This window comes from Poecile atricapillus, chromosome 1 (genome assembly GCF_030490865.1).
Source record: "Poecile atricapillus isolate bPoeAtr1 chromosome 1, bPoeAtr1.hap1, whole genome shotgun sequence".
NCBI lineage: Eukaryota > Metazoa > Chordata > Aves > Passeriformes > Paridae > Poecile > Poecile atricapillus.
Genome location: NC_081249.1, coordinates 166,493,030 through 166,637,208, shown reverse-complemented (window position 1 = coordinate 166,637,208; position 144,179 = coordinate 166,493,030). Strand labels below are relative to the sequence as shown.

Sequence of the window (144,179 nt, the reverse complement as noted above, 5' to 3'; positions counted from 1 at the left end):
TGTTCATGCATGGGTCAGACGCCCACTTTCTCCCTCAATTTTTGTTTCTGAAGATGCCACTGTGGATTAATTCTCTTCCATGCATTTTCTGCCTTAGCCTTGACTGCCTTGACTATCAATTTTTATGTCTACTGTGTAAACTTATGGGTTATTTGAGTTAGAAGTGTAGTGTGATAAGAAAGTCTCATTCTCTTTTCACTTTAAAGGGTATTCCTATTTGCCTGTCCATCTAAAGCCGTATTTTATTGTTATACAGCTGTGCAAAAAGGATTCAGAAGACCTACTCCAAGAAGAAAAATTAGCAAGCAGACTTGATTTTTCAGTGTAAAAAACCCCAAAAACCTACAACAAACCTCACTTGGATGCAGAACTAAATTTTGTCTATTGTTTTACAAACTATAGGTAATGGCTTTGCAACCCAATTGGCACTTCAGAAGACTGGAGCAGATTAATAGCCATATCAATAATTATTTTTTTTCCCTAATTCTGGGACTTCCTCCTTTTTTGTAGAGAAAAGGAAACTTTCTTCTGGAACACCAAGTTGCCCAGAGCACAAGCCTACATATTCATATTTTAATAAAGGCATTCTTCTCATGCTAGAAGCTTGTTTAAACCCATCATTGAAGTCTGGATTTGTTAAACTGATGTTGGAATGGAAACTGGAAATAAGCTTTGGCCATGATGTAACCAAAGATCGCTGATCTCAGAGAAAAAAAATCTTCTCTTCTATATTTGGGCTATGGTAAGCCCACTGTGAGCCAATACATATATACAATATTAATGAGACTTTTCCTGCTAACTGGAGGACTTATAAGTGGTAACAGTGTACTTGGCCACTGTCTATCAGAACAGTAGAGGTCTTTCCTCCACTGGATAAAGGAAAAAATATCTTTTTTATTTCTTTTTCAGCCCTACATAAGACAAAGTAGCTCACACAAATGCATTCCCATGTTATTTTTTCTGTGTAACCATTTCAGTGTGGTTCCCCTCCTTCTAACCAAACTTTGTTTTCATACATGCTTGACAACTTATTGGCAGCTATAGGTCTAATTCCATGTGACCTCCATGATATGGCTTGTTGGGGTTTCTGCCAGCAGCTTCCTCTGGAAGAGATGTTCCAGTGCACAGAGGAGAGAGAGCATCAGGTGGTGTTCTGTGGTTTTACACCTTGGGTGGCTGCTGAGTGGAGACAGGCTGGCCTTTCAACAAGGAATATAGCTTTCTTCCTTGTCATCCCAGTCCTATTAGTTAGATATGGGGAGTGCCTGAAATCTTTGAGTGTCAACATTGCCAAAAATGGGGACATGCTGAAGTCCTCCTAAGCTGTTTGCTGTCTAGTGTTTGTGCATACTCCATGCAGTGCACATATTTCATAACAATAATTTGTAACCAGCAGCCAGGGACATGCATGGAAAGGTACCATGCATGTTCCCACTGTTCAGTAGAATAGGCTTTAAATAGCACCACAACTACAACTGGTGTTGTGAAATTTTGCCTTTCCAGAATGTCATTCAAAATCTTGCTGGCTCACAAAAACCTGAATTCCACTGTGGTTTGTCATTAACACTGTCTGGGGAAAAAAACCCCAAGGGTTGCTAGTGTCTGAAAAGCCCAGTCCTATGAATATGCTAATGGTGAGATTTTAGTTGGTTCCTGACACTGCATGAGAGGATGCTGCTGAGCTGTAATTACTATGAGAACCAGGGCTCAGAATTTCCTGAATATTGTGTGTTTTAGTTTTCAACTATAATATGGCATTACTGCGGTTTTTTGCCCTGAATGTTGAGTGTGCAGGCAACTGGTCTTTTTTTATGCTGGTGGAAATAGTCAACTATCTATAATTAGTAACATTCAACCCGCTCTCCACAACACCAGTGCTTGCTTGGGTCTCAGATTGTCAAGGTTTATTGCAGGCAGTCCAAGACCAGAGAGTTCAATTAGAAAATTAACTTATATGTTATTTTACCATATTAGAGAGTTGATTTCCTTCCAATTTGAAACAGATGATACATTGTTATATAGAGTTGGGGTTGCACTTAATATTTGCCTATAAAAGAGGTAAAGACATACAAGACTTTTCCGCTACATTGGGTTAGGGCTTTAAAAATAATATACTTTTTACAAGCCTAGCTGCAGATTTTATTCCTTTGAGTCACGTGTGCTTGGTGGAAACCATGTACTTTCAGTGCTTCTCAAAGCATAAAATGTGCAATAAAATTTTTTGAAAAAAATTTATACTATGTTTAGTTTTGTAAGGGGAAAAAAATTGGTAAGTTTAATCTAATGTCATTAAATGTTGTGGTTTTCAGGTAATTTGTAATCCAGAAACCTTTAGTATATTTGGCTAAATGGTAACAGAAAAATAAGGCATAAGGAACACTGAAAAATTACTGGGATTACATTTGGGGCTAAATATTGACTATTAAAATGTTTGTACTTCAAATGAAGTGGTGTGACTGTTGGCTCACCAGATATCTAAGCTGAACCTATGCCTTTCTAAATGCTTGAATAATAAATTAAATGGACCTCCCACCTAGGTGACCTCCCTTCTGTTACCAGGAAGGAGTGGATGAGGGAAAAAGAACCCTTGAGCAGGAGCAGCATCAGATGGAAATTCAGTAGGAGCTGCTTAGGACAACATACCATCCAAAAGCCTTTCTTCTGAGAAGAGAGCAGCAGTCCCAAAGAGCGTCTAGACTGCAGTGTGTTTGCCCACACAGCTCCCTTCTTCTGCAGCAAGTCAGCATTTCCACAGGGGCTCATGCAAGCAGGCAACGATGGATCTGATATGCTTGAATATTTTTTTCTGGGTGTGTGTCTCAGCTTTTGCTGCTCTTCTACAGTGTGGCATGTCAGCCAGCATAAACAATGCTGGGATTCATTAAGAATATAAATAAGCTGATTGTTGATGGTTTGCTGTAGGAAGCAGGGACACCCGTAGGGGTCCCCGTGGATGCTTAGAGGTGTGGTGAGAAAAGATAAAGCTTTTTCTCCAGGCCTTATTGTGTATAAGGCCAGTTGTGTTTATAAAGTAGCTGAGTGGATGAGCTATTTGAGGGAGAGTACACAGAATAAAAATATATTTCAAATAGGAGGCAGATGAATAGTCATGACCCTTGGTGGAACCCATCCAGTACAGTTTGTTTGAATCTTTTTTCTTCATTAGTGTTTCCCAAAGGTGAATTCAGTAACAGAGTACCTCATGATAACTGAGCATGCAGCACTTGGTGGCATACTATGAAAATAAAAATAACTTCATATCTAAACCACTCTCCTTCTTATCTCCTGTAACAGCAATATCTGTCTGCAAATTTTATTTTACTTGGGGAGTTCAGGTTACCACCTTTCCAACACTTTTTACCAACTCTATCCAAAAACAATCTTGATTTCTATAAGTCAATAAATGGATGGAGTATTTTTAATAAGAAACCCTGAGAAGTAAAAATAAAAAACTGGAAAAGGAGATCAGGGAAAATTACCAATCTGTTGAGAATATGATGTTGCCAAATCCAAAGAAGAAAATAAATCCTGATGCCACCTTTTGGAAAACAGTCACGGTCAGATGGAATTCTGAGTAATCCTTCTGCAGGAGTTACTCAAGTTCAGTTTGGTGTTTTCCACTTCCAATAGATGCTGGAAGTGGGCAGTTTTAAGTAACAGGCTTACAGTATGCACTGTTACTAATCCAAGCAGTTACACATGCACATCAAAATAAAAAAAAAATAAAAACCAATTACCACAGTTTTACATCCAGGAGGGAAAAATTAAATGCTTTTATATGATATTCAAATGGCAGAAGTGAAGGGGTTTGGGTTTTATTTGTTCTGATTTTTTTTTTCCCTATCAAGAAAAGAATTGTTAAAAAGGGGAATGGTGTTTCCCTAAGTACTCATAGAGTCATTATTTTTAGGGTTTTTTGGTGAGCTTCATGTTTTCCCGAAAGAAAACACCAGTGCCTAGTGGTAAATAATATAACCAGAGAACAAATCTTAAACCTTAGTAACTGAACCATTTCACTGGATAGCACTTAATATATCATACCAGAAAGGAGAACAAAAACCATTCTGTGAATTTCTTTCTTTCAGAAGGGATCCAGTGATCCCTTATATATATCCCTCAGAAATAATACACCCATCATTAGAACAGTAAGATGAAATTACTGAGAGTTTGATGAGATCTCATGCTCTCTTTTTTTATTTGCAATAACAAGAGTAACTGAAGAAGCAGAGATTTGTCTCTGATACTAGACTTTTCTCTGCAGAGGAATGTGTGAAGAATGAATCCAGCTGTCCCAAAGCAAATTGTAATGGAGATACTTGGTAAAATTTCTAATCCATAGTTCCCCATTTTCTACTACTTGCAATCCTCCACAAATGAAACACAGATAAGTGATCCAGGAGAGAAGACAGAGCTATAAACTGTTCACCAGTGGGATCTACAGAACATTCAGTGCTGGCAGCAGCAGCTTATGGTTGTTCCTCCAGAGACCATGGAATTTCCTTGTTATCTTATGGGTGGGTGCTCTATCTTCCTCTGATACCCTGCACTCTCAGTCTGACTCTTCTGTCACAACAAAACGAGAAATCTTAGGCAGGGATCTGGCAGCAGGGTAAGTGCAGTCCTTTGAAAATCTGCATGAGACTTCAAGTAGATTACACATTTCCCTTTCCCCTCCATTTTAGTTTTTCTAAGGCAATTGCATGTAGTCAATTAGCTTGGGACCAGAGGATGCTGTATTCAGATGAAAAAAAGGTTGGCTGAAGCAACATGCAGTTGTGTTGGTGTCACTGTCCAACAAGTAGCAAAGTCACCTGAGAACTTCAGGGCTCTTACAGCAGCAGGCAGATTTTGTTTGGAGGCATTGCAGTTGTTTCAGTCTGAGAAGTCAGCCTGCACTCTGTTTCAGTCTGTATTCTGTGTGTCATTAGGCCTGGCTGGTGTGCAAAGGTGTGGTTTGCAGGTTTTTTGTGTTTGTGTATTGTATTTTGTATTTTATATCAGCCTGCAGAACAGTCAGTGTCTTGGCCAGGTTATTCCATCCCATACCTGAAGAAGCAGCTCCACTATAACTTATGCTGATGTCACACTCACTGGAATTCAGAATTTAGATCAATACAGGTTAATTTTTTTCATTTTTTTTCCCCTTTTTGATGCAGCTTGGAGTAGTGCCCTGAGGAGGTGACATGATTTGCAGTATGAAGTGTACAGTATATTTATTGCTACTTTCCATCCTTCATTCAAAATTGTGTGTCTTCCACCAACATTTAGTACACCAACTCTGCTATTTTCTAGGTTTTAACAGAAAAAAAATGACACTAATAACTTTAGATCTATAAGTAATGTTTCTTTAGCACTATTTAAAGAGGGAGATAATATTTAATTTTTTTGTTTGTTTGTTTAAGGAAGGGAGTGTTATTTTTTTAATAGGTGGGAACATCATCCTCCCAGTATAGAGGTTGTTGACAGGTATCACACAGAGTAAAACATATTCAGCAAGGGAAGTAATGAAAGAGATCACAGTTTCCACTAAAATTAATTCTGACTGATGTGACATGCCATAAGATAGCTTAAAGACATTGTAATACTGTTTTAATGCTGTCTAGGGTTCTAAGAGTTAGAAACAGGGATCTATATTCCAGTTCAGAAGTGAGGACTGAGGGGCAATGTGTCTACGACTTTCCTAAGGGAGGGTGCCAGAGGATGGATCCAGGCTCTTCTCGGTGGTGCCCAGCAATGAGGCAGGAGGCACTGGGCAGAAACTGGAACACAGGAATTCCACAGGAAGAACTTCTTCATGGTGCAGTGGACACTGGAACAGCTTGCCCAGAGAGATTGTGGAGTTTCCCCTCCCTGGAGATATTCAGGAACCATCTGGACACAATCCCAAGTAAAGTTCTCTAGGGGACCCTGCTTGAGCAGGGAGGTTGGACTAGATGGCCTCCAGTGGGCTCTTCCAAACTCAAAGGTCCTGTGATCCTGTGAGATTTTAGTAAATCTTTTTGGCACAGAGTTATCCTCATGTCAGTTAAATCACAGCTCTGTTTTCAGTAAGTGTGGGAGTTAGCTGGTTAAGTGTGAGCTACTGAAAAGAAAAAATTTAGTACAGCTTTGTTGCATTTTCTTTGTAGGCTGAAAAGAAAAATGAATATTTCTTCAGAGCACATTTCCTAGTATATAATGACCCAAATGTTGAACAGATGTACTTAAAAGTGTGGAAAAATCAAATGAAAGGCACATTTAGGATTTATAGAGTTGAAAACCAAAAAGGAAAAAAACCAATGGAAATAAGAATGTTGATGAACAGAAACTATGTTGTTAATACAGAAATTTTTACTGTAACTTTAAAAAAAGTTGGCTTCTAGGTCCCCAAACTGCAATATGGAATTACATAAATTATGGTTAAAAAATGATGCAAGATTTCTTCTGAGAAAGAAAATTTAGCTCTAAAATATGTTTTTTATATTAATTTTAAACTGACAATAACTAGTGCAGCTTCATAAAATTGTACTTCTTCCAAGAATCATGAAACTCATAGAAGTCAGAAAGCTACAAAACACGGACTTCCCCCCCATCCCCCAGTTTGAAATCATGCAATTAAGACCACAGATGACCAGAAATTAAACCAGATTTTTAATTCAGTAGCAGTGCTTTGTCACAGCTGCTGCTGTAAGGAATCAGGGGGTAAATGGCCCAGCTGAAGTGTAGTCTCTTCACCCAGGTATGGGAGCACAACAGTGCACCATTTATTTCAGTAAGACAGCTGCATATTTCTAAAATGAGCTGTGGCCTTCATTCAGAAAAAACACCCCTGTTCTGGAAAGCAGCCTCTTTAGACGATCACAGTTACAACAGCTCTACTGCGGAAAGCATTTGAGCCTGGGGCTTTGGGAATTAAACACACACTTAAGTGCTTTTCCGTAATAGGGGTACATTTAGACATGTGAATTGAGGCCTGCATAGACTAGTAAACAAGGAAATTTTTAAAGTTATCGGCCACCTGTATTAAGTAACCCACATAATGAGTGGAATTTTGGAGATTTGTATCAGCTGATACTGTGTCTTGTACTGGGGAAGAGATTCTGACGTGAAGTTCTTCCTTAGAACAACTCTGCAATCCAGAAATGTACTTTGCACTTAGGTGAAAAAACTGCTAAACATTACTAAGCATTTTGTCTTACTATCTCATGCTCTTCATTAATTAAATTAAGAGGTAAAAATATTTAAGAGATGAGAACTGGAGCAGGTTTCGGTAATGATTTGAGTCCTGGCTTGTCCCACTAGTTCTTGCCCATTAGACCAATCACTTGTGAACAATTCAAATTTAGGCACCCAAATAAGTGGCTTGATGTTTTCCAAAGTGCTGAGGAACTTCGGTAAACTGCTATTAGTTTGACTGATTTACCAATATGATGATAATAGCTCATATTGCCAGTAAGAATTTACAGGTTTAGACTTCGTCTTCTATACTTTGGGTTTGGTAAGTCCTCAGCAGACCTTCGGAGTGTGTTGTACCTCCCAGGTCTGAAGGGAGAGCAAGCCTGCATTTGTATCTCTGAGTGCCTAAAGCCTTTGCTGCTGAGATTTTTCAGCAGATAGGTAAATATCAGAAATTTAGGCTCTGACAAAATGAGCTTGGGAGAAGATATCCTGTGTCTAGTGAAGCCCAAGTTGTCACTGTGGTGGTGCTTCTGACAGAAATCACAGGGTGCTTCTCAGATACTGCATAGCTTCCCATCTGAGCACTGTATAGCCAGGAAAAGTGGCTCTCTGATTATTCCTTAGTCCCTGGCATCTTTCTTTGGTACTTGTAACTCTATCTTTAGAGGCCAGCAGCTCCAGGGCTTTACTGAGGTGACACCTGGTTTCAGTCTGTTTATTTTTGATTATGAATTGACTTTTGCTCTTAAGGATATCTGCAAAAGTTGCCTTCAGTAAAGAACAATGAGTTATACTCTGGTTACCATGCAGAGTAGTAGAAGCTACGTCCCCAGGAGGCTCTGAACCCTCCCTGGAAAGGGAGTGATGTTGCAGCTGTACAGTGCTAAGCTGTGATCCTCCCAGGGCTGTACCTGTATGATGGCCCTGCTGAATGATGCCACTGACAGGTCCCCAAGCTGGACAGATGTCCTGAATGAAAAGGGTCTGATCCTGCCTGTAATCCAAATGGGAGGGAGGCAGCTCTCTGCATCATCAGCTCCCAGACTGAGCTGTACCTGAGGCTAGGAAGCTAGAAGGGAATGTGTGGGAAGTGGAAGGTGTTGGAAGAGGGATACGTGTTAAGTTGTGGTAGGTATTGTGTCCCTTTTCTTCACTGGAACAGTCAAGAGAAATGGTGGGAAAGGTGCTTCTGGGGATATTGTATCAAAGAAAATTTGCTTCCAGAAATCTCAGAGGATAACTGCAGAGGAGACCAGCTGTGCCTGTTGGAGAACACTGGGATGCAATGTACATGTTTGAGCCTCTTTAGGACTATGAAAATAACTGCACTAGCAAGAGTAGAATAGAGGTGAGAATTGACCACCCTGTCTACATTTTTCTCACTAAAAAATTATAGAATTATTTATCTGTCTCCAGGCAGCATGTGTAATACTCACTATGTGTTAAAGCTAATTTTCCTAACAGGAAGGGGTTTTTGAAGACATGATGTCTGTCATCTTTGCCATCATAACTGGCAGTCATTTGCTTACTCAAATAATAGATTAGCTGGTCAATCTAAAAGCTATATTGTGCTGTCAAAGGGATTTTGTTTGAAAATTGAGGATATAATGTGGTCTACTGGGGAGACACGGATGATTTTTGAAGGCTACACAATTTAAAAGGCTCACTGCCTTTCTCCATTTATTTATTTATGTACTTTTTTTTCAAATGTCAGCGTTGATGGTTGCCATTTTCCCACTAATTTTGAAGGGCATTTATTTCAGAGAGGTGTGTCAGCTTGATCCATTCTAAAAACACATAGTTTAACATACTGCACTTGGATATTAGCCTCACAGAACATTCAGAAATAAGGATGGGTTATTCATTAAAATTCTGTAAAGAAAATGAATCAGATGCCATTTAGACATCTGACACCACATAATGGTGGTTATCACCATTAGACTGTATAGCCATATTATCCCTTTATTGCTACCACCCCTTTTCATTTATTATAGTCCCTTGTCACAGCTGCTGCTGTGAGGAACCAGCAGAGTGGGTAAACATCAGCCCAACGTGGACCCTGTTCTCACTGTTACATACCTGTATGCAAAGATCTCTGTCCAAACAGACCTTTCTGCTCCTTCAAAATCTGAATGAAATAATACAACTGAACAAAAGCACCAGACAGCAGAGTGAGCTCTTTGTCTTTATGATTTGCAAGCTTGGCTGCTTTCTCAGGTACCTGCAGAGCCTTTTGTACAATATGGAGCAGAAGAAAGCAGCAGTCCTAATTCTGACTTGTGTATGATCCCATTGCAGATGAGTGAGTGAGGGCAGATGTAATGGAGATCTGTCTCATTGTCTGTGGTGTCTTGGCAGCCTTCAGCAGCAATTCCTATTGAGTCTTAACAGTGCCATAAGTAGTTGAAGGTCATCTTTGAAAGTCCATTTTTACTTGATTCCAGAGTTTCCTTTGGTCTTTCTTCTTCACTGTGAATCTCAGAGAGTTCTTCGTATCTACAGCTCTAGGGCTTGCTCTAGATCACATGCTTTAGTCACAACATGTGCTACTGTGTAAAATCTAAAATACATATTCCAATGTGTCATTAACACTAAGCTGACAGAGTGGTGTCCTCCTGAGGCTGTGCTCCACTGCTCTGAACATTGAAAGAAATTAAAAAAAGACACATTCTTTATCAGCCCTTTCCATGGTGACTCAATAGAGCATGTTGAAGTACAGTAAGTGATGTACTTCTGTTAGGAGAAGAACGGGACTCAAAATACTCCATGTCATTTTCAGAATGCTATTGATTCTGTTTGTATTCACCTTCATCTCCTGACTGGATCACAGTGTGAACTGCAGTCATGACTGCATCTCTTCCATGATCTTTGCTTTCCATTTGTCTTTTGAATCATGAAATCTTACATCCAGTTACTCTTCAGATACTACTTTTGAACCACCCAAATAAAGAATTAAGTCAGCAAGCTTCTTCTCTTTGATGGTTCTGACTCTAAAAGTAAAAACGTGAAAATAGTCTTGCATGTAAAGAATTCAGAATGCACCTTTCTGAAGTTAAAAAAATAAAAAAATTCAGATACAAGATCTATATTACACCCATCACTCAGGAAAATGCAAAAGATGAAACCAGCAAATAAAAACACAGAATGGCATATTCAATTAAAAAAGAAAAAAGTCTTGTTGCTTAGCATTCAAGCTATTTGCAGCTAATTCTAGTTTCTGTAGTAATAGCATCAATCTGCAAATAGTATTACAAGGAATGGCTTCAGGTCACCTGTTAATTCAGGTGAAAAATCTTACACTTGTAAGTCAATAACCACAGGCTTTCAGTAAGGTGCCCAGAGAAACTGGAAATCGAATACTCTTCCCTATGAAGGATCAAGAATTTGTATCAAGGGTACTGATTTCCCTACAGAGCATGATGTGATGTAGCAAGTGGAATCCTTAGCTCCAGATTTCACACTTCACATGAACTTCATTACTCATGTATGCAAACATTCCAAGTTTGTTTTGCTTTATATTTTTAGTAGCAGACACAATTTAAAAGACTCAATGTGATATGTTGTCAGTCCAGTACAATCTCATCAAAATGCTCACATTTAGAACACCAGCTTTTCAAAAAGTATAGAGCAAAAGATCCTTCCCTTTGATGATTGAAGTTATATCAGTCTGTTCAAATAAGGTTTGGCATTAATTTGTTCAGCAATTTAGAACTTCTCCTAAAATGCCATTTAAAAGTATCATAAATTTGGGTTTATATGCTACATTTGTTTTAAAAAGCACTTATGCCAAATAGTTGATGCTTATTTAAAGCAGTTATAACTGCATCAATTTGCAAAGTACTAGATTATCTTGGGGCACATGAAACTATTCATACTGTAATTTTTTATGTTGGAGAAGTGTTGTCCTGCCAGTGATGCAGTCATTTGGACAAGTCATTGCTGTATCTAATATTGTTTGTCTATAAAATGGGATAAAAAGCTTGATGACTGGTTGTTAGGTTCAGTCATCATTTATTTGGAACAAGGATTGCTGTCTTGTGAATGAAATATAAAGTGCTTGAAATAGATATTAAGACATTCTGGCACGGGAAGTCCCAGTATGTGTCACTCCTATCTCCTCCCAACAGGAAGAACAAGTGCTCCTCTTCAAAATGTCTGTATGGCACAACCAGATATCAGCTAATTTTTAGTGAAAATAGAACAATGAAAATGGATTGCAGAATTTAAATTCTTTCTTCATTATAAAAAATATCACTACAATAAATGGAAATTCACATGTTGAAATGCAAAATTAGCTGCTCTACCTTATCATTTTGAGATGTGTACTAAGGTGTTTTCTCCCATCTGCAGGGTGAACCTCATAAAAGTATCTTATTTTCCTTCTCTTTAATCCCATGCCAGCTGATCATTGACATCAGTACTATGTCTGCTGGGTGAACCTCACCACATTTTTTATTGCCTTTGTGTACATAAAAGCCCATTTGGCATCATGGAAATGTGTATCCTGGACAAGAGAGTAATAGTGAAAAGATCTGCCAGACAGATCAGAGAGGAAAAATTAGTTCTTAAATTTCAGTTTAATTTTTTTTTTCTTATTATATGTAGGTTGGTAACTTGTTCTGGATATTTCTTCAGTCCATGCTTCCTAAAATTTCATGTGCCAAATACTGAATAGATGTACTTCTAGTCTGGATAAATTAAGAGACACATTCAGGACATAAAGCTGGAAATTCAGAAAGCGCTAGACAACCAAGCTTTGAGCTGAAACTTTTCAACCTATTTCCTGCTATAGTAAAATGTGGCATTCAAATAGCAAAATCAGTATATCATGAATATTTAGAACCTAGATTTCCAGTAATCTGAACATCACCTTCACCACCACCTCTCTTGCTCTCCAGAGTCATGAATTTGTCCAGACTGAAAGTGAAGTTCTCTAGTCAGAGAATATGAGGTACCACCAGCAGCCCTTGAAGTTGGTGTGACCAAGAATCAAAATTATATGACATTTAGTACAAAAAACTCCCATTAATGGCTATTTTAGTCTCTTATTCTCCATTGGCACTCCTGGAATGTCTTTCAGTATCACTTTAGCTGCCTCAGGAGCCTTACAACTGCAGGAGAAACATTTTTCATGGAGTAGGAAGTAAGTGTCGAGTATTACTTGCAGGTTTCATTTGTAGGAAAGGCGATATAAATGAAGCTGAATCTCCAATATTTTAAATCTCTCATAGGATTATAGGAATTTGAGTTATTCTGTAGTCAATATTGCTTTGCAAAGGCTGGGTTTCCAGATCTCCTGGAATCCACTGCTGTGTGAAATCTTTGCTCAAAGAAGCAATAAAATCTCAGTAGTGTAATACAAAGATGAGAGTAGAAGTTAAAATAAGATAGTTTTTTACCTCCCTGAACCCAGCCATGCCATCTCTCATCGGGTCACTTTTATATAGGAGCAGACTTTACTTTTCCTGTGCACTAATGAATGCATCTCCATGCTCACACAATGACAAATGTAAATGATCATGAACCACATGGAATAACCACAGTGTTGCAGGCTTTCTTTTAGTAGCACCCATGGGATCATAGGACAGGTGAGATTGGAAGGAGCCTCAGGATGTTATCTAGGTAATACAGTGACATAAAATATGCAGCCATTGACTCAAAACAAGAAAGAACAAATTCAAGATTAAGTTAAAGCATGATTTGAAGTCAGGAGGTAACTTAGGTGGAGAATAAGTCTGCTGTAAAGAGAGTGGTCTGAGCAGGGCTCCTTTCAGAATGGGTCTCTGTGACCTTCGTCTCTTTTGGCATGTGGCACTCAGCACCAAAGGCACTTTCTTATGTTTGGGTGAGGCTGCCTGGCAGTACTGCCATGTAGTGTGCCATTCCAGGGCTGGAAAGTTGATCTGCAGAAGTGCAAGTTATGCACCAGTAGCTGAACAGATTTTGAGGATAGGGTAAAAGGTCTTAGAAAATGATAGCACTGATAAAAAAATTAGTTCAGGCCAATGACTACTATCTTATATGGTAAATGGAATTGTTTCCTGATATGAAACAAATAACATAGCATTTTGATGGGCTATCTGACTATTTATGTGCACAGAAATGTGATTTTGACATGATTAGCAAAAGAGAAAAACATTTGAGAAAGCCATCTAATCCTGCTTCCTCCTTTTCGCTCTAGAGAACCAGAGAAACGGTAGCATTTGAAACTGCGATTTCCTCTTTTGTGTAATTATTATGGGAGTTGGAATGATTAACAAAACAGAAAACAAGCACTTAGCAGACACATAAAAACTGTTAAATAGACAGAAAAAACACTTATGCTCTGTATTTGCTCTGCTGTTAGCAGTGCAATTTCATAGACACTACCTCACCATTACTATTTAACACATGGGTTTTAAAGATTCAAACAAGAGCAGACAGGTTTCATTAACATAGGAGGTCCCTGAAGAAATAAATATTTATTAAACTTTCAGTGATGTAAAAGAGTGAGTTTTTTTAACCACACTTCAAGGGTTGTTGTACTGCCTGCCAAATACATACCTGGTGAGCTATTTAGAAACTTCCTGTTCCACATGCTAATTAACAGTCTATGAATTTTAACTTAAATCAGGGTCACATAGCTGAAATGTATTTCAGAGGACGCCTGCATTTGTCATTCAAAGGCACTGCCAAGGTTTTAAGGCATTGCTATAAAGTGGATTTCACAGCTTGAAAAACTAGTTCTCCAATAACAACTGGGTCAAAACTGGGAGGAACCCTTATGCACTGAATCACATGAGGAGCATTAGATGTACTTACACTTGAAATCAAAGTTAATCCAAAACTGGAACATCCAACATAAACCTCTTTGCATCCTTGTAGGCAGTGTGGCCATGGATTCAGATCAAGACCAAGTTTCTCTGCTTTAGGTTGCAGTGAGATACACTGAACACATAGCAACACTGTTGGGCAAAAATGCTCCTCTTCAGTGCATCTGGGCAGATTTTTTGGGAGGAACAGAAGCTAAGATAACTGCAGTGTCTTCCACCCATCCTCAGTGATGCATTGACAGTCATATCCAAAGCAGTGGTGTAGCACCACAACTCCCTCTTCCTACTACTTGCTCAGCTGCATCTTGCAGACAAATGTCTTCTTGATATGTGGATACCTTGGTTAGATTATCTTTAGAAAACATTTTAAACTGTTTTCTAGATGGAGGTATCTGAATTCCAAATGCTATTTTTCCTTCTTTTTTTTCCTTCCTCTCAAATACAATTAGCCCTGGAGTAGTTGTTACAGCAGAGCTTTCCAACTAAGGTGACCAAGATGTCGCTGCACAAATTGTTATCCCTTACATATCTTAATGTTTTTGCATCCTAATAATTTAAAAATATATTCCTTCATACTTTTATAATTGATTTGGAGGTTAAGATTCACTTAGTAGTAGTAAATACCATTTTGTCCTTCCCATCATGTATCACTGCCCCATTATTTAGCTGCAGACTTGATGCTTTTCAGCCCTAATTATGGGAAAATGAGTTTATTTTTTGCAAATTGCAAGCTCAGTTATCTAGGAAAAGGACATGTCAGGCACATCTATATAGTGTGGCTTATATCCTGATATATAAATAAGCCCAGGTGCATATTTAACTGTATGTGAGTATCTGGGGAGCCAAAGGACCCAGAGTCAGAAATGGGAGGAGAATGAACAATGGTAATCCAGGGATCCAAAGTTAGGTTAAACTTCAGTTAAAACCAGTCAGAAAAAAGAGAGAAAGTTGTGGAGAAAGTGAATTTGGGATGCCAAGTTAGCTGGAAATGTTGAGATTTACAGCTTTTCTTGTCACCTGAAATAGGGAGGAGGTGGAAGAAAGGGAAGGATGAAGAAGGTGAGGGAGGTAAGGCAGCAGTTGCTGGAATCTGCCAGCCCTCGTTCCATCTGTTCTTGCCACATAGTGCCTGTGATTCCTTCCTTGGCAGTGGTAGCAGTAACAAGAATGACTCTTGAAGGCCCTATAGAAGTAAAATTTAAAAGGCTACAGTTGTTTTTCTGTTCCAGCATTCTGGAAACCACCAACTTTTCCTATCGAGAGAGTAGCTCCTAACAAGAAAGACCCTTGGATGCACAGAGTGAAGATTATTAAATAAGTATGTGGAAGCTATATTACCTGCATAGTTGGTATGATCACATCAGGATCATGAGGTCAAATTTTGACATGCCCAGCTGAAAAAATAAAAAATTGGACAGAGTTCAAAGAGAACCTACAAGGATGATCCGAAGTGTTGGGAAATATGTTTTCCACTGAGAAAACAAGTTCATCTTACTTCTTCCATTAAACAAGAAATTAAGTCTTTAGAGTTAGACTTCCAAATATACAAGAAAACCCTTTTGGGGGTCTAAACTGGTTGTTCTGTACGGCTGTTAGCAAACTAGTAAGATCCAAATATTTAATGTAATTAAACATTGGAACAGCCTAGCAAGTTCCTCACTGTTGAACACCTGAAAACAAAATATGGATGCTTTTCTTAAAATCATGTTTGTAACTTGTGTAGAGATTGGAGTGAAAGGCAGGAGTTAATAATGTTACTTCCCTTTTGTGTACAGGGGATTATTCTGATTATCACTGTAGTGTCTTCTAGTCTTCAGAACAATTAGTAGTGTACCAAACCCTGTGTACTCCCTGAAATACAGCTGTGTTTTGTGCACAGGCCCTGTGTATTGACTCTCTTCCTTTAAAATTCTCCATATGATGAGTGCACTGCAAGCACAGGGGATTCTGTGAGCAGGATTCTTACAGTGATCCTGTGCATGGGTTCTCTGGCATATAAGAAGATGTTTCCATTCATTCTGCATTCTCTCTGTCTGTGAAAACATAAATAAAGTGCCTTTTTATGCCTCTGCCTGGCACATAGCTTCATGAAGTTTGCAAGACTGAGGCACGTGGAAAGAACATAAACCTGCAAGCCTTGTTAGCCGACGGAAACGTTTTGAAAAGGAAAGTAGTTTCCCTGATTATCACTAAATATGGTGACACAGGGACAATAAACTGATGATCTGGTGGTTGGCTGAATTTTCAGTGATATTGCTAAAACACCCCACTCAATCTCCAGTGTACCATCTGGATCTGCAAGGATTCAGCCAAAAAGCCTAATGTACTTCTTTGAGATGCTTTAATTTTCAAGCTTTTGGAAATGCTCTGGAGCAAGTTCCCATTTGGAATTCCAATTGGAGAAATAGGTCACATTGCAAGGGAGCAAAGAGTCTATTGAATAGTGAATAAAGTTGGATTTTTCCATAGTAGTTGGGCAAAATACATGTTGTAAGTATGGATTTTAGGAACTATACCATTCAGCTTTTGCTTTTTGCCTCAAATATATACTTAACATATAAAAATCCACTGCTTTGAAAAGGCCAGTGTTTGACCAAATGCTTTCATCAGCCCTTGACTATGTCTCTGGATGTTCATGTGCAATACTAATATCTTTAGACTGACTCAAGTGTTCATGTCAGAAAACAAAAATAAGTCAGTCCAGATCTCACTGTTTTGCCTTGCTGATCTTGTTTGCTTGTTTTGTTATTGTTGTTTCTCTCTCTTTTTTTTTCTTTTTATCCATAAATTTGTAATCTTTAATTTGTAGGATTTATATGCATTACAAGTAGTGTTTTCTCTAGTATAACATTCAAGAAGAAGTTTATTGGGTGAAACCAGCAGTCTTTCAATGACAGGATTTTGCCCTTGATATTTAGGGAAACTTATCACCGGGATTCTTAGAGTAATTCTTTCCTAGTGCATATTCTTTGCACTGTGTAACTGATGGTTTATAAACTGCATGAGATTCCCCACCATGCATCTGGGCCATCATGTTACACAGTCATGGCTGGACTATCTGCCATGAAATGGTTTCAAAAGCCCTTTCAAAATCCCTCTGACTTCTCATGGTGTTCTGTGGCAACGGGTTGCACAGCTATACCTGATTACTATGAGAATAATTATTTAGTTTTATTCACTTTAAGCCTGATCCTTTCTAATTACAAAGATTCCCACTGATTCCTAGATGTTGAGAAATGCAGAGTAATTGATTTCTCTTTGATTTCTCCATATCAGTCATGATTCTGAAGCTGCCTATCCTATCTTCTTTCAGTAATCTCCTTTCTAAGCTGAAGGCTAATAGTCTAACTGATCTTTCATCTAATGGAAGCAGTTTCATGTACTTGGTAATTTCTGTAGACATTGTACACTTTGTGGTTTTGTTTTATCTTCTGTTTTCATTGGATGGATAGGTCATGATGAAGATTTCTAATATTTTTCTATTATTTTGCTTTTCTGTTTTGTTTTTCTGTTCCTTTTTGTGTTTTAACTGTTGCTAAGCAAGATGCTGATGATTTCAGGGAACCTTTCACAACAAGCTTGGCCCATATTTAAAAATCTTTAAGTATCTGTTCTCCCCTCGCCATCCTGCACTGCACTTACAGACACTGAGTTACATTTGCTGCTCAGTTGCTCAGACATTCAGTTCCATAAGATTCTTTTGCAGTTACATGGGCTCTTTAACCTTCAGCAGCACCAGCTGAAGAGCCACAGAGGTAAGGACTAAAGGAACTAATTTGCTAAACTGAATGCCAGCCATGTGATTATATCATGTGTGTATCTACACACCTGTGTGTGTATGCCCATATGCTCTTCTCAAAGGATGAGGCTGAAGCTCAGGATTACTTTCAAAGGAGTCAGAGCCAGGACTGATCATGGCTTGCTCTTGGGGATGTGCATTCTACATGCTTCTGAAAAATCCTGGCATAGATTATATGAGATCACAAGAAATATATTAAATAATCAGGGGAAGAAAAATAAAGGAACTGCAAGGTTGGGGGTACAAAATAGATAAGAAGGGAAAAAAACAGTTTCTGGTTTGGCCCCAGATGATTTGCATTGTTTATTTCTTCAGGCCTAAGACTGTAGATGGCCACCAACCTCCTCCCAGTGTCTCTGGATTATCCTCTGTGTGGAACCATTTCCTTCTGGTGAAGGCAGAGCTGGTAGGCTGTAGACCAGTCTGGACAGCAGCAGCCTGGGGCAGGCGCTGTCTGAGGGTGATGTGTGGACCCTGAGGAAAGGGGAGATGCATCCAGCGTACATTTTGGATCTTTGTAGCTGGGCAATAGTGCTGCCATCCAGATTTGGAAGAGGCAAGCTGTAAAGCAGTACTCTTAAGAGAAGGGAGAGCAGTTGTTGCGTTGTCTTCTCTCTTTTTGTACTGCTACTCCTTTTATTTTCAAAATTTTTGTAACATGATTTTAGAGTAATACACTGATTTTAAATCCCTCTGAAGTTTCCAACGTCTTTCATTACTGGAGGAAGAAATACCGTTTGCTGTGCTGCCACCTAGTGCTTAAAGGTGCTGCTTTGATTTTGAGTGCATTCACTCCTTTTTTCCCCCTTGCATTTTAATGTTCTCTTCCCCATAAAACAGGACTGGACTTACAAATCAAGCCTCTCTCTTAGACTGGAAAATAAAAGTGCGTCTTGATCTGAATATCTGCGGAGAATTTGGGAGACAGACAATGAAGGAATAGTCTCTGTGTGTGAAGACACTCAGAGACCCTTTTACAGATGAGTGGGGTTAATGAGGGACAATCCCTGCAATTAGGAGACCTGTTATTGTGAACAGTCGGTTTTCATCTGCTGTTTGCTTTGCAGAATACTTTAAGCTTAATCCATCAACATCCATTTGGTGGGAAAAGAAACTTTCTGGATACCTAAAAAGCAAGCACAAGTGTGTTCAATGACTTATTTTTTTGTGTATAACAGGTATGACACAAACCACAGTTCAAAATACTCCCTGAGGTTAAACGGAGTTACAGAGAAGAAATCATAGAAAAGATGTATAGCATGTAGCATACAGCAGAGTGCAGTGTTAATACAGTTTCCATTGTGGTCTGTTCTATTTCTAGGCTTTAATGTTGTTATGGTTCAGGATAGGCAAATGGAATCAGGAAAAAAATAAACCCCAGCCTGGTCTGCTCCCCATCTTTTGGGATGCCTGTGAAAGTTGTATGTAGGCACTTGTAAGACCCAGCAAATCCTGCTGAACTATCTCTTTAAAATTTAACAACACACAGGGGTCTAGCTGGAATTTACACCCCATTGGCCCCCTTTAGAACTGTAAAATATTGGATTGTGTAAGATTTCTTATGCCTCTTTCCTGAGAGGTTGGCAGTTTTTGCCAGGAAGGAAAGGTGGGATCCATATATGTTGCAGGGTTTTATAGTCCCTCTGCACTTGCTGGGGCTGGCCCAGGTTTAGTTGTTGCCCCTGAGCATTCCTGAATTTTCAATGAAAAATCTGTGGAGCTAATAGGAGGACTGGTGGCTACTGTCAATTTTGTTGAAATGTGGAAAGGTGCCAGCCCAAAGCTGCCACTTCATTGGAGTGGGGCAGGCCTGGCCACCCTCTGTTTCAGAGGACGTAAATAAATGGGGGGAATGTGTTTTATTTCTAATGAAAGTTTTGGCAATACTCTCGCCTTGTCTGACAGTTCGGTGATGGTTTGAGTGCATTGCCCACTCCACTGGCAGTAAACTCCTCCACAACTTTCTTGTACTTCATGCACTGATGCCTTATTATTGTGACAATTTCTGCATGGTGGGACTGAGCCCACATTCTATTTACATGTCATTTGGAGATACAGAGAAAGACACAGGAGCTTAAAGTACAGTTTTGTGTCTATGCAATGCCTTGCTCATACTTCTGAGGGGAAAAATGTATCTAGAGAGCAGCTGGGTCTTCGATACTTTAAAATAATGTGTTGGTTTTTATCCCCACCCCCCCAATTTTTTTTGCAAAAGGAATGACTATTTAAAAGCAATATATTCCTACCTGTTATGCATTTCATAGCTACTTCAGATGTGATTTCCCTTTATTTTAAAGTAGAAAAACTGAAGAGAGTGCAGTAAAAGGAAAAAAACCTTAATCAAGACTATCTGCAGTTTGTCTCTATGGTTTGTACACTTTTCTAAGGAGGTAAACAGGAAAAAAATAAGACGAAAGCAGAAGATTATTTTTATGACTAAAATATTTCCTTATTTGTCAATATTCATGCACTTAACTTTAAATACTTAAGCCCCACCCTTACCCTCAGGAACTGATTCTGCTGCATGTGAACTTCTCAAATCTAAAGGAAAGGAAACATCTGGTGTATCATCTGGCCAAAAAAAGGCCATACATATTGCACTGCAATAAGTCATGACTATACATTTGATGGTTTTATTGCATATATTAATAATGTATTCTTCTTTGTCTATATGTTTGTCATTAAAATGTCCCTGCTAAAATTAACCTGCAAATCACATGAAGAAATACAGGCATGAATAAATTAGTCAGGTGCTTCACTAATAGTCTGACATCTGAACATTAGAATCAAAGATGTCTGTGTTTGTAAAGTATTGTCCCTTAGTAATTGTCAGCATATCTGAGAAGACAAATGTGAATGTGTCCCTTAATGCATTTTGTATATCATCTGTATTCTTTACTAGTTAATTACATAGCTTTTATTTCATAAAGTCTAACATTTAAGCTATATTATCCAATGCCACTTACCTCGTAAATGTTCTTTGAAGGACAGCAGCAGATTTCAAATCCTTTATACTCCTGTGGATGAGGATACCAAGACTTGGGAAACTGATCTGGTTTCTCCTTCTAGCTTTGTGGGCATCCACAACCTGGCCTAGCACATTGGGTCCTGTGAATAAGGACTGATTTAATCAACGTTAATCAAATATGTTTCTAGACTTGGACACATAAGGGGCATGCCTGTACTTCTGTTAATGAGGACTTTTCCTTTTAAAGGACTGGAAATAAGTTTGATCAGTGTGAAGCACAATTTTAGCAGAAGTTAGAATGTATTATTCTATAGAATAGGCCAAAATAAGCATTTATGTTAAAAAAACCCAACAAAACAACAAAACAAAAAGACAGACCTACTCAAAATATTTATGACAAAACAAAAAACATGAGGTCCAAGCCTTTGGGCACCTGCTCTCCGTCTGTACTGACTGGGCACTGGGATAAATACACAGCTCTTTGTAAAACCAGTCTGTAGTACATGGCCAGTAAAGCACATTCTTCATGGCCAGAAGGCCCACAAAGACAATTTTACAATTAATGAAAAATCAAAGTGGTAAACATCTAAGTGACAACAATGTCTTGAAGGAATTTTTGTTGACACAAGCAGGTGCAGCCAAGTCTTTCCTATCCCTAAGTCATAAATAATCCTCAAGCTATACTATTGAATTGTATTCAAGAATTCTTATTTATTGAGTCTTTTCCTTGAAGATGAAATGATGCATTCTGTATATTTTTGCATTATTCAACACCAATCTCAGAAAAGTCACATACAACCTGTATTTACAAGGCTTGCAGAGGTTTGTCAGATCAAGACAGCTAAAGTATACATGACAAATGTCATTTTGTAGTGCTTAATACAGTTAATCCTTAAAACATGGAACCAGGAAACCCTTATTCATACTGGTATTTGAAACCTGTAAGCAATCTCATGTTTCTAATGCTGATTTTCTTTTTATTCCACAAAGAAAACAGTACCAAAGCCCTTTTCCTGGAATATTACTTGAGGCTATTCAGAAAAAAAAACACAACAGGAAATTTGGCTCTTTAGCCCTAATAATGGTCTCTTTATTGAATGGAGACTTGCTTTTTTTTTTTTTTTTTTTTTTGTTAAACAGATTTTCTTATGAAAGGGTTAGAAGTGAATAAACAACAAGTTCAAGCTCATCAGATTTCTTTTGATTTATGTTGACCTTGAAATAGAGAGAGGTCATGCTGTTGGCAGGCAATAAGAACTAATCTGTTACTAAGTGAGTAATTAAAAGTGAGGCCTTATATATTTTTGTAATGAGTTGACAGCAATTCCAGCCCCATGTCATATGGTTGCTCTAATCAACATGGTCATTGCAGTTAGTGCCAAATGAGAAGTTTACAAGAAGTCAGATGACAAACTCCAAAATATGTAGTTCTTTCAGATGAATAGACTGACTATATTAAAGATGAGGAAAAACTCAAATAAAAATTAATGTCAAACTGATGTGTGCAATTAGGAACTTTACATTTTTCTAATGAATTGGAGTGGATGCTTATTAGCATGTTCAACTGAAAGAAGTGAAGTTCTGCTCAAGAATAAAGATAATATGAGTTTTGGCAGCTGAGTCTACTGTTTAACTGGCAAGACTTAAGACTGTTCTGACATCAGACATGACAGTATTGACTTCCATGTCACCAAATAACCTAAAGAATGGTCCATATTTCAGGATGCATTAAGAAGTCTGGTTTTTTAACTTCAAGGAAATTTTCTAAATTGATTCAGGGTCTGGATATTCCTGCAAAGTACTGAATGACTTGGCCCTAATCCAGCAAAATGTAGTAGCAATATCTTCACCTGCTTTTAAGAGTGGTCTGAAGGCTGGGATTGAGGCCAAATTCACTGTTCCCTCACACTTTTCACTGATAGGAGAGCACTGAAGTCAGGCTTAGAGACAAGTGGGAAGAGAACCTCCAGTTTGTTTTCTGTTCCCACCTGATCTTGCAAAGACATTACAGAAGCACTGTTGAGCAGGCAAGCTAGAGAGTGGCTAGGACAAAGCCATGGATGAGACGGCCCAAAGAAAGATTCTAGCATTGCCTACTGCGAAGACTGGCAGGATTTATAGGAAATACAGGATTTACTGCTGTAGGAAAACAGACAGGTGGAGCACCTTGGGTCTCTGGCCGCTGTCAGAATCAGTTATCTGACTGTAATGACTGCCTTGAACACCTGCTTAACTGTTTTCTTTTCCAGATTGTAGGACTTTAATGCATAATGTGCACTGAGTTTTCAGACATATGCCCAAATAGTTCTCCAAATTTGGGTAAGCCCTGGCAATAGTGAACCTCCAAAATCAGAGGTACTGCCATGTGCTGCAGGCAGATCATGGAAGTACTTAACATACTTGTACTGACTGAAAGCATATCCACTTCTTCCAGCTATACCACTTGGTCTAGTTAAAGTATTACCTTACACAGCAAGTTTTGCCTTACCAAAAATAGGGAAGAATGATCCGTCCCAGAGAAATGATAAAAAGTCTCACTTTTTATTCTGTGGAAGGATTTGGTTTATGTTTCTCAAACATCTGTCTTCCCTTGTTTAAAAAACCACTTAAAGGAGAAACTTCGGTGAAGATGTAAATGTTAATTGTGAGGAGGTTTTTAGCATCATTATCAAAGGTGGTGCAAAATCTTCCTGTCTTTGAAAGAACAGGAAACACTAGTCTCATTCACAGACTTGCTGTCAATTTTACTAAAATATAATTATGAGTCTCACTTGAGTCTTTTAGTTAGTTACACCTCCATTAAAAAGACATCCATGCCACTTCTATTTTAGGGTCCCATGTCAACAATCACACAGCTCATGGTTTGTTCTCATGTTGCTTATAGCCATGTGAGATTTAATTACTTAAGCTTAAAATCTAATGTTGCTGAAGGTGGGATTAGATGAGTATCATTGCCCATCAGTCAGCGACTCTTGGGGCCACTTCTTTGCCTAATTTCCTCAAATTACTGAGCACCTTCTCCTACAAAACATCAGAGCTAGAAGTGCCTACAAAGCAGATTTCACATTATCCACTCATTGCTCATTTTGGCTTGAAGTTGTGTTACGCGTGATAAAATCTACAGAAATATGTGAGATCAGGGTGATTGACATTACAGTCAGGCCAAAGATATTTCCTGCGAGTGGCAACAGCACGGTTGTGTGTCTCAGCCAGCATTCGCTCGGGTTCAGGACGGTTGTGAAACAGGCTGGAACTGCTTGTGAATGGGCGACTCTGCCGAACAGATGGCTACACGTAAAGGCAGCCAAGAGACCGTGCATGAGCATTGTGTGTTTGTGGGGGCACGAGCTGTAGCCAGAAATGTCTATAAAGAATCTGCCCTAAGCTTTCTGGTCCAAGATTAAGCAGATATGTCATTTCTAATCCATTTTTTGGGTAAACTTCTGAATTATTAAAAAAGAATGTTTCTGCAGCTGTTTCTGCAAAGAAAAGAAAAGAAAAAAAGATGTCCAAAAGAAAAACTCAGCAATGTGGATCAGGGAGCTTGAAAGGGTTGGTTTTTTAGAGCTGCATTTTTGTGTTTCCTAGTTAGACCTTTGGACACCAGCCAGGTTTCTGCTGAGTAGGTTGGCAGAATTTGGATACACAAGAGTCTGCTGCCTTCCATACCCCCCCTGCCATGTGTGGTGTTCCTGCTGCATAAAGCCATTAGTGACCAGATTACAGAAAACATAGGGCTTTGTTTCAGAGCTTTTATTTGTTGTTCCATTTCCTGTTTCATTTCTATTTAACCTCTGCTCTTTCTAGTTCAGACATAGTATCAAAGTGAATTTGGAAATGAGCTTCATATGGATAAGAATGAATTGTAAACCATACCCTCAATTTTCAATATCACTTTTTTGGTAGAAAAAACCTTATAATTATTTTTTAATAAAAAGAATATATTTTATTAATTGAATAAGTTTTAATGTCAGTAAATTCCTCCTGCCCTCTTCCAATAGTTTTTTCCCATCAAAACTATCCTCAAAATGAACAAAGTCCTTTGGGGCAAGTAGCCTTTGAATTACATAGATAGAACCTGTAATGAATTGGGCAACTCAATGTTTTGATCCTCACTTAACTGTTTGGATAATTGTCTACAATATCAGGATATTACCTGGAGGATGGAAGGGACCCTTTCAAGAGTTACAATATTGGAAAGAAATATGTAGGAGGATCTCTCTGAGCATGGTCAGAGGGAAGTGCAGCTACTCTTCACAAGTAAATCTTCTAGAGGTGTTCTTTTTCTGCAAAGCTCAATTAAATTTGATTGTAACTCGGTGTTACATTGTCTTGAATTTGTCTATTCATGATATTAGGAGTTGCCATACCAACTCTGATTTTAAGACCAGGGGATGCATCTGAGAGCAGTGAGCTCCAGATGTTTCAGAGAACAAGAGAAGACATGGCACTGTCCTGCCCATCCACAGATTTTATTTTATCTGTTAGTACTTAAAAGATTCAGGCCTGATACACATTGTCTGATATAATCCTCACACATTTTTTATTGTTGTGTTACGGAACTGCTGCTACCAACATAAACACATAGTTGCTTTTTGGTCTAACTTCTCAACTTTATGATTTTTTTGCAAGTAAAAGTTCCCCTACCAGTCATCCTATACACAGACATTTTTTTTTACTGAATTTCAATGTCCCATTAAAAATATTTTTTTAATATTGGCTTCAATATTTTTTAAAGCATTTGTTTATGTTACCTAAATACTTTTGTTACAAAACATGACACAAAGATCTTAGGTATCTGATACTTTATTAAGTTTTGCTTGTTTGTCTCCTTTTGAAGATAAAGCAATCCCAATCTTCTCTAGTTCCTTTCATAGGTTGTCCGGGACCAAGCTTATTACTCATATTCTTTGCCCTCCACTTTTAAATTTTCAGGCTTGTGTCTCTGTCCTTTTCCTTTTCACCTCTCTGTTCTGCAGGATCCTTTGAGTCAAATATTCAGCCTATCTAGGATGTATTCTTGCTGTACTTTTCTATAAAAATTCTCTACTTTGTTCCATTTCTTGTGCAAAATGAGATCTTTCTTACTTCTCGTGTGCAATGTTGTTGAACTACAGTGAGTCAAAGCTTATTTCCCTTTAAGTTTATAAACATGTAAGTATAAAAATTTCAAATATAAGACTCTGTATTTTTGTTTCAGTGTATATTAAAAGTGCATACTAAAACTGAAATAACTTCTATTGCATGTTGTCAGAAAGTTGAGTATTTTCAAGGTAAAAGATAAAAACTTTAAACTTTGGTGGAGCAAACTAATGTGGCCAGTGAAGTGGAGGGAGTGCGGATCAGTTGTTTTTATGGCAGATTGTGCTGTTCATAGAATGTCCTGTGGCATTTTGTCCAGCTGGAGCTTCTAAAGAAACCTATACTTTCATATAGAGATCTGTAAAGAGCTCCTGGTCTTGGAAGTAATGGCTCTTCATTGATATTTATCATTAGATGTCTTCAGACTGGAAGAGTCTACTCATTCTAGAGGGCTACCTGGTCTGCTAAAGAAAGACTGCTAGTCTTTCTTGGGTGTCTAAGCAGTATTTTATTTGAATTACAGGTACTGAATCCTGTGTGCTTTTATAGAAAGAAATAAAACTATGTTTTCACTAAAATTTAATTTACAGCTCCTGGCCTTGCATTCAGGTTGTGCTCTGTGTGAGACACACTCTCACATAAGAGATTCTGAGTACAGACAAGAGCTACCGTTCCTAAAAGCTTTCTCAAGAATTAAAGGCTTGGAGGTTTGGATGATCACAACAAGGAATGTTTTCTTCTGTGTGTTTTTGGCTCTTGTACTTTTGAAGGACAAAGGAAAGTCTTTTCTGACAGGCTTATTGGCTGTTTCAAGACCTGATTACCACTAGATATTTTTACTTTGGTAATATAGGTGAGGAAAGAGATAAGCTGGATTCATAGTGACTTCTGCACACTACTACATTCAACTGCATAAACAATTGCAGTACATTACATACAGACCTTCTTGTGAGTGCCATGGGCAGAGTGCCTAACAGCTTCATTGGAGTCTGGTGGGACATTTTCCTTGGCTTGTTTACGTATTTACATATTGTAAATATGTATTTACATATTGTAAATATGTATTTACATATTGTAATTATTAAATTACATATTTTGAGGAATTAATGGTATTAGATTGTGTCTGTTTCAGTCCTCTCTCATTAGCACTTGGACAAAATCTTTTCTCTTCACCTGGCAGGCATCTTTGTGTGTGATGATGAGGTGTAGCTAATACACAATAATAATAATGATTATTCATCAAATCAGCAGACCTTTGTTATGTGGATTCTATATGTGCTATGTGGATTCTATCTTTCTGTCCATTAAACTGGTTTAAGGATGTGTCCTGCACTCTCTGTTTTGTCTGTAGTGTGTTTCTTTCCTTGAAATGAGTTTTACAAAATGTCAGAGTCCATAAATCTTTATTTGAATTAGGTTCTTGAGTGTTTCTTGCTTGACAGGTGTTGATTCCTTAGTTCCAGCTATTAATGAAGTCTCTCTCAAGAATAGAAAAAAAAAATAAAAAAAATCAGAGTTTATGGGTTTGAATTTCACTATAATGAAACTGACACACAGTCAAGAAATTAGGAGAAAGCAATATTCTAATAGCAAATAATTCTCATCATATAAAGAAACAATTTGAAAGGGATATGCTGAAACTGAGTGAGAACAGTGAACACAGAGATATAATGGGAAATCTGAAAGGAAAGGCCACAGAAGGGACCTTGAGAGGAACCTTGGGATTATTGGTTCACATCTTATTTTTAAATCACTTGTGTAATGTCTTTGCAAAACCATCAAAACTATCTCTGGAATAAATTCAGCAGAAATGTGTATGTAGGAATAAGTAATAGTTATTTTATTAATTTGTCAATCATGAGATCTCATCTGGATTACTGTCCAGTGTGGAACATTATTCTTTGAAAATGACTAGAAAAATTTTGAGCTGCCCAGAGAGGAAAATAAAAAAAAAATGAAAGATCTAATCTAAAATCTTACCCTATACTAGTCTAAGAATGAGAACAATTATGAAAGGTGCAGTAGTTTATAAATTCATTTTTGACAAGGTCAACAGTAAAATATTACCACTGTTGGCTGAGATAAGGCCAAAGATAATCAACTGACATAAATAAAAGTGCATTAAATTCCATAAAAGTTTTTTTGTAGGATACTTTAGCAGTCAGACAGGTGAGTTTTGGTTGGTTCCATCATTAGAATTTTTAAGACATGAGTGTCAGGGACAGTCTGAGTTTACTCACAGAATCACAGAATGGGTGGTTGACAGGCACCACAGTGCGTTATCTGGTCCAGCCTCCCTTGCCAAGCAGGATAATCCCAGAGCTCATGGCACTGGATTGTGTCCAGATGGTTCTGGCAAGTCTTCAGTGTAGGAGACTCCACAAATTCTCTTGGCAATCCATTCAAGTGTGTGGTCACCTGCACAGAAAAGACATTCTTCCCCATGTTCAGGTGGCAGATTCTGTGTATCAGTTTCTGCCCATTGCCTCTTTTCTACTGCTTGGCACCAGGGAGCAAGATCCATCCTCTTGCCACCTTCCCTTCAGACACCTACACACACTGGCACATTCATACATTGATACACTTCTTTTTCATAGCTAGGAGTTAAAATAGATCTCTTGTGGTCCCTTGTCATCCAACATTTCTGTGGTTCAGTTTCTAGAATCTTAACATTTTAAAGGTGTATAAAAACTGTGCTTGAAATGCAGCATTGACAAAAGCTGTGTTAGGCCTCAGGAGCAGGAGTAATAGTGGCTTCTGGACATCTGAGGGAGAGAAAAGAACTTTCAGTTTAGACATCCATGTTTGACAATGTGTGTTGAGCTGGCCCAGAGTGACAGATCTTTCCTGAGTATTCATACTGAAGTACCACTGGACTCATCTTTAAATTATTTATGTTATGTGACTTCGTATTCAATCTGGTTTTATTGCTCAGTAAATGAATCCAGTGGAATTGGTCTTACATAAGGGACCTATCTTTGCAAATGTGATGTTTGTGGAGATAGATAGTGCTGGGAGATGGCTTGTCCTGCTTGTGTGGGGTGGAGAATCATTGGTTAGTACAAGGCTTGCAATGTCATCTACCTGGATCTCAGTGATGAAAGCTGCAGTGGATGACTTGTTGCTAATGACTCAGATATTGTTTGCTGTTGGCAGGTCTTCCACTGAGCATATTTTTTTTTCTTCATATCTGGTTATCTTTTGGATTTACTTCCCTTTTTGTTCAGAGTCGTACATGAAGTTAATCTTAGTTTTCTGGGCTTTTTATCTAACTTTCTACCAAAAACTTCCCTTTGAAAGAGTGCCTGTGCCTTTTTATGTTATTTCTTTACTGTTGACCTACATAAAATTATGTTATCTTCTATGAGTGGTTCAGGTCTCACATGATTTTTAACTAATATGTATTAAATAACTTATGAAACCTATAAAAATACAATATTCTTAAAACCAGCTATTCCAAAATTCAATAGCTTTTTCTCCAGTAGGATAGCCTATTTCAGCAGAAGATGGCTTCTTATTATTGTGAATGTCTCATTAGAAACTAATTCCTTCTTCACTGTAAATATGTAGTACTTTATTAATGATTTTGCAAGGATGTGTGAAGAAATGAAAAGCAGGGCAGGTTGGGTGGGGAGGTGGCTCTATAAGGACATCAGCAGGACTTCAAGGACCCTGCTCTTGTGCAAAGCAACCAAATGTTTGAACACTTTACTCAGTTTCAAAACTATGGTGAGATTGTAATAGGTAAACATTCATCAGTATGTCAGTGACATAAAATACATTTACTCAGAAGTCATTAAGAACAATTAAAACTGATTTTAAATTGATCTTCTTGACTTCACATCTATCTGGCCTTTTATGGTAAGCACTTTGCTTTCACACGCTCACAGAGTTTCATAAAGAGCTTGGGCTGATGCAAGGCCATGCTGCCAACAACATCCGTGCCCAGCTTTGCCCTCGCCATGTGCTCCTGCCTCTTCCTTTACACCCATTCCAGCTCTCAGGAGGCCGTGGGAAAAGCTGAAATTTGACTGAAAATTAAGAACTGATTTAAATTAGGTTAGCGATAGGATCTGAGGTGCATTGAAATAGAATAATTGCCAGGGCTGAGACAAAGTGTGGGCCAGGACTGCAATAGGACCTGCAGAAAAGGGTGGGACTGACCGGTTTGCAGTAGCCTGCAGGCAGATCAATTTAAGTGTAGTCGTTTTATTATGCCTATTTATTATGTTTTATTATGTTATGGTGTGCTTAGCAATTTGCGTAACGCACTTGGTAAATGACAAAAATTCTGTTTGAATTTCCTTTGCATGTGGGTGATTTAATTGCCAAGTTCCTCTGAAGGGTTTACATACTTTTATAATATTAATCTCGCAATTTGTAAATAATGTTATTGGTTTGTTTTCATGAGGCAGGTACATCTTTTACCAGACTTAAGTCCATTTTGCATCTCACTTCCGTCCTTTTTATTCCTATTACTTCTGTTTAATGAAGTTTGTTGTCTGGATTAATTTTGTTTTATCAGGTATCAATGAAATTAACAGGTTGTATGAGGAATTGCTCCTAACCATCAACCTAATAAGCTGGTGCTTGACCCACCATTGTTTCTTCTCTTGTTGGTTGTGACACATAGGATTCATTGCTTGGTCTAGAAAGAAAATGTATCACAGTTTATGTCTATTATAATATCCTTCTGTTCTAATTAGCTGTGCTGCAGACAAACACCAAAACAGAGGAGACTAAACAACAAGTGCTACATAAGGACTTGGAAACTTCTGAATTCTAGTATAAAAATAACCTAGTGGCTGAAATTGATTTCAGGTCCCTCTTCTACATTATGTGTCAAACATCAATGATATTATTTATTTGTCTTCTATACTTGCTTTTTCAGCAGCTAAAAATGTTGTCATTATGAGGTGCTTTAAAGATGAAAAATGCAGTTATTGTCACTCTTTTTTTTCTTTTTTTTCTCTTTCTAAGGTTTAAAATCTGTAATCGTTGATGTAAGATTTTCTTTTCCATGTGAGTTCTTACACACAAATCTTTTTTCTTATCTTAGACCAAAGGTGCAGCTAAACAAAAATTTAAGTCCTACTTGTATTGGCAATGCCAGAGCAGGTATGTAAGTGCTTGACTTAGAAGTGTCTCGGCTCAATTTTTGCAATTCAGCCATAGAAGTGCTTATGGGGTAGAAGGTCCCTTAGCAAGGGTCTGGGAAACATCACACTGAATTCCTCAGCCAGGCAATTAAGCCAGCCTAGAAAGCTCCAGACAAGAACAGTGTGCTTAACAGAATGCAAATTGCATTTCACAGATCTGGTTATTTTAATTCAGAGCAAGGCCATCAGTGTGAATGTTTCCTTCAGCATGCTGATAACTAGAAGTCATTGCCTGGTGAACTGTGACTGGCCTTTACCACTTGTGGTTTTAACCAAATTCCCTTTTTTTTAATATCTGTCCTCTTTTTTGTCAAATATTACAGCAGAAATGTTTTAGTGGCAATATCTGCTCACTTAGAAGAAGAAAGGTCCTGGAAACTTTGAAAGGAAAAATATGGACTCATTTTCGTATCTACTTTCAAGCTTTCAGCAAGGTTAGTAAAACATGTGGATTATTAGGTATGTAATTTTACTAAAGCATCTTCTGGTATCCATGTGACACCTCATTTCATGGCAATCATTTAAAATAACTGGTAATAGAAATCAGATGAAACTAAGCCAGTTTTTAAAGACATCCAATCTTAAGGCCAGGAACCCCCTGAATCTTGATTGTTATGCTGGTCTTTAAGTGAGAATATGAGTAAAGCTGAATGGCAATAATTCTGTTATTTGGAAGTATTATAACATACTTGGATCTGTACAACTCCTGGAATGGTTTCTTACAGGCCTCTTTGAGTGTGCTCTTTAGCAGTTTCTGAGTGAGGAATTGGCACTCCTTATGAGTACAGTCAAAGGAATCAGTAAAGTACATTCAAGGCTCTTTTGAGATGATTTCCAGAACCTACTAATCTATGCTGAAGCAATTTCTTTTCAAAAGGTAAAAGAGACTTCAGCTTTTTCAAACAGGAAGAACTGGGACCTGAAAGTCATGTCTGGAACATTCTGCAGAAAAAATGGATACTGCTGATTTAATGTCATGCATAAATAGTTGTTTTGAAGGAAGGTTTCGGAGATTGATGTTCTTGAGATGGTAACTTGAAATGACTGTTTCCTGTTAGAAATAGTGGAAGTTGTTCTGTCTATGCAGAGAAATTACCATATTCTACTCTGTCAGAGTGTAAACTATCATGACAAGTGTAAGAAATGGAATATCCTGTTACATTTTCAATTTTCTTTGCTTGTGAGACTGACATATTTTTCCTATTAAGTCCAGTCGAAAATATTGTATATACATCTCATATATGTGGTCTTTGTTTTGTTTTTTTCCCCCTAATGATCTAATCTACAATCTTCTGTTCTGTCTAAATGACCTATGATTCACTATGTACATTTCAAAGATTTTAAGTCAAGAGCAATATCTGTATCATGTGATTCTCAATAAATCTATGTATTCAGGGAATATGCTACAAGTCTTCATTATGACTGAAGCTATTGTGTTGCTTATTTGAAAAGCATTTTGGACATGTTTATTCCCACCAATGTTATGGAATATGGCTACAGCAGCTGCTACAGGAATATCACCTGTGTCAATTGTGGAGAGAGCTCTTTCATGTAGTACCAAAAGAATAAACCTGAGGGATGTAAAACATTCTTGGTATTTCAGACATTTAAAAATGTGTAATTTCAAACTGTTGCATAGTTCATGCATACGACAGCTGTAACTGTTGACATCTGTACCTTCCCTAAGAATGAGGCTGGGTGGTGGCTGACATAAGCCCTTCTCTGAAACCCATGATGACCAAAGGCTCCAAGTCTGAGTTATCAGTCAGCATCCTCTATCTTTTGATACTGGCAGTGAAGATATTCTTCTCACACAGCAACAATTGCATGTTCTTGTCATTACGTGCCAGTTCCCAGACCTCACGTTTCTCAAGAGAGGGAGTGTGGGGATCTGGCACTGTTTGTGTCACCTGAGCTCTCATTTGCTGTCCATCTATCAGTTCATTTCCTTGGGTGTTACCTGGACAGCACTTAAACTGCAGTCAGAGGTGCATACAGATGAGCTGCAGGGCTGCTGGTAGCTTGCACTTACATTCCTGATTTTAAGTATATTCATACTAATTGTGGTCAATGGAAAGTGTGCAGTTTAGCTGGTCTCTCCTGCTCCCTGGAAGTCCCAGGCATATATGCCAAGCTCAGCTGTGAAAGATTTTTCCCAGTAACAGCATGTGGCTCTCTTTGGCAAGCTCCCACCAACCATTCTGTTGGCAGCTGCTAAGTGGCCTCTGGATCTCTAATGCAGGAAGGCTGCCGATGAGTTTCTGATCTACATATTTTTCTGAAAGCAATTTCTTTTGACATACCTTTCAGTTCTGCAAATGCTCACTTGCTTTATATTTATCTATTTGGTTCCAAACCCCATATAAGCCTCTCAAAGCATATAGATCCACTTATAGTTGAAAGAAAAATTTTACATGCCAGAAATCCATGCTGTCCTTTTCCCTTCCATTTTTCACTTGTACACCATATTTTCATCATGTGTCTGTAAAAGCTCTGTGTTCTCCAGAACCCATGTCCTTTCCCGTGCTCGGATATATGAAATTGAGGGGGTAGATGCCTTTGGGTACCAGCCTGAGACCTCAGAATGGTCCTTCAACTTTTCTTGCACTTCCACAGCGGCAAGCCAGATGTTCTCCATGACGATTAGCACAGCTAACCATGACTACAGGAGGTGCCAAGAGAGATTCTTTCTGTATGGCCAGTGCTGACAGGATTGAGCCTGATGGCACTACACCTGTCTAGCAAGAGGAAAAAAGTTGCATTTCATACCCTTTCTCAGGAAACACTTTGCTTCCCCCTTCTTGGCGCAGGGAATGCAAATGCAAAGCTAACTGCCCGTCTCTTTTAAGTGCTGCCATTTGTCAACTTGCATTTCCTGCTGGCAAGCACTGCTCTGCTCTGTGCTGTTACTTGTCATTACACAAAACAGTCACTCCATGGCTGTCTGCTCCTTAGAAACACATGTGAATTAGACCTCAAAACATGTGACTTAATGGAAATAACATATATAAGGGAAGGTGGAAATATTGTGGAGGCACAAAATCTGCATTAGACAGGAGTTCCAGAATAAATTTCTCTCTGGAAGGAGCAGAGTTCCTTGTGTTTTCTGGCACTGGGTTTTTAAGAATGAAGAAAATGAGGATGGTAACTTACAAATCTTATATAAATTCTGTTAACCATAGAATATTGACAAAAAAACCTCTTAAGAGTCCCGCTGTGTCTTCCACCATTGCAGATAGTTTCTGTGTCATTTGTATAACTACTGTATCATACAAGCTCTTCCTGAAACCTTAAGCAGGTCTTGAAAGCTGAGAAAAGGATTCCTCTTAATAGAATTTTACTGTTAACTTGTGCCCAAATTTTGAGTTACGTTGCCATAACTTCTCCAAAGATAAAAATAATTGGGTAAAACTGTGAGTGGAATTTTGCCCCAAACTCCTACCAGGAATTGTCTGTTTATCATGTCAATAACAATAGATGCAAGCATTTCTACCTTCTTTTCACTTCTTCCATGCACTGGAAAAAGGAACTATGCCTGGTCTCAAAATGCACATACATATGGAAGAAAATGGGAAATAAAATGGGAGAAAGAGCCTCTGCTTTCTATAAAATCAGGAGTTTGGATGGAAAATACTGTATCTTTCAAACAAGGAATTTAAGGTGAGCAAAGTCAAATAATGCCAAGCCAGCATTTTTACAGTTCATATGTTCCTGTTGTTGACTTCTCTCATGCAAAAACGAAGACAGTTCTCCATTGACTTCTCATGAGCTTTAGATGTGTTGTAGGCAGAAAGCAGATCTGTCATATTTTCCATTCATCAGTGTATAAGTTCAAGAAAGTAGTTGTGTAATGTGATGTTGTTTAAAGTGATGCTGTCAATAAAATTATTCTGTTTGGAGCAGTTAGCCACCATGGTAAACTTTGAATTCTCATCAACTGAATTCTCTTCCTCCTCCCTGGCCTGAGTGAATGTAACAAAAGTATCACTGAAGTATTTTGGCTCAAATTGAATATGTTTTTGTGAGGTGTGAATTTTCATTCTTTAAGATGCCACAGAAGTGTGAAGCATCAAGATTTCTCCCATGGCAAAACACACTGAAGAGAACCCAGCCATCAATCTGCCCTCTGTATCTGGTTTTGCAGCCTGTCTAGCTGGGAGTGCTTTGAACTGGTGGTTGCAAACAGTGTGGTTGCAGTGGTTGCAGGGGAGGTGGCTGCAGCTCAGCACACGCCTTTAAATAGTGCACTACAGTACCAGTGTTTTCTGCTTTGGTGCTGGCTGAACATCATGTAAATCTGCAATCACAGCATAAAAGAACTTTCTCCAGATAATTAGGAATCCTAACACAGTCCCCCTCTCTGCCCCCACTGCCAACAAATTGCTGCTATTCATGTACTTGGCTGGAAATCAACAGAGCCTGCCAAGCCAAATTACTGGAAATTAATTATCTGGAGCCTGATCTGGAAGTTTTGACTCAGCTTTTCAGAAGGTCCATTCAATCCAATGCATTTTTTGAATAAACTCAGATTTGGAAGCTGGGCTTTTGCTTTGTCAAGCTCCACCACTCTGTGTAGCAAACAGCCACATCACATCCTCACACTCCAACTTGGGTTTCTGTCCATGGCTTAATTCATGGGTTGAGAACATGTAAGGCTAATGAATTTCATTAACTTTCATGTCCATATAAAAGGGAGAGAAGGTGCCATCAAGCAAACCACTCACTGACAGGAATCCTCTGCCTGCCACTCACTCACATTACTGTTGCTTCATGTAGACATAAACCAGCTGCTTCGTATAGTTCAAAGTAAAGACAGTCCCTGTTAGATGGAATATGTTCAAGGAAAATTTTAAGTGGTATCTGTGGAGCTATTATTTAGAGTGTTTTTCCTCTCTGCATGCAGAAATATTCTGATGAGTTCTAAATTAAGTAAGTGCTAGAAGAGAGACTTACCCATGGAGCTATCTCTAAAACACTCTGGTCCCAACAGGAGTGCTGACATTATGCAGTGAATATTTCATAATGTTTGTAGGTATGTTATCATCTACATTGTGCTCAGAGCTGGGACACCAAAATGTGGGCGTTTTTTTTTTTTCTGAAACAAGACTGTGAATACACTCAACAGCTATGATGGCAAAATGGCAGAATATGTATCATGTTCCACCTTTGCATTAGGAACTGTGTGTCTCCTGGAAAGAGGTGAGTGCTCTCAGTAGGCCTACCCACTGTATTTATGCTGCCTAAGAGTTCGACCTGTTTTTGTCATTGCAGCATTTGCTTTATAGTCTATCTTCTCATTTTGTGTTTGCTAGAATGTATGGTTTTGCTTTTAAGATAAAAAGCTGCAAATGCAAGCATCCAGAATTGCTGTTGATGAGATGTAAGCTGTGTTCCTCCCTCTCATAGGCAAAAGGTTAGGAGCACAAAATTAGGTAAGGCAGTAAGTGATAAACTGTTCAACTAAGATAATCCAATTGCTTTTGATCTTTTGCCTGCACTCCACGATTACTGGGTCTTAATATCTGAAGTGAAAAGAAACATTATTGAATCAGTGGTAAAATCTAATTTAGTAGTGGAATAAAGAAATTAAAAGTTGACATTTGAGACCTCAGAAAAATATCTGGAAAATGCAAATCTTGATTTCCTTCAGAACCAATAAAGAAAAAGAAAACCCACACATATTGGCCAGTTTCTGCAATTGAACAGGAGTAAAAAAGGAAGCAAGCTATAAAATGGGAAGCTACAGTTATTGTGGTCATAGCATGGGAGTGAAACTAATTACTTGAATCTGCATTAAGTAGCAATTACCCTGGCTTATGTTAAAACTATTACATTCAAAATATAGGGCAATCACAGCTGTGTGTTTCTTTTGTTGATTTTTCAAATCGTAAGATCTGCACACATGCAAGCATCTTTGGCACAACCCAATTTTGTAAGTGGCATGAGCAGTCTTCTAGGTTACTGTTGTACTAAATACCAAGAAAACCACAGTATCAGCAACATCTTAGCTGTGGAAAAAACATCAGATGAGGCTGAGAATGACATCATCAAGTTTTTGGGTGCTAATATCACAAAATCCAACATGAAAAGTACAATTAAATGGAAATTGTATATTCCAGAATATCATTGCTAAAGGTATTTTCAATTAATCATGCTACAGCATGTTTAGTAGAGAAATAAACAATTCCTGAAAAGGAAGAAATGAGGAGAATAAGTGATCATTCAAGTGAGAAAAGGTTTGGGGTACTTCAAGGCATACCACGTATATTTGATGGCTATAGGGAAATAGCAAACTGTTCACTGGTAGAGGGAAGCAGAGTTACAGAGCCATTTTGAAGACCCACTTGGGAGCACTCCCATGGCCCACTTGTTGCCTGCATTGTATTTCCCAGCAGCTCTTTTTTTTTTCTGACTCTGAAGGGATGGAAGCAGAAACCAAGTAGGAAGAAATGCTGCAAGTTTGAAGATTTCTGTAGAGAAAGGCAACTGCATTGTTCCCCAGATGCTGTGACCAGGCTGGCATTAATGTCTTTATTCCTTTTATTGCCCTGGGGCAGCTGTGGTGAGGATGTTGACCTTTGGGCAAAAAGACAATGCTACAGATTCAAGTTCTACTTGTACTAATTTCCTCACTAAGCTCAATGGACTTTCATGATGTCGCTCACTTTACTCAGGTAAACAGTAAGTTTACACACCCATGTGATAAAGAGTTAGTGCCAGAGGACCTCATCTAGAGCCAGTTTTCTTCTATCCCAAATTATTCCACTCTGCATGGAAAGTACATCTGGACACATCAGAGGAATGTTTTTGTGAGATGCCTGATAGATTGCTCTTTCTGTATGTTCTGGCTGTCGAACAGAGTCCAGCCAGGATATTTCCAAACAGCAAATCCTTCCAAAAAGGGAAAGATCAGCTAAATATAATTTGAAAGTGCACTGGCTTTCTTGTATTTCCACTTTTTCTGATTTAAATATGATTCACTTGGACACCTGAATGAAGTAGTTCAAGTACACTGACATTTTCCTTCTTCAGGAAATGAAAATGAAACGATTCTCAGAGGATCCTCATAAAAACTTTTTGCTGTGTGCTTAGTCACAGACAGCAGGAGGTGCAGAATTCCATCAGGTGCCAGGGGAACTGCACATGTTGTGTTTCCTCTGCTTTTTTGTGCATGGGCTCACAGGCACCCCTACATCACTTCCTGAGCACAGAACTACTACTTTGTTATACTCAAACTGTATCTGTAGCAGCTCGGGAGGGTGAAATGGAAACCAAGAGAGAAAAGCAGAGTTTACATTGGTATCAACTGATAGATTTAATTATATATTTATTTTAGAACCAAATTTTCAAAAGGGACACATAATTCTGAGAGTTCAGTTTGAGAATTTTTAGGTATTTTTCTTTTATTTAGAGGTCAGCCAGTGTTCACCATTTCTGCACATTGCAAGTGGAAGTTTGGGTGCTCCGCCAATTCCCCTCCTTTTTATACAGAACGTTATTTATGTTTAAAGCAACTATCCAATGTGTGCAGATGCTGGGCAATGTCTCTGACCCATCAGAGTCTTTAGCGTCTCATTTATATGGAAGCATACTCAAAAGCAACATATGGTAACTTAGAAGTAAATTATCATCTTTTACCAAGTTATGTACATTGCAAATCATACTTATCGTTACTTTCTCACCTCGTTTTTTTTCTGTCATGGTGATTTCTGCTAAACATGACAGATAATTATGTCTTAGTTGATCCCTTAGCTATTGTACTCTTAAAAGGATGGTTTTGCTTAATTCCCTTTTGATTCACCAGTTGCTTGTAGCCTACTATAAAAATGAATACAAACTGTGTTTAAAAGCTTTAGAAGGCAGATCTGACAAATACACCATAAGATTTAGAGACAAAAGACAATTGGCCACTCCTACCAAATCATATCCCAACTAATGAGAGGGTTTGGAATCAACAGAACTATTCCGTAATTTGGAGCCTTCTAACAGGCAACTAAATCTACTTCTGTCAGAAGCTGGACACCATGTTGAAGTCAAAGCAGAGAAACATTCTGGGAAACGTGGGAATAGAGGGCTAGCAGGGTTTGTCTGGGTCATCAAGTCCAGTTTTCTACTGTTGTAGACATCCATGTTTCATAATCCCTTTCATTAAGTTACCAAGATCTATCTTAAAATTAGTTAGATTGTGTGCCCCCACCGCTCCCCTTGGCTGCCTGTCACAGAACCTCTTTCTTCTGTTGGTTAGGAGCCTTCTAATTTCCAACCTAAATATATTCATGGCCAGCTGACGCCCATTTCTCCTTTTGCCAACACTGTCCTGAAGCTGAAAAAATCTTTTTCTCTTTCTTTCACTTCCATCCCTTGATGCAAAGATAGCATGTCTCGTTTACACTTTCTGCTGCACTATTCAAGTTAGGTAATTTTTATTTTTCTCCTATACGGGCATCTCCATTCTCCAGGGATGCGCTTCTCTGATGAAGCTGGTCACAGTTTGAGTTCAGCCTTTTTGGCTATGAGTAGTGAGTTTTAACCACTGTGCCAGTGTGAGGTCTTGCCAGGGCCTTGTACAAGAGGGGCAGCCCTGGCTCAACTCTCCTGTGGACACCTGTGTTGAGAGCAGCAGTTCACACATGTAACTCAGATGTGTAAGAGCATACCTGCATTCGTCAGAACATGAAGGCTGCAATTCATAAGCAGAAATGTTTATAAAAGATATTATCTTATCTTTATGCTTAAGAAAGATAGATCGAGCTAAGAAATAGGTATTATCCAGTATTCAGGCTTACTGGGAGAAAATGTTAGTTTTCAATTATATCATAATTATGTCATTCTAATTAAAACTGCCCATGAATTAATTCGTCCAAACCGTTTTTATCAATCACCTTCACATAATGTGAGCAGTCTTCTTTATCAGATAGGGCACATATGAGATTGTTTGCAAAGAAGTAACACGTTTGTATATAGTTAATAACTGAAACAGATTAAAAATAAGTTTGATAGTGAAATTGAAATACTTAGGAGTTGGAAATCCTGGCTTTACCAGTAGATGGCACAAATCAGCTTGGTTTGGTTTCAGATTATGTATAAAGGGTACATTGAATAAATGATGAATTGAAATAATAATAAAATTCTTCTATTTATGGTATCAAGATGAGTAACAAAAAATTATGAACAGAAAGTAGCACTTATATATTGTGTTATATTTTGCTGATGGGATTTTAAATTGAAGTAATTTATCTGCCAATATGTCTTAAAGGATTTTGACTGGATTTTGGCCTATTCAGACCTAAGCAGAATTGCCAATGCAATCAGGGGTTTGGATCTGGTCCTGGTTTCATGACTACAAATCCTCTTGTTGTCTCTAGATACTTTGCCTTGCACAGAGAGCAGATTTGTGTTTGTTTATTTCGTTGGTAGGGTGGGTTGTTTTGTCTTGTGAGAGAGAACACACTCTCACACTAAATCTTTCATTTCAGCTGTTTAAATACCAGTTGGTGAAGAGTTTCATCCATTAAATTGCCAGCTCCTTTTAATTGGGCTGATTTTAGCTCAGGGCATTTGGTACTTTGGAGAATGGCTCTGCATCTTGGAAGGCTCATCCCACACTGAGATGTGGAGGAGTGATTCTGACAGAACTCTTGCCTCATCCTCTACCCCTCCCTTGCCAGCCATGTGGCCAAGTTTTTCATGGGGAATCCCAGCCCTGGTGACTGGATGGATTGGCTCCTTACTTTGCAAAACAGGGCCATATTACAGAGCAAGGGGACAGCCCCAGGTCAGCCAGCTCCCTGTGCTCTCAGGTATTGTCTCCACCCTGCTGACAACCCACCATGGCTCATCTTCTCTCTGTCTCTGTCCCCCTCTTTGGGGACTTTGGGGACTTTTTGGGACTTTGGACTTCTTCCAGGTCTTGTCATTGTAGGTTTCCTCCAGACAACATCACAGCACATTTGCTTTAGCATACAAGACAAAAGCCTTTGTATGACCTAACTGAAGATATGCCCTGAAAGAGGAGAAGATTCTAAGAAGATAAAAACCGGATATAATAATTGGCCTTGTTCGATATTTTTCAGTGTGACAAGATTAATTTGATTCTGTTATTCAACACAAAGGAATTACACTTCAACCTAGTTATTCTGTAAAATGCAATCGATAATCAGATGAAAAAAAATTGTTTTGGTAAAAGGGCTTGGAATAATAACACAAGATCTTGAAACAATTTTATATATTTGTTCACTGAAGGTCTGATCAATAGTTGCTTATTTTGGGGGTAAAAAACCCTCTCAGCCAATTTCTTCTCTCATAAACAAATTTTTTGAAGTCTCCTCTGAACTGTAGTGAGTCAATATTACTTGGACAGATATTTATCCAGTTATGAGCTGCTAAATGAGGACATTTTCTTACCAGGGAAAACAGTACGTCATGTCATATAATAAAAAAGGGCAAAATAATGACCTTTCTTCCATTCCTTTACTTTCTTTGTGTGTAATGAATATATCATGCTTTGGCCAAGGAAGTCAGTGGAGAAAGCAGGATTTTGCCAACAGCATATGAAAGCTGGGTTTGAGTCATATTCTAGCTTGAATGCTCTTTTATTCTCCAGTACTGGAGAGGGCTGTGTTGGGACCTCTGCCAGTGTGTGTCACTGTCCTGGAGGAGCTTAAGTGGTAACTGGGAGCTGCTCAGGAGTGATGTTCATTCCAGAGAAACTCAAAAATCCCAAAAAAAGACAACACAGAGGTGAGGATGCTACTAATGCCAGCATCCTTCAAATGATGTTGCTTCACATATTAAGGAAGGTGACTCTGACTTGGCTCAGGTGTGGAAGATGGGAACTTGAATTTAAAAAGATATTTGCTTCAGGAGCAGCAAAAGCAAGAAGGCAAAAAAGTCACTCCTCTTTGGTGATGTGGGTGTCTTGGGTGGCTGGCAGATGGCAGTAGCACACATTTATGTTGCAGAAGAGATGTGTGTCTGGGCAGACAGGTTTCCTCTGAGGTTTCTGCCAGAGTTCAGACAGCAAAATGTGATGGACAGCGTCTGCACTTCTCCTGAGACTGACCTCTGACCTCATCCCTATCTACTGCAATGGGGTTTTAAGGATGGGAAAACAACTTTCCATTCCTGTAAACAGAAGGTGTATTTCAGTGCTTTTAAAGTCTAAAAGTGCTTTGTGATTCTTTGAGGATGAAGGATTTTGTGCAAATTTAATTACTACTGTGACACTGCAGATAGTCTGAACAGCACCAAATACTGCATGGGTGAAACTGGGCTTAAATAGGAGAACAGCCTTTCAGTGCAAGGTTTTGGATATTTTTATGGATGGGACTATTTTTTAAATGTTCACATCAAGCATGGATAATCAAATTCAGTCTCATGAGATTTACTGTGCACATGGAGAAAAAAAAACACATAAAAACCATCCTGGATGATCATCAAAGCTTGATAATTATTTTTGTTAGTTGTGCAGCACCATTTCTGATTGCATTGGCAAGCTCAGTGGGTGCTTTACGAGGGATTAAGATGAAAAAGAGGGTGTCTGCCTTTCCCTGTCCGTAAGGTGGAAGAAGTTTCGTATACAAGGAGCTGGCGGGACGTGGAGGCAGAGGCAGTTCCTGAGGAAGCAGTGGTGCCAGAGGTACTGGCATTGTAATAGAAATGAAGAATAAGAGTAATTAAGAATGGGGGTGTAGGGCTGGGATGGATTTGTGCAGGGTCTGGAAGATTCCCTTCTTGCTTCTGATTTCCAGGCAAAGGCATACTCATTTAATCTTTTCTAAAGAGTGTGAATATTGCTCTTAAAATTTCCCACTGTGTCTAAAAGTACCACCTTCCTTCTTTTTCCACATGGCCAAAAATGCAAACTGAGCTATCCAGACTAGACACTAACTTAATTTTAAATCTGCTGCAGAGCACTTGCATTGTTTTTATACACTAGTCATGCATGTGTGCACCTTACACATGAAAGCAGAACGGCACCCTTGGCTCGAGTGCTATGCTCGCAGCACCATGTGTTCAGTATATTCAGGGGGTTTATCCAGATACAGGCAGTTGAATTGGTACTATGTTATATATTTAGAGCAGTGTATGGAGTTACAGTGACCATGAACTGAGCTCTAGTCTTTCCCTGAAACTGGTAGAGCAACAAGCATTGGAGGGTGCTGAGAGATTGATACAAAGATACCCTTTGGAAAGGTTTCACCTTTGATACTTCTCTCAAAACAAATTATTAAAAAAGGAACCTCATGGGAGTCCAAATACCATTTAGAAAACTCCTAGAAGTAACCATGGAGTTCACCTCTTCAGGTAATGCTGTCTCAGCTGTTCTTTAATTCCTCTGTGTACTTGCTGTCCAGACTTCTGCCACAATTCTGAGGAAACAGGATATCTTATAGCACTGCTAGATTTGTAGCTTGAGGCTGTCTGCATGGTTTTGGGTTAGGTTTATGGTTGTAAATGACAACCTTAGTAAAGACACTTCAGCCATCAAGGTGTCTGTTATCTGATCATGATAGGGTAGATTTCTGCTCTGGATTTCTTTTAACAAAGAGCAGGTCTGGGATCTTTCAGTGAAACTGTATTGTTGCTGCTATTCTGTGAATATATATTGAGGAGTAAATATCCAAGATAAAATATCAGGTCTGAAATCCTCTATATCTGAGTAGCCAGCCAGCTAATACCAACTAAACTCTCTTCCTAGGTACAGAGGGATGAAGCCTGCTAAATGACTTTCCAGAACCTGCTGGTAGCAGTCACTCTACACCTGTTTGTTCATGATCATCATGTCTCAAGTTAAAGCACAAGAGGAAATGGCCCTAAGTTGCACCAGTGGAGATTCAGGTTAGTTATTAGATAAATACATTTCCCTGAAAGAGTGGTTAGGCATTGGGATAAGTCACACAAGGAGGTGGTGGAGTCACTGCCTCTGGAAGTGTCCAGGAGGTCTGGATGTGGCGCTTGGGGATATTTTTTGGGGTGACCATGGTGTGCTGGGTTGGCAGTTGGACAGGATGGCCTTGAGGATCTCTTCCACCCTTGATGATTTTGTGACTTGTTTCCAGCTCAAGCTTGACCAAGGCCTGTTAAATGCAAGTCCTGTTTTGAAAGTTTTCTCTCCTTTATCTGCCAACAAATGAGAGGTTTTTATGGAACTGGCAGTTAGCAAAAATTCATCTTCATTTACCTGGTAAGGAGAGAGAGAGAACATCATAAAAAAGTCGGGAGATGCTGGCAGGAGTGATCCTTTTATAGCTGTGATCAAAATGCTGAAGGGGAAAAGAAAATATTTCTCATTTAAAATGGTAGATAATAGAGAGTTTTCAAGTTTGTTTCAAAAATGTATTTCCAAATATTTTGAATTTTCTGAATTTTGGTCTATTGTTTCCTTTATATTCTCCTTTTTTTCACTTAGTATAATATATGAGCTTATTTTCCAGTTTTTCATTCCTTCCTTTTCTCCCTTTTTTTCTTTTTCTTTTTCTTTTTTCTTAGGCCCTCTCTTTATTTTAATTTTCTTCTTCTGGAACTTTCTTGTAACTCTCTAAAATATTTAAGAATTATGTTATAGCTTTTCTGGTTTGGGAAAGGGTGTAGGGTAGTAAAGGGGAGTAGTAATTCTATAACACTCAGTTCTTATACCTTTCAGAATTAGTTTCTGTTTTCTTTATTTTCCCTATTATCTTATATTTGGTGGGTATTTTAATGCTTCCAAACTGAGATAATATTCAAAACATTTAATTGGCCCAAAAAGAGCAAAGGAAGGATGAATCCCCAAAACTAATTTTTTGCATTCAGTTAGAAAAAAGAAGTAAGGGGGATAATGAAAAAAATTAAAAGTGAACAGCTTTTCTGAAAGAAATTTGGTGATTTTGGCAAAAGTGAAGTGGTTTCATGTACGCCGTATTTTCCTGAATTTTGTGTTTTAAATATTTAGGTTTTTTATTTATATCTCTGTTGCTCTAAAATTAAATCTATATATAGCTTTTTTTTTTTTTTTTGGCTATACTACTTACCAGTATAATTTAAAATTAATACGAAATTTTAAAATTTGTAGTGGTAGATTCAAGTTAGAAGTTGCTTACAGCAGCACAAAAATGTACTTAATCTGACAGCCTCTTACACAATTGTGCCTGATCTAAGGCTCTACTGGTATGTTTTAAACTACACAAGTTTATGTTGTGAAACAAATCTTGTGTTAGACACGCTTTGAATGTTCCCATGATGTGAGCACACAAAATGCTTCTGCATAGTTTAGCTCTTAGGTACACGCCTGGTCTGTTATTGGTGTCTAATCTCCATAAACAATTTTGTCTAATTATAATCTAATCTTAACCTATCTAATCTTAAATTGTATGTGATTTCCTTTAAACCTCTTCCTCTCTATATTATATTAAAGCTATGTTTCCCATATCACAGTCTTTCTTGTGGATTAATTAGGGTAGAAAACTCTATAAATATTGTAGTAACTGTGGCTATAAATACTATATGCTTATGCTTAAATCTGACTATACTTAACCAACTGAGATTAATAATGCAACTCTTTCAATGTGCAATACATTTTAATTAATAAAGGTACTTAAACATTAATACTGATGTTTTACTCAGAAAAAAAGTAGTGCATGATGCTTTCTAAGGTACTCTGCTAGTCCAGAAATATGTGCTAAGACTAATTGATGTACTCTGCTTGGCACTAACAGCTGCACTGCTGACATGTCTTACTGCTTGTTTATTTGTCTTCCTGCCCTCTTATCTCCCATAGTCTTGTTTCTAAGCTTTTTCCCATCATCTCAGAGTAGTCAGGATTGAAAAGGACCTCTGGACATCACCTAGTCCAACACCCAATCCAAGGCACCCCCATATCAATTTTTGATAGAGGTTACTGCTTCTTCATTGCCTGTATTTGGCACAGAGACCCTCCTGCATGCTATTGCAGTGCTAGTACAGTAATAACTGGATTGTACAATTATTTGGAGCTAATATCTATATTACTTCCCAACATTGATTAGAAATCAGACAGATGCTGTTAATTCTAGTTATCTTTTTTGGAAGTAGATGCCTGTAGTGCATCCATATAAGTCAATGCTCTGGAGAGGACATTAGTAAAGACATACCTGTTCTCATGCTGAACTCTGTATCTGGGAGTAAAAAAATCAGTTGTTTTTGCTAAAGGGGGTAGATTGCATCATTATTGTTATGTATATTTTTGTTTGGCAAAGCCAATGAAGAATTTCTAACAGAAAAGGGGAAAAAGTTGTTAATGAGAAAAAAAATCTGTTGGGAGTATGATTTTTTACTGGTTAGTTTTATTAAGGGTTGTGGTGGAAGTTCATAGTAAACATTTTGTTACCTTTTATGCCTAGCATCAAGAAAAGTTGGTTATTTGAGATCCTATCAAAATTCGCATATGAAATTCTCATGGTTTGTGAAGAATTCACGGTACTTCGAACAGCAAGGTGATAATTTGACAGCATACTAGTTCTACAAATGTCTTTAAGAAGGATTTAGATAGACACAAAGATAATGAGAAAAAGCTGGATCATATAAGAGGGAACAAGGAAGGACAGAGAGAGAAGGAGCAGGTCAAGGGAGGTTATCCTTCCCCTCTACTGGTCACTGGTGAGGTCACACCTGGAGAACAGCTGTGGGCACCCTAGCACATGGGAGACCCAGAGCTACTGAACAGCCTCCTGCAAAGGGCTAGGAAGATGATTGAGGGAGTACACCATCTCTCCTATAAGGAAAGGCTAAGAGAGATGGGATTGTTCAGCCTGCAGAAGAAATGGCTCAGAGGGGGATCTCATCAAGTGTATAAATAGCTGAAGGGTGCTTGTAAGGAAGATATTGGAGATACTCAAAAGCCATTTGGACATAGTTAAGATTCTCTAGGGTGACCCTACTTGAGCAGGAGGTTGGACGTGGTGACTTCCAAAGTCCTTTCCAATATCAACCATTCTGTGATTCAGAGTAGAGGAAAAGTGCATGAGGGTGGAAGAGGGACTTGTTGAGCAAGCCTGAGACATGGAGAACATTATACATGAGCAAGCTAACAGGCACTCCTGGAGGGAAAGAATATGCCAAGTAGGAAGCGCAGAAAGTTGTCACGAGATTTTGTGATCATCCCAGCTCCTCAGTACCAGCAGTCTCCATGCCTGTGGTGGTGCCTGTCAGTGGGACTGTTTCTCTATCTCAGGAGCTGGCCCCTCCCCAGCCACACCCTCCCCCCAGTGAATATATCCAGGGAGCAAGGGAGCAATTCACTGGTTCCAAGTGCTCCTAAAGTGGTGAAGTAAGGTCAAACAGTGCTTGACTTTCTGGTTAGAACGGGTGTGCAGCGGAACACCACGGAGCCAGCAGCTGCAGGTATGTAAGTCACCTGCAGATGAGCAATGCCAGAGTTCAGGAATCACCGTGATAAAGTCTTGTAGATAATCAGAGATGGGACTACGCCTAAAGGAGGAGAGAAAACAGGACGTACTGCTGGTGACAGTGGTGCTCCACCCGAAGGTTCCTGTTGAACAGGAAATCCCCAAGTCCAGTCTGTGCTGAATGCAACCAGAGTTTGCAGGAGGGAGTAAGAAGGGGAATGTCATAAAAATTCTCAGCAGAACTCATAGGAAGTGCAGTAGGAAGCACATACATACGTGTGTGTGTGTGTATACAGGTATGCACACATATCTGGATTCTGCACAGCAAATACCAAGAGATCTTAAGCAAAACTCAGTGACAGTGGGCAATATGGGTATGCCTGTGTGTAAGCATTTGTTGCAAGATGCAGGAAAATAGAGTACCCAAAACATAATTTTAACTGTGAGCAGCATAAGGCAAGATATTGCATTGATTAAGCTGCATAGATATTCTGTGTATGTCCTCTCTCCTGGACTTCAAAAACAGTAGAAGTGCAGAAATCTGACAGTGGTACCACATATTACTAATTACCAGTAGGTTGTTAGGATCAAACTGAGGGATGCACTGGTGACAACAAGATTCCTCATGTACAGTCCAGCTTCTATAAGTTCATTCATACTGTAACTCTGTGGTTATCCAAATGGCAGTCAAACTACAGGTGTGTGAACAGCATCTTCACTATTGTCTCTGCATTTATTCTGTGGTCTGATCTGTCTTGCCAAATCAGATACTGGGTTCACAAAAGGCTGTGTATCACATATAGAATGAGTGATGAGAGACAAGTAAACTCATCCTCCAGCATGCTTTAAAAGCTTACCTTCTACTGGGAATGCTTGCTGATTTTCTGTTTTTTCAGGCCAGCTCATTCACTAAGCCGCTGCTGTACTTCTTTGTCACCTATAGCTTCATGTTCTTGCACTGAATAGTTACAGAAAACATCTTTATCACTAATGAAGACTGTGGTAGCTCTGTGCTGGAGCCTAGTATCATCCTTTTACCTGGTAGTGGCAGAATGTAGTAGCATCTCCATTCATCCTCTGGGAAGCAAAAGGTACCTTCAGAACATGCTTAGATGTTGGGAAAGTGGCCAAATACCTTCTCTTACTGAAGGAAAGAACTGAGTACAAAGAAAAACGGAAATGCTTCCACTGAAATTGCCTTACAGATCATCTCCCTGCTATTTCCCAGTGCAGCTCTCCACACAGGCAACAATATAAGTTTCTGCCATCCTTACAACTAGAGAAGATATGAAACACTATGATAAAAAGGATAAAGTAGCATACAAAGAATATCTTACAAACTGTAAATTGATTCATCTTTAATTGTTCTCATGCAAAAATGAACCTCTGGTGAATAGAGTTTATATTCAGTCAGTTAATTTTCTTTGGTATACAGGGGATATTCAGTAGATTATTTATTTTTCAGTAGGTATGCACAAAATATATGGCTTAATTCTGTGTATGGTGGTTAGCTCAGAAGGTCTGTTTCCTTAAATTATTTTGGTGTGTCCAAGATAAACAGCAGTTGGTGACGACAGTGATTTGGTGCTTTGATAACTTCATGGTGCTTCACTAGTGACAGGATTATCACCAGACTTGATTTGTTTCATGGCTTTTGATGATATCAGCCATGGAGATGCAGAGAGTTGCAAGCTTTTCGAGTGGTGTTTCTGGATGCATTTCATGCAAGATTTCAACCTACATGAAAATACGACTCTAACAACATTTATTGGTTTTTTTACTCCATATCACGACATGTTCTGCAGTCAATTGTTGCAGCACTAAGCAGAAAATGTTAAAATTTTGGAAGCTAATGACAACAAAACTTTGATTTTTTTTTCTAAAATCTTTGAACAATTTTGTTATTTGAAAGACCAGAAAGAAAAATCAGATTACAGATCTACAGATCATATGTAGATTGTGAAAAATGGCTCCCCTGGGGATAAATCTTCTTATTAGGAGCAGCCTGGACAAGGCACACATTGCTTGCTTGCAGCTTCCAGTTTGCTGTTCTCTGGTAGAGGCAGCAGAGACATATGATTGACAGCTTTTCTGAGGTTGTGGCAGATGAGAAAACCCTCCTAATCATCCTAGAGGATCTCTCTGGCTTCAAGAGATAATCAGAAGTTGTTTCAATGGCTTTAGGTAATTTTTTTCCCTTAAACTTCAACAAGCTCCTGTTGAAGTTTAAGTGAAGCCACATCAAGGTTTTTGAGCAAAGTCATTCAAAATGGGAGGCTTGCACATAGCTGGCAGTGAATGGGCAGTCCCAAGTTAGTTTGTTTGTGACACTGAGAAAAGGTCCCTGCAGAGGAAACCTTTTTTTCTTTTTTTTGCAGTAGCATAGTAGCATGACTTTCCTTGTCAGCTGTGTAATCATACATACACCAAATAAGAGGATAGTGTGTATGAAGTGATTGTCATCAACTGGCACTGTCACAACTGGCAGTATTACTCCCTAATGCAGACTATATAATTTGTATTGGTGAGAAAATCAGAACTGAATCACTCCTGCTCTCTCCAAACTTTTGCAGTATTCCTTATTTGTAGTTACATCCTACATAAGACTGGCATAGACCCAGTTCAGGAGGCAGCACAGTGACAATACAACACTGTTGCCATGGAGTATAGTGCTTGCAGAGACTGTGATGCTCCAAGTAGATGATTAATTTGATCTGTATTTGCTATAGAGCAATTAGCTATATATAGCTGATTTGACACAATCAGCTTCATAAGTAAAGAGCCTGGTTTCTTAAAAGTGATAAGACTCATTAGCTTGTTGATTGTTTGGTGTCTTAAAAACATTTTCTAAGAGAAAATGTACACGAAAAATAAAGGACTTCTCTGATACAGATGATCAGTGGTAGGTTGTGGTTAACAAAACAGGAATGATGAATCTGCTCTCTGCCAGTTTCCAAGTCCATGATAGGATTAGTGTGTATCCTGAATGATGTATGGCTCCTTAACAACAGTAACTCAGTATCTATATGGTGTGTACAACACATAAATAGTCAGTCTGTAGACCCCTGTGTGTTGTCCCCTCTGCTAATGAAGAGCTGATCTGTTGTTCAGACACTGTTTCTACACCTCAAGTGTAGTTGTTGCCAGCTGCTGAGCAAAGATGCAAGCTCTTTCTGCTAATTTCCTGTGCTCCTTTCAACTCCGGATGGAGTTAGTGCTGTCATAGGACCAATCATTTTGTGCATAAACGATATTTTCATTCCATCCAGTGAAGCAGAAATGAGTGCTTTCTTGGAATCATAAATGCTTTCATTTTCTTGGTAGCCCCATCACCATTAAGAGCAGCCTGGGCTTGGCTAATTATGGCATTGTCATCAACCCTCAAGTAATTAACAAATGTATTTGCAGTCTGGGGGTGGGAGGAGGGGGGAAGTACTACATTAATTTTCTCTGTTACTATTCTAAGGGAAGAGCTCCTGAACCACCATTTAATTTGCATTTATTAGTATTATAGTGGTAATTGCTGCTTATCATTTACCTAGAATTTGCACAAAGCACTTGTCAAAAGCAGTGTAAAATATCTGACCCAGTGAATTTGCAACCCAGTTTTAGGCAGGTATTCAAATAAATTAGAAAAGCAAGAAGTGAAAGGAATGCAAACATGAAGTTCATTATAATAAGACCATGTGTTAAACAAGTTTTGTCTTTAAGTAGACAGAAAGTGTAGAAAAGTTCTGAGAAAATAGTGCAGTGGAGGACAAGGATATTATGACATCCCATCTACACACACATGGAAAAGAGTACAAGTGCGATATATGAAAGAAAAAAGTATTTTGCAAACCACAGAGGAGAAAGTGCACAGAAGTCAGGCTCCATTTGGAGGTCCATTGCAGCAATGTAAGAACTTCTCATATTCCTGTTTCTTTGACTGTCCTTCACTCACTGTCAAGCCTTAGTGAGGATGGAATTCTTACTGATTGGCAGAGAAGGTGATAATCACAATAGTGGCCGGTAATATTCTTTATCAACAAGCAGGTAGGAATGAATCACAAAGACACTTGCTCATCTGGATGTTGTTACTGCTTTCGAGTGCTTAAGGATGCCATCTTGCAATATTGGTATCAGCAATTTCCCTTTCTATCTTCAGTGAAATCAGGCATGGTTCTTGTGCCATATGTATTTAACATACTAGCTCAAAATAGTTGCTCCTTGGGCCTTGCATCTTCTACTGTGTAGTGGTATGTCATCACTATTTGGTTTTGACATCACTAATCACCAATGCAAACAAAAACCTGTGCCTAGGAACTCTTAGTTCATTAGAGCAAAGAGAAAGGTTAATGAGCACCAGTAGCAGGAATGAGACTCTGCTGGCCAGGGGCACTGTTCTCATGGAGTGAACATGGCAACCATATGAGCAGCATAATCTCTATTCTGCACCATGGAAGCATCATAACAGAGGAAAATAGAAGGAAGATTTAAAAAAATAGTAATTAAATAATAGAATTATTTAAGTTTAAAAAGATCCTTAGGATCAGGTCCAACCATTAAACTAACATTGTCAAGTCTACCACTAAACCATGTCCCCAGGTGCCATATCCACATGTCTTTTAAATATCTCCAGGGATGGTGACTCATTCACTTTCATGGGCAGTTTTCTCCAATGCTTGACAACCCTTTCAGTGAAGAGATTTTTTCAAATATGCAATATAAACCTCCTCTGGTGCAACTTGAGGCCATTCCCTTTTGACCTGTTTGGGTGAAGACAATGACCCCCACCTGGCTACAGCCTCATTTTCCCCAGGATAAACGTCCTCAGCTCCCTCAGCCACTACTTATAGGACTTGTGCTCCAGACCCTTCACCTGCTTCATTGACCTTCTCTGGACATGCTTCCGCATCTCAATTTCTGTCTAGTCGTGAAGGGCCCAAAACTGAACACAGGATTTGGCGTGTGGCCACACCAGCACCAAGTATTTCTGTCACTGCTCTGGGATTTGTTTAGTGAAAGACCAAGTGCTTGTGACCTGAGACATCAGTTTGGTGAATAGCCCAAAAGGAGTTGTTCAACTAAACTCAGTTACAGGATGTTGTCTTTGAGGAATGCATTGAAGGAAAAATTAAGGAAGTCAGAAAAGAAACAGATCAAGTCCTAGAAATCCAGGGAGAAAAATACTTTTTCCCTCAAGCCTTGAGATGCCCTGTCCCTTATATTTTGCTTAGTTTGTAATTTTTTAAGGCTAAGTTTCTGCAGCTATGCAGAACACATCACTTCTGCCCAAGCTTCCTGTTCTTTACTAATGTCACTCTATCCACCCTCTGAATAGGATTTCCTTCCTTGAAGGCCTGGTTTCCTTTGTTCTGCTCTACATTTCATGCAGAATAATTATTCAGTTGGTTTCTTTAGACTTCATCCAACTAATTGTGCCAGAGGTCTTTGAAAAGACTATAATTAAAGTTATAACAACTCATTATTGGGCTTTGTCTGTAAGAGATTTGATGCAGCCTTTGTAAACAAATGGTGAATTCTCCATATAATAAGGTCTTCCATGATTCAAGAGTTCTTTAGCAATTTTATAACATCAACCTGAATGTAGATCTTGTACACAGACTCCCTCCCTCCTTTCCCATAAATCACAGATCATGTAACCCTTGCCTACTGTCATGGGTCAGCTTCACCTTTAAGACCGAGTAAAAAAAGGGGAAGTTGAAGCTACTGGTGACTGATGGGAGTTTTTCTTCCTGACAGGAAGAAAAACTCCCATCAGTCACCATTAGCTTCAACTTCCCCTTTTTTTACTCGGTCTTAAAGGTGAAGCTAACCCATGACACCTACATAAGAATTATTAGTTATTCTGGTAAAAACATCTTCATCTGCAATGAGAAGGAATTACACAAGCAGAGAAACCCCAGGTAGAAACTATAAAGTCTGTGCTCGAAGAGCTGCAGGATGGAGAGAAGATGGAGTGATATGATGGAACAAGCTGGCTCAAGTGGGGTGTTTTTATAATGGGAGTGGTCAAAGTAAACTCAAGTGAGGGGATAATCCAAGGGAGAGTGAGAAGCTATGCATGGTAGAAAGCAAGTGATGATGAAGTATATGATGGAGATCAGGGCAGACTGGGCTATAAAAGCAGGTGGAGATTGGAGCACACAAGAAGAGGAAGCGCTGCTCTCCAGGCTGTCCAGGTACACATCAGTCTCCATGAGTCCAATAGGTCTGGAGTTATACCTGGAGTTAGCAGGGAGAATTGTGCAGTCTCGTATTCCTTTGTGTTAGTAGGCACATGACATACTTCTGCTGTTACCATAATGCCAACAGGCAAGTCAGGGGCATTTGCTACATCAGATTGTATCTTTGGGCCTCACGTTGTTTGTGCCTTACATTGCTTTAGCTCCTTTGAAGTCGGCATTAGCACATATTTTAGCCATTTGTTTCTGTTGTGGGCTTTATCTTGCGGCTTGACCTCTTTTCATGCTCTTTGGGCTGTGCCTTCCCCCATGACAAGGGTGTGGGCAGGCCTGTTAACTTGTGCCATAAACACATTCCTGCAGGGTGGTACGGGATGAAGCAAGAGGTTAATAGGAACTTCTTCAAATAGTTACAGAGTTTTGTATGGCCCAGTGTATGATGTACACCGTGCTCTTGTATCCTATCCTGCCCTACTGGCCCTGCATGCCTCACTTAAGTAAATCTCTCTCCAGTCATCCATGTGGGTGTGTCCGTCACTCCAGCACTGGGAGGAAGTTAGAACCAAGCCTTGTATGTAAGGATTGTCTAACTGTAGACCTTGAACTGGCTCTGTGCTCGTTGCTTTGTGCCCTTGTATAGACACAGAGCAGATAGATGATTGTAGCTTTGTTGAGGTCATGGAAGGTGTTGTTCTCTTTGGCCTTCCATACTACGGATTTCTGTGTAGTTCAAATGTGGTTATTTTGCACTGCATTGTTGCATCATGATATTTCCTGAATGATCAGACATTTGTTTGCTTTTCAACCCATAAAATTCCAACACAAAACGAGAGAGTTCTTGGAGGATAACAAATTAATCTGCATGGAAAAAAAAAAAATCAAGTTAAGAAGTGAAGGTAGTGATGTAGTTAGTCAGCCTGTTTAAGACTGTGTGGGCTGGAAGATTCAGGCATTCAAATAAATACTCTTTTACTTTTCTGCTAATCCCTCTCTACTCCCTCTTACTTTTTTTTTCTCCTGACTTCCTCCTCCTGTGAGCTGCTAATTGGTGCAATACTCTACAGGGTATGTCTTTGATCTGAGATATGTCTTAAGTAAGAGTAGCTAAAACATGTAACACATTGCTTCAAAACCATTTTAAGTGGTTTCTTTCTGTGATTCTATTCTATTTTCTACCTAAAAATATCCTTTAAAATTTAAGATGATTCCTGCAACACTTACTGAGATGAGGTAATAGCTGTTCTAAGCTAAAAGCTGTTCTAAGCTGTTCTAAGGTAAAAGATGTCTAAAGAATAATACTGCCAAAAGGCTGGCCACTGGCTTTTGATCTTTAAATCTGATCTGCTTTTATAACTAAATATCAACTAAATACAACTTGAGCTGTGTGTATCAAAAAAACCACAGCTGCAGGTAAGTGCAACTGCAAAGTGAGTTTAGTCCACAGATGTATTAGCATCTGTGTTGATAAAGATACTAATTTTGTGCATGACAATATTAATCTGGTAATCTTTCACTTATAAATAAAACTATGTTTGGAAAACAGAGTCTTTTTCAGAGCCATGAGATTAGTATAAAAATATTACCCCTCAAATCTCAAGCAAATAAAAAGTACTCTCTCATTTATATGTACAGACTCATCTATATGATAAATATATGTATAAATCACAAGAAAAATAAAACAGTTTGCCTAGTTAACAAAGTTCCAATATCAAAAACTTGGTTTACTACAGAGGGTAGTGCTTGGTCATTCAGGGTATAACTCTGTCATTTTGAGGGAGGAAGCAACATCAGCCTCATATATGTCAGTTCTCTTTCATGCTAGGGACTTCTGTGTCCACAACAGTTTCAAAATCTAACAATTAATTTTGAAAATCAGAATGTGGATTTCTATTAGAAGATATTTAAATTGGCTTTCAATTTTACAAGAATGGAAAAAAATATGTTGTTATAAGTTAGTTTTAAGTAGCTGTCTGCCTAGAGCTAAATTTTCACTTATGGCTTCTAACTTTTCACTTTTTAGTGCAAGTGAAGTGTCTTGCACTTTCTATAAACATTTCATTTTGTCATTCATCAGGTACAGTTTCCTTGTTTTCTTTGAAGAGGGAAAGAACATCCATCTCCAGGCAACCCAAAGGATACCTTAATGGACAAATCAGCGTGAAGCAAGTGAGGGTGTGGATTTACAGCATGTTACCTACTCCACCCGATGGCTTCTCTTTGGGGTGGATGGAGGTTTTGCCTCCCTTCCATTGAGATGCAAACTGCACTCTCCTTAGTGGGGCTGGGATTACATGGGCATCCCAGAGAAGCTGGATGTGTGTTGGATGCGTTGCAGCTGTGTACTGTAATTTCACAATCTGTCTTATCTCTTAGCAACTTGTTTGTGTGGTACACACTTGCCAGAGCGAAAGGTTGCACACAAAGAGAAAGGGAGCTTAGAAGGATATTGCCTGCACCCAGCACTCAGTATCATCCTGGTAAGAGGCAAAGCATATTTGCATTTGCGTTGTAGTGTAGCATGTTTATTATTGTGAAACCCTTTTGCGCGGTGAAACGGCCACAAGGAGAATTTTAGGAAGAGATTTTAGCCAAGTAATATTTTATATTGATTTTTTACTGAAATATTTTTCTACATGGATTAGAGACATTGAGTTATTCAGTTATTGCATGAAGAAAAGGAATGTATTTAATATTATACTTCATGAATTAATGAGAAATTTGGAGAAACTTGTGCACCTTAAAACCAAGGTTGATTTTTTTATCTCCTTCTACAAAGTTCTTCATTAGATTTTAAGGAAGCAAATAACAGTACTAAGAAGGTTTAACTCATCTCGTATAGCTATAAAACTGACTGTATGAAGTGGCTAACATATTTAACTTAATTTTCAAAAGACCCTTGTTTTCTCTGTTTCTCCCTCCTTTCTTTTATTATTTTTCTGTTATTCACTCTAACTTGTAGTCACTTAGCTTTTCAGTGGTTTCTCCTTTATGTATGTTTATAACACTTGACCAATATTTTTTGGTTTGTCAAAGAGGACAGCAGAAATTATATAATAGAATATAATATAATAAAATAAATCAAACCAAACCTATATGTATAGCTGTTAGTGCTGAAATATCTGTAACTATGGCTTAATTATTAAACTCTATGATTGGTGGGTATCTAGTTACGAAACTGTATTTGTAACTTCAGATTTCCTTTCTCTTTTTTCTCCTTTACTTCTGAAAAATAAAAATCTCGAAATATTTCCCTATTTGTGAATCCATTTTTTTAAACATTGCAACAACAGTTTTCAGGGAATGGGGTTTTTTAAATGTTTATGCATATAAAAATAGGTGTCCTTTGCTTCTAATGGGTTCAAATTGGTTACTTTTCCTGCATATATGCTGATGAAAACTTAAATTTCTTTTTATACTAAATACCTTTGAAAAATTTGGCATTTAAACCTTCATTCACATTTGAAAATGGGACTGTAAGGCTCTGAAAACATTATTACATTTTTGCAGGATGCCTTCCCATCAACATTTATCATGTTGAGCCAAACTGCAGAGACTGCTGACAATGGTTGCTCTATCTGGAGAATGTGGACTTTGGCAAGCCCAGGTTTTCTTTTAGAAAAGTGTAATAATTGGAAGAGTATTTTTAGAAGGGTATTTTTGGAGGAAGTATGAAAGGAATCCATTTAAGGTTCCAAACCCTTTGGATTAAACAAGAACAAAATGTGTCTTTTGGAGTTATTTAGAAATATACATTAATCATGACATAATGTGAAGCACAGCACTGCCATACCTTTTTATATGTAATATACAGCCCATTTTCTCAAGGAGCACACAAAAACTACTCCAGTAATCTTGGGGACCAATCTCACCACAAAAACAGGGGCTGCTGTCCATTTTTTTTGCTGTGTTGCAGTGTCTGCACTGGAGTATGAGAATCACTTCATTGGACTCTGCCATATTTACATTTGCATGAGTGACCATTGTTAGCCTGAAATGACTGAAAGGTAATCTGCACCAAAATGAAAGAAAAGGAAATTCAGTGCATTTTTACCACAGAACTTGAGCATATATACACGAGCTTAGCAGAGAGCATCTGGTGCTTACAAACTTCCTTGCCTTGCCTTGCTTATCTTGCAGTAACCTGCTCTAATTTCCATAGAAATATGGAAAGGTGCAGAAAACTACTGCAATGGGCAAAACCACAAGTAAATCTTGTGTTACATGATGGAAACTCCTAGAGATTTCAACTTGATTCCCTTCAAAATCCTCGAAAAGCCATAAGAAATGGTGTTTTCACGGCTGACTTCAACTTGAGCTTGATTTTGTCTTTCAGGAGCAAAAATAGGCTGATGCAGCCTTGCAGGTTTTCAGGCTGTGAACAGCAGAGACAAATTATAAAATCTCAGCATAATTTTGGCATCCCACAAACTGTTTGCCTTGGAGTTTGCCCTGCAGACAGCCAGGCAGCCAAGGGGAGTTCAGGAGGAGCTGCAGCAAGAACATAGCCCAGACCCTGCTGAAATCAGGGATGAGGGAGGGCATGTATTGTCATTAGGTTGCTTGGATAAGAATCTTTCTGGGAAGCAGCAGCCACCACCAGATTAGTCCAAAATGCAATTTTATTTCTTTTTCTGTTCGGCACTTGCCAAAGCTCCTCCTGCTTTAGTAGCTGTTGAAGTGTCTCTTCACTTAGCAGCTCTTGAGCAACTGTTGTATTTTTCCTTTCCTTTCCTTTCAATGGGCCACGGCCCATTATTAAGCAACTAAAATACATAGATACATAGATCTATAATATATACATTCTTCAATGACTAGCTTATACAGTGATTGAAGGTAAGAAGGGGCACGTGTCTGTGGGAGGTTTCGGTCTTATTATGGCTTGAGGAAAACAAATTTACCAAATTTTCTTATTGTTTTCTTTCTCTGGAAGTTATGTCTCTCCCCTTCTGATACTTCAGAATTTTCCCAAGCCAATTCACCTTTCTGGTATTCCCACATACTCTGCTGTGCTCAGGAACATGCTTGGCACATAGAGGAGGTGACAGAGGAAGGTGCCCAGCAAGACAAGGTGGTGCCTATGCATTCAAGATCTGAAATGCTGTTTGTGGAGCAATGGAAATGTCCAGAGTAAGGATATGAATCCTCCTCCCAGCAGTGCAGTGGCAGCTGTGCTGTGCTGCTGGTCATGTCTCTAACAAGAATCCTAAGTCACCCAGGTTTCCCATGCCCAGGGTCAATGCAGTTATAATCGCTTTGCTTCCAAACAGGTTTAAAGGCATACTTAGCTTCTGAAGATTTTCATAGATTACTGTAAAAATAAAAGGATTTGTGAAATAATTGAGCTGAATCATTTGGGACATACATCATCCAGTGCGTGTTACATGGCAATTATGATGAATGCAATTCCCTTTACATTTAGTACTACAGTTTTAACTCACATTACTTGTTTGGTGTTACACCCCACATTTTCTGTGTCCACCAAGTTAAACTATTATAAGTACAATTTTCATCACTAGACCTATTCTTCCCCCATCAGACATATTGAGACATGCTGCAAAACAGATCCAGTCAGCCAGAAAGAGTTTACTAACTACCTGACTAACCAAGTGCAGTGCACCCCTGAGGTCCTTTGTCTTCTGGAAATGTAGCTCCCTCTTCCATTATCATTGATATTTATTCCCATTGTTTATTGTCCTAGAGCTCCTTTTCTTTGCAATAGTCAAAATTGCCTAATTTTAGGTTTTAGAAACCTAAAGGTTTCTACCTTTTCAAGGCAGAACAACAAATGCTATACCCTTTTATTTCAGAATTTGGAGATGTTTTTTAAACCTCAGCACATCTGTCTGCCCTTAGGTGATGATCTCCATGTATCACTGAACATGTCCTCATTATGATCATCAATTTCTAAGTGTGATTTTCATCATGATCATAAAGTAAGGGATGCACTCAACATCCAAAATAAAAAATTTAATTTCTTACAGATGCGCAGGACTAATGTTTCCTTGGCTATGTCTTAAAGACATTAAAGGTATTCAGATTCTTTGTTTTCTGCTAGATTAAATATCTGCACCTGACAAATCCCATTTTGCCCATTTGCTTGCTGATTGCTAAGTGCAAAGTCCAGATCAGAATTAAACTTTTCAGTCTGTCAGAGCAGATATAATGGAGTTCAGTCTTCTGACTACAATGGCAAATAGTAGTGACAGCATAGCTGGAAACAGCATAACTCCTCATACAGTTGGTATGATGGACCAGTGGCACAACAACTTATGTAGCTGTAATATTTCACCCTAAGGCTATTTCAGAGGAGTGAAAATAATACTTTGGGAAAAAAACCCACATCATTTTTTCAATCAGTGTGAATAAATCTTCAACTGCAACTTTCCAAAAGGGAAGAAGTTGCTTCTTGTAAAGTAAAAAGTGTGCCTTGCTAAGAAGTATGTTTAGTCCAAAGTATGTCCTATTGGGAGGTCAACTCTCAGATACAATCTGCATTCCATGGAGTGGTTTACTCAAGAACACATGCTCCAGTTTTTGCTCAGTTGTTTTATTTCTCTTTCCAATCAGTTCATTGTCCTGAGACTGGGGATCAAGGGTATTACATATTTTTACAAACCCTGCTTTCAGTAAGGAGTACACTTTTTTCTCTCAGTTTATTTATCCATACATGCAATTCACATATTTCATCTCTGCACATCAGTTGTTGGATTTCACTTGTATGATTTTCAATCCCCAAAGTATTTTAGTTGCAATTTCAGAGTCTGAATCATCAAATGGGTCTATGCACCAGGATCCAATTTTCAAAGAGCAATGATGTCTCTGTTTGCTGATTATCAATAGTTCATCTCCAGGTGCAACATTACCTAGTGCTTCTATGAAAAAATCCTTTGCATTAGAAGTCAGCAAGGACAAGGACCTTACTATGCTGGTACAACTGCTGTGGCTTGTAAATTCTTCCAAAGTTATATATTACAGTTTTGCTTCTTTCTTCATATTGTAATATCTGCATTGCCCTGGGCTGGTTGTCACAGGAGGCATCGTGAGCTAGATGTCCTTACTTCCCTTACTTCCCAGAGTATGTTTACTCTGTGTAAAATAGATGTTTTCAGGGATTTCTAAGGGAGCAAGCAGCATGTTGTGTAGAGCTCAATTGTCACATTTGAGCAGTACTGCAGCCACATCAGCATAATTAGCCTGAAGTCTAGAGCCCTGCACCTCTCAGCATTTCACTGTCTCAGTTGTCTTGCTTTCAGCTCTGGCATCACAAAACGATCTGTTGCACAACACAGCAATCTCGAGGGTAAATTCCCCAAGCAGGAAAATTTACATTTCAGCCCTACTTTGTCAGCTCTTTTCTTAGTTTTCTTTTCCCTTTGATACCACAGTAAAAAGTCTCCTTTTCATGTTTCAGTCCTACATGAAAAGCAGTATTTGCTTGGTGAGACACAGCTTTTTAATTGCCCTCATCAACTGGTAATCTCTGAGGTGTCACTTCATGTGTAGTAGAAGTAGCTCCGGAAAGCATGATGCTGAAGTCCAGATTAATCTCTGATGTTTCCTTTCTGCCCCTGTGTCAAGTACTAACAGATCAAACATCAAGTACAATGCATAAGCAATAGTTTATAACTAAATTATTACACTTGTTTCCAAAGTAATTTGATAATTGACACTCGATGGTATTCAGATAACATTTAACCAAACTCTTCAGAATTTGATCTTGTCCCTTACAAAAGTAACTCTTATGTCTGTCATCCTCTTCCTTGGTTTCTGTTGTTTGTGTTGATAGAGTAATGCTGTAAAGAACATGTTGTCTGCATGTTATTTAAAAAACAGCTTTTGATGTTTCTTTGATATGAAATGCCTTGAGATTTATTGCTAGTATCTGGTGCCTGAATAAACCTTTTTTTTTTCAGGCGCATACTTCTAATGTAATTGAAGACTACAGAATTGCCACCAGTCTGATTATCTGTGCAGAACACAAGACTCTTTAGTTTTGATTATTTTGAGAAAGCCATTCAGAACAGAAGTAAAACTGGAGAGAGGAAGTAAGAAAAAAGGAACCAAAATATTCTTGGTATGATTGTCTATCTATGGTTTATTAATTTAATATTGTGACTTTTCTCTTGGTGGTCAGCTCACTTTGAATATAGGGGATTTTCTTAGTAGTGTTTTTGCCTCCACATTTACTTAAAATGTCAAAAGCTGGTGATAAGGACTGACACTAGAAATCCAAAAGCCTTAGTGTCTGCTGTCAAGGTGTTACGGGACAATGAGATTGTTGAAACTAACAGGAAAAAATATGTGAATTTTCTTAGCAGATAGAAATTTAAAAGCTGTAAAATTTTACCAAAGGCAGATCAAAGAAAATTTGCAAGAGCAAGCCATTTAAATAGCCAGGGATATGAATTGTGGGTCAGTGTTTCACTGACCTCTTGAGAAGAGAAAAATTAAGGGAATTTTTTGGTGTTTGTTTTTTTGGTTGGTTGGTTGGTTGGTTGGTTGGTTGGTTGGTTTTTGTAGCAGAACAGTCATTCAAACTGAAGGACTTGCTGAGGGGAAATGCAGCTAATTTCATGGGAGAAATAAATCCTGGGGCTTCGAGGAGAAGCAATAAGTAAACCAACACCAGTACTTCAAAGTGATGGTTCTTTAGCTTTCTTAGGCAAACTGCTACCTACATCTTGTCCTGACCTTTTTCTCTTCCCTTTGTGTTTGATTTTAAAGGAGATGCTGAAGCTGGGGGTAAAAGGTGTCAGTGTAGATGAAGGGAACTGGGTAGTGGGTCTTTTGAGGAGGTAGTAACAGGAGCAAGGTTGGTGCTTGGAGGGCTTCTGGTAGTGGGTGGGGGATTTAAAAGGGTGTGAGAAGAAAGGACTGGAAAGACTCAATTTCAGGAGATGACTGTGTGTGAGGGAATGTGAGATTTGCTCTCTAAGTAGAAGAGGTATTATAGAGAGGAGGCCTATTTTATCTAGAATTTCTTCCTTATTCTTCCTGCCTCCTTCCCTGGCACCCTTACTTCTGGCTGGGAAAGCAAGAACATCCAAAAGAGGATAGAGGAGTCAGGGATTCCTGAGGGAATTGTCTGAGGCAGCTGTCAAGCCACTCTCCATGATATTAGAAAAGTCATAGCAAGTCATGTACCTACGTACAGGGAAAACAGAAACATTTTACCCATCTTTTAAAATGATAGAAAGACAGACCCTGGGTCCTACCCACCTGTTAGCATCACCTCTGTGCCTGGGGAAGATCATGGAACAGATCCTCCTAGGCACTCTGCTGGGGCACATCAAGGACAGGGAGGTGATTTGGCACAGCCAGCAGAGCTTTACCAAGGGCAAGTCCTGCCTCATCAGCCTATGGCCTTCTGTGATGGAGTGACTGCATCAGTGGGTAAGGAAAGGGTCACAGATGTCATTTATCTGGGCTCCTGTAGAGCCTTTGACATTGTCCCCCTCAACATCCTTCTCTCTAAATTGGAAAGAGATGGATTTGATGAATGGGCTGTTAGATGGATTAGAAATTGGCTGGACAGTCTGATCCAGAGGGTCATTGGATTCAAACTAAGAGAGAGTAGGTTTAGATTAGATATTAGGAATAAATTCTTTACTGTGAGGATGGTAAGGCACTGAAACATGTTGCTCAGAGAGGTCGTGGATGCCCCATCCCTGAAATTCGAGTCTGGTATAGTGAAAGGTGCCCCTGTCCATGGCAAGAGGATTAGAGCTAGATGATCTTTGGGATTTCTTTCAACCCAAACCATCCTATGACTCTATGATGCCATACTATAGAACATATAATTCTATCTATAGAACATATGATTCTGTACTGCATGGCTTTATTGAATCCTCTGCAGAAGAAGAGATGACAGGAGAAGTTGGGTGGGAGCCTTTCCTATGTCCTCTCCAAGGAAAGAAGGGTGAGGAGGTGGGCAGGAGGGAGAGCAGCTGCTGTGCCACAGCCACTTCTGCCCTGTTCCTGAAATAAAGTGTTTTGTTTTCTGAAAAATTACTGCTGGGTTTGCAAATGCTGACCTAATTCAAGAAAAGCTTGTAGTGGTGGTACAAGAGTGTTGTTTACATACAGCCATGCATGTCCAGTAATAGGTATCACAAAGTGTATTCAGGAAATATTGAAGAGTAAAAGGTGTTTATTTGTTCATGTATAGCAGAGGTCCTTGAAGAGAGAATGTAGGCAAAACGGGACTTTCAATCTGGTGCTCAAGGAGAAGACTGGAAATTAAGGGAACATTGACTAGGATTCTAGGGACAACATATTCTTTCTTTCTTTCTTTCATTGAGTGATGAAAGAGAGGATTGAGAGATTGAGAAAGATCTTGGGAAGGAAAAAAAAAAGACTTTGATGGAAGAAAACACTTCAGTCTTTGTGGGGTTGGAGGTAATGTTTGTCAATTGTTTGGATTTACGTTTCCCTATAATTTCTTTCTAAGGGAGCTTAAAATAAGAAAATTCATTTTATTGAACTCAAAAAATGTGGGCCTGTGAGAATCTTGCCCAAACAAATGCTGTCAGGGTGAAGCTCTCAGGTGAAGGAATGCTTCAGATAGTTGTGGGAACAGAAATTGTAGACATGTCAGCCAATTCCAAACTATCCCAAACTTTGATAGTTTGGTGAATTCTTCTACCTGTTTGTTGGGTAGTGTAATAAACTTACCAGTAGGAAGTCCTAGGACTAAAAGAATTGTGAAAAGTCCCATTACTAAATGGAGATACCTTGCAGTGACTACTATCTCTGTGGGTCATCTCTAACAGTGCTCTACTTAATAAGTAATAATTTTTGAGAGATTCCTCAAGACCTGAGCTGTCTATAAAGGATCATATTTACATTATTGTAAGGAAAAAGATGCCCTAAATCAGACTGATCATACCTCACTGTTTACAAAGGCCACACACTCTCCCCTATTATGTTTCCAGGAGAAAGTATTATTAGGTTCAGAAAAGAACAACTTAATATAAATTTGTTTTCCAGTCCACGTTGCCTCCCTTTTTTAATTATGGTTATGAGGAAGTGCTTTAGTTTCAATGAGACAACAAATTAAGAAATTCCTCCATCTCTTTGAAGGTGTATACACACCTGGTATCTGTGGTTTAGCACAGGCTAAGGAGAGTCTCTGAGGCCTTGTTTATGCAGTAGAACACCCTGCTTGTGCCACCTATGGTTACTATATATAGCAGAGAGAGAAACCTTGCATAAACAAACCTCTTTCAACTTCTTGGCTCAAAGCACATATATTTACATTAAATTTTGTCAGCTGGGGCTTAGCTACCTATGAACAGTTCAGTGTTAGCAGTGTAAGAGCTGTGGAACCTTTAGAAAAGTCTCCAGCGTAAGAGATAGAATTCCCTGTTCACTATCTGTATCATGTCTTCAACATATGCAACATTACTCTGAAATAACCCAATCTTCAAACTCAGAAAAATGGCTAAACTATTTGCAAATCAATATTCTGTTTATAATTTCAATATAAATAATTGTTGATGGTTGTTGAAGATTTTTCATCAAATACAGATATTATACAGCTGGGCCTAGTCCTGTTACCTTTTCCTTTACCTTCCTTCCTGTCATGGCTTGACACTGCAAACATATGGAAAAAAATTTGGACTTTCTTTAATATTAATGTTCAGAGATTCACATTATTCATAGAAATTGAAACTATATTGATTTTTTCTTCCTTCTTTCCATCATAGGGCACCTTTCCCATGTTCAGCAGCAGGCTTTCTCCTGCAAGTGTCCTGAGGTGTGGCCTAGGTGTGTTCAAATCTGTCTTAGTCATTCATCCGTCACCTTGTCATTAGCATGGCGTCTATATTTAATTGGGCTTCCTTCCTTCATCAGAAATCAGTTTTTATATACCATGAAAACTGCAGCCCATTATTAAAAGCCAGCTCTAAGCAAGATTCTTTGCTCTTATTTATACAAGAAGCAGTGAAAATAGTATCTCAAGTACTCCTTCAGGTGAGTGGTGTGTGTGAAGAACATACTATGTGTGAGTCTAGCATCCTGCCTCAAAGCTGCTTATTTCTTAAGTTTTACCTCATAAGCAACTTGTTTAAGGGGTTTTCTGCAATCTGTTGAGCCTCTTGATAGGTTATATCATCAACAACTTTCACTGGCTGTATCTTTGCCCCACAGAAAATATTGCTGAATTATTGTTAGGCTTAGTATTTCAATTGTCCTTAGAAACAGCATTGAGATCAGCACTCTATTTGTGTGTAGTAAGGGTTGGTCCCTCCCTGAAAATGGTTACATTTTGAAGGGAAAATGAGAGAAAATATTACCCTAGTTTTAGAAAGAGAGATGCTGTGCATGGGGATCGGAGGCTCCTGGTAGACCAGGAGCCAGCAGTAAGTGCTTGCAGGAAACGCAAGCGCCACCAAGCTGAGTGGTGTAGTTGCCATGCCTGAAAGACGGATGCCATCCATGGGGACCAGGACAAGCTCAAGCAGTGGGCCCATGGGAATCTCATGAGGTTTAACAAGACCAAGTGCAAGGGGCTGCAACTGGGTCAGGACAACTCCCGATATCAACACAGGCTGGGGATGAACAGATCAGAGCAGCCCTGCTGAGAAGGACTTTGGGGTGCTGGTGGATGAGAGGTTGGACATGACCCAGCAATGTACACTCACAGCCCAGAGAGCCAAATGTGTCCTGGGCTGCATCCAAAGCAGCGTGGGCAGCAGGGCAAAGGAGAGGATTCTGCTCCTCTCATGACACCCCACCTGCAGTGCTGCACCTAGCGCTGGGGTCCTCAAGGCAAGAAGGATGCACGTATGTCCAGAAGTGAACCCATCTTGGTCATCTCTCATCGTATCTTGGACATCTCTCCTGCAAAGACATCTCTCCTGCAAAGACAGGCTGGAGTTGGGCTTGTTCAGCCTGGAGAAGGCTCCATGGTGACCTTATTGTGGCCTTCTAATACCTAAAAGGGTCCTGCAGGAGAGTTGCAGAGGGGCTTTTTACAAAGTGATAGAACAAGGCCTTAAACAGAAAGACAGTAGATTTAGATTAGATATAAGCAAGAAATTCTTCACTATGAGACTGGTCAGATATTGAAACTGTGGGTGCCCCATCCCTGGAAGTGTTCAAGGTGAGGTTGGGTGGGGCTTTGACCAACCTGGTCTAGTGGAAGGTATCCTTGCCCATGGCAGGGGCCTTGGAACTAGATGATATTTCAGGTCCCTTCCAACTCAAACCATTCCATTATTCTACCAGTCTGTAGTTCCAGGTACTTGAGCTGTGTTAAGAAGAGCATTGCCAGCAGCTCACCAGAAGCAATCCTTATTCTTTACTCACCCCTGCCATACACATCTGGAGAGCTGCAGCCATTGCTGGGCTCCACAGTGCAAGGAGGACATGGACACACTGGAATAACTCCATTAAAGTGCTACAATGGTCATTGAAAAATTGCAGCATCTGACATATGAGGAGAGGCTAAAAGAGTGAAGGCTAGTAATGTTTAGCCCAGAGAAAAAGAGACCTGTGTAGGTCTCAACAATGTATAATCACCCAATTTTTGATGAGACGAGTAAAGACAGAGATAGCCTCTGCTCAGTGGCATCTAGTGACAAGAGGCAATGAGCACAAATTAAAATACAAGAAGTTCCATTTAAATGTACAGAAAACCTGCTAGTCAGTTTTAGTGTCAGTGCTGTCAAACACTGCAATAGAGAGACTGCCCAGAGAGCCTGTGGAGTCTCCATTGCTGAGGGTGTCAAAACCCAGCAGGACACCACCCTGAGCAACCCAGTGTGTATGACCTGGTTTGAGCAAGGGTTTCAACTGTGTGGTCCCCACCTGCCTTCCATGATACTTCAGTCATTCTGCACTCAGGAGTAGAGCTGTCTCTACTCCTGGGTACCAGGATACCAGCCTGTCTGATCTGACCCAGCTGAACTTGGCACTCCATCAGAGGAGATTGCTCCTCTCATCCCAGATTATAAAATAGTAAGCTGATCTAAAGACTTGCTCTATTTAACACCCATGTTCCTCAGCTTCCACCCCCTGTCCCCAGGCCAAGCTTGTAACTGCGATCACCTGCGTTCCATGGCATCCCAGCCACATTCTTCTTCTCTGGGCACAGGGCCATAAACTGGCCCAGGAGTCAATATCACAGCTCTTACTGCCAGTGGTTTCCCCATCTGGGAGTGGATAGCCAGGTACACATCTGACAGCATTTGCTAGTGTAGCACAACAGTGTTTTAAGCCCTGCATCTATTAGAATCATCAGTGGCTTCACCTGGAGACAATCAACCCCAGCCATGGATATGCAGGAGACAAAGCACGGTAGGTCATAAAAATTCAGATTGTCTTGGTGCATCAAGCCTTGTCCTTCTGCCTTAGTGGCAGCAATGTTATTGGAAATTACAGAAATTATGCAAATTATGTTCAGAATATTACTCTGTAGTTACTACTTCTGGTAACTAGTTCATAAAATAGTAGATTCAGGCAACTGAGATGTGTATGAATGTTTGATGTTAAGAAACAGTAAGTTCAGTCTGAGGAAAATGAGTTTGAATCTAACCAGAGTGATCAGATAGTCATGAATAATAAGAAGTCATGTGTGAAACATATTCAGTAAAGTTAAGTGTCCAGTAAAACTAGTTTCGACATCATACTAATCTCTAAAATTATAATGTGTGAGTCACAGCCCTTAGATGATCTTAACCTTTACTAGAGGATACCCTGCTTTGTATTCAGCAGCATAAACAACTGAGCAAGGACCCGTGCAGACCTGGTGAATACAACAGGATTTTTGAATCCACTGTAAGTAATGTTTTGGGTTTTTTTTTTTTAATGTGGAAAAATTGTCAAAAATTATATTTAGGATTTTTGAATAATCAATTGAGAAATTATTATGTTTGTATTCAAGTTTTGGCTTAAAGTTTCTTGCATTGTTTAATTACGATTTTGGGTTTTTTTAAATAGAAAAATAAGTCCTCTGTGAGATTGGCACATTCATGAGGCATGACTCTCCTCAGGAAAACTGCATTTCTAAGTGTTTTAAATTAAGTAAATTAATGATAATAATAAATATAGGGCATGAAATGAAATGGAAGTGGGAACTTAAGGATTGCTCTCTAAAGCACCTAGAGAGCTTAAAAAAAAGAAACTGTGGCTAAAAGAATTAGGGTGAGAATGATGGCGGAACAAGTTGCAAACAAATCAGAACTTAAATTTAAACGTGTTCTAGATATGAAAGCGCGCGGTCTGAAAGTGATTTGTCATGGGGTTCAGGCCCTTCCTAGTGATAGTAGTATTTCTATGACCATGATATTGAGAGTGTAAATTAAGAAATATTTAGAGCATGTGTTACTAAAGCCAAGATCAGTGTCCTGAGTTCACTGGGTTTTGGAGAAACAAAATGATGGAAAGTGGAGAGCACAAATGTGGGATCATGGTGGGGCCTGATAAGGATTCAGAGCTTTTACAGGGCAGAGGCTGCATTTCTCAGTGTGAGTCAAGAACAGATATTTTTCCACTAGAGAGAACTGTTTTATAAAAGGTTCCGCAGGTCAAATGATCACATACCACAGGAGGATGTTTTGGATTTCCAGATATTCCACATCTTTACTTCTCTCTATTGAGAGAAGATATTGAACCAATTGTGATATAGTATTAATTTCTAGAAGTAAAAGTATTACCATAGATGTGGAATGAATGGTTTCCATGTTGCTCTGGAAAGGGTTTTCCTGTTCTATCTATATTTTTTCGTGTCTTTGTTCCTCCAGAATTCACTCACTCATCTTCACTTCCAACCATTGCAGGCTACTCTTCCAAATCATCCTTTTCTGTCTTTCTGATGATAAAGACAGTGATTGCTCTAGCATTTCTCCACTTTTTGGGTTTTATTTAATTTTTGTTTTTAGGTGGTTTGAGTCAGTCACTGGGCTGGGCATGCCTTTGCATGCAGCAGGCACACTTCCTTTTGTTGTTCTAAGCACATATCCATTTTCCCTTTCTTTATAAGCAGCACTGTATTCCCAGGGTTTTCACAACATCCTAATTGCTATTTCTTTCTTTCGTTATTTTTGTGGAAGTTATTTTATTTTAGTTGTTCTCAATTGTTCAACCTTTATGAAATCACCATAAATATTCATCACTTCCTCATTAACAAGTGCATTTACTTTCTCTAAGGTGCCTGCATATGGGTTTACATGCAGCCCATTCAAAAATATATGTTTTAATTTTCACATTTTCACAAGAGGTATATTGGGCCTTTCTTCTGCTTTGATTTTTCATCAGTTTAATTTCCAAATTTACCTGATTAGCCTTGTCTGTCTCCCTTGCTTTCTGCTCTGTCAACCTGTACTTTTGACTCTTCCATCACTTAAAGCCACACTGAAAACAATATTGGAGAAAAAAACCAGTTTAAAATGAATTGTAGCTAAACTTTAATGAGGGCGTCTTTGGAATTACCTCATCCCTCTTTGACTTTAATTTTCATTATTTCATAACCTCTTCAGTAGGTTGAGTAATTTTCCAGAGTCTGCTTCCTTGAAATAGAAAGCTCATTTTCCTTCAATTCAAACATCTCAGAGTCACTGAGGCTAAGCTAGCTCTGCAAAGTGAAGGGATTGATGTATTGCTAAACACAAGGTGAAAAGATTTGTAAGCCAAATGTAACTTTTCTTCTATTACAGAATCACAGAAATATGAAGATGTTGCTTTTCCTGTGTCTTTTACTTGTTGGAATCCATTCCAACAGTTATTGCTATGAGCTTTATCAACAAGGGGTAAGAAACCAGAATCAAAGAGTGCAAGAAAACCGAAACATGCCATGGCAGAGTGTAAGGAACAGTGTTTGTCAATTTGCATGTTGTTTCTACAAAGAGATTTCTTCTCGTGAAAACAATGGGAATGTTTTCTTCTCTCCTTTGAGCATCTCTACCGCCTTTGCAATGCTGACTCTGGGTGCCAGGTCAGACACCCTGACACAGATCCTTAGGGTCCTTTGCTTTAACCCTCGTCAGATTTCTGAAAATGACATACATGAAGGTTATCGTCAACTCATGCAAATGGTAAACAGAAGGAATGGGGGGTTACAGCTGAATATGGGAAATGTTCTGTTTGTGCTTGATCAACTGAAGCCACAAGAAAAATTTTTAAATAATCTCAGAAACTTCTATGAAGGAGAAGCTTATCCTATGAACTTCAAGAAGGCTGATCAAGCGCAGCTAAAGATCAATGAATATGTAGCAAGAAGAACAAATGGGAAAATCAAGGACCTCATAAATAACCTAGATCCACTCACTGAAATTCTCCTTATTAGCTATATTTATTTTAACGGTAAGATATACATATCATGTTCTTCTACTCCATAAATTATTTCCTCAGGTCAGTCTTGGACTTCATATTTTTTTTGCAGTATGGTTTTGCAAATGGGCTCATATCTTGTTCTCCTTTTGGTCCTCACTTATGTTTAATTAGAAAAAAAGCTATTTGAAATAATGTTCTACTTGACACTGACAACTCCTAGCAAAATGTATGGCAAATTTTCCTATATCTTTTAATATATAAACTTATTTCCTTCAGAAAATTAAGTTAAATATATGCTGAGGAAAGCATCTCTAGGCAGTAAAACATCTAATTCTATACAATCCACTGGGATTCAAGCACTGTCTTGAATGTTTGGCTGAAATCCATTTCTGTGAATTTCAATCCAGCTGGTTTGTTTTGTTCAGCAAGTTCAGAGTTAAACGTGAAGAATGCTATTAAAGGAAAACTTAGCATCTTATCAAACAGAAAATATGTTTAGACAACAGCTTTGCTGTTACTGTGTATGTTTATGTGTTCAAAACTAAACATGCTACAATAGCTTTACTTTTGCATTCATGTTCTCCTTATTTTTTCACTAACTGTGCCTTTGCCAATAGCATATCTGTAGTCCTGGTGTGTCTAGAGGCTTAGTTTTCAACCTTTTTTTTTAATTTGCAGATTCTAATATTTTCCAGTGAAGAGACGGACCCACCAGTATCAAATACAAGCCTATTGACAATAAGCTTGTTTTTCTTAATTAACTTGTGCAGTATGCTTAGATACAGTCTTCAGATCTTCCCAGAGCTTTTCAGACTTCTGATCTAATGAGAAGAAGAGGATCAAGGCTGTAAGGCTCAATCAGTGGTCTAATAACAGATATTGCATCTTATTTCAAACTTTCTCTCTCTTTCTGATTATATGCTGAAAGCGAAGTATTTGTAGTCAGAAAAATAATATTCTGTAATTTATCTGATAAAAATATCTTCAAGCTTTTTAATTGAAAAGGAGATGGCCTATTAGGCAATTTTTTAAAAGGAAAGCTATCCTTTTAGAACTATTAACCTGGATGCTTGCACTTTCCAATATGAGGCTCCCCCTGAAAATAATTAAGAACTCTATTTCTGTTTTGTTTTGCCTTCTATCTGCATCTCTGCTCCTTGTATTAATGTCTGAAGATTTGGCCACAACTAAATGTAGCTAATTGAAGTACAGATGATTGATGTTACTTAGTTCTCTTGAAAACCTACCTGTTTATCTCAAATAATGTTTTAATTTAGGATTTTATTAAGCATCAGGTACATCTTTCAGAACAGGCAAAATACCTGTTGATTTTTGTTTTACTGAAAGGTATTTGAAGAATGAGCAATAAATTTAGTATCACAATGGGGACAAAAGCCCAAGAAATCTTGTATTAAAGATAATTTTGTATTACAGTTAACTTTTACATGTTCTAACAATAAGGGTTGTTGGGGTTTTTTATTGAGGTTTCCAGTTTATTATTGCAAAGATTTCCTAACTCTTCTCAAGGTGGTGGATTTTCAGTTTTAGCTCTCCAATTTTAAAACAAATTAATTAAAGAATAGCATTAATCGCAAAAATAACATTTTTTAAACTCTTGAAATCAAGAGTAGGTTAATTATCTAGAGCTGGGATTAATCTGGAGAGGATTTCTAAATCTTACTTAGCTGTATAACCAGTCTTTTAGGTGCTTGTCCTCTTTTTGTGCATTACTTTCTTGCCCATTAGTAGTGACTTTTTTTCCTGGCATAGCACAGTACAGAATTCCTTCTTCAAGGACAAAAGTCTGACAATATTTTCCTGAATCTGACCTACAAGACATGTTATTCCACATATTACATCAATCCCTTTTCATGCCTTAGTCAAGCTGGTAAAGGCAAAGAGTACTTCAAATTTCATTTTGCCGCTTGAGCACTGTGAAGCACTTGAGGAAGGTGCCTAGAAGGTATCCCCCTAAGACAGAAGTGAGAACAGGAATAAGAGTGCCCTTGAAATATGAGGGAAGTATTAATGAATATCATCTCTGTCTAATCTGTGTGCTAACTGATAGTCTTGATTTGGGACCCTAATTATCATCTAGTTCCAACCCCTCTGTGATGGGCAGGGACATCTTCTACTGCACTAGAGTGCTCAAAGAACTTTCCAACTTGGCCTTGGTCACTGCCAGGGATCAAATCTACAATTTCTCTATTCCAGCTTCACCACCCTCATAGTGGAGGATTTCTTCCTTATATCTATTCTAAATTTAAATTTTCCTTCTTTCCATTTAAAGTCATTCGCCTTTGTCCTATCACTATCTGCCTGTATAAAAAAATTTTTTCCCCTTCTATAGGCCCCCTTTAGGTACTTGAAGGAACTCTAAGGTCTCCCTGGATCCTTCTCTTCTCAGCCTGTCTTCATAGGAGAGGAACTCCAGCCCTCTGATTATTTTCATGGCCCTCCTCTGGAGTTACTCCAACAGGTCCACATCCTTCTTTTATTTGAGACACTAGAGCTGAGTGCAGAACTCCAGGCAGGATCTTGACAGAATGAAGCAGAAGTGGAGCTGGCCACACTTCTTGTGATTCAGCTCAGCATCTGTTTGGCTTTCTGGGCTGCAAGCACACATTGCTGTGCCAGGTTGAGATTCTCATCAAAAAGCAGTACCAAGTCCCTCTCTTCAGGTCTGCTTTCAACTCAATGCATTTTTTTCCCAGCTTGTATTTGTGCTTGGGATTGCCCCAGCCCACATGCAGGACCTTGTACTTGGCCTTGTTGAACTTCATGACATTCTAATGGGGCCTCTCAAGCCTGTCTCACTCTCCCTGGATGGCACCCTCTCTGTCTGGGTGGTATCCCTTCCCTCTGGAGGGCATCTTTTCCTTACAGCATGTCAACAGAATGACACCATTGTGGTGTCACTGGCAAACTTTCTGAGGGTGCACTCAATTCCACTGTTCGCTTCACCAGCAAAGATATTGAGCAGCACTGGTCCTAATACCAACCTCAGAGGAGCACTGGTCATTGCTGATCTCCTCTTGGACAGCAAGACTGCAAGCTTTCAAATGCAAACATCCAGACAATTCCTTATCCATTGAGTAGGTCATCTGTCACATCCATCTCTCCAGTTTAGAGTCAAGGATGTCATGCAGGACAGTGTGAAATGCTTTGCACAGCTCCAGGCAGATGACATTAATTTCCTTTACCATAAATTACCCTTAGTGAAGTCATGTTGTCTGTCACCAATAACTTCCTAATTTTCCATGTGTCTTAGCATAGTTTCCAGGAGGATCTGCTCCATAATCTTGCCACTCAAAGAGGTGAGAAAGACTGGCAGTTTCCTGGGTCTCTCTTTTATTAATTTTTTAAAAATGAGAGCTCTCATTTCTCTTTTTCAGTCAGTGGGAATTTCACTGGACTGCCATCATTCTCAGATGTGACAGATAGTGGTTTAGATATTCCATCTATTTCCCTCAGGGCCTGCAGATACATTTTATCAGGTCCCATGAACAAGTTCATCTTAAGGTTCTTCACGTGGTCTTGATCTTCTACAGTGGACAGTTTCTCAATCTCCCAGCTCCTGCACTTGCCAGTAAAGACTGTGGCAAAAAATATCATTGATTACCTTCAGCCTTGTCCATGTTCTGGGTAAACCAGGTTTCCCATTTCCTTCTGGAGGGGGTTCACATCTTCCCTAGTCTTCCTTTTATCATTGTCTTACCTATAGAAGCTTTTCTTGTTGCCCTCAATGTCCCTGGCCAGACTGAATTCTATCACACCTTTAACTTTCCTAACCTGATCCCTGGAGACTTAGAAAATATCTTTTTATATCTCCCAGGTTACCTGTCCTTGCTTCCACCCTCTGTAGGCCACCTGTTTGTGTATGAGATCACCAAAGGACACCTTGTTCATCCTCACAGGCCTCCTGGCATTTTTACCCAACTTCTTAGGATAGATCACTGCTGTACTTGGTGGAGGTCATCCTTGAATATTAATAGAATCATAGAACTGTTAAGGTTGGAAAAGACCTCCAATATCTTTGAATTCAACCTTTGACTGAACACCACTATGTCGAATAGACTGTTTCCACTGAGTGACAAGTCCAGTAATTTCTTGAACATTTCCAGTGATCGTGAATCTACCATATCTCTGGGCAGCCTGTTAAAATATTTGACAACCCCTTCAATGAAAAAATTCTTCCTGATGTCCAGCCTCAACTTCTCCTAAAACAGCTTGAGGCCATTTCTTCTTGTCCTATCACTTGTTGCCTGGAAGAGAAGACTGACCCTGACCTGTCTACAGACTCCTTTCTGGCACTTGTAGAGAGTAATAAGGCTCCCCACTACAGCCTCCTTTTCTCCAGCCTAAAAAACCCCAGCCGCTTCAGCTGTTCCTTATATGACTGACTCTTCCCCAGCTCTGTTGCCTCAATGCTCTAGCACTTCAATGTCTTTCTTGTTGTGAGGGGCCCAAAACAGGACACAGATCTCAAGTTGTGGTCTCACCAGTGCTGAGTACAGGGGGAAAATCCCTGCCCTGCTCCTGCTGGCCACACTACTGCTGACACAGGCCAGGATGCCATTGGACTTCTTGGCCACCTGGGCACAACTGGCTCATGTTCAGCTGCCATTGACCAACACCCCCAGGTTCTTTTCCATAAGGCCACTTTCCGGACACTTTCCAACCGCTCTGCCCCCAGCCCATAGAGCAGCATGAGATTGTTGTGACAAACCAGCTTTTTTGGGGCCCTCTTCCCTCCATGGCTGCATCCCAAGCAGATCTCTGAAGAGGCCAAAGTTTGCTCTCCTGAAGACCATAGTAGAGGTCCTAACAGTTTTCAAGCAAAGTTCTTCTTGAAATCAATTGATAAATGTTGGTAAAGTTTTTCAGGACTGGTGTCATTCATGTTTCTGCTATTCATTCTGCTTTTTTTCCCCTTAAACATAATAATGTAAAAGTCCTGTGTGTTATATATCTGATGATAGAAGTCACTACTAATGAAGTATGTAAAAGTATATGAAATATATAGAAATAGCAATTTTCCCTATTCAGATTATTGCAGTTGTCAATCTATGATTTCAGAGATCAAGACATTCACTGAAGAAGTCTCATTTCACTTTTTCAAAAGCTGTTTAGTAGTGCAGGCTAAGTCAGATGGTGAAAACAGCAGATGATAATTAGTTCATTTGTAACAAGTTGCCTAGTAATCAATGTTCAAATAGAAATCAGAAGTAAAAAGGGATTGCATCTTGTTTCATGGTTTTCTTGATGCCACTTATTTTACTTAGAGTCAATGCTCAGATTTTGCCCAACACATTTGATAAATGTTAGTTTTGTTCTAAAGGGCAAAATTTACTACAGAGCAACAAGATTTCTTAAAAATTAAAATAAAACAACAAAAAAAAATTCCAAAACTCCACAATTTCCCCCTTTTTAAAAATTTGCTCAGCCTCTGAAATATATGATGTGTATACCTGGAATTAGCTTTGAAATTCCTCTCCACTGAGGATAAGAATCTTTCAGAGCTTCAATGCAGATGGTTTGTTTCACCATGACTAAGTGAGAAACCTTTGAAAATTTAATATGGTGAAGATGACAGTTGAAAAGGTTTCTGCTGTTGCTGTTTTGTTTCTTAACTCAGCAGTCTCGTAAAATTAAGTTCTTTATGACTCTATACATCATCAGCTAATGTGAGGTATCAACACCTCTCTGCAAGTAACCCAAATCCCTTAATTTCGTTGAAGAATTCATCCCTCGTGTTACCCTTTACATGCCTATTTTGGTCTGGGAATAAGAAAACGAGAGAATCTTCTTTTGGGCTTAGATAAAAGCTGAGTTATATGAGGACTTTACAGGCTCCTCAAAACTGTTATCATGGAGGAAAAGTGTAAGTTAGAACCCTTGATAACTCATCTACATGAAGGATTTTGCAGCCTGCTGTGAGATCTAAGGGAGTGTTTTTACATCACATTCTACCAACAGTGTGTTGATATTGAATTATTCTGAGCATTTAATAAGATCAAGTGATCATTGCAAACTGGTTTGTCTATGAAGCTGATCCAACTGTGCCAGTTTCTGTCATCTAAGAATGTGTCCTATGTTAATATGTCATATGGTTTTATGTCCTCAAAATATCCTGTAACTCTGTCTCTTATATTTCAAGCTGAATGGGAAAAGCCTTTTGATCCAAAGTACACTAAAATGAGCAAATTTTTTGTGGATGGGAACCAGGCTGTTGAAGTCCCAATGATGTTTGGAATGGGCCTATTCAAGCATGGCTATGATGAGCAGCTGTCTTCCACTATTGTGCAAATGGATTACAAAGGAGGTGCTTCAGCATTTTTTATTCTGCCTGATAGAGGAAGAATGAGGAAGCTGGAGAAAAGATTGTCTTGTGAACGTTTGTCCAGGTGGAGGACATTAGTCACAAAAAGGTAAAATTCTGCAGTTCTCCTTTCAGATGGTAGCCAAGGAAACAAATGTGCTGGGTTATGACACAAAATCAGCATGCCATTTTAAGTTCTGCTTTAATCAGTAGAAGAAATCTCCTGACCAAAGTTGAATCTGAGTCTTTAGTGTCCATGTGTTTTCACATTCAGTACTGCATGCACTGAAAGCCTTCACAGATTAGGACTTTTGCTATTTCTGTATTTTGTTTCCCATCTTCTGCTATCAATAGGCCCAAGTTTTTTGATTTAGACCTCCCTTTTTTGGGGGGAGGCCTTCTATTTACAATAAATTTCTATCACTTTAGCCTTTTTTCTTGTCTCTTTCCTAATTTCTGCCTATTAAATTTAACAGTAATTGTACAGTTAACGCCGAAATAACTACTTCCATTCAGTAATTGTGAGGGCAAAGCTCATTGATAAGGTCATTTCCTGAGGCTTAGGCAAATTTGAGGCTTTCTGAGGACTTAGGCAAGATTGGAGTAATGTACACTCAATTAATGGTAGCTTTGAGACTAGAAGGCAGAAAGTTTATACACTTTCAAAAATTATAGAGTCCTTACATTTAGTGTCATGTATGGCAATAGCCTTTCACAAAATACGTGTACAAGCATAGGTACAACATGTTTACAATATCAAGCCCTTGTATTCATCCATTAATTTGATGTGTCACATTAGTGTCACACAGACACTTGAAAATTATGGTACAGATGGTCCATTCTTAAGACAAAAATTACATCTGAAATGCAGGAACCCAAAACTTGTTTCATGCTCATAACTCAGATTCACTGTTAAATAGAAAAGAAAGAATCTAACCTCTTTTTCATATGTGAAAAAAATAAAACAAATGAAAACAAAAATACCAAACCAAATCCTCCCACCCCCCCCCCAAAAAAACACCAGCAAAAATGTATGTAATTCTCTGTGCACCTTTACAATTTTGAAACTTCTGGGAGTAGCTATGGGGTTTGTAACTATAGGAAAAATAAGATGGTGAATCAAGATAGTAATGTGTAATTTTTGCCAAAGAAACAATTGCCTTTACAATTATCAAGACAAATGTTAAATACAATTGGAGGGATTTGTATTTCCCCTCTCCATCTTAAATTATGAAAAGAAATCACAGTCAAAGACAAGTTTGTTTCATGCTGCTCCCCATTTTTCATCATAATCTACATCATAACCTACAAAATTAAAAATCTCCTACAAAATAATGACACAAATGCCTCCTTTTCCCTTTAATCTTTAAAACAATTGATTGCATCTGCTATTATTTGGCATTTCTGGGAGGTCTTAATAAATGAAAGTATTATATGGAGTAATTTAAAGGCTGTGGGCTACCTGTGTTTGTACCTTCTTAGTCTGAAAATTGATGTTGATATTAGTGGCAGAAGTGTTGTGAGGGCCATCTTTCATTTCTGGGGCTGACAAAGAGGATGGTGCTGAAGTGTCACCAGCACAGACAGCTGAGATCTTTTAAATGGCTGAACTATAGAGAAAAGGTCACTTTCACTTCTGGAAAGTGTATCCCACTGCTCCTTTCCTGGCTGCATTGCTACCGTGTGTCTGTGGCTTTCCCTTTCCTCTGTACCGTAAGCGACTGGGGGCTTGTGAAGGAATGCCTTTAGGTAACAGTAAGGCAGATGATTCAGTGATAGCTGCATCATTTGGGCAGCAATCAGCACAGACTGAAATCAGAGAGAAGTATGAGATCAGCAACCTGTTATCAACCCACCAGATACAGCCAGAGCTGGCATTAGATGCTGTGCAGTGCTGGAGATATGGGCCTTTTCCTTCTCACCTTCCCACCAGATAACTTTCTCTTGGCTAGCTTCATAAGTGCTCCACATCTCCCTGACCTAAAGCCCTGGAGAGCTGTCCTGGTTTCTCACCAGAAAACAGTACCTAATATCAGCACTATCACTAACCTCTGTCTCATTATGCTCCTTCTAGCTGTAAATGTTGGCCTTAACCTTTGAAAAGTAATTGTAAGATACTTAGGAACATTGAGCTTTGGTTAATTTATGGAAAGCAGCAATCTAATCACTTAAAATTGAGTAAGTCAGACACTGGGCTTGACACAGAAAATGTATTATCTATTGACTAACCATACTCCATAAATTTGTTTATGTTTTTTATTTTGCCATGCCTTCTGTCACTACTTATTATTTTCCTGCCTCTTCAGTGGATATAATTTTGTTTTATCTGTCTTGTTTTATATGATAAATACACAAGGCCAGGGTTTTTTTCCTGAAAAGTAACCAGTGAACTTGAATCTGCTGGATATTTTTGTGCTCAGCTTGAGACACCTAAAGGAATCTTTTTTTCACAAGGTGAATCCTCTGCATCCTCAGTAATGTCTCATAATGAAGGTGCTTCCAGCAGATTGCAAAAGAGATCACTAACTTCAGGAAATTTACATCTCCTATGTAGGCTAGAGAGAGGCTGCAGGCAAAATGTCTTTAGGGAGAAAGCAAATTCAGTTTATCTCTTATCAGTCTCTGTTATTTGGTGATAACTGATCAAATGTTTTACTGTATTCTCTCATGTCTTTTCTGGCAGCTCAGTAAATTTGTATCTTCCGAAATTCACGCTTTATGGGACATACAACCTAAAAGATAACTTATATAAAATGGGAATCATGGATCTATTCACTGATAAGGCTGACCTTTCTGGGATCACTGGGCAGCCCCAGCACAGAATTTCCCAGGTAAGTCATACTTCTTTTTGTTTTATGGGCCCATGGTTACTGATACTTGCATGACTTTCTGCACAGCTATTCATGGGGCAAAACTCATGCAAAGAGGCTTTGCTTCATGTGAAAAGGCAGCTGATGGCATAGCAAGTATTTTGTCTGTGTTAGCTGCATTGTATGAGCAATTGGGTTGAAGCAAGTTACAAATCCGCAATTTTTTAATCTAGAAGGCTATTTTGACCTGCATGAGGCAACTTTTTAAAACAGAAATGACCAAATCATCATCTATCTACACCTTGGTATGCTCTTGAAGCATGTTACTACAGTCACTACTGGCTGCTTTTGTTTGTGTCTGCCTTCTTTAGCCTGCTTGTGGGCAGGTAGGGAGCTGTAGGATGTATCACTCCTTGTATTTTATGGAGGTAAGGGAAGAGGAAAAACACTGCTTGCTTTTAAAAAAATTGGGGGAAATGAAAATGCAGTTATTACAAACATTTGGCTCCAAGCATATGAACAATGACTGCCACAGTCAGGCAAAAGCTACAGGTAGGTCATGCTTCAGTGAACCTGGAGTTAAAACCAGCAATCTGGACAAACTTAATTGTCTAATGAAGAAACAACTGCCCTCATGTCTTCAAGTGGACATTAGTGAATCAGGATCTGTCAATGTCTTGATTTTGCAAGGTCAAACATTTGTGTTTCTGTGCTTTAACCATCCATTTAACCAACCATTCTGACCCTTCATCTTTGCTCCCATTTTTCCCAAAACTGGAAGGAACACAGGAAGCATAATTTCAGATTTCTATTCATTGTGCTAATCTGAATGCTATTTCTTCAACTATATCAACTTCTAATATACAGTTAAATATGTTCATACTCTCTTAACATTTGGTCTAGCTGTACAGATCTCCGTGAGTGGATGCAAGGAATAGGAAAAGAAATAAAAACTCTGCCAGTTTTCACTAGCAGACAGATGCCCCTCCATTGGAGAGTAACTTTTCCTCTCAGGAGCTAGGAAGCTGTGCTGCACATAGCTTGCTGGGTGGTTTTTTTTCCCCCTCACTTTGCTGTCTTTAAGCAGTGGACTCACGCCTGTCTATCTGACGCTTGTTTCTTATCAGCAACTTCTTCAGGTACTTGTAAGTCTCATTCTTATTTAGGTGATTAGTTTTGTACCCCTGTGACTTGTAAAATGTCTGTTTCTTCACAGGCTGTTCATAAGGCTGTGGTAAAGGTGGATGAGACTGGCACCGAAGCAGCAGCTGCCACAGGCATGGAAATAGTGCCTATGTCCGTTCCAGTTACTGTTAGATTCGACAGGCCCTTCCTAATGGTCATAACTATGGAGAACACTATACTCTTCATGGGAAAAATTGTGAACCCTCTGAAAAAAGATTAAGTTAATGTACAAATTAGGTATGTGGTGATGACCACTCTTAAATCAAGTATTAGACCTGATGAGTATGGCATGGCTACAGAGGGGCTCTCCACCTCTTAACTGATGTTATTCACTGTTTTTTGTAGATGAGACTCTTCATCAATTTGTCATAGTTGCATGTTTGTTTGGGCCTTGCTGCTTTTTTTTTTTTTTTTTTAAAGAGGGTTGCATTCATGCAGAACTGTCATTAGCTCTGGGACAAAATTGGCCTGTGTGATACTGACAGCATAGATACATCTTCTAGGAGGGAAGATGAGGAGCATGTGGGTGGAGACGGTTGTGTACGTCTGCTTCTTTCCCCATGGTTGCCTTCTCTCCTAATTTTTTTGTGTTGACTGACAAATAGGTACAAGTTATGCCACTTTACTATTTGTGTCCATTCTCCTACCAACATGAAGTTCATAGCTAGCATAGACCTTAACATGCATAATGCTTATTACCTTGCATAGTACCATTGTTGTCCAGTGGGTCTATTACACCCTTGCCTGTCAGCTGTTGTCCCAGCTTGGCTGCTGCAAAGGGGTCTCAAAGAAGGGGTGTTTTCCCCCTGCACATGTACACTGCCCTGCCTACTGTTTCTATGAAATCTATAGTCCAGACTCATTCCAGGGCAAAATTTAGAGGTTTTAAGAATTTGATCTAAGAAAAGAAGAGATAGATCTGATCTCTGCACTTTGGCACCCTGGAGCCAACCATCATAAATCAAACATAGAGCTCAGGGCAGCCAGAAGACTGCTTCTAGCTTCTGACTGCACCTAAAGTAGCTCCTAGAGGTCCCCAGGCAGCAGGAGGCACAAGCCATCTCCCCCTGGTGCCAGTGTCTGTACCATTCCTGTTTGTACCTAGGAGATTACCCATGGTAGTAATTGCTGTTCCAGCATTGTTTGTAGGATCAGGCACCCTACCAATAACACCCATACCCCATCAGTGGTACTTACCGTGTCTCTTGATATAACCCCTTCTGTTCCCAGACTGTCCATAATACAACATTGGTACTCTTTTCCTCATCTGCTTCATGGTTAGTATAGTCACAATATTATAGAGAGCTGTTTTCACTGTTAAGAGACACAATAATCAGTCACATTCACAATGCACATGCTTATTTTATTTCCTTGTTCACTTTCCTATCTATTTTTTTCTTCTGGTTTTTACAACATCTATCATTATTTAATTTCTTTACTTATGTTCCTGGTATATATCCAATCTCTGGTTGCAGGAGGGGTAAATAATTGACTAAACTGGGTTAGTCTGTTAATAGGTATTAAGCACTTACACCAGTCTTTGTACAGCCTTGAAATATGCAGACAAATGTACTATGGTAGAACAACAACAATTAATAAACATGACATTAAAAAGTCTCTAATTTTGCTATTTTACTTCGATAATTCAGAGTTAGGAATTAAGTATGGTTCAAGCAGGGTTTTTTTGATGAGTGTAAATTATTAATTTACTGCTCATATACATTAGATTGGCAGAGTAATGCCAGTAATGAGTAAAGCCCTCTGCCTTTAGCCTGAGCAATAAATAGTAGGTTATCTCTGCTAGGCAGAGAACCTTTTGGGAAGGCTGGACATTCATTTCATGCAAAGATGTTTATTTCAACGCCTTTAGAAAGTGTGCTGCTTCTACTCTATCGAGTGCATAGCTCCCATATGTCTCTCATCTCTCTTCTAAAACTTCTCTCTTGACTCCCTCTAATAGCTGTGCTGTCAGTCTTGGCACATTTTTGAGCTGCAGTTCCTGTTATTCCATAAACAAAATACAGGCCATCTATATTGTACCTTTTTGGCTTTCAATAAATTAAGACAGGGAAAAATGAAAATTGCTTAGAAACTTTCTGTAGAGGAACCCACTTCCAAATTAAAATCACAGTGAAGAAAAACTCGTCTCTATGGCACTCAAATAAGGCAATGAGAAAAAATAAATTTAGTGTTTCCCAAAATTAAAATTAAGTGTACTAAACTTGCTCGCATCACTGGATCCATAGCAAATCTTGACAGGGTACTTTCTACAGGTTCTTACAGATATTTGTAATCTACATCAATCTAAAGGCACTGCAGATTTTCCTAGCTCACAGATAGTTTTCTGACATAACCAGATCTTGGAGCTCGCGTTCTTGTAAAAATGTACAGCAAGGTATTTGGAAGTAAATCCAAAATCCCAAACTTGAAAAGGGAAAATACACAGAAAACTAAACTAGAATTAAGAAGAAAAGTTTCAGAAATGGAAGTCATTATCAGTTCAAGGAATGCCCCCTTACAAAAAAGAACAATCCCAGAACATTAAAACTGTAATAAGAAAGGACAAAGACAGCTTTGAGGGAAAGAAACTTGCAGAAGTCATGCCACAAAATAACAAATTCTTTTTAAAAGAGAATTTCTTTTTCAAAGAGCCTGAGGGACAGCAGATGTTTAAAGTATAAAAGTGTTCAAGGGGGGCACTGGCAAAACAGAAAACTCAGTCCATTGCACAAGGGCTTCCTTTGCAGCGGCTGAGCTTAAGCTATTCTGACTTGAACTAACAATAGAATAGTATTCAGAGGGGAAAAAAGTAGTCGAAGAGCAAGTAACAACAAATTACCCTGATTACTTAGGATGTCTGCAAGAGCTCTCAGCTATCTCAAGAAGAAAAATGTTAAGCTTTTCACTTAAATTGTCTCTGTATCACGCTTAGAGGAAGTGACAAATGTTAGGTTCAATTTTTTCAAAAAGATGCAGGTGAGAATCCGAAATGCAGAATAGTTAGTTCAACTTCGGGTTTTTTGAAACTGCAGAATTTGTAGTTCTAGGAATAAGTATGACAAAATATTGAATAATAAACATGACTGTCATAGAAACATAGAATCTTCTAGGTTGGAAGATTAGCCCTTAAAATCAACTCTAGCCTTTAATTCAGAACAGTCAAGTCCAACCCTGTCCCTGAGTGCCACATCTTTGAAATGCCACCAGGGGTGCTGACTCAACCGCTTCCCTGGGTGGCCTGTTCCCATGTTTGACAATCCTTTCCATGAAGAATTATTTCCTAATACTCCATTTAACCTCCCCCCACCCCTGGTGCAACTTGAGGTCATATTTCTTCTACCAACTGTAACTTGGGGTGTAAAACTGACCCTCACCTGGCTACACCTTCCTTCCTCCTCTTAGGGAGTTGTAGAGAATGATAAGGTCTCCCCTCAGTCTTCTTTTCTCCAGGCTAAACACCCCCAGCTCCTTCAGCCACCCTTCATATGACTGTCTATCTAGACCCTTCCCCAGCTCTGTTGCCCTCCTCTGGACACACTCCAGCCCCTCGGTGTCTTTCTTGTCATGAGGGGCCCAGAACTGAACACAGGATTTGAGGTGTGGCCTCACCAGTGCTGAGTACAGGGGGACAATCCCTGCCCTGCTCCTACTGGCCACACTACTGCTGACACAGGCCAGGATGCCATTGGCCTTCCTGGCCACACCTGGGCACAGCTGGCTCATGTTCAGCTGCTGTCAAATGGCACCCCCAGGTCCTTTTCCATCACACAGCTTCCCAGCCACTCTGTGCACTCTGTCCCCAGAGTCTGTAGTGGTTGTTTTGACTTGATGCTTTGGAGTATCAAAGGCTTTACTAAAGTCCAGGTATACAACATCCACAGCCATTCCTTATTCACTCAGCTGGCCACCTTGTCAGAGAAGGAGGTCAGGTCAGTACAAATAGCACCTGCCTTTCATAAACCTGTGCTGGCTGGGCCTGATCACCCAGTTGTTCTCTGCATGCTGTGTCAGGGCACTCACCAGGTTCTGCTCCATAATCTTCCCTGGCACTGAGGTCAGGCTGAGCGTCCTGTAATGCCCCAGATCCTCCTTCTGCCCCATCTTGTAGACTGACAGCCCATTTTCCAACCTCTGTTTGTCTGGGACCTGCCTGGTGAGCCAGAACTGCTGATAAATGATTGAAAGTGGTTTGGTGAGCTCTTCCACCAGCTCCCTCAATACCCTTGTGTGTGTTTATGTGGTACAAAAGATTGCTGACCATTTTCCCTTGGTTTATGGGGCTTTCATTTTCCCCCCTGTGCCTGTCTTGCAGCTCAGGTGTCTGGGTACCCTGTGAACACCTGGTCTTACTATTAATAACTGAGGCAAAGAAGGCACTGAGAATCTCAGTGTTTTCCTGATCCTTTGTCACAATCTTCCTTCTTGCATCCAATAAAGGATGGAGATTAGCTTCTTATTGCTAATGTGTTTTTAGAAACATTTTATTGTCTTTTACAGCAGTAACCAGAATCCTTTGCTGAAGAATTCTTTGAAGAGTTGGTATATGTCCAGATTTTGTAATGGTTTTGTTGGTATATGCCTCATACTTCTGAAAACTTATAAAACTCCTCAGGGCAGGATCTAAAACAATCATGCACTAGTAGGGAGGGAATACCCTTTATAAGCATTGAGTTCAGCTATGCATTATTCAGAGAAGTCAGAGATGATGTGCAACTTTAGTAAATTGTGACATGACACATTTTGCTGGTAGTTTCACCTTGTTCATTGGGAAGGATCTTACAGTAGTCAGCAGCCGGCTGATCAGAGAAGAATCATTGCCACTAAATACAAGGCCAAGAACACAAGGGGAAAAGCCCTTGGTTTATATTTGGCATGACAGTCCCAGGTTAGTCACTGCCACTCAGGACAGAGATTGTTCAGTGATGCTGGATATGCCACTGAATATGTCATTTCTATGCTCAGTGACAAGGAAGAAGGAATCCAGACTGTGGGAGATATGAACAAAAGGAAAGAAAGCAAGCTTGTGTATATGTGTATATATACACTATATATGTATTCTACTGTGTGTGTATGGCCTTTGCTGACTGCCAAAGCCTGTTTGTTTCCTCTTGCTGTGCACAAGGGTGTCCAAGACCTCTTAAAGCATTTTTATTTCCTCAGTTAACAGTAACACTTCTATCAGCTCACTGGTTCAGTTGGAAATTACTAAAAATTTAAGCCAACTTATATGACTCAGTAGATAGGGAGCATTCACTATAAAAAAAAAAAAAAAAAAAAAAGTGTGGGTTTTTTTTAGAGTTTAAAAGGATCTTTTTATCACTTTGAATAGTAGAAGTAGGTGAATTTAAGTTTGCCTTCATATTTGCAGTTTTGTTCTTTTTGCAAGCATTATAGTTCTTACAATCACATGTATGCATTGCTATTTACCAGTGAATCTTCACAAAGATTCTAACCAGATCTGTTATCTCTCTTAATGTTTTGGGTTTTTTTTCTTTCATTTCTCTATCAAACTTATTTTTAAAAATGGGAATACTTCATTAGTAATCAGTTTTTCCCATCAGATTCATAGCAAACTTGAATAAAATTTATTTTTTAATGTGAATAGCTATCAGTATAACAGTTCTAAATTGTTTTTCCTTGATATCTATTACCTTAGAGTATATGATAAATTTGGTTTTAGTTCACAAAAAAGGCAAATGAGAATAAAACTAGGAGTGGGAAAATAATGACATCCTCATTCCTCAGATCCTCTACAACTGATACAGAGGACTTTCTATCCTGACTTGAAGAATTGAATGCACAATCAAAATTTTCTTGTAAACAATTGGTTTCTTTCCAGTCTACAATTTTCTACAATTGCCTTTAAATAATGTTCATAGTCTCTTATTTGTATGATCTTCACATAAAATAAATTACCTTTCTCTCCCAAGAGAAATTTCAATACATTGAATTTTTCACCGGTTGTGATGAAAATTTAAATTGTCAGCAAATTGCCTAAAAATTGTTTTGAATTTTGTTTTCCATTTTATTGTTAAATAGTAGTAAAATCGATCTCTTCATATTATCTTATAAAATAAAAATTAGCATGGAACATTTTCATAATTTCTCTTTCAAAACATTGACAAAATCAAATATTCATGGAAATGTTAAGGTTTCTCAGACTCTGGTTTCTTACATGGAAATTTCTCTCTCAGACAACTTCCAAGAAGTGTTTCTGAGAAAGGATTTTTGAGTGGAACATTAAGGGCTACAGAAAGAATCTGGATACTTGTGCAATCTAGGAAAGTTTCTCAGGTGTGAGAAAAATGTTGAGCATTTATAAAGGAGGTTGTAAGTAACAGAGCACTGAACTTATACCTTCATCAAAGATCAGCAAGGACCTCCAGCTCAAAGGATTTAGGGACTCCTTATCTTTGGCTGGCCACCGAATGCCTATAGAGCAGAAGTAAAATAATTACTTTTAACACTAAACTGTGAACAGAAATATGTTTAGAACATGCTGGTAGAAAATGCCCACCTTTGTAGACTGTGAATCCTCTTAGACATAGTCTTGGCTTCTAGGATTCTGTTTTTGGTGAGAAGACCCTATTCACTGTGCTTCAGAAATTACTTCAGGAAGGATCCCAATAATTCAGAGATTTCCGGAGATCAGGGAAGACTAAGTGCCATCTCTGCTGTAATATTTGGGTGTTGGGTTTGGAGCTATAGTAATTAAGTGTGTGGAGGCGAATTAGAAAAACAAACGTGTTTGTTAAGAGATTAATTCAATCATCATTAGTATGAGAGTCGGAGCATTCACAAAGGCCAGGGACCGGTTCAAACTGGTTTTCATAATCCCCACCCACCTAAGTTCTACCAAAGGCATTAATTTAAAAGCATTGCATCATCAAGAAAAATAAAATACTCTCACTGGCTGATCAATGAACCTAAGAGCAGGACATCATCACCTAGAAGCTCTTGTGACCTGATTAACCTTTTTGCTCTCTACAGCTGAGCCCCATTCTTGCTGACCCCAGCCCTAGAAGTGTTATAATGCTGTGCTGCTCTATGCAAGAGGACACTGTGAAAATCAGTCTGGGCTTCCCCTCATCCCCAGAGGTTAAGGTTCAAGGAAGGGTCTTGATGTGACTCCTTTGGGAATGCCTTCCTCTATAATTCTTCAACAGCCTCTATTTGCTATCAGTCTCCAAGCTAATGGAGGAAGCAGGGGTAGGAGAATGGTGTGCCAAGATGAGAGTGGTCTGCAAGTGACTGTGTGTGGTGTGAAGAAAGACAAGAAAAGAATGTCAGAGGAGACACCAGTATGGAGGAGACAACACTAGACAGGGTATTGTTAAGTTTGGATTAGGGAAGTTTTGTCACAATTCCAACAGTTTTACTGTTAAAAGTAACAGATATGAAATGCTTGTGTAATGGTTGATTACATAGAAAAATGGCTTTGTTTAATTTGTCTGCATATGGATCTAGAGTAGGATTTTTAAAAGCTATGAAGTGTTGGTCTAAATCTTCTCCCAACATGGTTAAAAGCGGTGGCCACAGTAAAATTTAATCTACTCCATATCCATTCAAAATAAAATTGAAACTTCTCTCCCTTATGCACTTGTTCCCTGGTGCATTATTGTGTTTGTACCCTCATTTTCAACAGTTCTGTATGAGTCTGAGGGAGACTGACAAGGTGTAATAAACAAGGTAAATTGACTCTGTGGCTTGCAAGACCACTTTCAGTGCCCTTTCTTTGAGCATTAGCCAAAATCTACATGGTGTGCTTGGACAGCTGAGTTTCTGAGTCACAGAGTAATGTCATTACTGTTTACTTCAACCCACTTTGACCAACTTTACTTGATCAGCTGCATGATTAAAGGTAGGCACTAATTCAGTATCACTCAGGAGTACACAGGAGGTAAAGAAAGCAATTCAGATGAGATGGTCCCAGATAGCAGGATCAGTGGACCAAATGGGAAGGTGAAGAACTTTTTAATGAAGGCTTGCAGAATAATGTTAGTTGCTTAAGTCTTGAATTACTCATTGGGATGGTTCTGGTTAACTATATTTTCATGTTGTATAGACACACATTTATTAAAATTTTAAGTACTATATTGCTGTTAGAAACCCATAATTAATTGATTAATTCCTTTCTTTCTTTAATGCAAGAACATTATTAGGAAAGAAGGAAAGAGCAATAGTTACAAAGCATTGGGTTGGGACTTGGGAGTTTCTGCTTCCCTTCCCAACTCAGTCACAGGTTCACATTGCAGAAGCTTAGCTTCTTGGCTGCTTACAGCTACCCACTGAGACTGACCATCCTTCCTCTCTTAGCTTACATAGTCAGAGCCTTGCTTAATTAATCAGGAGTTAGATGCCTTACCGTAGGTAAATAATATGATTTTAAAAGCACAATACTGGATGGGCAATAGATGTCCAGGTGAAACAATCCCTGCCGGCATGATGCTTGAGTCAAACTGAAAGACAAAAAAAGACAATTCAGTGAGCATAATAATCTTATCCTTCTCTATTTTCCTGTAAAAGATTCTTATTCTGTAGGTGCTGGCAACAGATATTTGCATTTTCTAGACATGAAATAAAAATGTCTGGTAAAAGACATGGCTTGTGCAGTGTCATGTGATGCACACAGGTTATTAATACTTGCAATACTTGGGTGTGCTTAATCACCTGTCCCTATGCTGTAATGTACCTCAACTACCACCCCTTGAATACAAGTGCTAAGCATACTGGGCAGGAAGGAAGACACTTTCTGTAAAGTCCAGAGGACTTTTTATGGAACCTTGAAATTGAGGAAACTTTCAAATTTCACTTTGAAGCTGGATAAAACTGCTGATCACAGATTTTCAAATTGTGTATCACTGTTACCAAGGGAGATGTCATAGGATAAAACGGAAAAATTATCCTGTCTTCATTAAACTCAATAAAGAACTAAGATAGTGCTCAAGACCGTTAAAAATATTTTTGTTTTTCACATCATCTAATCTCAGTGAGGAAGTTAGTTGTATCATTTTTATCTTAGAGATGAGAAAACTGAAGCCTATTAGTATTAGTGATGTTCCAAAGGCCAAAGCTAAGCTGCTCAACAGAGATAGACATCTATCCTGAATTTTCAGTCCAGCAGTTCTCTCATCAGCTGTTCCATCCCAATCTGAAATCATCCCAGTATCCTGAGCAGTACTTGGCCAATGAAAGATATTATTTGAGATCTTTATGGTCAATAAGATCATTTTGTCATCAATTTTGGTGGTTAGGAAGAAAAGAAAACAGAATACATACTATTCTTTCACAACATCCTAGGTGGAAATCACCCAGATATTAAAATCTTGGTAGCTCTTTCATTACTAATATTACAGAATATAATTTTACAGAAATATTCAGATCTGAATAGCAAATCCATGGTGAAGCTGTTATATGTAGAATTAGTGAAAAATCTTCTTTTGAAAGATTCTGGGACCTAAATAAAGGTTTCTAACATTAGAGCAAACTGCCTACTTTCTTTCCCCTTTTACAGGAGGCTGTGGTTCCTATGTCATACTTGCCAGCCTGCACAGCAGGCTGCACTGAAGCAGCAATAGGGGTTCAGTTGTTCAGTTGTTACTGGTGCACCATACATGTAAGACACCTACATTTAGTGTATAATTTGCAACTGAAATTGGTTTTCCAACTGAAAAGATATTATAAGTGTTCACTATCGGTCATTACCATTGGTAATTTTTTTTAAACTCTCGTTCCTGTTCTCTATTTAGTTCATATGAATGATGCTAATTCAAATGAAAAAAAGTTCTGTGAGCTGAACTTACCTCTCCTTGTGCAAGTTTTCTTCACTAAATATAGACTATATTTCATCCTAATTTCACAGTCCCTTCCTAAGCTACTGAATTTTGTCTTTCTGACAGTGCAACAGAGGAGATTCTCCAAGACGTATGAAAAGCATGGCATGACCACTATGAGCAGATTGTGCCTTTATTGTTCATTATATACCTCATCCAAACTAGAAAAAACATAGTTCACCAGCCATGCTTGCATCTCCAATCCTAGCAATTTTCCTGCGCTCTGAGTGCCTGATCCTTCCCAAAGACTATTGCATAACTCAAGGCTATCAGCAAGGAAATGGAGGGGAGGGCAATGTCCATTTCCTTCCTAATTCCATACTCCATTTCCTTCATATTGCTGCTCTGTCAATATGCTTGTGGTCTATATTCTTTACACTAAAACGTCTTTGTGTAAATTATGACATAATAGGTTTATAACTTGTGTATTTGTCAGCCATTATCCCAGAAGAGTTTTATTGTTGTCAAATTGACACAAAAACTCTAATTTCCCTAACTAATGTGCAGAAGCATAACAAGAACACTGGACAAGTTGAGTGGCTCTGTTATTGAATATACCAGTCAATGGTTAATTAAGAACTCTTTAAACCTGCTTTGGAATGTTCTATTCAACACAAAACAAACTGTCAGGAAGATGTTTGCAAGGTATTAGCAAATGCATGAAATGAATATATGGCTCTATTTCTTCTAAAGATGTCAAAATGTGAGCTGGGGTGTGGTATAGAAACTGACCTACATGAACTATACAGCAGTGACATGGACTCAGGCAATGCAAACTTTGTCGTGGTTTTAATTATCAGAAGGAATAAAACACATTTGTTTTAATATTTCCTTTTCCTGTACTTTTATTCCTATAAAAAATAAATAGTAGAGCAAAATATCTAGTTCAATAGATAAATGATCTGTATGAAGCTGGTTAACATGGTTTCATGAGTTAGAGCTGAAACTGTGGTCAGCAGGGAGGTGGGACTGCAATCGCTCGTGGCAGTGCGTGGTACACCTGGCACGCGTGCGTCTGTCTGCTCATCGTTTTGGTTTCAAGCTGCTGTAGTACCCTATTTCTGCTGCTATAATGAAATGGTAAGGAAATGCCTTGTTAAAGTTTAGCTTAACATTATTAAAAACAAAACAGTAATTACAAGGCATCACAAATGAAAGAGAAAACAAGAGGCTTATAACCATTTTGTAACACAGTTTGTCCTTGACCACCATGACCTGTTATTCACCTGGGCTTTGATGAGTAAAATAATCTCTGTGTTTGTGACCTTTACAGCCAGAGTTAGAAGGAGGAAGTAAAAAGGGAAGGGGGGAGGGAGGAGAAGGGAAGAAATATAGAGGAAAACAAAGAAGGGGAGTGTCCAGACAATATATATCTGTGTTCTGTCTCCATGTTTATCTATGTTTGTAACAACAAAATTACACATGTGAGTAAACAAGTACAAAGAAAAGAGTCATCACAAATGGGGAAATATATTTTATGTCACCACTCAATCATGGTCTTTGTTGTTAACTGGAAAATTCAGTCATCTTGATCCATCAGCATTTCATTCCTATTGGGAAAAGTTAATAAGAACAAACAGCACTTGTTTTCATTTGAACAATTTAAAAGTGTGTGAGAGGGCAAGGAGAATGAGAATGGGTGCGCACATGCAGTATGCCAACATGTGGGAGTAAACAGCCTGCTACTTGCATTCCCACCACCTGCCCAAGGCAGTAACTGAGATGCACACAGAACTGAGACATATGAAGGGACCACATCAGCCAGGGTGGGAAACCTCTCATGGAAACGTGTTTATCACATACCCCCACAGTGGTGCTAATCTACAGAGTGAGAAGGTACAGCCAATTACTTTGTTATCCATATACAGACTGAGGATCATGCGGAAGATTTGTCTCTGGATAGATTTTGGAAGAGCGGCTGTGATACGTGGCTGTCAGCTCCATGTGTGCTTCATCACAGCACAGAAAGTCTGACTTCTGGCACCAAGTTAGCTCCTGTTTCTAGTGATTCCAGGCACAACCTCCTGGTTTCCAGTAGGGTCCTAATCACACAACATTTGCTCTTAAGCTCCTCCGCATGGTCAGAGGCAACAGAGAGGATGTTACAGCTACTGTTGAAATGGCTGAAGATTGTCAGCTTCTTTGGCTGAATAACAGAGATGATCCTTGCGAACCCTGTTTCATCAATATTTGCTTTATTTCCTCCTTTCTTTTGGTTGGCTCTGATGTTTATCGGGTCTGTATAATGTTTAACATCTCTAATTAAGCAGAAGAAGATGAAGCAGTATAAGTAACAGTGTGGGGAACAGCATGGTCAGATGAACGCAACGGGGCTTCTGATTTTGTAAGTACTACACATGAATTTCTTTTAGAGAGATGGAAATGATGCTTTCTGCAGTCAATGGAATTTTAGTATTAGGTTAATTTCATTTGTCTGTTTGTGATTTGGTTCTGTGTGGATGTTGCAATGAAATATTAACCAAGCAGATGTGCATGGGACCAGTGGGACCTGCTGTTCTGGGGGAATATGCTTAGACTGAAATCAAACTAAAAAACTCTTTGAAGTCATGGGGACTTATTAAGCACTTGTTAAAAGAGAATACTGATGTAATCACCTTTCAGGCTGGAAACAGCCTTCACAGTGACTCAAAATTAGTATAATCCCACTAGTGACTGAACAACCAGGTCCAATTTAAAAACTCTTCTGGTGACTTAGTTTATAAAGCAACAATTGAACTGCTAAGGCCAGGCTCTCTAATTAGGACTGGGGTAAGTGTAGGGGGTGGGTGGAAGGCCACAATTTAAATTTAATTGCTCCTTTTACTCCCATAGACAAACTAATACATGGTCTGGAAGAGAATTATTTTCTGAATCTCCAGTTTGCACAAAAAGTACTTCCAGACTTAACAAAGATTTTACAATTTTTTCAGCTTTGAAATGTTAACTAAAATATTGATGTCAAAATTTTTTTAATCTCAAAATGTTGAAATTAACATGCTTTTCATCTTTAAAAGGAAAAGTAGGTGAGAAAAACTTGATGATATTATTCAGTGTTTTCCAGCTTTTGATAGAAGCACTTATTTTCGATTTCTGTAGGGAATTGTGATACCAGGAGAAGTTTTTTAACTAATTTGTTACAGCAGAAGTTAAAAACAGAGCCATGCCTAATATAAGTTTGCTGCAGAAAAAGACCCCAAACCAAACTCTTTGCTTCAGAATTCTTTAAAATTTAGGCTAAGCTCTGTATGGACATAAGAAGTAAAACTATTTTTTTGTTTCTCACTTAAGTGTCCAATATCTTAAATAACTAGAGAAAAATAGACTATGACATGTTAAACATCAAATAATATAGTATGAAACACCTTTGTACTGTATTATTTCTTCTTTTTTCCACAGTACATAAGGGTTGTTTCAATTTTGCCTCTGTTGTTGTTGTTACTGTGGTTGTTGTGAAAAAGAGGCAGAGTTCTGCTTAAAAGAGATGAAAATAGTTAAACTGTATTCCTGTCTAGGACCATACTACATCTTTTGTTTTAAAGAAATTCAAATTTAGTGTTATTACTTGTTACTGTGGCCAGTGCAGTGGGCCCTGGCAGATCTTGGCTGGGCTCAGTACACTCAGATCCTAGCAAATATGAGAACACACAGCTATCTCTATGTTTGCTATGAAAACAAGAAAGACCATCAGTACGAAAATAAAACAACTGGTTAATCACCAAGAAGCCTTGAACTTGGGCTCCCATCAGAAATTCTAAATCTTTAGGCACTATATACAGTCATCTGTCACACCTAGGAATGAAGGTAGGACCAAGAGAACTTTACCATGGACATGGGAATGTACATTCCTGATAGAAAAGGTTACAAATAGGCTGTATTGGCTGGAAACCAGAATAAGACCCATGACAGTAGAAAAGTTCTAGAAATGTTTTCACATTGAATATTTGAATTTGAAATTTTGAAAATCTGAATATTTTCATTGATAGCTCATTACAGTTCTGAAGAGGGTTTATATGAGATGCCTCCGCAGAGCTGCAGGGAGCTGAATTCAGTAAACCAGAGACTTGTTCCAGCTCGTGTGGAGAGCTGGCGGCTCTTGTGAAGTATATCATGTCAGCTTTAGGAGAGCAAGCATAATGAAGAAACTTGTAATCTCCAAGGGAATTAATCTGTGTCCTTTGATGTCCAAATGGGATGAGTGCTCTCTTCCTCTTTGAGCCAGGTCCTTCCCACATGCCATGCAGGTTAACCCATGGTGAGGGGCAAACCACCACTTAAGAAGTTACAACCACTTGTTGCAGCTCTCCCAAAAGGAAGATTCCTTCATTCCAAACATGCACCTCATTATCTGATGCAAACCTGCTGCTTGCCACATGCCCTTGTGCCCACCTCTCTGTGCACTGCTGTCATGGCACAAGGCTTTCACCTTGAAGTTCATGTAGAGAGATTACCTTCTTCCATCAGTTATCAGCTGTGGCCAGTAACTGGCCATGTGAGTAAACAGGGGTGTGAATTTAACAAGCACAGGATAGTCTATGGCAGCTCTCTGTCCATGTGGGGCTGCCCTGAGGAATGTGAGGGAATTTACTCAGTCCCAGTGAGTACTGAGCTGCCTCACATTTCCTTATATTTATCAAGTTGCTTTTGGGAAGATGCTGTGGAGTATTTGATGTCTTTGTGACCTACACCCTGTCTTACCTTGTAATAACTTGTTTAGATGTACCCTGCAGAAGACAGTGTTTTGGGAAGAAAATGTCATTGTTAACAAAGATTATTATGGGATGTAGCTCTATATTTTCATTGCCAGTGAAAAAAAGTATTACTTTTTCAGAGCAGTTACCATAGAATATTATGAATTTATTATGCCTGACATTTTAATCTATAACCTATTTGAATTGTTAAATAAGTTTGACATTGTGCCCATGGGAACTTTAAGCATGTTATGTACATTAGATATTTACAGTTGATCTATGCTGCATTTATGCTAACAAACTATTCATTATTTCTTACTACCAAGCACATCATTATCATCTGCTCATTTAATGACTGTTTATTTTGTGGCAGAATAATTTGAAAAGAAGATGAAGTGTCTCCTGTGCCTGTGTTTACTCCTTGCTGTTCTTTGTGCTGTAATCCATTGCTGCCCTGAAGACATTTGCCATGAAGTCAACAATACTAATCTGCAGGATGGAAGAGAAAATTTATTAACGTATAGCTGTTACAAGAAAGGCTCTAACTATGCAGATTTTGTATTTAGATTTTACAAGGAGGCTGCATCAAAAGAAGTTGATAAAAATGTTTTCTTTTCTCCCATAAGTATCTCCACTGCCTTTGCCATAGTGGCTGTTGGTGCTAAATCAACCACTCTGACTGAGATTCTTGAAGGCCTGGGCTTTGATGATGTGACTGAGACTAGCGTACGTGATGTACATGAAAGTTTTCACAAAATTTTGTCAGTACTGAAGTGTACTGATGTTAATTTCACATTAAATATAGGGAATGCCCTTTTTACAGCTAATGGGTATGAACCACATGACTCATTTTTACAAAATGCCACACATTTTTATGATGTAGTATTTTTCTCTAGTGATTTTCATAAACCAGAACAAGCTACAAAGCAAATCAATAAATATGTAGAGGAGAAAACCAAGGGGAAAATTCCTGAATTAGTTGGTCATCTTGATCCAAGTACTGTACTGGTTCTTGTTAACTATATTTATTTTAAAGGTAAGATACTTAACGTAATATTTCAATAAACAGCTTTAATACAAAATAAAAATTTTAGGGAACTTCTGATGACTTATTACCAGAGTGACAATTTAGGAAAGAGATAAACTGTGCAGTTTGCTTTCAAGTAAAGATTAGATCTGGCCAAAAGCAGAGTATCTGATTGCTGAGAAATACTGATTTCTTGGTTTTGACTCAATTTGCTTGAAAGCTGTGGACAGAAAAGTTCCACTCTAGTGGATGCCTCATAGACAAGGATCAACATAGTCTCACTTGTTGAGGCCATAATGACTAAAGATGTATCCAAGATCTCTATGCTGACTGTACAAGCCAGTCAGACTTGGTGGACTGACATTCTTGCACAGGAAACCCAGTTTTATGGTAGATCTACTAGGTGCTCTGCATGAAAACCTGGGACATAGCATCTTGAGGGCCTGTGCTCCTGGAGTCTTGATCAAACGTTAGGACTCTTTAATTGCTGATGAATTTCACACCAGGCTGAGTGCAGTAAGCTTGTGTGGGTTACAGCCTAACAGAAAAGGCATAAGAAGGTCCTGAAGGTGACTGAATGCTTAAGTGATTGCTTTTAAATGGCATAAAAGACATTACACAGGCTCACAGTAGAAGAAGGACTCAACTGGTCATCAGCCTTTGGTTGTTCTTCAGCAAGACATGATGTGCTCACATGAAATATGATGAGCTTACTGCACAGTTAGAATGTTTAATTGTGTGTTATAGAGGAAGTTGAAGTGATTTAATTAGCTTCTTCTCCCATCAATATGCCTCCAGTGTCCTACATTAAAGCTGGTCTAATTTAGATAAACCATTCTTTATGATCTTCATGTTTGAGAGCAACAACATCTCTTTTTCCCCATTAGCTGCCTGGGAAAAGTCTTTTGATCCTTTGCGTACATATGAGGATGATTTTTTTGTGAACACAAATGCATCTGTTAGAGTCAATATGATGCAGCGTGATGGTACCTCAAACACTTACTACGACCAGGATCTCTCCTGTATGGTGGTAGAGCTGCCTTACCAGGGACTTCTACGAGCATTGCTTATTCTGCCTGATGATGGAAAGATGAAGCAAGTGGAAGAAGCTCTCTCCAAGGAAACTGTTTGTAAATGGCAGAGCAAACTTGTGAGCAGGTAACTCTAAGTATATGGATTGCTATATTTGGGAACACATCACTGTTTTTAAGAGAAAATGGCAATTTCAGATCACCTCCTACTGGACATAATGTCCTGATTTCATAAAGGGAAGTTTTAAGCAATTCCCCAAATGAGTCAGAGCAGAGCATAATCACTAAGAAACTGCAGGCTCCGTGACCTGACAGAAGGGGTCACAGCACTGTAACAGCTGCTTCAAAACTTGCTTGGCTACTTTTTGACTCCTTACCTCTTCTTTCACCGTGTTAACATGATTAATTTCTTTCACCATGTCTTAGATTTTATCCTCCTTTTCCCTTACTTTAGTTCCCTTACTTCCCACTAGTGGTCTGCTTACTCTCCATAACCCTTTAGCCAAAAATCGCTACTAGCTGCGCATGTGGCACTGGGATGAAAGAGCGACAATGAAGACATTTCTTTTCCCAAAATCTAACAGAGAATGTAGATACAAGAAGATGTTGCATCTCTCAGGATGCCAAAATTGCTCAAGGAATACAAAGACTACCATCAAACAAATTCGCAATCAAAAGAATGCTTTCAAGTGTTGCTGAGTTGCATACTATCCACCCTGCTGGCTGAGATGAGGCTGCAAGGGCTCACTGCTCTTTTGTTTTCTTTGATCAACAGGAGATTAAATCTGCAGTTACCAAAGTTTTCTATTAGTGGGTCTTATGATGTTAAATCCGTGTCTGAGCAAATGGGAATTACTGAATTGTTCTCAGGTAATGCTGATCTGTCTGGAATTAGCAGCAATCATGATCTCCGGATTTCACAGGTAAGTAGACAGAGCTGGTGATGGGTTGGTGGTTGGTTGTTTTGATCAGCTGTGTCTGGGATTTTTAAAGACATTATTTCCCTCTTTATATTACTGAAGTTGTAAGTAAAACTCACAAAGACATGTAGGGGCTAGCTCAGTAATTGTGTTTTTTTACAGAAAGAATATCCCAGCTCACATTTGTATTACTTTAATGCTGCTATTAAAAAGCTGGATATTAAATACATAGGAAAATTGGGCAACATTTTGAATAACTTCTTGGCACTGGAATGTAATAGCTTACATGAAGTTGTGTCAAGTAAGCTACAAATGAGGTGTTCATTATTATATTTGTGTTGATTAATATCTCAATTTTTAATATTCCCCAAATTTTCAGGAAATCCCCAGTTTGCAGTAGCAAAATTTGACAATGTCAATTTGAGCTATGTTTTAATGCTAAAGGTGCCAAATACTGCCCCATAATAGCCTATAAATAGAAATTTTCAGTTAACTTTGAAATAAGAGAAAGTGTTGCTAGTCGGAGTCCAAACCATCTAAGAAAATAAGCTAACTTATACATGGGGTATTTTTATCGAACTCTACTCAGCACTGGAGAAAATGCATTTCAGTGTGTCCATGGTAATTTTTGGCCCTCCTTGCTCAGTCCTGGCATAGAAAATACTCCTGTTTCAAACTGTTGGAGATTTATAATACAGTAAAGTTTCATCCACTGGATTTATTATTCCTTTCTTCTCCTAAATGTTCTATAAGAAGAGAATTTATTTTACTGCTTCTTCCTGTCCCACATATGAACCTCAGTGTTTTTTTCCTATTCTGTGCAGGCAGTTCACAAGGCCTTGCTGGAAGTTGATGAGGCTGGCACTGAAGCTGTAGGAGGCACTGCCATAATCTCTACCAGATTTTCCTATTCTTCTGATACCATCAAATTCAACAGGCCTTTCCTTATTTTGATCTCTGACAAACAAACCAACACCACATTTTTCATGGGGAAAATTGTTGATCCTACAAAGAAGTAATTCACTGGGTTATTTGGCATACTGATATTGGGTATGGGTTATAATGGCTAGAGTGTTTGCAGTTTTGGGCTAGGTAGTGCTGCTACCTAGTCTGTGATTGAGGGATATTCAGAAGTAAATGAGAAATTTCCTTATTGAATTAATGAGAAAAAAAATTGTAAAACATCACCATTAACTGTCACTTTTTAAATGTAACATGTTCCCCAGCTGAATAATTGTATTGGATTTGCATGGCAAGGTTTTGGTAGTGGGGACCTGTGGCGGCCTATGGAGGTGACTTCAAGCTGCCAGAAGTTTCCCCCATATCTGACAGAGCCACTGCCAACCAGCTCCAAGATGGATCTGCTGCTGCTGAAGGCTGACCCAATCAGGAATGATAGTAACACCTCTGTGGTAACATATTTGAGAAGGGAATAAAGTTATTTCGCAGAAGCAATTGAGTCCAGAGGAGTGCAGAGTGAGAAACCACAGTCCACACACCAAGGTCAGTGAAGAATGAGGGGAGGAGGTGCCAAAGCAAAGACCCACCTGCAGGCTGTGGTGCAGACCATGGTGAGCAGGCTGTCACTGTGCAGCCCATGGAGGTCCAGGGGAGAGCTGAGATCCACCTACAGCCCAGGTGTATGGCAGGTGGGTGTCCAGAAGGAGGCTGTGACCCCATGGGAAGCCCACACTGGAGCACACTCCTGGCAGGACCTGCAGACCCATGAAGAGAGGAGCCCACGCTAGAGCAGGTTTGATGCCTGGACTTGTGACCCCGTGGGGGACCCGTGCTGGAGCAGCCTGTGCCTGAAGGACTGAATCCTGTGGAAGGGACCCACAATGGATCAGCCTGCGCCTGAAGGACTGAATCCTGTGGAAGGGACCCACAATGGAGCAGCCTGTGCCTGAAGGACTGAATCCTGTGCAAGGGACCCACAGTGGATCAGCCTGCGCCTGAAGGACTGAATCCTGTGGAAGGACCCACAATGGAGCAGTTTATAAAAAGCTGTAGTCCATGGGAAGGACGCACACTGGAGAAGTTCATGGAGGACTGCCTTCTTTGTGGGGGACCCCAGACTGGAGCAGGGGGAAGACTACTCTCCCTGGAGAGGAATAAACAGCAGAACCATGTGATGAACTTCACCCAAGTGCCCTTCTCCCTGAGCTGGGGAAAAAGAGTTTTTAAGATTTGTTTTACTTCTCATTATTCTGCTCTGCTTTTGATTGGTAATAAATTCAACTAATTTCTCCAAGTCGAGTCTATGTTGCCTGTGGCAGTAATCAGTTTGTGATCTCTGCCTATCCTTATCTCAACTCATGAACCTTGCATTTTATTTTCTCTGCATTTTCCAGTTGAGGAAAGGAGTGATGGAATGACTTTAATGGGCACTTGTCATCCAACCAAGGTCATCCAGCCACAACTTATTAAAACAGTTTCCAAATTTTCCACGGAAGATAACTTTTTCTTAAGTATGTTGTTATTTTTAAAAGTGAATTCTCTCTGCTAAGGAGTTTTGTTCTGCTTTCAGTTCTGGATTACTCACCGAAACCTTTAACACAGTAGGTAACAACTCTTGTCATTCTACTATGTCTTCTCCAGTACTCATCTCAGCTGGTCCTTACAGAGTCCTTTCCTCCTTACATCACTCTTTGCTGCCAAGGCTTGTTTATCCTCAATCAACTTGTTCTTTCTCACATGTTTCAACTCTTTGCCTAGGACATCTTAAGAAATCATTGACAAAAGAGAAGAGAATAATCCTTGAAACAATAGACTTATTCTGATGTAGCTCTTTGAGTGCCTCTTTGCACTCCACAAGGTCAGCAAAAAACTTTAAGAGACAGTGACATTAGGCATAGCATGAACTGTCAAAGAATTGTCTGTGAAAAAATGCCATTCATTAATAATTGATCAGCTGTGGATGATCAATCAAATATACAATGTAATTTAAGAATATCACTTAAGGAATTACTCCAGTCTCTTGTATCATTCTATAAATCTCTTAAAAACAACAAACACCTTCAGTCACTTTTACTAACATAGCAGATATCAGACATAAAATATGTCTTAGAGCTGTTAAATGAGTGCAACTTTTCTCATATAGAAATCACGATTCTCTCTTTATGTGCCTATTTGGGTAAAACCTGTTTTCAAGAAATACCTAAACAATTTTTGCTGTTGTGGGTCTGTAGATCACCTCCTCTAATTACAGTGGAGCACAGGGGCTAAACTCTGTAGCAAATTATATGTTGCCTCAAGGAGGCACTAATTTTGACAGCTTCTATCTCACTGCACTGCTTTCATGCCATTGCATAGTGATCCTGGATATATTTTTTGCAAGTGGAGGTGAGTCCCCATCCCTAGGAAGATGAGGCTTCTGAATGTACACTGCTCATTTCTACAGTGATCCTGGAAGTCTCTTTTGCACACTGCAAAGGTAATGCAAGTCCCAAATCAACAAACAAGCTCCCCACCCCTGACATCTCTCTGGCTTTCTGACCTGTTGGTCCAGACTTGGCCCACCTTACACAGAGGTGCTTTACAGGGGCCCAGTCGTATTTGTAGGATTGGGTTGGTGTATGGGGAGCTGTGCTTCTGACTCAGGGGGACTTGGAGATTGCTGCTTTGTATGAGTCCCCTAGCTCCAAGTGGCAAGAACTTGGTGGAAGCCCCAAGTTACTGCTCCTCATGAGGCAAGATGGCATCACTCAGGGGATGGGGAGAGACCATGCCTCTGCAAAGCAGCGGCTTTTACAAAGTTAAGATCAATGATAACCTGCTGTGGTGTGAGGTAGCCTGCTCTGTGCTGCCTACACAACCTCAACAGGAGCTGGGAGCAGCTCCCATGAGATCCCATCCTGATAAATCACCAGGACCGATTAGAAGGTAAGTGGTGAGATTTTTATCAGAGTGTGGTGGCAGAGAAATAGGTTCTTGGCCTGTTGCTAAAGGGAAAGGGGTTAGGAAAAATCCCATAGTTGCTAGGAAAGAGCAAAAGCTTTGGGAAATCAGGCACAGAGCAACTTCCTTTCCCATCTACCTCCCAGGCCTTTGTACTTGAGGTGGCAGAACAACAGCTGCATTAATAGTTTCCCTATTGGATTGTGAAGCATGGCTGCTACTAGCAAAAGTATCAAGTGGGATACCTCTAAATGCTGGTTTGGGAGTTATCTACCAAGCTGTGGGGCATCTCTACACTTTTTCTCCAACTGAGCAACTTCACGCTCCAGACCAGCAGGTTGCCCTGAATTGTGGCAGGGACTGGGGGTAGGAAGAGGGACCATCCTAAATCCCTCTGGAATAAGGGGACATGTAGGAGACAGGAAACTAATAAATCTTGTGCCAAACATAACACCAAAAGCAGAAAAATGCCTACAATTCACAGTATGAAGAATTATAGAGCCTGGGCACTGAACATACCTCGCTGATATTACTCCCAGCACAGTTCTGATAATATTCTTTAGGAACTGGACAATTCTGCAAAGCATTTGTAGGGAGATGGAGTGTTTTTTCCTATTTCCAAGAAAATCTGTCTTGGTCTACTTTGCATCATTTGTCCTTGCAGTTTTCTTTTGTCTTAATATGTGATAGGGAACCCTCTTCATTCTATTAGTGTAATTAAAGGTAGACAAAAAAGGAAGGATTCTGATAGACATAAACAACTAAAATTTTCATCTAGAGGCTGTGGTTTTAATCTGTGGTAAACATATATGTTCTATGGTACCTCATTCATCTGGAGATGTTTTTATTCCTCTACAATTCCCATTCAGCCATTCCCTCAGCCCATGGGGCAGCTGGATCCAAACTAAGCCCTGAAAGAAAACTAGACCTCCTTTATAAGCTAAACGTTGTAACTTTATAACCTAATTCACCTGACTTCCTGTAGTGACAGTCAGCAGAAGGGGATAATACAGTTTACAGTAAAACATGTGACCACCTATCATAAGCATCCAACATAAATGGCCTGCTATAGGTCTGTGAGCCATGATCTGACACACTTATGGGAAGTTTGAGGAAAAGAACTTATCAAGAGAGAGTTTAACCCAGGTGAGAACCCCTGTGAGGGAAGATAGACCCACAGGGCTGGGTCCCTGGAAGGCAGCCTAGCTGTGCCCCAGCAGACCCGAGTGCCAAACTTCTCCTGGCAGCATATGAGCCATGTGGAAGACTGTAAGTTTGTTCAGTCTGACCTTGTTTATGGTCCAGTGGGACTCTGCTGTATCTGCTATATCAGGATAACTTCTGTCAGTAACTATTTGCTTTGCCACATGGCAGAGTCCATGTAGAATGTTACAGAACAAGGAGCAGTGGAATTGCAGGGCTACTGCAGTGTGTGTTCCTTTCAGCAGTAAGGAGAGGCATTGCTGATAATGTCAAAAGGCGCAGAATGTTACAGAAGCAGCAATTGCTCACATAAACTCTGCTGTCCAGATGCTACCAGCACTCTGGACTTTCTTGTTCCCAGCTATGCAATTTGAGCCTCAGCACTGATATCTGGAATGCCTTGAATGGGTACATCCACCCTCTCCCCACAGCCATGACACCTGCACAGCCAGTGATCACTCCTAGTATTGCAAAGAAATGGGAATCATAACAAGTTGAATGCCAACCCTATTCTAAATGTGTCAGTAGATTCAGTGCAACAAAAGCTGCAGGCATTTTCCTTGAACTCACACTAATTTCAGGCAGAGAATCACTAAGCTCTTCAAATCCAGATGATTGTGACAGTTCCCAGGCAGGATAGGTTTTGAATGGGGGTTCTGAAAACCCAGCTACTAGCTTTTGACAGGAGTCTTGGTAGTTTTGGAGGTAGGAAAAAACCTCTAAGAGTGTTAATCCCTACTCCAGCATTCTATTCATGTCTCCAAATCATGTCTCAAGGCACTAGGCTTTCCAATCACAGAAAAAGTTCAAGAGAAACACAAACATTCTTCTGAAGTGAGTTTCACTTGAAAACTCTAAACATTCACTGCTGTGGAAGTTAGAACAACTGCAAATTATCAAGAACAAAAAAGTATGGAGGCCACCATGGGCTATGTATCTCCTGTAACACACCCTTCAAACCTTACCCATCCATACTACATTCCTGGTTGGGTACTGCACATCTGCCCTTAACCACATGGGACTGCTTCCATTAGATGTAAACGCAGCATATATATGATGTCTTTCATTCCCTTTAAACTGTTAGCCACCAAAGACGGATCTGGAAATATCCTTCATTAAGTTCCCACTACCAGGTATAACAGTGAATCCATTTTAAATAATTTAGTAATTCTACTTTCCTCAGACTAACAATTTTAAAGAAAACTATAATTCATCCATTTCATGCAAATGCCCTTGATACGAATAACACCCTGGTTACACAAACTCAGCTGATGTTGCTGAAAATTACTTTGGTGGTTTCTTGCAAAAGAGAATTTCAGTGATGAAAGTACCTTTTCAGTTCAGTTCTAGTGCTGGAGATTAATTTATTACAAGTGAATAAACTTTAATTATACAGTCTTTATTTTTCCTATTTTTTGTTACATTCAGTTTCTTTTCCATAAGCTATCTGGAGAAAAATTCTTATGATTTATTAATTTACTAAACAAGAATGTATTCCTTATCATTGAGAAACTAATTAACAGCAATGTGATTCTCATACGGAAGGTCTGAAGAAGACTTTGTCTGACTTGAGCAAATATCTCATTAAGGAAAAGTTACTATATTGTCTACTATGTTTCATGTAGGAAAAGCAGACCTCATGGAAGATGCTGTGATGAAGGAAGAAGCTTACACTGATGAAAAATCAGTATAAAACAAGACCACAGACTCATAGAAACATTAAGGCTGGAAAAGACCTCCAAGATTATCAAGCCCAGCCTGTGTATTATAGTCACTGTAAGATGATTGCAGCCAGGAGAGAACTTCATAGCAGGGGAAAACATCTGTGCACGGAGGGGATGAAAGATGTAATAGACCCTAAAATGTGTATGAATGCTGTCAGGTTTGCTGCTCTTGCAGATGCAGATTGTCTAGCCATCAAAAAAGCCATACCATAACTTACATATTCAAGGGATGGTTACTAGAATTTGTTTTCTCTTCTTCTATTTTTTCAAGTGAGAGCTGTGTCTCTTGGTAAATCTTATAGGTAAAATTTGAAGTCATTTTGTGTGTCAGTTGGCCCAGCCAAAGATTAGCACCTCATGCCTGTGACTGATTGTGCTGTGTGTCACAGTCATATTCACAGAGGCAGCAAAAGTGACTGAGGCCTCCAACAGAAGCAGATATTGTCCAGCATTTCTGTACATTCTTAGGTTGGCAGGTTGGGAAAGATGGTGCAGCAACCATGACAGAAAGCCTGTGTAGGTACATCCTAGGTCCCTAAGTGTCCTGTGGAGGCACGATAATGTAAGTCACTGATGGAAATGGAATTGTGCTGACCTGCCAGGCTGTGATCTGCAGAGGGCAACCACATAGTCTCATATTTTGCTTCCACTGAAAGTGGGAAGAGAGTTTCTGAATTAAACCATCTCTGATCTGTCAGAATCTTCAAAATCCTGAAACCTTAGCATGTCAAAGACTTGATTAAAAAAAGGGATATGAGCAATAGAATCATACAATAAATTTCATTTCATTGAATATATTCATTCAGCTAGTTGATCCCTCTACTTCTTCACTGAGGTCAACCATATTAATCTGTTGTACAATAACAAATGATAACACTTTTCAAAGTTTAGCCCTAATACTTTCTGTCTGGCTTTGGAAGCAATAAACTTTAAGTGTAATTCCAAAATATCTACATAAGGGACTTTCTTACTGCTTGATTAAGGCTGTGTTTGAATCACAAAAATCTAGAAAGTTAAGACATTGATTTAAACTTAATTTAATACCAAGAAATGTCTCTGGGTAGACAACTTCATTTCAAAATAAGAACTTTTATTCTCTGGTGAACTTGTTATTCTAAAAGTTGTTTGCGTAAGAAGGGCTCTTTTACACCAAGAGAAAAAGGTGCACAGGGCAAATTCTACTAGTAAAATGTAATTATTACAGCATACCAGCTATGAGTGAAGTCCTTGCAAGATGCCAACCTTTCAGTGTGATACTTCTATGCTGTTATGTGCAAGTAGAACTGTTATGCATGGTGCCTTGAGTTCTGGGGATTATAGGAAAAGGAGCCTGTGCCACCATCTCCTGGTAAAATAAAGGAATGGACATGACAAGTTCTGATTCATTTTTTAACAAACCAGAAAGAGCAGTATCTTTTTGGCTTGTTATTGTGTTGATGGGGATTTTAATTTTCTTGCTAAGTTTTAGCTGCAAGTTTGGCAAAATGCTGCACTTGAACAGACTGCTTCACAAAGTATTGATGGTCTGGTGTTCTGGCAAATAATATATATACAGAGCAGCTCAGTAGTGGAAGAGGAGGAAAATTAAATGTTAGAAATTATTGGCAAAGAAAAAAAGAGCAAATCTCATAGCAAATCATCTAAAGCCCTGAGCCATCCACACATGGTCTTATGATAATGAGGGATAAATGAGAACTATTAAATCTTCAGAAAAAATTGTAAGGTTAATCAAAGGTCTGGAACAGCTCCTGTTGGAGGTGAAAGATTTTCAGCCTTGAAAATAGTCAACTTAGCAGGCATAAAGAAGGCAAAACTTGTTTGTGGCAGAGACTGGGCAAAAGGACACTGTGTTCCATCACCATGTCTGATGCCAGAGCTACAGACCAGCACACATAGAAGCACACAGGAGCCAAATTCTGTGCCAGTAAAAAGAGATGGTCCTGCACACACAGGCAATGTATGTGGAGCGGCACATTGCAGGGTGATGCTGCAATTCCAAAGGTATCCCAGTAGAATTCTGCTCCTCATGTGTTCCTGACACAAATTCCTGATGATCAGCATGGGGTTTTTGGTTTATTTGCTTGTTTGTTGTTGTTTTTCCTCCTTTCTTTATCCAAAATGCAGCCTACAAACCATAAACTTCCTGGGTAGATACTCCATACACTGCTTTTCCATTTCATGTTATGCCTCTTATATATTTCAAAGGAGTAACCCCAGCTAAGCAGGCCCTTTTTCAGGGACCCCAGGTCGCTGGTGGCCCAAGGAAAGGCAGGACCAAGGTGCAAATGTAGAGCACTTGGCTGGAGGCAGATGGGAAATGGGGAAGAGCTGGGCATGGAAACTCACAGGAGAGAGTATGGAGGTTCCTCCACAATATGTTATCTTCCATTGTAAATGGGTTTTTTGACACAAGGAAGAAGGGATTAAGTTTTGCATTTAAAATGTTGTGAGGATGATGAAGGGTGAAGCAACTTGTATTTGTTCCTCATACATCTCCTCCTGGTGCTCCCAGGATATAAATAACAGACCTGGCATTTTTTGTGGAGAATGTTTAGGACCAACCCAAAGAGACAGAATAAAAAAAATCCTTGACCTCTCAACCACCTCTTGCACTGCCACCCCCAGACTTTTCCTACTGAGGGAAATTTGAGCTAATAGGAAAGGTTGGAAAATACCTGTGTTTATCCAGATCAGATGGACAGACTCCCCATGAAGGGCTCCAGAAAGCAATGTGTTGTGTCCTTCCACCACATTAGCACTCTCCCCAGAAAGTGCTCTCCATGCATGAGGAACAAGTGCAATTTGAATTTTTTTCTATTTTAATATTAAGTATTAGTAAGTATTATTATTACTAATAATAATTCAAGTGATGTAAAAATATTTTAAACCTGAGACTCCCTTTCAGATATAAATGAAATGATAAAATTAATAAAAGTAAGATAATTAAATAAGTTGATTAGGCTGTAAATAATCAGGCTGAGAGACATTAACTCTCTCATCAGAAAAGAAAATGTCCCTTTACATCACTTCACATCAGGATGGGAAGAACACCCTCATTTTTACTAGCTTTTAGGGAAAAAAAAGGTTTAAAAAAATTGCATATAAAATCTACCAAATGTGCAATTCTACAAAGTTCTTAAAAAATGTTTTGAGGTTATTATTTATATGTTATCACATATAATATGGTATTATTTATACATTATCAAAATATCACAAGTATTTTGAGACAGCATTTCTCCTTTTTTTTCAGTTCAAATCATAACATGTTAATCCTTATTGCCACAGGTTCTGATCAGACTTAACAAAGGTAATGATTCTCTTTAACAGAACTACTCACTGCTATGACTAGAATTAATAACAATTCCACATCTTCATCAATCAGTTATCACATTCAGAAACAATTCCTAGGGCCTTTGATTCTTCTTCTATTTGAATTGTTCTCAGAGGGCAACCCAAGGCTCCTGTTTGCCAGACTTGTGCATTTATTATTACATTAACACATCACACTTATTAGATGATTTTTTCCACTACTATGAATGTATAGAGGTGTGTGTATTCACATACATTCACATACATTTCACAGATAGGTGAAAACACGTACAGTTATTCACAATTACCTGTGCACGTCACATAAGTAGTTTTATATTTCATTTGATCTTTAAGCAGAAGGGCCTCAGAAGGAAAGCTGTGAATTGCCTTTCCCCTCACTTTCTCCTCCACCTCTTGCAGCCGACATATGAGCCAAGTGGATGACTTGGGTCTGATAGTCTCAAGTAGAAGGTTTTGAGGTTCTTGTAACCAGATCAAGTGGTCAGGTGTTCCAGCCCCTAGGTTAGTATGCAAAAAGATTAACACTGCTGAATTCAAAATGAAAAGGGTATGCTCTCTCCTGTTTTGCTGCCTGATTATGCAGCCATAGAAAACAACCACAGGACAAGAGCCTTGATTTGAGATTAGGGGGAAGAAAGTCCAGTTCCCTTTCCAGCATTGCTTCAGCTTCCATTGTGCAGCTCCCCACCAGTGTGCTCTCATTCAGAGATGTTGAACACCTCATGTGGGGCATTTCAATACTTGATGTAGTCTGGGGCTTCTGCTCAGAAACCAAATGCTTGGGAGCTTGCAGAGAGGCACATGTTGGCAACCAAATCTGTTTTAAAAAGTTCATTTTCTGCCTTTGTTTCTCCTTCAGTGATTTGTTCATATATTATATTCAACCCTGAATATCATCCAGTGATGTCTGCATGTCTTCTTTAATACTGGATTGTGAAGGTGAATTGGCAGCCTGTTCTGTGTCCTCTTGGTGTCCATTTCAGCTGCATATGATACAGAAGATTAACCTGAGGAAACAGGATGTCTGTTTCTGACCACATGTTTCTCTTTGCAGTCAGTGCTGCCTCTTAGCAGTGATGGTTTTGTTCTATATTTTCTACAAAGCCAGGTGAAAACTCTTCCACAGTTCCCCAAATACTCTGTTACAGGTGATGGCCAACAGCAACTAGAAAACAATTTTATTGATTCTAAATGTCTCACTAGAGTGATAATGTCACGTGTTATTCTCCTAAGAAACTTAGAGACTGTTCACCAATCACACACAGTCTGCTCTGCATAAGAAAATCTCCAAAACAATTAAACATGCTGTTGAAGGTTGTGACTGAGGTATACAGTAAGGCAGAAGGACTTTATAAATCCAAACCCTGTTTTAAAATCCTGCCAGAGAGGATATGGCTCCGGAAGTGTCCCCAGGACGAATCTGAGGACACTGTGGCAGGGACGCTGTGATCTGCTGTGAGTGGTGCTGGCTCAGACAGACCCAAGCAAGGGGTGGCCCTCACAGCAAGGCACAGCTTCCAGCTCCAGCCATGAAAGGTATGTATGGCTGTGGCTCTCTTGCCAAGCACCCACAGCAGCAGGCTCCTCCTGTTAATCCACAAGCATGGATGCAACAGACACACCGTGTCTGCTCCATTCCTCCTTGTTTGCAGCAAGAAGGTTTTGTCAAAACATTCCGCTTGTCTGGGTTGGAAAAATTGTCCAAAATATCCAATGTCATTACTGCTTCTTGTGCATCCCCACTGGCAACTTTTATTTGAACTAATTAATGATTAACAGAGTGCTCTGATTAACTCTGTTTAATGGTACTGAAGAGAAGAACGAGCAGGCAAGACCAGACTCTAGCAATGTAAGTACCCTTTTAGTTTTCCCTTGGATCATTTACACTTCATTTTGGGGAGGTTTTTGCCTGGAAGTGGTGCCTTTGTACATGTAAATAGGGAATATGCCTCTTATGAAAAGAATCAATACATTCCAAAAGCCAGAAAGAACTGATACTAAAGAAGACACTTCACATAAAAAAGTAAAAATTTGGTTTGGAAACAATAGAAATACCTGTAGACTTTTATACCACAAAGACCGGTGATCTAGTCTTTCATCTTTGAAGAAACTGTAAGAGTATTTTGTAATTTTGGTTCTAGATAGTAGGATCTATGCTTATATCAGGATTTGTTTAATACAGATTAAATTCTCTAATTATTTGATGAATTGAGGAAGGCTAACAGAACTGCAGTAACTTTCCCACAGTACTGAGTACAAAACGAACTCATACCAGTTTTGGCATGTTACTCTGACAGTTACAATGCCACTTACTCTGGGGAAAAGGTCATGAGCTTCCAGTTATTTACAAATTTTAAGAGAATGTGCTAATATTAAAGTCAATTTTTTTTAAACTTTCTAATTACCTCTTTTGAAAGAGAACTAGTCTATATATATATATATAAATAGTGAACAGGAGGTGTATTCTTTCCAGGGATCACTGGCATGCATCAGAAATGTGAATTGTAAGTGTGGGGGACTTTGGAGAACAGGTGTGATCTGAGAGCATCATTTTACTTTACTGGAGGATACAGTTTGAAGAAATTAGTTTCCATGTTTTGCATGTCTATTTCTTTTCCAGAAACAGCTGAAAGCAAAATGAAGCTGACTTTTTCCTTGTGTTTGTTGCTGGTTGGTTTGCATACTGTTGCCCTGTGTCATCAGCATCCTCGCTACCGTAATAAGCAGGATGATGCTAAAGGGACATATTATCCAGGACGTAGTTCTCAGTGGGAAGAAACTTCTCCACTTAAAAACAAAACCTTTGTCAAACTAGTTTTCAGCAATGCTGACTTTGCGTTTTCCTTTTACAAGCTGGTTGCATCTGGAGCAACACACAAAAATATTTTCTTTTCACCCATAAGCATCTCTGCCTCCTTTGCAATGCTGGCACTTGGTGCCAGGGCTGCGACACTGACACAGATTTTGGAAGGGCTTGCCTTTAACCTGAAAAAGACTCAGGCGCAGGAAATACATGAAGGTTTTGGGCAACTCCTCCACATGCTGAACCGTTCAGACAGTGAGTTCCAGCTGAGCCTGGGCAATGCCCTTTTTATAGAAGAGACACTAAAACCACTACAGAAGTTCTTGGATGATGTCAAAAGCATTTATGAGTCTGAAGTCTTTTCTACTGACTTTAACAACTCTGTTGGTGCTGAGAATCAGATCAACAGTTATACTGAGGAAAAGACAAATGGGAAAATTTTAAAACTAGTGGAAAATCTTGATCCTCTGACTGCAATGGTTCTCGTTAACTATGTCTTCTTTAAAGGTAAGATATATCAAAGGGTGCAAAGATAATGCTTTTTACAGAGAATGAAAAGAGAAAAAGTTAAAGTATTTCAAATAGAGGAAATCATGTTCAGTATCTGGAAGGTATCACTATAAATCCATATATATTTGTTGCCAGTAAAAATATCTGCTTTAGTGAAATTTTAAAACAAGTATCTTTATTGAGTTTGGTTAATTTTGTCATGTGATCATAGACTCATGCTGTAATGAAAGATAGTGGTTTCAATATTACGTGTCTGTAATTGTCTTTGAGCACCTAAAAAAAAGTTACAATGCTGTAACAACTGAGGATGCAGTAAAATAGGATAAAAAAGGATATTTACTCTAATGAAAGGAAGTCTGTGGGACAAGGTCCTGTTTTACTCACTTTGATCATTTCTCTTTGTATTCCACTGACAAATTTTCTTTTTGTCGTAAGCCCATTGGGAGAAACCCTTCAGTACAGCACAGACAAAACAAGAAGATTTTTTTGTGGATCAGAAAACTTCTGTAAAAGTTGACATGATGTATCGAAAGGGTTACTACAGAAATTATTTTGATGAAGAGCTGTCCTGTTGGCTGGTTCAGATACCTTACAATGGAGGTGTTGCAGCATTATTTGTTTTGCCTGATGAAGGGAAGATGAAGCTGGTAGAAGATGCCCTCTTGAAAAGAACTGTAACTAAATGGGAAAAGTCCCTACAGGACAGGTAAGGTTTTTTTACTAAGGTGAGAGGTGACCATGTTACAGATTAGTAGTGTTTATCTCACCAAAACAAAACTGTAAAGGACAGTTATTTGACTGATCTCTATACACTTACTGGTTCCTCTGTAATGCATTTCCCTTTTCTTAGTTGGGAAATGAAAATGAAATAGAGCTATGGCGAGTGAACAAATAGGTCATTGAACTTGGGATTCATCTTGGGTTAAGTTCCTGGCTCAACCAAAAATTACTTAGCACCATGATGAGGTCAACAGACCCTTGTTTCATACAAGCACTGGGAAACTACAATGGAGTAGCTTTTGGGTGTTAAGGTGTTGAGGGCATTCTGTGTAAAATTGGATTAACTCACCATTACTGCAGCTATTTCTGTGGTGGCCAAGGCCCTGTTGTGTATCTGAACAGCCTTAGGTCAGCTGGCTACAATCTCTGGAAAAAGCCCTCCTACCTGGCAGTAGCAGCTCTTCTTGCCACTAAGTTGGTGTAGCTGTGTCTTCCGCCCCACTCCCTGAACCCCACTGCAGAGGCACAGACTAGCACAGACTTATTCTGCTCCGACCCTCCACTCAGGCAGCTAACCTCACCAGAAGTGTTATCTAAACCCTGAGAGAAGGCTGTAAACATTTAGGAAAACAAATGTGAAGTGTCTAGTGAATACTAGTCATTAGTGAATACTGAAGCCATTAAGGAGTGTTGATTTGTCATGACTTGTCCCTATATGTGTTGTTTATTACAGAAAGATACATCTGCACATTCCAAAATTTTCTATTTCTGGTACCTATGATGTGAAAAATATAGTCAAACAAATGGGTATGGTCAATCTGTTTACTGAACAAGCTGATCTGTCTGGGATTACTGAGGAGCCTGGACTGAAGGTTTCAAAAGTAAGTCAGCATGTGAAAGCAACCACAGGATTTGCCTGCTCCCAGGAACCTGACATTAATATCCCATGAAAAGCTTATCCCAGTCTCTCTGAAGCATCACTCAATTATCACTAGCTGCCAGTCTGGAGGCAAAGAAAGCCCCGTCTTTCATAAACCTGAAGTCAAACATGCTTACAAGGGGTTAGAAAGGCATGGTGGGAGGATGAGGATGAAGACATACATATAATTAAATGTTCTTTTGGCTACTAAAGAAAATTATCTAAATGTAATGCATTAGCTTTGGTAAAATTTCCTCTAATTCTTCCTACAGAGGGCAAAGGAGTGTTATTCCTGCCCTTCTAGTGTTCTCAAAAAGTTATTTTTTTCAGCTAGATGACAGGGTAAATTCACAATAATACATGAAGCTGCCAAAGACAAAATTGAGTCTCAGCTAAATTACCAGGTTTCTTTGTTTCCAGAGTTTCTTGTCATCAGTCATCTTGAGTGCTCTTTGGCTGCCTGCAGTTTGAGGATGACTCTCTGTACAAGCAGTGAAGGAGGATGGCTTGAGTGGTGCAATGGCAGCTGGTGCTGTGGTGGGAACGGGAGCAACTGGTGATGACCTTCCCAGAAGCTGCTGCTGCTCAGTCTTGCTCCAGGCAGGGCTCCCTTGGGCTGGGCAAAGTGAAAAGGGTGGCAGGCTGCTCTCTTCCTTCTGGCTTGTCAGCTGGAAGCTGTTTGCTTTGTTCCTTGCAGGTGATCCACAGAGCCATGCTGAATGTTCATGAGAATGGCACTGAGGCGGCCGGGGCCACAGTGAAGGAGGTGACCTGGAGATCTGGGGATTTTCCTCGCCCACCTCGAGTCAGATTCAACAGACCATTTCTCCTGGTGATTCTGGATAAATTCACCCACACTGTCCTCTTCATTGGGAAAATTGTAAACCCTGAGCAAAAAGACTGACAAAACGTGTCCACATCACTGGCTATATTCCTGTGAATAGTGAAACACTTATGTATGTGTACCACTCTCTGCTAGCGCTCATCTTCCAACCATTATCCTTAGAAACCTTATTAATCCCTTAAAATACAAAAAACTATTTTTCCTTGTACAAAAGTCACTAGGATTTTCCACAGCCTACACTTGAATAGAGCATGTAGTGTTAATGAAATACAAGTCACTTTTCACCAGTTTTGCAAGAAGCCTTTTCTGACATGCTCCTGTGGGATATTCAATTGGTTCAAAGTCTCCAATTGATGTAGGCATTGCTGTACAATCATAGGGTGTGCATGTGAAAGGAGAAACAGGAAAGTTGTAATCCTGTCTGTTTAATCCACTAACCCTTGATGACTACTCTTGGATACAGATCTCTTTAATATTGGAGTGAATTTTCATTAATTTCTTTAGGTTTTGAACCAAATGTGGCATGAAACTGCAGGATCAGTGACTGAGACTTTGGAGGACACACCAATGTAAAGGGCTGATGAATGCAGCTGTTTTAGCTTGACTTCCTCCATCTCCTCCTCAGCAGAAGCCCTCTGCATGGAGACAAGAAGACTGCTTTTACTGTATAGATAATTTTAATTCTACTAAGAAAGGAATCCATAGCAGAAAAAAACCTTCTGCTTTACTCTACTAACGTAATGATTGCTGCTAATGCCTTGAGATAAAAGCCTGATGGAGTAGTCCATGACATAGCACCATCTTCCTTTCCATAGATTTGTTGTCACTGTCATTTCTTGTTTCTCCTGATGCCACCTTCAGTACTCACTTTCCAGCTAAACTTGACAGATTGTGGTAGAAAAAAGGAGAAATGAAAATTATAACTCCAGAAAGTTTGCATTTCCTCAGCAGGAACAGCAGAGCTTCCTAGGGACTGTTAACTTGGTTTAAGCGATCATAAACACAAAGAAAAAATGCAGAAAATACTTCGAAGTCACTTTTCTAAATGTTAGCAGTGGATTATTGTTATAGAATAAAAACAGACTGGGAATTGATATTTGTACCATTTCTTGACTTAAGGTTCATTGAATCCAACTACACTAGATAGTTGCATGGTTATGAAAGAAACAACTTTACTTACAAAGAAGTAAATATTTAAATTATTTTATTATCTTTTGCTTTAGTTTTTAAATCAACACCTTTAGTGCATCTTATTAAAATATAGAAAGCCAAAGAAAACATGTAAATTATAGACTGATTCAATCTTTTGTTACAGAATATCTTTGACTGATAGAAAAATATAAAGGTTTTAGATCTTAGTTTCTTAAAATGCCAGTGAAAAATATAACATAAAAATTGTGGTGAATACTTCTAAAACACAATTCTTTTTTTGGTTTGGAGATCTTTATTTTCTTTCACATTAAATCAGTGTCATCAATATGAGAAAATTGTAGCACAATACCGATAAGGAATAGAAAAAACATTCTATGTCCGTCTGCAGACAGGCAACACTCAATATTCACTTTCAAATTCATCCTCAAAATCACATAAATCAATGACAAAAGTTTCTTACTCATAACTGTATTTAGTATGTGCCGTATTTAGTAACAAGTAGTTGGCTTCATGCCTCTAAACATATAAGGACTTGGTCTCAGGGTAATACAGATAAATTTATTCTACAGAAGACCATTTAAAACTTCTTGCCAAATCTCAGTGCTAACTCAGGATGAGTTGTCAAAGTCCAGCTTTGCAATGACAAATAACTCTGTAGGCAAATATCAAGAGACTGTTTGTTGTTCGTCATGGACCTCAGATCAGTAACCTCTGTTTGTTAGTAGGAAAAAAATATCTAAATCCTATTTTGCCAATTACACCTCAATTTGAGAAGTAACCTTTCCTCTTAACCCACATGAAAGTGGATAGACAAAAATGAAGCTGATTCAAGAAGTGGATGAGCAGAAAATATCTTGGTAAGGAATCATTTTCAGTTGGGTGTAGGAACCATACACATCTTGCCTTGGTTTTCATTCTATTTTGGCAAAAAAACAGGGCATGCCCCTCACTGAAAATGTGCAGCGAATTTGTAGCAAATTTGTGTAGTAAATAACGATCACAAAAGGATTGCACAACCCCCCACCAAAAATGTCAGCATTAAGGTTGTCACAAACCCACTGCAGTCACAGTTTGCTCAGGACACTGTTTCTTCTTTCGGTCTGTTTCTTTTCTGCATCTTCTTTCATGGGTTTTTGTTTCTTGGTTGGCTCTCTGGCTGTGAGTATTGTGACCAAGAAACCTCAGAGTAACAGGGAAGGACTTTCATCCTAGCTAGTCAAGAGCTGCTGCTGCTGTTGCATGCAAGAGCTGTGATGGGCCACCTCAGTGCAGGGCATTCCTGGAGGCTGGAGCTGGCATGATGAGCCACATGAGGGACAAAGTGCAAAGGACATCTTCTAATGCAGCCTGCACTGGTGTCTGTCTACACACAGATGTGACATGGGAGCGCATGCAACCATGCGCGCGCATGAGCTGCAGCCTCTGCACTGCCTATGCAGACCCTGAGGGAAATCTGGGATGGTATGGGTCAAAGCAGCCTCTGAAAAGGCTAAAAGCAGTCTTCTCTTGTAGGCTGATGGACACAGAAAAAGAATTGACGACATGGTAGAAACTTTGGGACAACACGCATTGAGAACTCCCTGAAATAAGGAGAAAAGGAGAACAAGCAGTGTAGAAATAGCAGTAAACTGCATTTGTTGTCATATTTAGGAGCTAGAAATGAAACAAAGACTAAAAATATAAATGAGGAGCTCAGAAACCCAGGCTAACCCATGGTGGAGATAGATTTAACTGTTATCTACAAATTATGTGAAGTTCAACAGACACTGGAAGAAAACCAGAGGCAATTTTAAGTAGTGTTAAAGACCATAAAAGAAGAAACAAGGTAATGCAGAAAACTGTATATTGTTGTGGGGCCAGAGAGAGAAATAGTATGCTTGAGGTATAAAAGAAAATGACATATTTCCAGCAGCCAGTGGTTAGTGCCAGTGCACGGGTCTGTCATTGGGTTCCTAGTGTTGTAGAGCACCCACTAGGGAGAAACAAAAAGCCCATGACAGAAGCAACAGCCTTAAATGTCATGGGCTGGAAACAAATTACATATTCTGCTGGAAAGACCAAATAATATTCTGATTTATGCACAAAATAAGGATGGGACACCTCTCCTATGAAGAAATTCTAAGAGAATTGGAATTGTTCAGCCTGGAGAAAAGAAAGCTTTTGGGTTACCTAATTGCAGCTTTGTAGTACCTTAAGAGACCATACAGGAAAGATGGAGAGGGACTTTTTAAAAGGGCCTGGAGTGACATAACAATGAGGAATTACTTCAAATGGAAAGGGAGTAGGTTAGACTAGTTATTAAGATGGAATTTTTTACTGTGAGGGTGATAAGGCACTCAAGAGAAGTTATGGATGCCTCATCCCTGGTAGTGTCAGTGGTCTGGCTGGAGGGACCCCTGAGAAAACCTGGTGTAGTGGAAAGTGTCCTTGCCCATGGCATGGCTTGGGAACTAGATGATTTTCACAGTCTCTTCTAGCATAAACCATTCTATGATCCTATGATGCCATGCATTTAATTTTGCTTTCTGATAGTCTAGTAATTTTCATACAATTAGTAATTAACAGATATTCCTGGGAAATACTTTATTAATTTCTCAGTTTTTAAAGAGCTTAGTGATTAATCAAGAGTGAAAATGCAGCCTCTATTGCCATCAGGAACTCAGCAGCTATGAAGGTGCCATGGCCAAGATCCTCTTAGCCAGCATCCATCACCTGCTGATCACAATAACCTCTAGGCTCAGGAAATCTGTGTGATAGATATATGCCTCAAAGTAGTGCTCTCCCACCACCTTCAAAGAGCATTGGTAACCTCAAATGCCCCCTGCATATTCCTGGCATATCAGAATGAGTTACCAGCAGCAGAATCACCTATGCTCAGGGGCACCTGAGCAGAAGCCCAGGGCCTGTCAGGATCCATGAACTCCTGTGAGCCAACCTGGTGAGGAGGGAATGCTGCCAGGGCATCCACAGGAGATGTAAATGGCTCTGGGAGTGCATGGCCAGGGCGTGTCACATCGGGCATGGCGCAGCTCTTGGCGTGGGCAGGGCATGCAGGCAGGGCGTCACAGTCTGCAAGGAGGTCCACAGCTCAGGTGAGTGCTAAGTGCTCCAGGTCTTCCTGTAAAGGTGGGCTCTTGCCTCAGAGCCAAAACCAGTGTGTCTACTGAGACAGCTCTGGGATGCTTCCACCCAGGCAGGACTGGTAAGGAAGGAGAAGTCAGTACAGGTGGTAGCTTGTAATGGATGCCCAGATGCTTCCTCTGGAGAAAAGGTTTGGTACCTGCACAAAGTGTGCACAGATTGATCACCTTTGTGGCATGTGGATGAATGCTGAGAGAGAGTTAAGAGGTCTGAAGTATTAGAGGGGCTGAAACAGAGCTAGATAACCTGGCTTCTGGAATGGGGTGTATTTAATTGTGGCACTGGCTCCTAGGAGACTGCAAAAGGTGAAGGTAAGATCAAAACAAACAAATGCATTTCACTCAAATGGTTCCAGGTCTTCTTAATGGAAAGCCATAATATCGGCTCAGTAGTTCTTCTATATATTATATTCCTGGCTTGTGCTCTGTCATTTGGCCAAGAGACAAAAATATCTGTGGTTATTTGACTCCTGCAAAGATCTGGAAAAGAGTCATATTTCTCTTCTTCAAATACAACATGGGTTTGTCATTTTTGTTATTTCATCTGGAAAAAAGGGCTGGAAAAGAAATGGGTTTACAAATCAATCAGAAGTTGATAGCTCTATAAGTAAAGCATGCTCTAGCTGAGGCTGTTGGTTTTCCAACCCGTTCTTCAGATCTCTCATTCCCTTGGAGTAGCTGACTTTGACATTGCTTATGAGATTTCTCCAGTTTAAATGGACCTACAAGTTTGTTTTGTGTTAACTGAAAAGCACACCTTGGACTTTTATCACAATACCCTTAAAAGAACCTAAATCACTAGCTTCCTGCATTGAAAAAAAAGATTAAAAAGAAATAATCTTCCTCAGAAGATTATTTACTGCCTCCAGGATTGTTTTTACTCTCTCATTCAGTTGCCTTATGCGGTGTGAAGCACAAGCAATAAAAGAAAGGGCAGAGAGGACATTTTGGTGAAGGGGCATCTTGCAATGTGAGCATGAGATAAGACTTATATTAGAGATCGTGGTTCAGTTTTTTGAAGGTGGGTTTGATATTGGTGCTAAAGGACATCACCTCTCTGCAAAGAGACCTGGGATTGGGAAAATAGCTGTTCTTGTGAAACTTTCCACTCCAGTGTCATTTTGCCACACTTTCATCTGCACAGCCTTTTATGTACTTCAGAGCTTTAAGCTTTTGACTCCTTAAGATTTTGATGTCCTTGAGTCTTCGGTGCTGGCTTTCTGAACTTTTTCCCCAAGGCAAGGTTATGTGTAGGGGCTGACTGCTGATGTGACACAAACACCTCCTTCTTCCTTATTTTGGGAGTACAAGGGGCTCTCCCTGCACCAAGCCATGTAGCATTTTCAGAGCAATGCAGCACTTTCCTGACACATTTATATCTGTTCTAACCACCAGCAATTTCCACACCATTATCTGCTCAAGGACTGCTCCTTGCCAGGCTTAGTGAGGTGGTGGCTTCCTCTCTCTTTTTCATTTGTACATATGGGTTAAACCCAGTCTCCAGTTTAGGCTCCAACTCATTCAATACACTGCTATGAATCATAAATGAAATTCAGACCTATTCCAATCTGAGATGACTCAATTTTTGGCTAGTTTTTGGATAGTATAACATGAGGGTCCCTTAAAGAAATAATTCCGTTTCTTTACTAAAAAGAAATTAAGAAAAAGTCAGAAAACACAGCTGGGATAAACACACAGTTTTAATTCTTATTTCTTTAAAAGGTGTATTTTTTCGGTACTTGTATTGCTGTGCAGATGAAGGCATCAAAGATACACAATTTAATTCAACGCAGCAAAATTAAAAGAGCAAGTTAGTTCAGAGACAATAAGAACAGTCAGATATATCTTCTATTTCTATATTTAAAAACAAAATCTATGTTTATCTAGTTTTTTTCTTACTGACACTTTCAAAATGTTCTCCCCTTGATCCCCCAAGAAGCCCAGCTCCATTTTCTTTCCAAGGCACACCAGTTGGATGTGACATGTCTGCTTTGGATGGAGGTGGAATTTGGGTGGGGGATGATGATGAAAGGTCAAGAGAAGTTTAAGGGGAAAACAGCCTCTCCAAACACTTCAGTATTGACAGAGCCTGGCAACACTGAACTGACCGCTGAGATCTAAGTCTTGTAACTCATTTCTGTGGGAAAAACAAGGAATTATTTTTGGCTCTCTGTGGATTTTTTGGGTGGCAATCTTATTTTGGAAACTACTTCAAAGACATTAATTAAAACCCTTTTTTTTCCTCATTATTTTTACTCTGGTCTTTGAGTTCATAGATCCAAACTAGAATAAAATTAACCTCTGTAACAAGTACTGATGGCTTTCTGTGCAGAGGTGGGAAATTTTCATTATGCTTTCTCACTCAGATGCTCATCCCATTCCTCATCTTGTAAATGACAGCCAGCAAATTAAAAAAAATCCACTGTGTGATTTGGTTTCAATCCCACAAACTAACCAATCACTGCTCTGAATAGTAACTCTCAAGAGCTGTAAATTGCCTACATCTCCTGGAAATTAGCAGTGCAGTCAAAACCTGACTCTACTGAAGGTAGGCATGAGTAATGCTTATTTTACATTTTGGCTTTACAAGCAGATATAGGCAATAGCAGGTGAGAAGAATATTTAATTTTCTCCTTTAAGTCTTTTTGTGAGGCACTCCTGGGGTAGGGGTGGGGAGGGGGGTAAAGAATCCAAGTGGATTTGGCTTTACAAAGACCTTCCCTGAGATAAATGGAAGAGCAGAAGACTCATGGAAGTTTTCTCTCACTTAATGCTAAGCAAGGTCCAGCTGAGAAAATGGAATGGCTTTTCTGTAAATGACTGTTCAGAAGTTCCTGGATCATGACAAAGATGTATGATGCTGGAGCTGGAAGACACTGAAAAGAAGTGCAGAGAACAGAAGTGCTTGAATGTAGAAAATTCTAATAAGAAACATGCTTCTACCATGCAGTGGTTAAGTACTAGAAGACATGGTCCAGAGAGGTTTTGAAATACCTGTGCTTGGAGACATGTACCTGAGAAAGCTGATGTTTTGTGCAAAGGGCTGGACTACATGGCCTCTGGAGGTTTCTTCCATCCTAGATTTTGATTCTAAGACTCTTCTGCACAGGCATAAAACCTGTGGGGAAAACACACTGGGACACTTGCTGATGATTTTTTTCCTGAATAGTAAAATACTTTATATAGAGGAGAAGTTTTAGAAATATTTTTTAATGTCTGATTATAATCCCTGACTTTCAATGTTTCTGTTATATTGATTATAAGTTTACTGCAAGAAACCATTAGAGAATGTAGCTGGACAGAAGTTGAACAAGATTTTATTAGCAAGTGCATACCTGTGTTCTGTAACAGAAGCACAGAACATCTCCTTCGCTTTTTCATTTCAGCCTTTTCCTGGCATTTCCAGTTCCTTGCTCTCCACTAGGTAGGTCTTTTTCCAGTCCCTGGGATTCCTCAGATGAAATCACTCCAGGGAGCCACTGCATCAGCAACCTCCCTTTACACTTTTACTGTCCAACCTCTGTTTCTGTGAAATCTGCCCACAAAGACCTCCTGAATTTTGCTGGGAGGCACACTGAGCCTGCACTAGCCAGGGCTGCTCAATCTTGTCTTCTCACTCCTCAGCAGTTATCATTGATTACAGCTGTAGGTTAAACTCTCTCTAGCAAAAAATAGTGATTAAACCTTGGCTCAGAGTTTTGAGTTTGCAAATCCATGATGAAAATCAACATAATTTAAAAAAAGTATAAATCATATCTTTTAAGTATAAAGGAAGATGTTGTAAACTTTAATACATTATTACTTCTGTGCAGACCTTATGCTGTCTTAGCAGCCTGCATGCTGTACTCAGAGCTTTTGCACCCTGAAACAATTTTACATGTTGGAGATATTAAGGATTAGGGGCTTGGCTGAACAGATTTTGGTTTCTTGTGTGATCCAAACTTTTGCTGTGATTAAACAACAAGAATATGAAATTTGTAACTTGAAAATAGCCTCTATCAAACTCAAACTGAAGTACAGGTCAATCTGCTTAACTGAGACCTGTTTTTATACTGTACAGAGGGAAGCAGAGTCCACAGGAGAAGACAACTTGAAATTCAATTACACAATATTAGAAGCAAAGAAAAATTTTAAAGAGTGATCTTTATTTCACATGCATTCATGCATCACTAGCCAGCTGTACAACGAGATAGAGTGCCAGCAGCAGTGTCAGATTAAGTTGGGCTAATTAAACCTCATTACTTTGTTAGGTATGGCTCATTGAACAGCCACTGTGTAACTTCTTACAGAAATTCAGCAATGATAACAGTCCAAGCCAAGTGGAAACGTGAAGGGAGAGTTTTCTTCGGTATCAATGACAAAAATCAATATGGTTGTCTCTCTTGAAAGGATAAACACAATGCATCAGATTAGAATGACTTTGCACACAACCTGTGTTTGTATTAGAACTAAGAGCAAAGTTATGTTTCTTTCAGAAGTGTGCTAACAAGAAAAACAAAGCAAATCTGAGAGACATTTCAGTGCATTCAGAGCTGTGTTTGCATGTCTTATGCTGTTTTAAAGTCTCTTGTAAGCCAATGATTACTAATACTAAAAAAAAAACAACCAAAACTAAACTACTTAGGACCAGTAACACTTTAATGGAAAAACTTTACACTAGCAAAACTAGAGTTTTCAAAGTTGTAGTTTTAAAATTACACGCTTTTAAGAATAATAGTGCTCCTGGATAAAAACATCACTTGGCCAGCAAATATCAAACAACTTAGCATTTATTTCAAACATCTGCCAAATGTACTCAAGAAGCACTGACTGATTATTAGGATATTTTTGTTTGTCCCATAAACATAGAAAGATAAAAAAATTAAATAAATTTAAGAAATTTATTTTTGGATTTAAGCAGTTCACTCTCCACACAACACAAAACAGTGTATTTGACACATAAATTCTGTTTCTTCTCAGAATCAATAACTACAATATATAGAAAGGAAACTTTTTAGAGTTTAATGAATGAAACAAAATGAGATCATCTCCTTTCTTTCCTGAAGCTTTAATTCTGAAATATTATTTTCAGGGCTTTGAAATATGAAAATGGTAACACAATTTTGCACATCTTTTTATAACTGAGTTGTGCTTCTCACTGTGCTTCCCCAATTGAGACAGCTTTTTACATAGATAGATATTAAAAGAAAACTAGAGAAAACCTTGAACACATTTTAAAATTATTAAATACAAAATTCATTATCCTGAAGTAATGATTTTAATGGCAGTCAGAAACTGAACTTCTGCTATATTATATTTCACTGACATGTGAATCATAGATCTATGTTCCTCCTGGATAATTTGACAATACCATTCATCATCTGTAGCTTCTATTATCATTGTTTGAAATGGATATGTTTACCTCTCAAATTATGCAAATTAGTAAAGACTCATTAAAGCAAAGAGTTCCTGACATTAGTCTCAATCTACAGTATAAATGAGCACATGGGTTCTACCAAATGGGATAACAGAGCTTAGAAAAAACAAAGGCAGGAAAGGTTCTTATGTGAACCATGACAAAACAGCATGGCATACCTCCCATTCATCCATCTCCCTTCCCTGCTGACTGGAAGGCCAGGGCTGTGCAGGCCTTTCAGTCCTGTTGCAAGAATAGAAATTGATGGGAAAAATCTGACTGCAGCCGTGTGTGCCTTCAAGACATACCTTAGGTAAGTTCTTTAACCTAACTAACCACTGCCCCAGAGCCACCACCCCTTGGCTCCCCATGGTCACTGCATCCTCTCAGCTGGAGGAAGGGTCAGCAATGGTGAATGTTGGTAATGCAAGCACTGTCTTTGTGGACAGGACATGAGGACAGCTTTATGCCAGCCAATGGAAAGGGTTTCACCTCTATACCAGGTATGTATTCTGTCAGGTAGATGTTATAGGTCTGGAGTGGGGTGGTTGTGACTGCTCTGCAAATACTTTGTCCAGGTCCTTCCTCAGCCAAGGCTGACATTTTGCTGCTTTGAGACAGTGTCATTACTTTTCTTTCAGAGTGCCCAGAATTACAGGAGTTTTGTAACAGCCTGAGAAGATGTTTCTACAGAGTGATGATTTGCTCTGCGTTTAGCAGGGCATGGCTGGGGCTGCAGGTAAGACATGAGCATTTCCTGATGAAAGGAGCTAGATGGCTTTTAAAAGAAGCATTTTGAATAAAATAGTAGGAATACAGTCACATTCTTAAGAAAGAACTACGGTGTAAAACAAAGTGGTAGTGTAGACATGCTTTACATATTACTGTTCCCAGAGGCAAGCCCTGGGGTGGACCAACTGCTGGCTTGGAGAACCTCTGCTGACCTCCCTGGGAGGATGATGAACCTCTTCATCAAGCCACCACCTCACGACAACAAAGATAATTAAAGCAAAGAGAAGCCGATTTTGAAAGCGTTTCAAAAATCAATCCATGCTGACTTTCAACAAGAGGCTAATACAGATGAATGTCTGAACAGCAAAACATTTGTGTTTGTGTCTCTATCACAGTTTTCTCACTGTACTGAAGCAAGTTTTAGTTCACCTGAGTCCGAGGGAGCCCAGAATTAGCCCAATGCTTGCATATAATTCCTCACAGCACTGTCTCTCTCCTGCTACCTGTTGCTGCAGCTGCACAGTGGATCCACTGCCCAGGGATCCACTTCTGTTGTGACCAAACCAAGGCTCAAAGAAATCCTCTGAATGTAGGACAGTTCCTGAGCTGCTGCCAAGTTCATTTGCAGGGAAAAAAACCCACAAGTTTATACTGATTAGCTGTTCTGATCTGCTTTCCTTAGTACCGTGTTGAAGCAGGTGCCCAAGCTGCATGATCAAAAATCTGAAGTCCCAGTGCAGGCCATAACGTCAGGAGATGCCCCAGCACTTGTGTCACTAGCTGGCAACAAGCTAGAGAGGTGTTTCAGGTAGTACAGCTGCTCATGGCCATGGACCTCTCCTCTTCAGTCTGTGTTTGCAGATGGCTATTATGCATGTTTGGGGACAACAAACATTAAAGCCAGCTGGCCCAACGAGCACTGATTTCTATCTTCTCTGCATAGCTACATCAGCACTTATCTGTGTCCTCAGACAGGTATTTTTTTAATCCATGTAATGTTTAAACAGAAGTGTAAATATTTAATGCTGCTCACCTCTACGAATAAAGAAGTGCCCAGAACCACCAACAGCCTGACTGTCTTGGAGCACCACGAGCACCTCTCTCATTTTCCCTGAAAGACTGAACTTGTGCCCTTGGGCATTCTGGTTTATACATTCATTCAATTTAAATGAAGAGTTTTTGTAGATGGCAAAATAGGAAAACAGGCTATTGCATCAAGACTCACCTGACCTTCACAAATGCTCCAAGGGATGGCAGCAACTTGTACTCTAATAAGAAAAAATACAAATTCTAAATCAAAATACTAAACAGCAAACTTTGGCTATATCTACAGTGAACATGCAGAGTTAAGCTGTATTCTGAAACTAAAAAAAAAAAAAAAAAAAGGGAAAATTTTTTTAAGAAGTCTTGAGTCTGTAAATACCATTCAGGGAATCATCTGCATGACCAGGGCCATGGATCCCAGCAGGTGAAGAATGACCTCTGGAAGCAGCGCAGCTGGGGACTGGGAACTGCTGTGCTTACAGTTTTACATACACATCTCCTTGGTTCTAAGGTAGCAAGGGGATTGTTCTGTCCCTTGCTGAGCAGACAGTAACAAGTCCTGCGAAGTGTAGCAGTGTAGAGACTAAGCAGGCATTCTGGCTGGCTGGTCAAACCAGGCATCTGAACAGCTCATCCAGTCATGAATGGTGGCAAGCCTGCTTCACAGCACTTCTCTTCATCTTCCTTTGGAAGATCCCTGGGAAATGCATCTTTATAAGGGTGACACTCACAGTTTGAGACTCCCTTGATTTATTACTGGTTAATATTTATGGGTTTCTCTTCCATCATTTGCTATTTTTTGATGTATTTGAGACTAGGTTGCTGTCCGTATACATTACAACAGTTGCATTTATTCAGTGTTGTCTTTGGGCACTTGCAGTGATGGCACATATTTTATACATCTTTATTTATTTTATATATCTTTTTCAAGCTCTGAATTAAGTACTTTTCAGATCTTGATAGGCTAGGTGGTCCTTAACAGAGACACAGAATCATTTGATTGTGAGGAGACCATTCAATAAATTGCCACAGATGTAAAATTCACCATTTCTACAAGACTGAATGAGCTACCCTCTTTATTTATGAGGCCAAGACTCCTAGGCTTCTGAGAAGCAACCAGTGGGGTTTTTGCTGTGTAGAAATAAAAGATGAGATGTCACTCCCTCACCCTGGCCCTCAGAGCTTAGTGCTGGGCAAAATTATATCTCCACATGAACAGTTATATTCATCTCAGGTAGCACACAGGGCAGAACTCCACTTGACACCAAAATATCATTTCCAATAAATATTTGCATACCCTTTGGGGTGTAACACTCTACTGACCAGCCTGGGCCCTGTGGTCTTTGTTCTGTTTGGAGTGAAGAGATGTGGACACATGCATACAAGGTCCAAAAACACTGGCTTCATCAGCATTAAGCTTTGTGCTTCTAGGTAATATGTATCTGAAGCCATGTAATGTTTAACAGAGGAAAACAGCAGTACGAGTAAAGCAGCAAGAGACAGCACAGCCCATTGAGAGCAAGAGCCTTCTGACTATAAAGTAAGTACCCAGTTATCTTTACCTTAATGATTTTGACCCAGATGTATGGTATTTAGCTAAGTGAGTCATAAAGCACATCTGCTTTCAAGGGTGAAACCTAGTTTCTAAGTATTCAAATGACAGCTGAACTTAATTTCAAGAAATTTTGAATAGCAAATTCTAGGGATTCATTATAGCAGCTCCACAGAGTATAACTCTGCTGTGAATATTTACCCCACATAGCTCAAAAACTTCTAGAACAGAAGCAGTCTGACTTCTCAACTATCAATTTTATTTATCATTACAAATTTTCCCTAAGTCTTACAATCGGATAACCAAAACTGAAGTAAATGAGTAAATGTCTTGCTTACACTAAGATGGCCCAGACAGAATTCACAAACTGATTTTGCTATGCCAAGGTTCTCTGTAAATTCCAATTTACCCAAATCACACAGAGCAAAGTTGCAGGATAACAAGCTGGCTCCTTTTCACCCAAACCATAGTGGTCTGAGTGCTGTCCCAAGGTGGAGAAAATCCCAGTAAATATGTCATCTGCTCTGCTGAACCCATGTCTTTGAGTGCCTTTACCATTGACTGGGGGGTAAGCAGGTTAAGGTTTCTACCTGAAACTGTTCTGTTTCAAGTAGGACATTAGGTGAAGGTTATTTGAGCTTTTCTAGTCACTGGCATCATATTTTTAATGAGAATAGCTCTTACTTGTGTTCTGACAGGTTAAGCATCTTAAACACCACAAATCATCGCAGTGTGTTCTTGGTCTAAATGGTAAAAGAGAAGCAGTAAACAAATACAAAAAGTGATCACAGTCACTACAAATGTCCAAGATGCCCTGATCCAGTCTTGCTGCTGAGCACTAATCTGGCCTTAGGCATATTTACCTTACAAAAGGATACTTTCCTGCTGATATAAAGCTTGGAAAAACAGGAGAGGCCAAGTCCACACTAATGGTCTCACCTTTCCATAACCAGATGTGGGATGCACACAAGAAGGAACCCATCTGGAAGACAAGTGACATATGAGTGGTCATTTAATATAGACAAACATATTCTAATTTAATCAGGTCTTGAAGCAGAAAAAATTTACCAGCTCCTATGGTAAATTTTAGTCACTTTGCATAGTAAAATGAGTCAGGGATAAGGGAAAATAACACTTTTGAAGAATTCTGCTATCTTGTATTGTTTTCCTTTGATATAGCAGCGTAGCACTATCATTTAACATAAACCTCATTCAAACCCTAATAGAATAATAATTCTCAGAGGTCTTAAGAGATAAGCACAAAATAATCAGAATGCTTCTAGTGTGTTGCTTTGCCATTTAAAAAAAAAAAATAAAAAAATCACTTTTTCACTTCTTCTCTCCCTTGGATTCTTATTTTTCTTTAATACTCACATGTTTGTTGCTTTCCCCTAACAAGGAACTTTCATAGCTGGAGTAAAGTAGAACTGAAGTAGGCACCCATGGATAGGAATTACAGGAGGCAGAAGGATGTAAAAAACACTTCCTTGGCAAAGGAGGAGGTCAGGAGATAACAGTGATTTCCATTCAAAGGCAGTAGCAGGCAGAAGTAAAAGATGAGATGTCAATACAGCCAACCTCCACCACCCAAGACCTTTTGTTCTTTGTCCACACAGTATCTGTGAAGAATAACGAAGGCCATGCTCCCACTGGGCTTGCTGGTGGCTGTGCTCCACCTCAGTGTCCACAGCCTGACTCAGGCTGATCAACACACTGACCAGCCTGAAGCAACTGACCGCCAGGAGCAGCATTCCCACCAGAGAGATCTTCTTGAGTCCTGCAAAAGGATAGTCACAAGTAATACAGACTTTGCCTTTCAGTTTTACAGGCAAGCAATCATTCAAGATCCTGCCAAGAACATTTTCTTTTCCCCAGTCAGCATCTCCACTGCCCTTGCCCTTCTGGCCCTGGGCTCCCGAGGCAGGAGCCAGGCACAGGTGCTGGAAGGACTGGCCTTTAACCTCACCAGCATCCAAATGGAGGAGATACACGATGGCTTTCACCAGCTCCTCCTCTTGCTGAACCGACCTGGTAGCCAGGTGCAGCTGAGCATGGGGAACGCCCTGTTCATGGACAAACACCTGAAGCCAATGAAAACGTTTCTGAAGGACATCAAAAAACTGTACAGAGGAAAAGCTGTCTCTAGTAGCTTCCAGAATTCCACTGAAGCTAAAAAAGAGATCAATGATTATGTAAAGAATAAAACCCATGGGAATATAAACCAAATAGTTGAGGATCTTGAGCCAAACACTCTGATGGTAATTGTTAACTACATTTATTTCAAAGGTAAGTTACATAGATGCTAATTACTGCATCTGTTTAGTGCTGCTTCACCTAAAGGAAAACAAGTACACCAAGTTATTTATGAATCATTTTTAAACGAATGTGTTTAGATTGCTATGAAAAAAATTGAAAGTTTTCAAATCTGAAACCTCTTCCACATCTAAATTTTTCTAGCGTATATTTGGGCTTGGGAGCATAAAAGTTCATTAACTTGCAATATTCAGGTCCAGGGAATTGCCAGAGCACAACAGATTCATGTATTGTTACAATATCCTGTCAGACTTCATCCACTTATTTTTTTTTAAAAATTAAGTGTTTTCACATTGTATGTGTGAAGTAGAAAACTGAATTCTGAAGATGATGATTAGGAAAAATTGCCAAAAACTTTACTTACAGTCCATGACTATTAATGGGTAGGTACCTCTGGAGTTGCAGTCCAAATGTTCTACACCTTGTCATCATATTACACATATCCCAAGAGGTATTTGAATGTATTGCTTTGGAAATTATTAACTTCTTGGGTGTTCCTTTGTAGCAGCATGCAGGACATACATAGAGTTTCCCACACAGAAAGGAATATTTAGAAATTATGATCTTTCAGCAAAATAGAAAAGATTTTATTTCAAATACTTTATAAATCTGGGTGCCCTAATCTCAGGTTCCCTAGTCTAAGTACCATGCCAGAGTACATTTCTTTTCTGGAGGGCGAGGGAGAAGGCTTAAATTTATAAAGTAACCAGAATACTGTGGAGTTTACATTCCATTATTTATTTTTCAAATTAGACTATTTCTATTCAACATTAAAGAAAAAAAAAAAAAAAGCCAAAAAATACTTACAGAATGGCAAGATATAATTCCTATTTGTTTAGTGAAGGGCCTGTTTTATCACAAAAGAAAATATCATAGAAAATTCAATTGAATTAACATAAAGAGCAAATAATTTTGAACACTAAAGACCTTGAGGCTCTATTCCGTTTACCATACTGCAGTTATGCTCAGGTCCAAAAGTTTGTGTTTCTCTAGCATGGAAGCTTTTCCTTGGTGAGACAAAATGAAAAACGTATAAAATCCATGTGAGGAGCATAACGTGCTACCTTTTAAAAGCCAGACATCTGCTGTGAAACTTGCTTTACCATCAGTATTCTGAAAAGAGATAGCAAATCCCTGAATTCTGGTCAGTTTTTATTTGCTTCAAATAAAACATAAGGCAATATGATGAAGTTACTTCATTTAATTTATTTGACTTAGAAAGATGGTGTACAAGTCCATACAAAATTTAATTGTTACAGAGAATAAGATATTTAATAAACGTGGAATACTTTTTATCTTCAAGTATAACTGTAAATCTTCAGATATGGTTTTATTTATTGTATGTTTGTCTGGACTTTATTAATATATCCTCACTGAAATAAGTATTCAATTCATTCTTTCTCATTTGGTTTTAAGCCTACTGGGAAAATCCTTTCAATATTAAGGGGACTCACAAGGACTATTTCCATGTGAATGCAAAGACCTCAGTTGAAGTGGAGATGATGATTCGAGACGGATTTTATAAAGCATACTCTGACAGGAAGCTGTCTTGCGAGGTGGTGCAGATTCCTTACAAGGGAGATGTTGCAGCATTGTTTATCCTGCCCAATAAAGGAAAAATGAAACAGTTGGAACGTGCCCTGACAAAAAACACTGTTTCTAAATGGGAAAGATCTCTTCAAAGATGGTAAATATAGAATTTTGATTTGATGAATCTAGGTAGTCAGGATCCAAAGTCTAAATGCTAAGGTCAGGTTGTACAGCTACTATGTTGTATTTTTGACGGGGGGTTTAAACAACAGAATAAGTATAAAGGATCATACCAAATGATTTGATACTTTCAGCAAAAATTAGAATCAGCATTGCCTTGTAATGAGAGATCTCTGAGGTGGGAAACTTAGATCTTTTCCCCCATACATTTTTTTAGTTGATACTAAGTGTCTCCATTTCTGTTGTCTCAAGCAAAATATTTTAAGAGTGGTAATACTGTGACATAGCAGTCAGATCCCTCAGAAGGAATGGGAATTCCAAAAGCAGAACCTTCAAGGTTAGAAAAAGAATACAAACTTTGTCCCAGAAATGCTGGCAGCACTACTGTTTACTGTCCCATACAGTGACTGTGTTGCAGAATCATACAAGGAGTATGAACTGATGTCTTTCTCCTTCCATTCTTTCCTATCCTCCAGACCAGCATCTTCCTATCTTCTTTCTCTTGCCATGTTTTTTAGATGAAAAGACTAAGCGTTTAGCACAGAAAAACCACCATCAAGTTGGAAATCTTCAGTCCAAGGCATGCTCTGATTGCAGTAACTACCATAATTTACTTTTGAATTGACAGGAGGATGGAATTGCATATTCCAAAGCTATCAATTTCAGGCACCTACGACTTAAAGAGGATCTTAATGAATCTGGGTGTAACTGATGTGTTTTCTAATCGGGCTGATCTGTCTGGAATCACAGGAAACCCTGATGTGAAGGTTTCAAAAGTAAGTTTATCAGCAGAAACAATCATCTATGGATTCTTTAACAGCCAATTGCCTTATCCTAAGCTCACCTGTGAAATTTTACTTATTGGAAGGACTGGCTGATACTCTGAAATAGAACATTTAGTTGATAAAGGCCATTTAAATTCCCTCAGACTTCTCCAAGATCTGGAGATAAGGGTATTTTTTTTTGTCTGACAAGCAGAGGTGGAAGGTATATGGAGGAGTGGGTTTAGCATTTAACCAGGAAACTAAACACAGAATATTTTCTACATGTTAAAGAAGTGCCTATGGGTAACTGTGCTGTGTCTTGCATCAGCATATCCACCAAAAAAGTGACCCTTTTCTAGCATGCATTCTATAATTTCAAAGGATTTAGAAACTGCTGTTTCCATTGAAGGCTCTGTTGAGTGCTAGCAATGTAAAATGGACCAGACTTGAGGAAAACATCCTATTTACTGAAAATACTGTGAAGAGAAAAAGTAGCATTTGTACAGCCATTCTAAACACAGCACTTAAAATTCTATAACATCTTGAGGCTAGTAAAAGAAAAAGATTAAAAATGCCTAACAAAAAATTTGGCATCAAGGTTAAATTTCTACCTGGTTAAACTGTAATGCATGTGATGTTGGGAATATTTACAGAGCAATTCTGGAGCCTTATTTCCTTTCCCTTTGAAACTGACATTCCCTGTGAATTTGCTTGGCTATTTTACTTTCAATTAATTCCACAAGATGTGCGGTTACTAAGGTCTGCATTGATGCACTTGTTGTGAGGAACACTGTGTGTAAATATTTGCTTATTGAGACAACATTACTAGAAAACCCACAATGAGGTGTAGTGCCTTCCTCCTGGTTCCTGGCTTACCAGCAATCTTTTTGAAAGGCAGTGGTTGAATTAACTTTGTGTTAACATTGAATTAACTTTGTGTTAATTTGAATAATTTCACATCACATCTTCCACCTACATTAATTCTTGCTGTATTTTATTGTAGGCTACTCACAAGGCCCTGCTGAAGATTCATGAGAATGGCACAGAGGCTGCAGCAGGCAGCAGCATAGATTTTCTTCCTCATTCTGCTCCTCCCATTGTTAAATTCAACCATCCATTCTTGCTGTTGATTATTGATCAGTATACTCAGAGCATCCTCTTTGTGGGAAAAATTGTAAACCCAGCTGAGAAATGACTGGTCAGTGGCTGGTCTTATTGACTGGAATTGCATTTTATGGAATTATTGTTCATTGTGATTAAATTTATATCCCAACAGTTACTAAATATTGTCTTTTTCCAAAGAAATCAGGAAAGAGAGCAGTCATTCTTAGAAACACTCTCTTTGCTTTGTCCTTCCCTAGAAAGTAACCACTGAGATACACCTATTAGTGAATTGTGAAGAATAAATCACCCTTTTAGTGATCAGTGCCATCTTTGATAAGCAAGGTAATATCCAGCTGAGAGACCCAGATAAAACACTGTAAGTAAATAAAATTTGAGTGGATAAATCCAAATGAATTCTTTGCAAACTACAGGCTGGCTTCTGACATTGGTAGGGTTTCCAATAGAACGAAGGCGTAGCTGCAAATTACACACTGGGAGAGTCAATCACTTTAGACCAGGCCTAGGCACTTCCTTTGAAGGCCAAGTCTTATTCTTATTCCATACTCTTTGAGGACATTCACAGCTGATGGCATCCACTCACATTGTGTTGGCTTCTTTCAGCAGGCCATTAATGTAACAAACTGCACAAAAATGTGGAAGCAGTGCTGGGGAATGTTTTAGTTGGCTGGATATCCAAAGGTTTCTACTGGCATTGCATTACAGATTTAACCTTGTATTTCTTGGAAATGGAAGTCCCTTGTAAGTGGATGTTCAAAAGGGACAGGATATGAGTACCTGGAAGTGGAAAAACAAATATTGAGATTAATCCTATCTCCAGAGTATAAATCTATGCACGTAAATAAAGTGCTCTAAGATCTGTTCTCTAACCATGAGGTCAACTGGCTCATCACAGGTCATACCCACATTGCTTAACTCCAACCCCACAAGTCATCCCATCAACTTACTGGAAATGCCTCTTGGCCTGTGCTAACTCCAAACTCAGGCCTAGCACTTGTTTGGAAGAATCATATTGTGGCATGTGTCTGAAACTGCTAAAAGTATAAGAATGTAAGTGTCTGATGGTCAGGTCTGTTCCCCAGAACTGCTCTGTGTACTGAGACAAATGGAGCCAGAGTGAGCAGCAGAGGCATGGGAAAGTCATCACACAGCCCTGTGAGCTCCCACTCTGCTGGCAAGCTGCATTTTTTTTTTTGAATAACACTAAATTCCAGGTGATGCTGATAGGCCTTCACAACTACTTCTCAGAAATGAGGGAACTGATGTGGATTCCCTGATGTGGAATAAGACAAGGCAGCTCAATAAACACCCTTCAAAACTACTTCAAGTCATAGACTGGGAGACCCCCATGTACTTAGCAGAGAGGTGTTTGGGTGGTCTCTCCTGATCAGTCCTGTGCATTTGCTGAAATTGTCTATGCTCATTTTCACAGTAAATGTGAGTGCTTATGTTCAAAAATCTGCTCTTCATTAAGGAATTGTGCTATTCCTTAGATGATACCAGACACACTTCAAAGCTGAGCACATAGAAACTACCATGAAGCATAAAATATGGAAGTTTAATTCTATTATGTTGTAACATATGAACTCAAATGCAATTTAAAATGTGATACAACTTACTGTGGAAGCATAGGCACTGTCCATCATCTATTTCCCCTTTCCTCCTTAAAAATATTGAAACCAACATTTTTATTATGATTCAGAAAATCTGTCACTAGTTCAAGGATCCAGCTGCTTGCTAAGTGTGGCCTGACACTGCAGACTGGAATGAGCTGGCAGAAAAAGGCCATTGGAGAGCCTCCTTTGGCAGGTGGACCCCTTGCTGAGGAAGGCTCAGGACCCAAGGCCAACATCATGCAGATATCCTTCCAAGAACTGTGCAGAGGCAGGCAGAGAGAGCAGGCAGAGATGGAGGTGATAAAGAACATAACTCCCCACTCCTCAGACCTGGCAGTGATGCTAAAGCAGACCATGACTGCAATAACACTACTGCCAAATTAGTGCTGAGCCAGAGAGATATGACCAAATCTTAGGTGATCAATTCATTCTCAACGACAGTGCCAGACCAAAGGGAAACTCATATTTTTTGATTGCTAAAAATTTTTAGAAGTTATTTTACTGAAAAATCAGAATGATAAATATAACCTGATAAATTAATAATTATAAAAGTTCTCAAAGGGCCAGATGGATGAATTTAGGAGTTGTTTTTGGCATGGTACCCAGATATGAAATCTGCTTACGATTTTACTTTTTCTTTATCCACGACTGCATGAAATGCTCCTTTTGCTGCATGTGAGTCTGTCGTCCTTAAGTATCAACAGCTCAGTGGCCACAAGCACAGCAAGAAAACTAAGCTACACAGGAACAGCAGGCCCACAAGGGACATCCTTGGATAGTCCTCAGAAACATGCACTCTTCCTTACAGTTTTACAGGCAGTGGACTGCCCAAGAACCTGACAAGAGTATTTTCCTCTCCCTCATCAGCTTCTCACCTGCTTTTCCTCTGTTCTCCCTGGTCTTCAGAGCCACCAGTCAGGCTCAGGTGCTGGAAGGGATGTCCCTTAGCCTCACTGACACTTAGGAGGGACCAACAATTTTCATTTTCTGTCACTTTTTTTAATTCTGGGAGTTACACATGCCATCTCTAAGTTTTTGTACCATTGTCATTAATTCAGGGTTTTGGTCTGTAGTTTTAACTACTTGAGTTTGATGTATCTTTTGAAAAAAGAAATTCTAGCTAAGATAGATTTTGAGAGCAAAATTTTGATCTTGAATTCTACCTACTGTTACTTATTTTCACCAGTGTTTTATTTGATTGTTTTTTATAAAACTTCTAAGAACTAGTTTTGAAATCTCTGGTAGTGTCAGGTATGTCTTCAGTTGGGAACTTAATGGAAAACATATCAGGAAAATCTGAGCTGTCAGTAACAGATTATTCATACTGGACATTACAATGCTGTCTGATTGACTCCAATGGAATTCACATCAGGCCTTAAATGCCTGTATGCTGATGGAAACACTTTTTCATTCAATTTTAGGAGATTAAGTACAGAAAAAGTAGAAAATGTAAAATACTGTTTTCTGAACACTGATGAAATAATCATCCAAGGTAAAATGTTTGTTGTGAGAAAAGGAATCACACCTGATAATAAAAGGACTTTCTTTTTTTCTGAGATATAACACAGAAGGAAAAAAGCAGATTTGATTCTGCTTATACAGCTTTCTTCTAGCAGACTGTGAGTTTATATGAAAATTCAATTCAAAGATTCCTACTGCATTGCAGAAAGAAGCTGAAAACAAAGTAGGAAAGGTCTAGTTTCTCTTCCCAGTTCTGTCACAAACTTTTGCTTTAGGCTTCAGCTTTTTTTTTCTTTCTTTAAGTCATGCTGGTTTTTGAAATGGGAGCCTAAAACACTTTCATTATTCAAGGGGAAAAGGATGAAATATTGGTAAGACTTTGAGAGTATATTTGGGAAGCCCTCTACAGAAAAAGCTAAAATTGCTTAAAGGAGTTGATTTTTATTCTACTTACACCAGTTTTGCAATGATACGAATTTCCTGATTTTAATTGATTTACATATGTCAAGAAGTCAATTTAGATGAACTTTTGTAGACATACTTTGAATGATATATCTTTATAGAGAAACAAGAAATGGTTGCATGAGGATTTATCAGGCAGTGTACACATTTATCTTGCTGATCTTTTGTTTTTGCAGTCAGAAATCATTTGCCCTGGAAAGCCCTCAAATATAACTTTCAAAGCCAGCATATAATAATCAGATAACCAAGCAGCAACTGAAATATGATAATCTCATGACCAAGCAGCAACAGAAAAAAGTTAATGATATGGGATGAAACTGCTCCTGTAAGGAGGAACCAAGGCACATTGCATAACTGGCAGAGAGTAGGGAGAAAGATTATGAAATTTTTTGTTAATTCCTTCCATATAGCCCATTGTCAGGTAAATGGAAAGAGCATGTTTGTCAGTCCTTTATATGACTCCCCTGGTTCCTGGAGCAAGAATCCCCCTGTCCCAGCCACCACTTATCTCAAAGCATCCAGGAACTCCACACTGCCTCCTGTGCAATTCCCCTGGATGGCTCTCCTTTTGCAAAACCACACAAAATTTCTTGTTTGGCCTTGCATTTTCCTGTGTTCTGGGGACACAGCCATTTCTAACAGGAATATGCAGTGAACTGCTTTCCTCTCCCTGTGTTTTCACAGACCTGCTGCCTGGCTGACATGCAGGTGATGCCTATGTGTGGTGATTCACCCTCATTTTCCTTTGCCTTCAGCAGAAGCAACATATATTATCCAAGAGTCTCTAGTTCTGGCACCTATGACCTAAAGGAATTCTTCAAAGGACTGGGTGTGACTGACAGATTCATTAACCATGCTGATCAGTCTGGAATTGCTGGGAAGCTGATTCTTTGAAAATTATCATTTGTGGGTTTGCTGTAACTGCTGGTCTTAACCTTGTCTAGGAAGACACTTGGGCCAGGGTCAGAGGATCTGGTGCCTGGGAACTGTGAGCAGGGACAGAAACAACTTTCCATGCTCTCCCTGACATGCTCAGTTCTGCTGCATCTCCTGGGAGAGAGGAATCACTGCAGCAGCTTTGATGTTCCCAGAAATTCTTCTCAAGAAACAGTGGCATCCTTCAGATGGTTAGCCAAGCATTAGGACTGGGCTGAAAGATTAATGCTATCTATGTAGGCAGGCCTAGGCTTGAGAAAAATATCTTGTTTTTGCTAGAGTTAAGCAACAGCACTCTTGCTATTCCTGAAACTTGGTCATTTTACATAATACTGCAATAAACTTTCTGCACATATCATGAAAAAAACTCTCTGTATTCTGTATTCTGACAAACCCTGCCTCTGTCTTGCAAGAGAGAGTAGTTACACAGCAATAACAATGATGGTTGATTCCTATGTGTAGATAAATTGAAAGTTTACCTGGGGCAAAATCATGTACATTCAATGGAAATAATTAGTCATTGCTAATTAGGATAAGTGCCACGCACCTCATCCTTAAATAACCTTCTAAATAGCTAAATTGTGCCTGTTTCAGCTTCCTCTGAGAGGGATCCCAGTGTAGGATATGTATGATATGTATGTAATTCATGCTTATGCTATGCATAGATAACACAAGGGGTTAAGATCTCTTTTCTCCCCAGTTAACATTTTGCTGTGGAAAAGCTTGCCTATTTCATTCTTCTATTTGTTTTCTTATTTTGGTTATTTTTCAAGCCATGCTATGCCTTGCTTTTCACTTCAGTAGTTTCTAAAATACTCATCAAAGGTCCCTCACAAAGCTAACCAGTGTTCAGAGCCCACCAAATAATGCTATTTAGGGCAGGGTGGAGCTGTACCTGAACAAACTTGCTGCTGCCTTGGGTACTCAATTAGATGGCATTGGTGCATCAGGGTATCCTGTGCAGAAAGTTCAGTGGGAGAGGGCTTCCATGGTTTTTGTCTTTTCTTTGCTTTTGCATGTTCTCCTCATGTTGTGTTTTCAGGAACTCATTTACCACAGTTATTGGTAAAACTCTTTTACTTACAGTTTAGTTTGAGCCAAGAGTAGCGATGTCCCTGGTCTTTCTTTCCCTTTAGAGCTGGCTAGGTGCTGGCATTGTTCTGGCTGTGTGACGGGAAAAAGACTTTAAATATTTGATATCCAGGAAAGAAAGAGTTTATTCAATCTTTGCTTTGCAAATAACTCTTATTTGCCCTGTTTAATCTTTACCAGTGGACACTGATAATACTAGGAAGCAAATGAATAAGAGGGGAGAAGCATTGTGAAAGAAAAGTCCGGCACAGTAAGTACCACATTATACTTTCTTAGAAGTCTTTGACTGTGTGCTGTGTGTGATCCCTGCTATTTACTGGTAAGATTAACTTGTTTTGTACAGTAATTGGAAATTATTTTAGCTTCTGGAAGCATGTTCTGAATGTTTGAAGGAGAATTCATTCAGTAATCCAGCTCCTAGCTACAGTGACAGGATGACAGGGTTATGAGGTCCAAAATGAATACCCGACAATCAATACCAAGATAAGGAACAAAACCTTGTCTCTGCTCCCAGAGGAATAAATTTAGTTGAAGTCCCAACTATTCCAGGCTGATGCAGGATCAATGAGAGCAGCTTCATTTCTGTCTAGTATGATTAAAGACCAGGCTACTTGCAAGTAGCCAGGAAGAGAAATCAGTCTCTCCCAAAGGCAGATTTGAGGAATTATGAAATGAGTTGTTACCAGAACAAAAATTAATTATCAAGAGTTTGAATGCCTTTTTTTTCCCTCAGTGTTTATACCCAGCATTTTAGACATGCTGAGCATAGCTCCCATACTCAGCACTTCAACAGCTTTTATCTCCAGTTTTTCATAATGGACATTTAGAAAAGCCCATTTGGAAATAACAACTCCCCATAGTAAGTCTGGTGCAAGACCTGGACCTGGCTTTAGACACACAGGCTGAGGCAGATTCTGGGCAGAATCTCATTCTTCAGAATAAGTATGTAGCTGCTATGAACAGTATTCAGACCATCCCTATTTCCCTGAGGGCCAATGCTTGCTTCATGGGTTTGAGTTTCTGTCATTTGAGATAATTTAGGTGAGGCCCTGTATGGAGAGCATTCTTCTCCAATATGTCACAGGATTATTCCACCAAAAGGATGGAAGAGAGACTGTGGGATGATGAGGATTTAGCTTCTGTCAGTTGAAGGAAAGGGAAGGGTCATCAAGTTTCATATACACAGCAAGGCAGATTCCACTGTAGCTTTTCCTAAGCTCTTAAGTCTTGAGCTTTGCAACATTATGTATAGCTTATGTGCAATATAGAGCACATTGTGTCAATAAATTTTCTTGATTTAGCCTCAATTTGCTTGAACACTTAAGGTAAAATATTGAAATAATATAGGTCTTGAGTCAGAGCTGTTATATAAGAGTCAGAAATATATAAACAGTTTAAGGGCTGAGCATTTAGGTGGATTTTATACACTGCTATAACTGACTATCTCTGCAGTGCCTGAAAACCAAAGTCATAACAAGATCATGGGTACCACAGAAACATATCAGCAAAAGCTGGTCACCCTGCCAAAGTACTTGCCAGATAGATGGGTGCCAATACATGAACTCAGCCAGGTACCCCAATGTACTCAGGAATGCACTGAGGCCATGCTGGTCAGAAGCAAGGACTATTTCACACATAATACCTCAGGAAAGCTGATTCTTCCCTGGAAATACCACATTATTGTCTTATTTCCTTTGCTCCTTGGTCACAAACAAAGAGAACTGACTAGAAATAGACTGTCCAGAGGCCAAGTAGAAGAGTATTTCCAAAAAGAATAGTAGTTTTAATGACTGACATCTGAAAATCAGTATCTAGAATAAAAAAATCTTTTTATTCAGTAAATAAAAACTTCTCTAGACCTAAAAGTTGCTCTGTTCTTTCTTAACAGGACTATTCAGGACAATGAAGTCTGCACTGTATTTGTGTTTGCTGCTTCTTGGACTTCGAGTCCAGGGTCAACAGCAGGAACAACAAGTACACCATTCCCCAGAAGACCAGTCCCAGGCTGATGTTGAAAACTTGCCTCATGTCAAGCTAGCCCCCAGCAATGCTGACTTTGCATTTAAGCTTTACAGGCAGATCAGAGATGAGTTTGGCAATGGGAACATTTTCTTCTCTCCTTTGAGTATCTCCACTGCCTTTTCAATGCTCACCCTGGGGGCCAGATCAAACACGCTCAGAGAGCTGCACAAAGGCCTTGCCTTCAACCTGACTCAGCTGGAGGAGCAGGAGATTCATGAAGGATTTCAGCGTATCCTCCAGCTGCTGAATGACCCTCACCGAGAAGTCCAGTTGAACATGGGCAATGCCCTTTTCATAGATAACCACGTGGAATTGCTTCAAAACTTTTTGGATGATGTCTCAAAATTTTATCATGCTGAAGCAATTTCTAGTAACTTCAAGAATCCTCCAGAGGCTCTAAGGGAAATCAACAACTATGTGGAAACAAAAACACACGGCAAAATTGTTGACTTATTGAAGAGTCTTGATCCAGAAAATGTGATGGTTCTCATTAACTACATTTTCTTTAGAGGTGAGTGACAGACATGGGTAGCAGCTATACAAATCAGATCTGGAAGTTCTAAGAAACAAAACTTTTTCACATTGTGAACACATCCTATAATCTAATTTAGTATTTGAATATTAAAAAAATATTTGAAAGATAGAATCATTTTCTATATGAGAAATTAAAAAAATAATGAAAAAATAAAATAAGCAGCAGAAGTAATATAAATTTTAAGCCAGGTTCAGAGCTGAAGACATTCAGAATTTATGATCATTTGTTGGAAGGCACGGGTGTTTGGCTGTGCAGGACATGGTCAAACACAGATGACACTTGCATGAAAGAAACAAACCTGAACCTTGTATAGTTGGAGTCTATGAAAGATTTACCATTATCTGAATAAAGGCACATCTCTTTTCCACTGCAAGCCTCAAACTATACTTTTCTTGTGTGATTTTTATTAAAACCATTGAAAAGAGGTTTCTTTCCATGGCCAGGGATCAAGAATCCTTAAATTGGCATAGGCTTGTTGCTTTCTCTACAGTTCAAGTATATTATTGTAAGCATCAATTAATGTGGCATGACTTTATTATTCCTTTTTTTAAAAATTCTATACTCATTCTTTTTTTCAAAGGCTCCTGGGAAAGACCTTTCAACAGTTTCAAGACGAGAGATAATGACTTCTTTTTGGATGCTGAGAATTCTGTTAAGGTCAAAATGATGCATCAAAACGGGGACTTTAATGTCCACAGGGATGAGAAGTTGTCTTGTTGGGTAGTAGAAATCCCATACAGAGGAAATGTTACTTCATTTTTTGTTCTGCCTGATGAAGGGACAATGAAACAGGTGGAAGATGCTCTGCTAAAAGAAACAGTGGCTAATTGGTTGAGATCATTTGAAAACAGGTAATATTTTAACTGGGGCTTTGTTTAAATATTGAGCAGGCCAAAACTACTCATCCAGGAAAGGTAAAACTTAGGATACCATGATGAATAGCTAAGTACATCTCTGAGGAACAAGCACTACTGAGCTCCTTTAACCCAGACAAGGTATCATGTGAATTCATACCAAAGGGGAGCCCTCTGAGCTCCCTCAGTCACAGCTCCCAGTTGAGAGATGGGTAGATTGCCCTCCAGAACCTGCCTTCAGTAGGAGGAAGCCAGTTAAAGAGAAAATACAATTCCTTTTTCTCGGGTCCGGATAATATTTTCCAGTCAGTCATTTTCATAAACCATCACCCTACCCCTGCACCACGGATCAGACTGTGGCTGGTGGGACAGATACCTCAGTTTCTGATTCTTTAACATGAGATTTATCACTGCCTTAGGAAGCCAAGCCTTAGCTCCTTGGGTATCTGGGATGGATATATAACTGCAAGAGATATTGCTTCAAGGGATCTTGCAATAACAAACTCACATTTTTATTTATTTTTGAAAAGGAACATCTACTTGGATCTTCCACAATTCTCTGTCTCAGGCTCCTATGATGTTAAGAGCCTGTTTAAGAAAATGGGTGTGACAGAGGTGTTCAGTGATCAGGCTGATCTCTCTGGAGTGGCAAAAAATCTTCTTCTGAAGGTTTCCAAAGTAAGTATACAAGCAAGGATGATAATCAAGAGATTTTTCTGCCTTGTTTTTCTGCAGTTTTAATCCTACAAATAGGTTGATGCTACCCCTAGAGTGTAGTCATTGCTTAATGATGGTAAAAAAGGAAGGAAAAGGTTAGGCATTAAATAGCTGTTATTCCTAAGTTTAATACTAAATTGTCTTAATATTAACAACACAGTGATCCTACAAACTTAGCTGAAAGTCTCTGAAGAAGAAAACAACCAGAAAGCATAGCAGGAATAATTTCACAAAAAGCTGGTATTAAAGAAGTAATGCATGACAAGGATCACAGTTATGACGTAAGTCTGGGAATAGTCATTCTTATACTATGTATGCATCTTTCATTTTCACATTGTCTGAGCACTTCAGAATTGATATGGACAACATATCTGTGGGACAGGGATATCCCCATTTCACAGTCAAGAAATGAGTATGCAGATAAACAAAATGATTTCTCTAGAGTCCCGAGGAATATATGGCTTGTGTCATGAGGGAGGTGAGCCTTCCCTCTATTCTTCACTTCACTGAGACTGCCTCTGGAGTTCAACACATCCAGTTTGGGGCTCCTGAGTACAAGGGACATGTGGGCACCCCAGAGCAGTGAGTGCAGTGGAGGGTGGGCAGGATGGCTGAGCACTGGATGTTTGAGGAGAGGCTGGGAGAGCCAGAGTAGCCAGTCAGAAAAGAGGGTGAAGGCGGGGTTCTTAGCCCTGGCTACAGATATTTATTAGAAAGATGCAGACAGGATGGAACACAGACTCTTCTTGCAGATAAACTGTGATACATCAATAGAAAACACAAAAAATATAGAAAATGGGATATTCAGATTGGGTATTATGTAAAAAATTTCACCATGAAGGTGAACAAAAACTCATATGGGTTACTTAGGAAATTTTTGTCCTTGTAAATACTCACATCCTGACTGGATTAGATCCTGAGTAACCTCATCTGGTGTCAGAGGTGACACAGTGTAGGCGGGTTGGTGGCATTCAATGGCCTCTA

At 39.1% G+C, this 144,179-nt stretch overlaps 5 protein-coding genes and 1 long non-coding RNA gene across 13 annotated transcripts in view; 5 read left to right on the top strand and 1 right to left on the bottom strand.

Moving 5' to 3' along the window:
• The first annotated feature begins 70,203 nt into the window (after positions 1-70,203).
• On the top strand, positions 70,204-81,344 carry LOC131589655 (serpin A3-4-like). The gene is made up of 4 exons (XM_058859334.1): positions 70,204-70,837; positions 76,968-77,238; positions 79,813-79,960; positions 81,156-81,344. The coding sequence occupies exons 1-4, from the start codon at positions 70,204-70,206 to the stop codon at positions 81,342-81,344; spliced, it is 1,242 nt and encodes a 413-aa protein (XP_058715317.1).
• Positions 81,345-93,163: 11,819 nt separating this feature from the next.
• LOC131574702 (serine protease inhibitor 2.1-like) lies at positions 93,164-100,199 on the top strand. The gene is made up of 5 exons (XM_058829348.1): positions 93,164-93,301; positions 96,019-96,681; positions 97,560-97,830; positions 98,479-98,626; positions 99,448-100,199. Exons 2-5 carry the CDS (start codon positions 96,036-96,038, stop codon positions 99,640-99,642), a joined length of 1,260 nt encoding a protein of 419 aa, XP_058685331.1. The 5' UTR covers positions 93,164-93,301; positions 96,019-96,035; the 3' UTR covers positions 99,643-100,199.
• A 10,302-nt stretch (positions 100,200-110,501) lies between these two features.
• On the top strand, positions 110,502-115,997 carry LOC131576017 (alpha-1-antitrypsin-like). Of its 2 annotated transcripts, XM_058832260.1 has the most exons (6): positions 110,568-110,629; positions 110,697-110,698; positions 111,407-112,090; positions 112,529-112,799; positions 113,547-113,694; positions 114,430-115,997. In XM_058832260.1, the coding sequence occupies exons 1-6, from the start codon at positions 110,583-110,585 to the stop codon at positions 114,634-114,636; spliced, it is 1,359 nt and encodes a 452-aa protein (XP_058688243.1). In that variant the 5' UTR covers positions 110,568-110,582; the 3' UTR covers positions 114,637-115,997. The 2 variants fall into 2 exon arrangements, with proteins under 2 accessions (XP_058688232.1, XP_058688243.1); XM_058832249.1 differs by lacking the exon at positions 110,697-110,698 and having other exon boundaries at positions 110,502-110,629; positions 111,401-112,090.
• Positions 115,998-116,136: 139 nt separating this feature from the next.
• Positions 116,137-131,286, bottom strand: LOC131576049 (uncharacterized). 6 transcript variants are annotated; one of them, XR_009276911.1, is made up of 5 exons: positions 130,269-131,286; positions 129,170-129,368; positions 128,276-128,573; positions 124,443-126,263; positions 116,137-123,249 (listed from the first exon to the last, which is right to left on the bottom strand). It is a non-coding gene; the product is annotated as an uncharacterized LOC131576049 (long non-coding RNA). The 6 variants fall into 6 exon arrangements; XR_009276904.1 differs by lacking the exon at positions 130,269-131,286 and having other exon boundaries at positions 124,443-124,506; positions 126,221-126,263; positions 128,966-129,212; XR_009276910.1 differs by lacking the exon at positions 130,269-131,286 and having other exon boundaries at positions 128,276-128,334; positions 128,455-128,573; positions 128,966-129,212.
• Positions 129,232-133,740, top strand: LOC131576039 (alpha-1-antitrypsin-like). The gene is made up of 4 exons (XM_058832293.1): positions 129,232-129,877; positions 131,321-131,591; positions 132,243-132,390; positions 133,382-133,740. The coding sequence occupies exons 1-4, from the start codon at positions 129,232-129,234 to the stop codon at positions 133,571-133,573; spliced, it is 1,257 nt and encodes a 418-aa protein (XP_058688276.1). The 3' UTR covers positions 133,574-133,740.
• Positions 133,741-139,240: 5,500 nt separating this feature from the next.
• The window catches only part of LOC131576025 (alpha-1-antitrypsin-like), a 6,103-nt gene continuing 1,164 nt past the window's right edge, over positions 139,241-144,179 (top strand). The window contains exons 1-4 of one of the 2 annotated variants that reach the window (XM_058832272.1): positions 139,241-139,317; positions 140,956-141,600; positions 142,205-142,475; positions 143,009-143,156. In XM_058832272.1, coding sequence (XP_058688255.1) covers positions 140,970-141,600; positions 142,205-142,475; positions 143,009-143,156 — 1,050 coding nt within the window. In that variant the 5' untranslated portion in view covers positions 139,241-139,317; positions 140,956-140,969. Of the gene's footprint in view, positions 139,387-140,955; positions 141,601-142,204; positions 142,476-143,008; positions 143,157-144,179 lie in introns of both variants that reach the window. The other variant, XM_058832280.1, reaches the window with a different exon arrangement.

Excerpts from the sequence above, each read along its gene's own strand:
- LOC131589655 (XM_058859334.1), top strand. The coding sequence starts at position 70,204 with ATGAAGATGTTGCTTTTCCTGTGTCTTTTACTTGTTGGAATCCATTCC. Across the intron at positions 77,239-79,812 it reads AGGACATTAGTCACAAAAAG|CTCAGTAAATTTGTATCTTC; the intron begins GTAAAATTCTGC and ends CTTTTCTGGCAG. Across the intron at positions 79,961-81,155 it reads CCCAGCACAGAATTTCCCAG|GCTGTTCATAAGGCTGTGGT; the intron begins GTAAGTCATACT and ends GTTTCTTCACAG.
- LOC131574702 (XM_058829348.1), top strand. The coding sequence starts at position 96,036 with ATGAAGTGTCTCCTGTGCCTGTGTTTACTCCTTGCTGTTCTTTGTGCT. Across the intron at positions 97,831-98,478 it reads CAGAGCAAACTTGTGAGCAG|GAGATTAAATCTGCAGTTAC; the intron begins GTAACTCTAAGT and ends TTTGATCAACAG. Across the intron at positions 98,627-99,447 it reads ATGATCTCCGGATTTCACAG|GCAGTTCACAAGGCCTTGCT; the intron begins GTAAGTAGACAG and ends TATTCTGTGCAG.
- LOC131576017 (XM_058832260.1), top strand. The coding sequence starts at position 110,583 with ATGGTACTGAAGAGAAGAACGAGCAGGCAAGACCAGACTCTAGCAAT. Across the intron at positions 112,091-112,528 it reads TAACTATGTCTTCTTTAAAG|CCCATTGGGAGAAACCCTTC; the intron begins GTAAGATATATC and ends TTTTGTCGTAAG. Across the intron at positions 112,800-113,546 it reads GAAAAGTCCCTACAGGACAG|AAAGATACATCTGCACATTC; the intron begins GTAAGGTTTTTT and ends TGTTTATTACAG.
- LOC131576039 (XM_058832293.1), top strand. The coding sequence starts at position 129,232 with ATGCTCCCACTGGGCTTGCTGGTGGCTGTGCTCCACCTCAGTGTCCAC. Across the intron at positions 129,878-131,320 it reads TAACTACATTTATTTCAAAG|CCTACTGGGAAAATCCTTTC; the intron begins GTAAGTTACATA and ends TTTGGTTTTAAG. Across the intron at positions 132,391-133,381 it reads CTGATGTGAAGGTTTCAAAA|GCTACTCACAAGGCCCTGCT; the intron begins GTAAGTTTATCA and ends ATTTTATTGTAG.